This window comes from Dermacentor silvarum, chromosome 2 (assembly GCF_013339745.2).
Source record: "Dermacentor silvarum isolate Dsil-2018 chromosome 2, BIME_Dsil_1.4, whole genome shotgun sequence".
NCBI classification, from domain to species: Eukaryota; Metazoa; Arthropoda; class Arachnida; order Ixodida; family Ixodidae; genus Dermacentor; species Dermacentor silvarum.
Window position 1 is genome coordinate 134,842,955 of NC_051155.1, and position 144,179 is coordinate 134,987,133.

The 144,179-nt window shown below is 47.5% G+C and overlaps 2 protein-coding genes and 1 long non-coding RNA gene across 3 annotated transcripts; 2 read left to right on the forward strand and 1 right to left on the reverse strand.

Annotated features, from left to right (window-relative positions):
* The first annotated feature begins 433 nt into the window (after positions 1-433).
* Positions 434-67,635, forward strand: LOC119440405 (multidrug resistance-associated protein 1). Its single transcript, XM_037705316.1, has 13 exons — positions 434-437; positions 752-954; positions 4,087-4,263; positions 7,173-7,340; positions 27,435-27,616; positions 29,301-29,376; positions 29,835-30,072; positions 31,848-32,158; positions 39,346-39,672; positions 49,445-49,546; positions 53,996-54,169; positions 62,375-62,533; positions 67,600-67,635. The coding sequence occupies exons 1-13, from the start codon at positions 434-436 to the stop codon at positions 67,633-67,635; spliced, it is 2,157 nt and encodes a 718-aa protein (XP_037561244.1).
* A 3,606-nt stretch (positions 67,636-71,241) lies between these two features.
* Positions 71,242-80,117, reverse strand: LOC119441106 (uncharacterized). Its single transcript, XR_005189783.2, has 3 exons — positions 79,985-80,117; positions 76,105-76,191; positions 71,242-71,372 (listed from the first exon to the last, which is right to left on the reverse strand). It is a non-coding gene; the product is annotated as an uncharacterized LOC119441106 (long non-coding RNA).
* Positions 80,118-107,143: 27,026 nt separating this feature from the next.
* Positions 107,144-115,829, forward strand: LOC119440406 (acid-sensing ion channel 1-like). Its single transcript, XM_037705317.1, has 5 exons — positions 107,144-107,710; positions 108,736-108,890; positions 110,871-110,980; positions 112,994-113,133; positions 115,818-115,829. Exons 1-5 carry the CDS (start codon positions 107,144-107,146, stop codon positions 115,827-115,829), a joined length of 984 nt encoding a protein of 327 aa, XP_037561245.1.
* The last annotated feature ends 28,350 nt before the right edge of the window (positions 115,830-144,179 follow it).

A 144,179-nucleotide genomic window follows, 5' to 3' on the forward strand; every position in this document is an offset into this window, starting at 1 on the left:
ATTCACAGTGTCTCTTATGTTATCCCTAAGACGACTTGAAAGCGAAAACCCAAGTGCCGATGCATTAAAGACGGACACATGACGTAGACATCCCCCTTGATTCGCTTAGTCTACTTCGCTTAGTCATCAACCTGCCGTGGTTGCTTAGTGGTTATGGTGTTGGGCTGCTAAGTACGAGGTCGCAGCATCAAATCCCGGCCATGGCGGCCACATATAGATGCGGGCGAATTGCAGAAAACACCCGGGTACCTAGGTTTAGGTGCGCGTTCAAGAACCCAAGGTCGCCCAAATTAATTCGGAGTCCCTCACTACCGCGTGCCCCATAATCAGGTGATGGTTTTGGCACGTAAAATCCCATATTTAAATTAGTTAAAATTCGCTTAGTCATCACTCTTAATGACAATAGTCGAGGGTTCGACTCCCACCTATGGCCATGGGTTAGAGTGCCTCAATTACCTATATGTTAATTAACTGTGACTTAATAAACTTCGCCTTAACTATCACCAAGAGTGGTGGGTTCGACTCCCACCAATGGTTGAGGGTTCGTAGCCTTAATCAACACCAACAATCGTGGGTAATGCTACTATCGAGGGTTCGTAACCTTTTTGTACCTTTCGTGTCGCCCACGCTGTTTCTCTCAAGGTCGACTGACTAATGAGACATATAAGTCTTTAAAGGCACTGCCAGGCATCCAATCAGTACTAAAAGAAGTGCAGGAAATGGTTAAGTGGCAAGCGGCGGCTGTTTTCAGGGCACGTGAACCTGAGGAAATGCGGCTTCTCTTGGAGCAGTCCGAAGGAGGAAAACAAACAGGAGCACCTTAGGGCCGTGAACCTCGACGTGCGGCCAGGCTCCCTGGTGGGCGTCGTCGGCTTCGTGGGCAGCGGCAAGTCGTCGCTCCTGGCGGGAATCCTGGGAGAGATGCCCTGCACGGTTGGGCGGGTCGTTTGCACGGTGAGCTATGATGCCTCGTAAAGACGCGGTCAGGGCACCGTGCACTGGATAGCGCGATGAATGGAACACAAGACGAATATCCCGCTGAAGCGCGAATTTTGGGAGAACTTTAATTGTCCTTCAACTTTTAAAGTTTTCCGGATTACCGAGTGGCCGGAGCAGTGGATAGCAGATAAGATGATGATTATTTATTGACATCCCCTTTGAAACATGGCGGTGACAAATAGTCACCTAACCTGCTTGATTTAATCAGGTATGCTTTACATGTTTAGAGCAGTAGAAAAGTTGTTATACAGTAGTAGCAAACCTGGATAGACACACCTTGCGAGGCTCTGTCCAACTACGATATGTTTGGAGTATTTTTGCGGCCGCGTGAGTGTTCTTGTCAAGTGAAAATCATAAAAAGACTGCTCGTTAACAACCATGTCGCTGCCAACGCTCTAAATCAGCAGTTAAGTAGAATGGGGTAGATCAGTGCAGTTTTCATTTTTTTTATTTGGCAGTATCAGTTTTGTGTGCTCCCTGGTTAAACTCTCCGTCACAAGATGTCCCCATAAGCGCGTTACTGCCATACACCTCTCCGGTAACCCGGTTAACTGCAACCGGTAAGAAGGTGGCGAACAAGCTAAAATTGTTTATTCTGCCTTTCTGATAAAATTTTAATTTCGTCAATTTGCCGCATCATCAAAAGCGTACAGAAGGGTCACGAATCTTCGGTTGTTAGGAAATTCTTTCGAGTTTACACAATGTGTATTCCAAGCGAATAACGATTCCATGCAATGTGGATTCCATCCTACAGGAAAGTGAGATATGAGAACATGAACTAATTTAGGGTTAGTGTGCAGGAAAAATACGTACCCAGTGATTTCAAAAATATGCTGACGTAAGACATTGTGAAAAGAAACGAAAGGTGCGAGCCTGCTAATTACGACATGCTGAAACCGAGAGCAAACGCCGATCGGTCTTTGTCTCTACTTTTAAAATATGTACATATATTATTCAAAATTATAGAATATGTCCAACCAGAAGTATTTCAAGATGTGTGCGACACATCTTAGATTCCTATATTTTCTTCAATACTTTTACTTTTAATGCGCTATCTTGGCGCCTGAAAGGGACGTGCGTAGAGACGAAGCATTAGACTAAAACGGGAGGGTCGGCAAGGATGAAGTTTGACGACATAAAAGCCAGTTGATCTAAAAAAGCAGCTTATCAGAACACAAAATTATTCTAGACTAGTATTGACTCAACATAATATGCTGTGGCGCGATAGGCGTAACACCAGACCAAGGTAAGGCACAGACGAAGCGCGACATTAAAGCAGGAGTGTCAGAAACACAGAAGAGTCGAAGCCTTCTATACGGATAGAGTACGTTCGATCACTGGGAGGGTCTCAAACACCCAACATCAGGCTCGTCGCAAAATATAGCGAAATATTATGTGTGCACACTAGGTCACCAAAAGTGCCTCGGCCGCATTTATATGCACAAGTGAGTGGAGAACGGCACTATTGAATCAACGCGTTGAAGTTCAATTGACCTTTTACAAGCATTCTATCAATTTCTATATACTCTAGAATATCTATCGACCTTGCGCAGTGTATGTGATGCGAATAAACTAGAGGCTGTCGTAGGTCGTTACCAGATAGCCCATTGCACGTCTACTGATGGTCTGACGGTCTCTTGCCTTTTGACATTACACTTTATTAAAAAGAGGAAGCAGCAAACAGGAGTAAGCTCTGCTTCCGTTAATGAAAATCCTGAAAAGCGACGAAGTTCGTCGCCTGTCATGCCATGTGATACTGCACAACCGCTGAACCGATTTGTACATCATTTGATGCATTGCAGAGAAAATAGCGAATTTTAACAATTTAGGGAATCAGGGCGTTTCTTTTTTTTTTAACAGAGAATTTTTACAAAAATTGATAAAGTTTGATGTTAAGTACAATCCACGATCATGGGACAGAAAGATACAGCCAAGCTAGATTTCAGGCACGCGGGTTTGGGATAACGTGCTGCTGAAGAATTCGAATAGTGACGTGGGTGGGGAAAACACATACCGTAAAAGAAGGGGCGGATTGACAAATTGCGGTGATAAAACGGCAAAAAGAAATATTGTTACCAAGGGCGCTGCTCGACACGAAGCGTAGAACAGTACGGAAGACGACGACGCTCTCTGATGTCGCGCGGATGTTTTCCCTCTTGTATGCTTTGTATGCCAGTGGCCGCACTGTAAATATCCTGTAAATATATTTTAAACCTCTTGCCCCGTAACATTTTGGTGGAGGTAACAATATGTTATGAGGGTTCCCGCGTTAAACGGCGCAATATGCTGAGCTTGGCCAGATTTGCTAACCTAAAAATAAATACCTACTTAGAGCTCTTAAAAAAGTGTCAAAGTGACGCTTTTGCAGTTTACAAATTTGAAAAGAAAAGTTCGGCAGGCGTTAAACTCTTGCAACCCAACAAGGCGACAGCCTGCTGCAAGTTTGGTAATACATGAAGTTATACAATCGGGGTTACACTTCTTTGTAAGACATATTGGTAATGCATCAAATTAAACAATCGGGGCTATACTTCTTGCAAGACATTACGAGCCGCCACGGGAAGTACACGTGGGGCAGTAAGGCGACTTCCTGAACGCCACATATGAACCCTTAACGGAGTATCTGAAGTGCAGCATGTTAGTGCACGCACTAGGCCGCACCTTTAGTCAGCGAGATGGCGGCGACATGACGTGTGCAACCACGCACTAGGCACACACACCTTTAGTAAGCCAGAACCATGGTGATGCAGCCGGTGGCTTCTGGGAAGCGTCGTCTCACACCCTGGAGGCCCGTGTACGATTCCCAACCAGACCGAAATGTTCAAAATTTTATTTTCAAAGCCACTAATTTACTTTGTTTACAGGAACCTCCCTGAGAAGTGTGATTTTTTTGCGGCGTCGGCCACCTTTCGTCACGGCGAAGTTTCGCCAAGGTCACCGCCAACGGCACCGCCATCATAGACACCTAAGGCTTTCGCCTTAATACAGCTACCATATATTCAGTGAAGGACCAATGTAGCAAGACAGCATTACAGCCGAGGAAAGCTCGCCACCTGCCGTCAAATGTTGTGCGTTTTTGACATGCAGGGTCGCATCGCATACGTGCCGCAGCTAGCGCACGTGCACAACATGACAGTTCGCGACAACATACTGTACGGGAAACCAATGGACGACGACTTCTATGACGAAGTGATCGCCTGCTGCAGACTCATCGACGACCTCAATCGACTCCCCGCTGGAGACCTGACGGAGATCGGCGAGAAGGTGAGCCGCATGGGAGGAATCAAGGTTCCTCAAGCTTCCATAATGCACGTTATGGGAAGGTACTTATGGTATCTATAACTACATTAGATGCTGCAGTGGAGGACTCCGGCTTAACTTTCACCATCTCGAATGTGCCTCAAAGGGGAGCGTGACATCGTCGTCTATTAGTTTATTATTGCGATATTAAAGGTCCCAATAAGATTATACACACAAACGATGGATCTCTCATCACGTACTATAACCTACCGTTTGAATTTGAAATTACTTTCCATAAAGGGCACCTCTTACGCGACCTTACGCGACGTTCTGCCAGCGTAGTGGCAACCTCGCACGCTCTGAATCGCGCCACTAACCTGTTGCTAAGGGTGGTTAAAATGTGTTGTTGCGTTGTGCTAACAGGCAACTGCGACGGAATCGGAAGGGTAAGCGATGAACAATTGAAATATGCCGATGTAAACAAGCACACGCTCAGCAAGTGGGTATAGCATCTGTCAATGCCGTTTTAGTCGTGAAAGCGCTAGACCGTGTAGGCGCGCTGCGGAGATTCTAACATAAGTACATTGGTGTTTTTTCGGCCATATTCTGTATCCGACAGTGCAGCTACGTAGCCAAAAGCGTGTGCGTCGAAGAGACAAACCTTTACCGCAAGGCAATGGTATACAGCAGTGTGACGAAGCTGGCATAAGAACAGAACTGCAAGTGCGCAGCGTGGACAACAAAAAAATATATATTTTATTGAGAAAGTAATAACCTCTTGTTTACGATGTCTCTTCGAGTTGCGCAGATACAAAAATATGATTCCTTTTGTCAGTACCACCCGGAAACGTTACGCACGAGATGCATAGACGCAGTCGGATGTTAAGCTGCAGGGCGATCGAGACTTTACCTTGCTAATTGCGGCGCGATCCGATCATTCGTATCTGGCCCTGTATTACAAATTTTAGCATCAGATCAGGCCCGCAGCATCTCTGCTTCTAGTGATCGGGTCTGCATATTTAAGAAAAGCACTGTGACCAATCATGCAGACGGACAGCCGCTCTTCAATGAAGGTGCGATATTTCTTTCTCTAATCAATAACACATTTAATTGTGTAAACGTAGTGAGTGGAATTATGGGTGAAATGTATAATTTGGATTCATCGACGAGTCATTTATTAAGCTTTCAAATCGTTCGTCGCTTCCAAAGCTGCATTGAGCCTAGTTTACCTCCTTGGAGCGATGTTTTGCGACTAAGTCACGAAATCGTATCCCTGACCGCGACGGCTGTGTCCTTGCGGAAGGCGCACAAAACAAAATATGACGTTTGTTTCCTCGAAATACTGAGATTTATGAAATTAACAGTTGAAAGAAATAAATGCAAGCAGCAGTTCGAGTCAGCCAAATACTAAACTGCGCGGAGAAGACAAGACGTGAACAGAAACATAGACGCACATGTGCGTATATGTTACTGTTCACGTCTTGGCTTCTTCGTGCAGCTTATAATTTGACTGAATCTATTAACCGAATAGCACAACAACATACCTTACAGCAGTTATAGAGTACCATGTTACGCAACACGCAGTTACAGCGGCACAAAAACATTTCCTTCCTTCCTCATCTATTCAGAGTGAGAGCAAAGCCATGAAAATTCAACTATTCCAGCAGGAGCGTAGCAGACAGGTTATTCCCCAAGTTGACGTCACCTACACGTAGTTCAAAGTGCCGCTCTCCGTTGCGCATGAGACCAATAGTTGCATGCTCAGGTACTTTAGTTTATTTGATTTGAGAGCATATGATTTCACCTCTTATCATACCCATCTGGAGTAGCGTGCTAGGCGTGCCGCCTGGAGGCACACCTCTCCAGGATTTATTTAAGAGCCTCTCCGTCTCCTTCTGTCATGACTCGCAGCTGGAGCCTCCTGCTGAACAAACATTTCGTGAAGTATTACGCGTATTTATTTGGTGTATCATATATATCACAATATCACAGACATCACACACAATATCACAGACACAATATCACAGACATGAAAAGATGCAGACGTAGGCTCATACACGGGTAACACATTCGACATTTAATACCCGACCACAAACACAAAAAATGATGTTGAGGTTGAAGACCCTACCTATCTCAGTGTTGAGCTCGAGGTGAGGTCGATGGCGGCCCCTGAAAGTTGAAGTGAGGTCTGTGGACATCAACACCAGTGGATGAGGTTGAGGTCCAGCGGGGTCATCAAATCTGACCAGAGGGTGAGGTGAGGTCAAGCATTATCCGGGCGTTTGCCCATTTTTGACATTGGGAATCGCGAAACAGGCGACGCGGCAACGGAGCGGTGTGCCTGACCATCCGACACAGTTTTTATAGTGAACATGTGCATATAATTAATGCATGCGTGGCGTCATTCACTGAGGTTTTAATCTGGAGATGCTGACGGAGGCGAGTTTTCATGAAGCAAACGTTTTGTGATGCTTCCTCACCATTTTGGCGATGCTTGTTGCAAAGCAGCGCACACAGCAGCCACGGCAACCGGTGATCTTGTCGGCAGTGTTTTTGGGCATTGCGATGTGGTTATCCTTCACTTGGCACATTCTACTAGTGAGCTAATGCATTCGTTGCTTTTAACTTCCTATTTCTGTACACTCCTTTAGGGACTGTGTGAATACATCGTATGATCGTATATCGTACGTTCGTAATCTCGTAATATCTGCGATGATTATATGCTCAAGATATTCACCAAGTGGCGAATTTTTCACCGTTGGTTACATTGCTTTCGTGGAAAAGTACTGCATATGCTGTTCCTTTCAAATAAAACCTGCAGCTGTGACATAAGCGTCGTTGTTCTCTAAAATCGCCGCACCATACCGGCAAGCACAGGTATTTGTTTTGCTTCAATATATGTCTGTTGTCTCCCCCTCGGCAACCATACCTAGGGCGGCAACCTGAGTGGCGGCCAGAAGCAGCGCATCTCACTCGCCCGTGCAGTGTACAGCCGTAGCGACGTTTACCTGCTCGACGACCCGTTGAGTGCCTTGGATCCCGTGGTCGGCAACAGCGTCTTCCAGACCGTTATTGGAAACACGGGCATGCTCGGCAACAAGGTACGTGACGTGTCTAGCGTGATTATATGTGGTTTACGTGGACGTCACCGGGGCCGCCACGTTGAGGTTCTCTAGGACAGTGAGAATCAGCGTAAATAGAAACGCGAAAACGGGACGGTATAATACAGAGACTCCCCCCGACTCGATTCTTGGCCACTCTTATCATCCACCGCTCACGGCCGGCTGATCCCATGAAACCGTGAGCATGCCATTGACCGCCACGTTCGGGAACTACCATGGTGAGAAGTTGAGCCCATGAAGTCACGAGAAAACTATACACAGCTCTGGAGTTGGAACGCACAGGGCCCCACGAAGACGACGGTGGCCCCCTCGCCCCACAACATTGTTCGGGGCACGTGGCCAATAGTTACAAGGCCGCTGATAACGTGCGGTCAATGCTCCCGCGTCCTCGTCAGAACATTGCAAGGATGTACTATCGACGAAAAAAGTTTACAGATCACGGGATCTCAGAAAACGCTAAATATCCGAGCAGCCTTTAAATGTAGCCAGTAAAACCGTACATTATAATGCTGTTCGCATATACCAGTAGAGGCTGGAAATGGGAATACCAGGCTGCGTTCTGAGGCTGCGGAGATATTCAGCTTTTTGTCAGATCCCTTTGTCCGTAACCTTTTTTGGTCGATAGTACATAATCATGACTTATTTCTGCGTTTGCCGATAGAGCATGCAATGGGCATGTGTAATCTCATCTGTCGCATAGCCATTGCTCACGTCTGCATATCTGTGACATATTATATTGTCCATTTGTTTTATCCATGGCATTGACATTTAAGTCTGTGTAACAAGAATTCCACTAACGTTGTGTGATTGTTGTGCAACTACAGGGCCTCAGACTTGCATTATCTAGGTCGTGTACATCGTATACAATGCATATGCACAGTTGCTGCATTTTTATTGTCTATTCATTGGTTATCAGAAAAGATGGATGGCTACGGTTGCCAGAATGATTGCAGGCTGAAGTGTGCGTTTACGGCCACCTTACATGTCTTCATTACATTTCCTGGATATTTATCTTAATTTTATTTTAACCTATTGTTACGAAAGCACACCATTTTAACAGACGTGGTGCTATGAGAAGGTGCTTTGTGCGCAGTGCGCATGCGTTTGTGATTGTTGTAGACCTACCGTCCACCGGTCTTGCTTCTTCCAGGTCGTGTACATAGTACACAGTGCCTAGAACTGCTATTCCATATGCACAATTTCAACAGACGCGAAGCTGTAAGCAGATTCTTAGTGCGCCCCGCATGCCTGTTTTGTAGAACTAAAGAGCACCGGACTTGCGCGGTTAGTGGATTTTATATTGTCTATTCATTCGTGTGTTCAGAAAATAATTGGCATCGACAATTAAGAGGGTTAGAGGGGCTATGTGCGGACTATTCTACTTCTTTTTGAAATTAACAGTTCAACAGTGACTCAACTATCCCCACTTTTGCATGACTAGGTTCTACCACAAACAGAATTACTCGTAAATACCAGACCGTCACCGAGCTCGTTTGAAGCACATGTTTAAGGTGGCCACAGACATTCGAAGTTATACGTTGCACGGTACGAATTTGCTACCTTATTAGCCATTATTACTGCTACCTTAAGACCTCATTAGTTTTTCTGCATAATTGTTTAAATTGTTCTTAACCTATTGTTAGGAAATTAAACAATTATAACAAACGCAAAGCTATAAGAAGGGTATTTGAACATAGCGCATGTTTTTTTTATTTGAACGTTTGGAGTAAAGGCAAAATTATGAAAGAAAGCGCATTTCTGCTTCCATAACTCTGCGTTGTTATTACTAAAGAGCGGGCAACTTCACGGCGTTCTTAGATGAACAGCAGACATACAGCGTTCGGCGGCGCGCGGCGACGGGAGTTCGCCCTGACTGTCGAAGAGAGAGGTTGTGTTGCGTCTCGCTCCGACGACCTCGCCTCGCCAGTCGCGCTTAGCTCTTCTCCCGTGCGGTCGTGCCTGCACATCGCCCCGGCGTGTGCTGCACGAGCCGCGTGGCTCACCATCGTCGGCGACGTCACCTGCAGCCGCGCACGATTTGCGCGTCCCAACGCGCAACCCTGTGTGTTCCCTGCGGGCTTGCATCGTGCGACGAGTGGATTTGCTTCAGTGTTGTGCTCCGCGAGTGGCGTTCCCAACCCGACATCTGTGCCGCGTCCCCGGCTGTGCCGCCTCGTGCGCGCATCGCGTGGTCGGTGCTGTGCGCGCGACGTGCGTGTAGTGTGTTTGCCCCCTGTGACGCGCGGTTCGCGTGTTGACTGCGGAGCCGAACGGCATGGAGGGCTTCCGCAGGCCAGGAGAGCGCCCGCCGCGCGCGGGCCATCGTCGAAGTGCGAGCGCGTCTCTCGCGACCTTTGTGCCCGTGACGCTACAAGCGTCGCGTGAGCGAGGCGAACTAGAGGTGCGCGCCGCCGAGATCGTGGACGCGTGGATAAAGAAACAGGCCACCACCACCCAAGCAGCTGCCGCCGCGGCCGCGCCCGCCGTCACCGAGACACACGTGGCGCCGGCTAAACCTTCCCCGCAAGCGAGCCTTCCCCCCTCGGAGCAGGACGCCGCCATTGCTGCCATGGCGAGCACCCCGCTGCCCCCATCCGACGACGAGGAGGCCATGGACTCCTCCTCCTCGCGCAAACGCATGCGCGAAGCAGAGAGCGAGGAGGAGGAGCAAACCGGTCGCCGCAGGCTGCCGCCGCCGACCGCCCCACCTTGCCCGGAGAGCAGGGACGACGGCGACGCCATCTCCCGGCGCCCGAGGGACTCAGCCGCCTCCTCGTCATCGCCCGCGGCACGAGATGGCGCCCCCGCCGATCCGCCGGCTGCGCCGGCTCTCCTGCTCCTCTTAGGGTGCCTCGATGCCAGCGCCGCCGTTCAGGGTGGTGCCAACCTTTGACCGCCCCCGCGCCGCCGCTTTCTCGCTGCGACGCCATATTGTGTCACAGCGAGCCGTTGCGATTGCTTGGTGCCGGTGCTGAGTTCGAGGCACAGTGCGCGCGGATGCTTCGCGGACGCTTCTACTTGCTAGACAGTGTTCAGCCGCATGACTGACAAGCTATCAAGTGCATCGTGTCGACATGACGGGCTGTTGTGTTGCCAAGTGCACCGGATCGACGCGTAAAGGACTGCGTTGTTTTCGCTTCCCCCGGGACCCAGAGCGACGGAAGAGATGGGAAGCCCAAGTAAAGCGCGATCACTGGAAGGCAACGGATAACTCCTGCATTTACGAGGTAAGTGTCAAGAATGTTTAGACTACCGCACCGTGTTTTTCATTTAAATAAGAAAGTATTCTCTGATCCTCGCTCACGTACCTACGTTCGCTCACGAACTAAGCGCTGCACCGATGCTGTCTGAGTAGCCTATGGTTTGCGAGCGCGCGTCGCATAGGCTTTTTTCGTTTTGATGGGCGCAGTCTGTACCCTTATTTTAAGGACTGACGAAGATGCTTAGCCGCGAAATAGTCTTACATTAGCCACGAATCGTCACGTAAGCCACCTATTTTCCTTTTTCACGGGAAGCACACATCGTGTCTCTTTTTTCTTTTTTTTTTCGGTACTGGTTATTTGGGACTAAAGAACGCAGTGCTTCGTCTGGGGAGAGCGGCTGTTTTGTACGTGGTAAGCGAAACATTGTGATTTTCTCTGATTTCTCAGGAGATATCTTGCGGACCTCAGGGTGTTACGTTACATAGCTGATTTTTTAGACTTGTACATATTTGTAGCGTGGTGATCGTAAGCCGATGGTCATTCGTGCTCATTCCCGATCGTAGTGGGTACTGCGACGGTCTTTAAATGCCTGTGCACGGTATGCCCAGGTGTAGTAGAGTTAAGGGGCATCATGGGACCAAAATGTTTCGGCGCTTTCTGGCATGGTGTCTGTTGTAGCCTGTGCATTTCTTCGAAACGTGTGAAGCGAGGTAATACAGCATTGCTTCTGCTAAAATTTATTTTTAAGCACTGTAATGGGTTCTCTGTATTTACAAGGCAACTTTTCATATCAATAATCACTTTTGTTGTTTTACCTGTACTTAGAAACACTTTGAAGAGGACCAGTACGAGGGAAATCGACAGGATGGGCGCCGTCTGTTAAAGTCAACAGCCCTACATCATCATGGACTATATTTTCGAAGTGAAAAACATTGCTAATCTGTATTTGACTGTCTTAGTTTCATTTACGGTTTTTGTACGTGATATGTATGCAGTGTTGTTTATTTTTTCAATGTAGTTATCAGTGTTGTAATGGTTATTTATGAAATGTTCTGTACTCGCCATCGATGTGTTTGGCTGATGCGACGTATTCGATGGTAGCTGATGTATGTATTCTGGCTGGATATCTGGCTGGATATCTTGATCAATATTACCCGCGGTGGCGTTTTCTTGTTTGCATTCTTGTTTTCAATTTATATTGTGTGTAATAAGGTTGATGTACTCACTTGAACCCCCTCCCCCCCCCCCCCATGTAATGAATAAATAAATTAAAAAAAACTCTCTCTATCCCGAATTGTGTGTCGAGCCTACCTTGCGAATTAATTTTTTTTATCTCGTCTTTCAACATAAACTTCAGGCGCCACACAGTACATATAATTTTTCATGTGCATATCTCTTTCATGATTGATTGTGCTAGACATTATAAGTAAATGTATTTTGTGCATCGTTTGATTTCTTGTGTGTACTACGCAAGATTGACGCAGACAAGTTACGTTACATTTTTCTCTACAGCACTAACTAAACCTTATTTTCACATCGCAGTTATTTTTACACCAGCTTAATCCTGTCAGCGCACAGTTTTGTGGGCAAAAAAGCAAAAATTGCGCGTAGATATCGTCAAATAATTGCAACGAACGCGAAGAGCACGCGCAACGCAAGGGAAACTAACCGCCGTGCGCGAGTGGCTGGCTACGGTAAAGGAGGCGTGACGTGTAAACCAAAACAAGACAGCGAAAAAGAAAAACTTCCACACACAGGGGGTCACAAACCTTATATACCAAGCATCGAAGCGCAAAAAAAAAGAAAAAAAAAATAGTGCGTATTTTAAACATACACACGGCATATTAAATGTGATTGAATTAGGCAACTTGGGGCATATTCCCGGCGCCATACATTTACGTCTTCGACCTTCGACGAGTTAACGGCTATTGGGTATAAAGATATGCAGATGGGACACCGATAAAAAAATCCACATCAAGGCAAAGCACTTGGAAGCGCGCCGCGAGTAACACTTTATGAACGCAAGCGTAGCTGAGTCTCAGCTCGTGTGACACAATATGGCGGCGCCAGCGGGGTTGTCTCCACCCTGGACGGCGGCGCTGGGCATCGAGGCACCCTAGCTCCTCTCGACCACCAGCGCCGCCCCTCGGACGCCCGGCGAGTCGTCCGCTGCCTCCTTCGCGCTCTCACCGAGGGAGGGCGCGCGCATCAACACGGTCGCTCCTCCGGCGGCCGGTGAGGCTGGCGCGAGCTCTCCTGCGTCGTCTGCTACGGCGGATGCTCGTGACGCGCCCGAGTCTGTGCCGTTGGGGCTCGCGCACGATCCCCGAGCAGACAGAGCCCCAGCCGGTCCGACGCAGCACGGCCTCGCCCACCCAGCGGCGAGGTTCCTGAAGGATCCCCCCCACCACACTCTACCGAGGCAGGAGGGGAAAAACAAGAAGCAGAAGAAGGCGGGGAAAAGCTCTGCACCCAAACAGGCTTCCCCCCCTGCTGCCCCTCCGGCCCCGACGCCCACTCTGGAGGGCTCCGGCACACCCACAGCAAAGGCTGCTGCACAGGAGGCCCCAACCACCCATGCACCACCAGCTGAGGGCTTCCAGCTGGTGCTGTCCAAGGCCGATCGCCGCCGCGCAAGGGCACCAGTGAGTGCTGCCATCCCGGTGAACCCCGCGGTCATTGGCACGGCCCTCTTCCGCCCATCTGTGGTGGGTGGCACTTTCAGAGGAGCACCACGCCTCTCTCTTGCGGCGGTGCTCTCAGCGCGGCCAGGTGTTGCCGCTGTGAGAGTCAATCACAGGCGCAACATCGTGGCCGCCGACGCCACCACCCAGAGGTGCTTGGAGGAGCTGCTGGCCACCACGGAGCTCCGGGGAATACCGGTGACTGCCCGGCAGCCTGCCGAGCGAGGCAGGAGCACTGGTTTTGTCCACGGCGCCGACGGCATCCCCGCAGACGCGGACCTGCTGGGGGCCATCGAGTCGGGAGTCCCAGTGCTGGCTGCTACCAGGGAGGCCAACACCATCACCATCCGGTTCGCGGGGCCGGTCCCCCCTGAGCATGTGAGCCTCTACAAGCTCCGGTTCAGGGTGCGACCGTCCAGACCGCGTCCACTGCAGTGCCAGCAGTGTGGCCGCTTTGGGCACGTGGCTGCCTCCTGCGACTCGCCATCCAGCTGCCGTCATTGTGGGAGGTCTCACGAGCAGGGTGACAGCTGCCCCAACGCGGCCCACTGCCGCAACTGCGGTGGCCACCACCCCGCAAATACTCCTGCCTGCCCCAGGTGGCAGGAGGAACGCAGGGTGGCCACCATCTTGGCAACAGCGCCTGCTCCCCTCTCCCGCCGGGCAGTCCGCGCTGGTGTCCGGGAGGAGAACCTGCGGGCCAAGGCCACCTCAACGCCTGTGCAAGGCCTGTCTTATGCACAGGCACTGGCCGGCCTCCCACAGGCGCCCCAGCAGAAGGCAGCCCCCCCCCCGGACGGCCACCCACACCGGCCCCACGGAAGCAGCGACGCCAGCCGCCAGCCACCCCTGGGAGCGAGCCCACCACAGCCCCAGCATCACTGGCAATGCCTGGCCCGGACCCTCGGGACCAGATCATTGCCAGCCTGCAGCTCGCCCTGAAGGCCATCGGGGAGATGCTGCCTGCCGAGAGCCCCCTCCGAGCCATCTGCCTGCAGGCAGTGGCAGTCCCGACCACAGTCAACCAGCATGGCTGATCCCTCACCAGCCACAGCTGGGAAATGCCGTCGCCGCCCGAGTGTTCTCCAATGGAACACCAACTCACTGCGGCGGCGGCATGCAGAGCTGTGCGCGCACCTCCTGCGGTGTGATTTCGACGTCCTCGCACTGCAGGAGGTGTACACTGTGGCCGAGGACCTGCGGCTGCCGGGATACACGGGCTACTCTGGCGCCACCACCTGCTCGACGCAGAGCTGCACGGACGCTCCCTGCCTGCAGGGTGCCCACAAGAAGGGGAAGCCGAGGACTGCCATCTACGTCCGCAGCAGCCTGGCCCACTCGGTGACCCCAGTCTCGGACGTCGTAGGCGGCGCCATGGAGTGCTGTGCTGTCACGGTACGCCTTGACAGACAGGACACGACTGTGGCGAGCGTCTACGTTCGTCCTGGACAACAGTGGGACCCCTCCAGCCTGGTGCGGCTTGCAGCACGCCTCGGCGGACATGCAGTCCTGTGCGGTGACTTCAACGCCCACCACACCGACTGGGGCAGCCGCAGGTGCACCCGCCGAGGCAGGGACCTCTGCAACGCCATCAGCCGAGCAGGCCTGGTGGTACTCAACAAAGGAAGACCCACGTACGTCCGCCGTGGGGTGAGCACAGCCATCGACCTCTCCCTCACCACCGAGCAGCGCTCCTATGACTGGGCTACAACTCCCGACACTTGGGGATCTGATCACTTCCCCATCTTGATCACCCCCGGGTGTGGGAGAAGGCCGAGGTCACGAACATACCACGTCACAGACTGGTCCCTGTTCAGGAAGCGCTGCAGTGAGTTGGAAGATGGCTGTGACCTCCTGAGTGCCATCATGGAGTGCGCCCAGGCAGCCACAGTCCAGTGCTCTGCTCTGCCCGATACTCCTGCCCCGGATCTGCTCCTGCTCAACCTCCGTGCGTCCAGGCGACGCATGGAGCGCCGAGCAATCCGGACGGGCAATGCAGAGCACTGGACCGAATACAGGAGAGCGGATGCCCGCTGCAGACGACAGGCCAGGCGCAGAAGGAGCCAGAGCTGGGGGAGCCTCTGCGCCACCATCGAGAACCGCTCCAAGGGCCCCCTGGCCTGGCGCCTCCTAAAGTCCCTGACCGGCAGGAAGGTCAACCGCCACCCCGTCCTCGCGGTGGCTATCTCGCTGGGCATCAGCGAGGCGGCCCTGGCGGAGTTGCTAGCGGACCACTTCGCCCCCCCGGCTGCCCTCGCTGCGGCCATCCTGCCGGTCGGACTTCCCCCTGCCAATCCGCCTACCTGCCTGCTGGAGCTGCATCCGGAGTGGGCGACCAGCCAGATCGCGGCCATCTGCCAGGACCCACTGACTCTCCACGAGCTGCAGATGGCCCTGAGGAGGGGCAAGCGTCGCAGTGCACCGGGAGCAGACGGAGTGACACTCCAGATGCTCCGCAACCTGGCCACCAGTGAGCAACGACGCCTGCTCGACTGCTACAACAACATCTGGTGGTCAGGACAGGTGCCGGAGGCCTGGCGCACAGCCATCGTGGCCCCCATTCTGAAGAGCAATAAGCCGGCTAACGAGCTGTCCTCATACCGACCGGTCTCTCTCACCTCCGCTGCCTGCAAGGTGATGGAGGCCATTGCTCTGGCACGGCTCGAATGGGTGGCCCGCGCCTGCGGGTTCCTCGCGGACCAGCAGACAGGCTTCCGGCGCCGAAGGTGCACTGCGGACTCCATCGCAGACGTCGTCTCCACCCTGGAGGACGCCAGGGCCAGCGGAGACCTCGCCATGCTCCTCCTCATCGACGTCAAGGGGGCGTTCGATGGCCTCCCACATGCGGTCGTCCAGCAGGCTCTGGACCTCCTGGGCATTGACGGCAACCTGCGGCGGTTCCTGTCATCGTTCCTGAACGACCGCACCCTCAGGGTCCGCGTGGGCCATGCAAGGAGCACTCCCCGTCCGGTCGCAGCAGGCGTACCACAAGGGTCAGTGGTGAGCCCGTTTCTCTTCAACCTCGCCCTGGCCCGGTTGCCTGCTGCACTGCCGACCGACCCTCACTACAAGGTGGAGTGCTCCATCTACGCGGATGACATCGCCCTGTGGGTGCGGGGACCGCCACAGTCAAGCCGCCACGTGTGCCTGGCCCTCCAGAGAGCCCTGGACACCACGGCCGCCTACCTGGGAAGCATCGGACTCTCGGTTTCGACGGGGAAGACGGTGGCCCTCCTCGTCCACCCGAGAGCAGCGGCACGGCGCTCAGCTCCCCGGCTGCAGCTGGAAGGCGTGCGCATCCCATGGAGTACGACTGTGTCGTACCTTGGGCTGCGCATCGACCACCGGCTAACCTGGCGACCGGCAGTCGGGGCCATGCAGACCCAGACCATCAGGGTCCGCAAGGCCGTGTCGCAGCTCCTTGCTCATGGAGAGGGCTGCTCGGTGAAGTGGGCCCTGCGGATCTACGAGGCGGCGGCCACATCACGCCTGCGGTACGCCCTCCCGCTGGTGGCGCTGCCGCCACGCCGCCTCGAAAAGTTGGAGCTGCAGCACCGGGCGGCCATCCGACTCTGCCTGGGCGTCCCCCGGAGCTCCCAGATTGCCGCTACCCTTGCGGAGGCTGGAGCATGGCCCCTGTCGCTCCTCTTCCTGCAGCAGGGGCTGAGGCACGTCGACCGCCTCCACCATGCTCCTGATGGCAGAGGCCTGCTGCGTCGCCTCCAGTCCCGGCCTTCCTCAAGGATGGGTCAGCTGTGCCGCCTCTACGAGGAGGTGGTTGGCAACCCACCGCCGAATGCGGTACAGCTGCCCCCACCGCAGAGGCCTCCTGTCCCCATCGCCACGGAGCTGCCCGGGATTTCGAAGAGGCGCTCACTCGCTTGCGCCCTGCAGCAGACGGCCGCCTGCCTCCTGGACGAGACCCTCGGAGACCACCTCCTGGTGTACGTCGACGGTTCGGTGGTACCGGACACCGGCTCTGCCACGGCGGCCTGCACGGCACCAGCCCTGCAGAAGAGCAGGCAGTGTCGACTGCCCAGACACGCCAGCTCGACTGCAGCGGAGGTGGCAGGCCTCCACCTGGCCGTCGACCTACTCTCTGAGGAGCTTCCTGGGGTATCAGCGGCCATCCTCTGCGACTCCAGGGCAGCCCTCCTCGGCCTGCAGAGGCCAGAAAGCGCCAGCCTTGGAGTCGCACTGCTGTCTACCCGGCTGACAGCGCTGCAGGACGCAGGCCACCCGGTGTCCCTGCACTGGATCCCCGCCCACGTAGGGATCCCGGGCAACGAGGCAGCCGACACCCTGGCGAAGGACGCCCACCACACCACTGTGCCCCTCAGTCGGGCCGTGACGGAGGGCGACTTCACAGGACTGAGGCTGCGGCGACACCTGGCGACCCACCACCCAGACAAACGGGTGGCACTGGGATGCCCCCCACGACCACTCCCCCAGCGAGGCCTGGCTCGCAGGGAGACCTCGCTCCTTCTCCGGCTCCGCATCGGCTGCAGCTGGACGGCAGCACGCAGCTACCGACTGGGACGAGCGACGTCCCCGGCCTGCAGCTCCTGCGGGGAGCCGGAGACGATCGAACATCTCCTGCTGGCCTGCCCGGCGTACCTCCAGCAGCGGGGCCCACTCCTGCAGGAGTTCCGCCGCCTGGGCCTCCCCTGTGGCAAGGAGGAAGATCTCCTCTTCCCCGGCCGACACCACCTTTCTGCACTTCGAGGCGTCGTGGAGTTCCTTGACTCGTCAGGGCTCTCCGCACGCCTCTAAGGACATTTCTACAAGCGGGAAGGCCTCACGGCCTCCCACTCCACCCCGGGCCTGACCGGCCTGGCACAACACCCCTGCAGACTCTGCAGCACGCCAAGGCCTTCCATCTCGGCCTGATACGTGCCGCCTATGCCTGCCGGTTTTGCTTCGCCCAGCCATGGCGTCTCCACTCTATCCCTTCTTTCGCTCCCACTTACCCCTCCCCGTTGGCGCTGAGCCGTGCTCCCTCAAGGGCTGCAGAAGATAGCGCCAACCTTTCCCTTTCCCTCAAGAACCACTTACCTAGATGAACAGCATTATGGCCTCCAAGACTCGAGCGCTGTCTTTCGCAGGCCGGTTCACTCGACGAGCTGCCAAGTAGTTCGAGCGTAGTAGGCGCTAGTTCGACCGCGAGCCGCTAGGCGCGCTTCACACCGAGGCATCGCCTCATTAAATGAAGCAGGTCAGGTGACTGTTTGTCACCGCCCAGTTTTTAAAGGGGATGTCATTAAATCATCATCATCATCACCCTCCTTCTTCAGGCTGGTCAAAACTTGCATCCACGTGGCAAATATTTCCCAAATATCACTGATACCGCATTTATGGGATATTTGAGATTGTTGCGGTCAACAACAATAAACTTTTGTACAAAAAGGTACCATCGATTTTTAAAGCGAAGCTTTCTTTCCGAGTTACAGGCACTTTTTCGTACGCATCTCGCATCTAACGCCGAATGCGTTTAACGGTATGGCGCCATCTTGGAACGGTGCAGCGAAAAAGTCGTTTACCGTTTCAAGCACAGAGTTTCATACAATAATTACTAGACGGAGCTGTGTAGCTAGTATGTGCATGGGGCTGCAGGCAGGGTGATTCAGCCAGCATGGGACAGGGTGTTAGTACTTGGATATGCCTAAACGTCGTCCTTTTGGCTTCAAACGGCTGTGCGACTTTTCAATCCCGTCATACTGTAACAAAGAAGGGCGTTAAAATCATTAGCTGAACGTTAATAAAACTGTCCGATGGCAGTATTCGAACACGGCATCTCTGGCACGCAAGCCTGATATCAAAACTATTACGCCTCGGACGCATGCGTCTACAAGCGGCATAGAACACCCTTTCTCGTGGGCAAGCCAGCGCGTTGAGACGCTTGGCGCGTTTCAATCCGCAGTTGTGCTAGAAGATACCGACGCATCAGAAACTCCACGACTGCAACACGACAATGTGGGCACCACTGAAACTATAAACAAATAATATATGTGACGTACTGCATTAAATATGTGTATATAATATATACACTCTGTATGCCATCATTCATATCAGTGTCCGTATTTCGGGGGCTTTACCTGCCTTAAGATGTCGCCGTACCAACTAGCTCGGATACAGACCCTGGTGGTGTATGTAATATCCAGCCTGTGTTTAATTCACTGCACACAAAATTATTTCTTCGTGTAACATAACGCTCTTTAATACTAATATTTATACCTCGAGAACTACACTTCACACACACACACACGTTTCATGAGCCAATCGCGCCAAGAGTGCTTCGCTTTATGTAGATGTCAGCTAGGGTTCAGTCTGCGTGTTTTTCAAAGCGAAGCTTTTCTTTGGAAACCTGACTGGCTTTTTGTGACAATGGCCAATGTGGTGTGGCTGTTCTCTAGCCGAATAGGCCAACCAATCACAGCGGAAAACGAGCGCCGCGCGCGCCGCTGGTTCCTTGCACTAGAGCACTGCACGGGCCCGGCCCGGCCCGCGGGCCGGGCCGTCCGAAGCGTTTGTCGACGGGCTCGGGCCCGAGCTTAAAGCCGCGGGCCTGGGCCGGACTCGGGCTTGAAGCCACGGGCCCAGGCCAGACTCGGGCCCGCTCATTGATGGGCCTAAGTAGGCCTTCGAGCACACGTGACCGTTATGCATTGCATGGTTTAATGCATTCTGTGACAAGCTGAAGTGACACGTGCAAGTTGACCGTCATCATCATCATCATCAGCCTATATTTATGTCCACTGCAGGACGAAGGCCTCTCCCTGCGATCTCCAATTAACCCTGTCTTGCGCTAGCTGATTCCAATTTGCGCCTGCGAATTTTCTAACTTCATCACCCCACCTAGTTTTCTGCCGTCCTCGACTGCGCTTCCCTTCTCTTGGTATCCATTCTGTAACTCTAATTGTCCACCGGTTATCCATCTTACGCATTACATGGCCTGCCCAGCTTTATTTTTCCCGCTTAATGTCAACTAGAATATCGATTATCCCAGTTTGTTCTCTGATCCACACCGCTCTGTTGACTGTATATCTTATCAGATGACTGTATATCTTATAAAAAATAGTAAAACAGCTGAAGTTCTCATTTTTAACAGCAGAGCTGTTTCAGCCGGGCATAATGTGTTTGCTGAATCCAAAAATGTGGTTGGATCGTGGCAGCAGTGCAGAAAGGGTCCAAGCGCAATGGCACATGCACCTGTGAACTAGCGAAGCTGAACCTGGATAAGTCTAGCTAAGAATGGTAGGGACTACTTAAACTTAGTAAGTCATCGATAGGCAATTGATAGCCAATGAATAGCTACTCGATAATCGATCAATAATCAATAAATTATGCAAAATGCTGGGGATGACTTGGTAGTGCTTGGCCTAGCCCAAATACGTGGCCAATACCTTACGATAGCCAATCAACAGCCAATCAATAGCTAATCGATAATTGATCAATAACCAATAAATTCGGATAGTTTCGTAGTGCTTAGCCTATCCCAAATACATAGCCAATATCTTGCGATAAACAATCGATAGCCAATCAATAGCTAATCGACAGTCAATCAAAGAAATTCCGGGAAATGCTGGGGATGACTTCGTAGTGCTTAGCCTAGCCCAAAAGCCAGGACTAGCATTGCGCCGCCAGTGCAAGCTACGCTAATTTCTTTCTTTTCCGCAAAAACGAACATTGTTTCTGCGTAAGGAAAAATAAATTATACAAAGAACCACTCCTCAAACCATTTCCATGTTACCGCTTTTGCGATTGCACTATTACCAGTGTCGATACTATTGCATTATTTTAGCGCTAAGGCCAGTTACTTGTGTGCTTCCATGCATAAAACAACGTTTTCCTTAAAGAGTTAACTAGAACGCCCATGCATTTCGTCGGACACTTTGTATATTATTATCTCGAAACTGGTTCAGTCCTGAGAATTCGTTCCAAGTGGACACGTCTTGCAAATTAGTGACGATAATTCGTAGATTGAAAGATGTGCGTAAAATAATTATTTAAAGAATAATTCGCGTAATTATGTTAAACATTCAATTAGGCGTTTTAACCATCCATTAGGTCATCCATGTCAGAATTAGCTTATAACTGCATAAAACAACTAGCCTCCTTAGAGCGTCGTAGCATTAATGCGAACACAAGAAATCCTGAGACATGGTCAATTCCATACTTCAGAACACTCTATAAGCATCAGTCCTTAATACATTACCTACCATGCACTTTAAACAAATACAAAATTGTCGATAATTTCAGTAAGAAAGAACTCAGCTCATACTTTGGTCGCTTGTAATGTATTTGATGTGATTATTATTCTGCCTTTGTGTATGGTTCTGAGTATCCTGTTTCCTGTTTCGTTTTCTTAGCAAATGTTAATCTTGTAAAATTCAGTCTCATACTATGTTGTATAGCTGGTGTTGCGTTGTTTTGTATAGCTAGTATTGCTATTCTAGTGTTGTTTAAAATGCATTCTGTTAAAACGTTTTCCAATTCTTTTAACTCGCTGTGACGGAAATATTCTTTGTCTTTCCGTTCATAGCTATTTCGTCTATGAGGAATTCCAGCGACAGCTGGAAATATATGTGAATTATTGTGCATGTGCACACAGTGTTTGCTGTAGTATTGCCTTGCCTGGTCTTTTGGGTCACGTCAAGCTAAATATGTAGCTTTTAGTCCACAATGACCGTCCAGCAACTGAGAATAAGCAACTGAGTAAACTGGAGAATAAATTAATTTCATTTGATTGATTTCGTCGGACACTTTGAAAATTTTTATCTCGAAACTGGTTTAGTCCTGAGAATTCGTACCCGCCATGGTTGCTTAGTAGCTATGGTGTTGGGCTGCTGAGCACTAGGTCGCGGGATCGAATCCCGGCCACGGCGGCCGCATTTTGATGGGGGCGAAATGCGAAAACACCCGTGTACTTAGATTTAGGTGCACGTTAAAGAACCCCAGGTGGTCCAAATTTCCGGAGTCCCCCACTACGGCGTGCCTCATAATCAGATCGTGGTTTTGGCACGTAAAACCCCATAACATAACATGAGAATTCATTCCAAGTGGATAAGCCTTGCGAACTCGGCGGCTATAATTCGTAGATTGAAAGATGTGCCGTAACAAAATTCATTAAAAAAGTTAATTAGCGTAATTATGTCAATTCTTCAATTAGGCGTTTTATTTCTCGTGGTAGTAATGGCCGCCTCATCGAGTAGTTTAGATCATAATTGGATTATAATTTAGATTATAATTGTGCTATCTGCCACAGGCAATCTTTAAAAATTTGGTTCAGATAAAATGAAACACACTGTATATTTGCATGATAAACGACATCATAGAACCATATCGTACAAATGAAGGTATAAGTGCATGCGCACCAGCGGAAAAATAGCAGCACAGGCAATGGGCCGGATTACCAAGGTTCCCGTGGGAGAAACAATGATTTCGGCCTTTTATTGCTTATATGCTGCAGCTGATTAAACCTCGAGAAGGTGAGGCTGACAGATACCGTACAGTCTGTAAGTAAAAAAAATAATTTGTTTCTTACAGACCGGGCCTTCTCATGCACATGCGGGCCCTAGCTAAGCTTAGTAATAAACGCCAGGGGCCGGGTCGGGCCGGGCTGGTCTCGGTCATGTACGCCCGGGCCCGGGCCGGGCTCTGGCTTGGTATTACGGGCTCGGGCTGGGCTCGGGCCTCGTAAAGCGGGCCCGGGCCGGGCTCGGGCCGAAAAATCAGGCCCGTGCAGTGCTCTACCTTGCACCACCACTAAAGTGTGCTCGCCTCCACACATCCGCCGCAGCGGCGGTGTTATCGCATTAGCCTCTCTACAATGCCTGAGTAAAGCCTGCCGTATCACTTGGTGCGGACATTCACTAAACACAAATTTGTGATTCGACTCTCTGTATATAGATTCCAACTCGTTGGCTTGCAGCATTTCTTGTTTCCTTTAACGCTATAGTGGTAAGGGCCCCGTGTTGCAGAAAATCCGCTGTCAGCATTGGGGTCGGCGGCGTTGTCTATTGAAAAAGCTCATCCTGAACCACGCATCCTGAACCACGTAGGCCCTCCGCGTGGCGCATAGGCGTTACTGAATGCAATTTCTAAAAGTAAAATGCGTCAGAAAATTCATAAAGTACGACTTGTACACAACCTATAAACATGATGGCGTCGAATTGTAATTTGAATATAGCCCTTTAGTCAGGAATTATGATCAACTGTTGATAAGTGTATCAAATTTGCATAATTTTATGCCAAGGTGTTTCAGACTCCATTAAGAGTAAGTCAAGGTGGTAGAATGACTGTTTCTGCATTTTATGATAAGTTACCATAATAGAGTGATTAAGTATGTAATTATTGTGCACTCATGATGATACTTTTCTTCATAAAAAAATTGTCTAACTAGCACGAATTGCTTGCACAAGTTAATTGTTGGTTCCAAGTATTACTAGAAAGGCAAACAAATTCTTTCGCAATTGCTACAGGAACTTCACACGTCACACTTCCCGTCAAACGCTGCAGTGCCTTCTCCAAAGCGATCTTCGCTAGCGATAGATTTCCCTCAGAAGTAAACTGAAGGTACTTGAAGTAAGCAGGTTTTTTTTTTCTATAAGCTTAATTCTTGTGAACTATTTCTAATACAACTGCACATCAACGACAAAAATAAGTCGCGTCCACAAAAATAAAGAACCAGAAAGCTCGCCTACGTGCATAGGGTTCGCCGCCAGCGCTTCCAGGTAAACATTGCGGTTGCATAAGCTGCAGTTGCCGGGAAGCGTGAAAAACAGTCAGGGAACTTTGAATGCTATCGTGTTCCACTGTTAAAGGCGAAACTTAAGCGTAATTCAACTTTTTCACGCGTAAGCATTCTTTGGCGAGTACCCCAGCTCCGTCACGCGAAAAGTATAATGCCTTGTATCTGTACCAAAATGTCTTATTTCCGAAGTTAAGGCATGTAATCGTTATAGCAGAGTAAATGTAGATGATCGCTAACTTTGTAAGCGATATCGAACAATATAAACAAAAAAATCACCGCCAATACACTACTGTGAAGGTGATTGGTAAGCGAAGCTGTAGGTGCTTTGCGCCTAATGTAGGGCAACTTGTCAAACACAGATCCCATGATGTGCGGCCATTAGGCAGATTGCTCTTCACAGGGATATATGACACAAACACACGTTTCAGTGCAGTTTAGAAAACCTTTATCTTATTTATTACATTGAAATGACTGCTATAACTGCTTTGTGGTTGCTATGGTACACACTGATGTCTTCCGTTCTTTTTGAGAAATCTTTTTGGCGAAAGTTAAATCGATGCATGACCCGTGCACAGTAGTTGGTTGACTTGGATCGCTGAAGTAACCGAGGCCAATCTCTTCCTCGAAGTGATTTAACCACTGCTTTGTTTCTGGTTTTGAGATGTCTACGTTAAAACCTCTGACAACGACAACCGGAGGGAGATTGGCGGCAACGTACGTTGATCAACGCGGAAGCGCGCGCGCATCGTCATGGATCGTGTGGTTTGACGGCTTTCTTTTATTTGTATCCTATCCAGCACTGCGATACTGTGGCAACATGGGTGACGAACAGCGTCAGGACGCATTCTGCGCTAAAGTCCTGGATCTGTTCAATCGTGCATTGGGCACAAAGAAGCAACAGAAACGGGCCCAAATTAAATTGTTGATGCACAATGAGGTGTTGTACAGGAGAGATCAAGGTCCGGTCAGCAGTCGATATCTCCTCTGCCTTCCTTCTCAGCGACAGGCTGAGGCACTTCGAGAAATGCATGAAAGAAGGTACAGTGGTCACATGGGCATCAGAAAAACATTCGAAGCGCTGAGGTCCAAGCACTATGGACCAAAGCTCTATAGGCACCGGGCGGCCGTTGTAAGGCGCCAGCGGCGCGCCGGCGATATGCTGGCGAACAGCGCCGCGAACGGCACCTGTCAGAGCACTGGCATGTGAAGCAGACGACGGGACGACGGCGCTCGGTGCTTCCAGTGATTTGGCACTGCGGGTTTTAAGGGCTGACGCACCGGAAAACGCATTTTCGTGTGTCTGCTTTTGAGAAAGGTCGTCACTTGTACGAGGCAGATCACATTCGTGGCTCACCGCGGCAAGATAACACGTGAAACTCCAGCAGTTATATTCCAGATGTTATTTTGCTGTGCGCGTTAACATTCTCGCGTATTTAATCATGTGAATAGGCGAAGAACACAAAAATTATGGAGAGAAAAAAAAAGGAGACATACGTCTTCCTTATTCTGTTTCTTGAGCTGCTTCGCCGATCGGACATGTGTCAGTCCTTCTCTGTCCGTTGTAGTTCTTTTATCTTTGCAAAGCTTCCCCATTCTTAATTGCTTATAAACTAGCCCAATCTTCAGTCACGGACCATTTTATATAGATTAGCGCGACGGGAACCGTCGGTGGCGGCGAGTGTGAACACGCCACTGCGTTGGTGTTCGATCGCCGTCGATGCACAGCCCAGTCGTGTACCGGACGCAACCAGAGTTGGGAATTGCTAGGAAGGAAAATGTACGTTAAAAGGAAGACTGATACACTGATTAGACGGCAAAATGACTACAAATCTGAGTGTTCGCCTTCGGTGCCCAAGCTCCGAAGCCATTACACTGCGGAGGCGAAGACAGGCATGTGGGACACGAAGCTCTTTCGTATGAACGGCTCTTTCATTAACGTTAGAACAACTAGACCATAGCAGATCAGCCTCGGAAATGTACAGTGCCCAGCGATTGAAGCGCTGGCAGCGCGCGGCTGCCGCCGTTTTTTTTTTTTTTTTTCGCGCCACAGGTGAGCGCCGTGGGACCAAATGCAGTCATAATGCGTTACTAAGGTTCTGGCTTTCACTATACACCACGATGCATCAGTTTGGCGTCCCCAGCGCTTACAGTCAGTGCAAAAAGCGCTGGCGACCATGCGATTCGAGTATCGCGTTATTGCTGAGCACTGTATGCGCTGTTGCCTACAAACCGCACATATACAGACTTTCCGCCTGAAAAACGCGATGCCGCGATGAACAACGATTGAATTTAATGGCCTAACCAGTTTCAGTCATGTTTCAGTAACTGTTGGTGCACCCAAAAACGTAACATGTTTGATCAGACTTGGTTTCAAGGCAGCGCCTGCTGCGCGCGGCCCGGCCGCCACATGCCATACATTCGCGGCGCAGCCGCATGAAGGCGCCACCGGTCCAAATTCATCCCGCGCCCGGTGCCTATACGGACGTCAAACGGTATATGATTCACTGCGACCTTTGTCAGAGGATCAAGATGTCGACATCGCGCCTGCAAACGCCGCGTGCGCAGGCGCAGATGGCGAGATGCAATTCAGACGAGGTGCGCAATCAACTCGATCCCGAGGCTCCGCCGGTATGGTGGCATCATCTAGTTAAGGCGTCTGCAAACGCAGCGTGCGCAGGCGCCGACGGCGAGGTGCCATTCAGACGAGGCGCGCAATAAAAAAAAAACGCGATACCCAGCTTCCGCCAGTATGGTGGCGCCATCTAGTTAAGGTGCCTGCAAACGCAGCGTGCGCAGGCGCACGCGACTAGATGCGATTCAGACGAGGCGCCCAATCAACGCGATTCCGATGTGAGATATGCGCCATGTATTCTGGGTACCTCTTCGGTACGCGTTATGCCGTCTCCCCGCAAGGTACGAACCGCTGCTGAAGAAGCGAATCGTAGAGATACGTGCGCGGCTACAACCACCAGGCCTCATCGGGCTCAGCAGACTGCTGTGCAGATAGCATTACAAGCCTTAGCTCACCGTCGACGCCTGGCGGACAGTTCAGATCGTTCTCGTCAAAACGAGGCGAAGAGACTGTCGTGAAGACCCTGGTGTGCGTGGTGCCGAAATTGGACCTACTCTTGAGCCGCTCCACCAGCTTACGCTGTGACTGTGCTGCGTCTGCAACGCAGGCCTGTGACTTTTTTTTCTCCCTCCTGACACAGTGATGGACACACTTCCTCGGTAAAGCTCGTCCTTCTTCTATGAAAAATTGTTTTTTTAAGTTCCGGCATTAGCTATCCAGTGCGCAGCGTCAGTGCGCGGCATCTCAGTCGACTCTGTTATGGATGCAGTTTTCTGCGGTCAGTTTTCTGCTGCCTCACGGAAGCCATAATAATAAAACGAATAGCACTGCATGTATAGACTCATGAGTGGCGCATCGCAGACCCGCATAATGGTGTGCAACCAAGGCAGCTACCTGCGCTACATGGACAAGGTGGTGCTGGTGCATGGAGGGAGCATCCGCGTCTACACCAACGTGGACGACCTGCTCGCGGACCCCGACTCGCCGGAGACGCTCAGGGACACGGCCCACGCCGAAGCCACGCACTCGTTCGACGACGAAGGGTAAAATTACACTCGTCTTGCTTGTTGGCTTGGCTTGTTATACATTACATGCTTGTTATGTGGCTTCAGTGTAGAATTTTGTGATGTACATGTCGCCGCAGCAAATGACTATGGACTTTTGTGCAGAGCGGCCAGTCGGGGTATTCGTTGACCAACGCCTGTGTACTTTGTTTCAGCTGCACGTCAAAGACGTTCCGATGGTCAAAATTAATTGAGACCCTTCCTAAGGCATTTTGACAGCCATTGTTTCACTTTGGGGTGTTGAAATCAGTCACTCAATAAGTCAACTAGTCAATCAATCGAACAAACAATCGATTGGTTTTTAAATGTGAAGCTTTTCTTGCGAACATTTGCTACTTCGACACTATCTATCTATCTATCTAGCCGCCTACGTCTTTGTTCTGTTATGGTCGTTTTGTTAACTTGGTACGCACCAAGCTTGCCATACTATGAGAAGAGTATATGACGAACATAAATGGTATGTCATGACATGAATGTCATGAATACTACATGACATGCGTGTCATGTTGGCCATGAAACAGCCGCCTACATCCTGGTGTTCTCATGGTCGTTTCTTTAACTTGGTAGGTACCAAATTGGCATAGTATGACAGGAGTGTATGACGAGCATAAGTGATAGGTCATGACATGTGTGTCATGTAGGTGTTGATAATGAGCCAGCGAAAAATATTAACACTCAAAAACCACAGGAATGGGTTCGGACGTGGGCACTAAGTGAAGGAAACAATAAAAGATGGTGGTAGAAGTCATAGTCCTGAGCATTATTCAGCCAAAATGTCAATGACTCAGCGAAAAACGATCAACACTCAAAAGCCACTGAAATTGTTTTTGACGTGGGTACTAAGTGAAGGAAACACTAAAGGATGATAGTAGACGTCATAATCATGAGCATGACTCAGTAAAAATGACAATGACTCAGCAAAAAAATGTTGCCACTCAAAAACCACTGAAATTGGTTCGGACGTGGGCACTAAGTGAAGGAACCAGTAAATAATTGTGGTAGAAGTCATGGTCATGACCATGACTAAGCAAAAATGAGAATCACTCAGCGAAAAATGATTAACACTCAAAAACCAATGGAATGGGTTCGGATCTGCTACTAAGTGAAGGAAAAGGCTAAAGGTTCATGGTCGAAGTCATAGTCATGAGCATGACTATGGCTTCCGCCTTAAGGTCTCTTAAGCGTAGCTAAAGGGACTCTTCAGGACTCATGACATGAATGTCATGACATGCGTGCCATGTAGTTCATGAAAGAGCCGCCTACGTCTTGGTGCTCTCATGGTCGTTTCGTTAACTTGGTAGGCTCCCCGCACACTGCTTCGCATAACCTCGATTCCCACAGGGCGTGGGATCTGCCGGCTTCTTTAGTTGTCGATTGTAATTGTAATGCATTCAATGATTGCGTTAAGCATCACGCAGCAGCGCAGATGCTACAGGACCACGGGAATTTTTTCATACCAAATAAATTTTATGAAGTATTTAAGCCAAAACTGAACTCATTTTATTTTCCCAGCCACTGCAAATGAACGGCCTCCTAGGGTACGTGCTGCAGCTAGCAGTATTATCGGCCGTAGCAGCCGTTTGCACAAGGCCGCCGTAGAAAACTAAGCACTTCAACATTTCATCATCATCAGTTTGCAGCACCATATTTTTTTTCCTTACAGCACAGAGACTAAGGGAGGTCAAGAGAACGAATCGGCGGGCCGTGTCACTGAAAAAGAACAGCAAGGTTCGAACAAGGTGTGTATCCGCCTTGACGCACTGCAGTGCCAACGAAAGCTTCGCAGGTTCAACTGACTCATGCTGATAAATTATAAACTTTGGAGCTGAACGTGACTGCTCCAACGCCACAAAGTGTCATTGTTTTGATATGTATCCATGGATAAGTTTATGTTATTCGAAACAAGAATACTTAGCTGTGCAGCTTTTCTTTATTCGTCTGGGTTGCCACGCGGTATAATGTAAGAATGAAATTACATGTAAGTACGGAGGTCCGTTTCATGTAGATACTGCAGCGGCAGCTTGTGAAACGTATTTCCCGTGAGCCATATTTCAAGTTCATAGGTTGATTAATTTTTCATTACGCATCTCTTCGTACAATTTCGCGAACGTTCTCCCTATTCTACCTGAACAATATTCATATACGCGGCGCCGCTAATAACGTTCCTGTGTTGTCCTTGTGCGGCCGTGACTTGCAGTCGGCGTTCAACATTCTGTGCGCCCTGGTGCGGCTGTCCGGCTGGCAGGCAATGGTGGCTCTCGCAGTGTTCGCGCTGAGCGCGACGCTCCTCACTCTCCAGCAGCTGTGGATCAAGGTGTGGACGGACGTGTCATCGGCCCACGACGAAGAGACGTCCGAGCACGACGACGACGACGCCCTCGAAGCGCATCGGACCTCATGGGTAGGGGTGCTGGTCGGACTGTGCGTCTTCGATGGTGAGTCCCTTCTTTTCCCCTTACTTATTTTCTCTCGCTCTCTCTCTCTGCTTGATAGTCCATAGACAACGCGCCAAGACGCTCGCACTAAGTCGTGCTCCTCAAAGGGCCTCCATCACTATAGTGCTCCCTGAAGAGCGTGGCTTCTGAGTTTTAGCCAAAGTGGTGTTATTCATGTTGAAGTCTACTTTCTACAAGATGCACTACATCTCCTTTCTGTAATGTATACCACTCCTTGCCGTAATACCTTCAGGCCAAGAAATTATTGTAATAAATGAATAAAAAAGTGAACATACAGAACGCTTCTCCTTTATTTTTCCGGGGGATTTGCCCGAAGGTATATGTGATAATAATAAAAACGGGGGGGGGGGGGGGGGGGCATAAAGTAAACGCATACAGGCGTACTGTCTGAAGAACGCACTACAGCAATGACCCCATTTGTTGTTCGTTATTCAAAAGGTGTAGTTTCCTAAAGCATTTGGCTTCAGTTTGGCCTCGCTGAGCATCTTGTGCCTAATATCTTGAGTACCTGGGCGGGGTGACGGAAGGTGATCAGTCTACTTCATAGAAGCACGAGCTGGGCTCTTTGGCACGTTCCAGTACTTCCGCTTGCTGATCCCCAGGCTCATGAGACTACAGCTGTCACGGCCCAGCCGGAAGTCTCCCAAAACAGACTTCCTCAATTCCGGAAAGGTTGCGGTAAAGGAAGCGGACACGCGGCAGTATACGCGCACGTGTGTCCCTTCGGGGGGAGTAGGCTTCTGGGCTTGCAGGAGAGCTCGGTGGTCGGAAAGTGGCGAGCGATGTAAAATCTCCGTAACTTTTGGTATTTATCTGACACACTCGGTGGCATCGTGTCTGGCTTCTAGTTCTAGAAACGAGAAACGCGGCGTTTCAGTGCTAGAGGCCGCTTGCATACCTAATTCCGAGATGACCAGTGCTTATTAACTATGCTTGTCATGTTATTTTTCTTTCTTTTTTGACAACGTTATATTTTTTATTTCTGAACCTAATAATGCACCCACACGACCAACCACCCGCTGGTAAATAAAGCAATTATTCAAATAATTTTGGAGGAATCAGGAACATCGAAAAGCTACATCAGATAATGGTACATTTCATCTCTTTCTTCTCATTATTGTTCTCCCATCCTTTGCATTAGAACATATTCTTCTTTACGTGTCACGCTGCATTTTTCCGTTTCTGTGGTTCATGTGTCGGTGTGTACAAGAGCGTTGTGGTTGGAATGTGGCACTCGCGAGGAGCCTCATTTGCTAGTGGTCAAGAACGTTTATATTTCGTGAACATGTATGTTCTGTGCACGTCAGCATTACAAGTAATGTCCTTGTATTTTTTAAAATTATTGTTTCTGTTACAACCACTATGAGTACAACTATGTTAGAGTGTAGTAGCTGCAGCGCCTCGTATAGGCACTAACATTTCGTTATATAAAGTTAACAAAAATGAATGTTTGAATAAATGAAACAATTGGCAAATCAGTTCTGCGGAATCCCGCAAGGTGCAGAGAGTATCTCGAGAGGGAAAAATTGTCGTCCACCCAAATATAGCACGAAGCTAGAAAAGGACGCTTCGTAGTTGAGGAAAAATTTGTCCTGGCCCAGGATTCAAACCCGGGACCAACGTCTTTCCTGGACGGTCGCTTTACCATCTGAGCTTGGTGCTACATTTGAGTGGATGACAGTTTTTTCCCCTTTAAATGAAGTAATTAATTAATGATTTATCTAAATCCGGGCCCGGTGCTTGGTGGCTTTCAGTGGTGTGCCGAATAGTCGGGGGCCTCCTGTTGGCGGCCAGCAGCCGCTGCCTCTCGGGGCGTCTGCACAGCGCCATGCTGCAGCACGTCCTAGGCAGTCCGGTATCACTGTTCGACTCGTCGCCCCGGGGCCGAATCCTGAACCGGTTCTCGGCCGATATGGACTTCGTGGACTCGCGCACCTTCCTGAGCGGCAAGCAGACCGTGCAGAGCGTGCTCTTCACCGCGTCCAAGGTGGTCGTCATCGCCACCCAGTCGCCCAACGTGCTCGCCGTCGGCGCAGTCGCTGTGCTCGTCGTCTTCTTCGGACTGGTCCGTGCTTGATCGCGCATGCGCGCTCTCGTTGCAGTTGAATACTCGCGAAGCGCGGTGTTCACAAATGTGTTCTGTGGAAGCTCTTCCCCGGCTCGAGTTTGCTACTTTCCTCAAATTGAAAACACAGCCGTTCATTACCGTTTCACGGTGACTTATAATCACGAGCTACTTCCTATTTCCGCAAACACAGCTTAACTCCAATGCAGTTGGTTGGACGGACGCTGAGAGCACATCATCGCTTAGTACTTATTCATTCATCGTCGCTTAGTAACCTCAACCGAGTGTTGGTGAAACGCGCTAGCCACTTCTTTGCAAAGGTGGCGCTCGAATCTGTTGTCTTGAGTGCAGGTAGAGTGTTGAGTGATGGAACGTTCTTGAATGCAAGAGTAAAAAGAAAGGTCGTACTTGGCGCTCTGAAATGCACCAAGTGAGATCCAAGCGGATGTCAGTGCTCCTGCACTTCAATGCGTTAGTCAGCACTCCTAAATCAAGTTCTCTCGGCAATTTCGGAACTTGGTACTCGGAGACTTTCAGCAACTACATAACTGCATTGGATTTAAGGTGTGTTTGTCAAGTAACCGTCCATCGCCGGAACTAGCGACCTTTGTTTAAGCACAAATTTAAGAACATCAATGGAGGCTCGGCGCTGCCATTTACTAGGGGGAGTCGAGATAGTCTAGTGTAGGTCGGCTATAATGAAAATGAGCGTAAAATATTCTTTATAAGGTTTAATCGCATTTCTGGAGCTCAGTGCGCTTGGTCATTATCAGGGTTGATTAAGGGCAAAGCTTACTTTTTTCGAGCACCAACTGCGGATAGACACAATAACCGACGTCTTAGATTTCAAGATATGTTGTCGCGTACTACCGCCATGTCTGGAAACACTTCCATAAAACGGCCAAGTTGAGTACGTTTTATAATATGACAAAGCGTTGTGAAAACGTATACCTGAATTTAGTTTCTGCAGGAACTTCAAGGACAAATTCACTACCTTTTTTTTTTTTTTTTACTTTCTCCTATGCCTTTACGAAGCCTCTGCTCCTCGGTCATATTCACAAGTGTGGCGGTTCAAATCTCTAAATTAAAAGCGGACTTTAATTATCGTTAAAATATTATTCGTGCCTAATAAACATTTCTATTAAATACATAACAATAGCGTCAAAATTGTCTTCGTATGAATAGTCGGGTGGAGGGGGGTTTGATTAGGCCTTCAGAATTGTTGTGGGATGGTGCAGTTACGGCTAATCTCAATGAAACCGCAGGCCACAGTTGCGCCCCAAGCGATGTGGTGTCGGGCATGCTATTTTCACGCAATCACATACAGCGCACGAATGCTACAATCAACTTGCAGTCAAGCGTTATTTCTTTTCACTCAGAGCAAGCATTCACAGAAGGCGTTATGCAGTAGTTCTCTTGATGCCGATGTGGAGCCCTGCAATCAGCACCAACATCAGGAAGAAATACGCTTTCGGCAGCAAGCATTGTTACTACAAAATATAACCACCATTCTAGAAATCTGTTCTATGCCCTATAGTGTGTTTCCAAACTTTCCATCCATACACGTAATTTCTCAGCCTTATTACAGCTAATTTAGAGGCAACAGTTACAGCGCAAATCCGTCTTGATCCCTGAGGTGAACATCCTCTACGACCTTGGCAAACATCGTGCAGTATTTTGTGCACCTGTATGTCAAAAAACTGTGAAAGATATTAAATAATAATAATAACCCTCAGTATTAGTATAAGGGTGATGCTGTTGAAATGCTGCTTTACCGTTAAATATCAGCTATTCTGCCAAGCTCCGTGGATAGTAGGAAGAACCATTCCGGCCCTGTCGTTACACTTGCCTATTATCACGAGTCTGCTTAACTCATATAGCTACTATTTTTATTTTTGATTCGACAACGTTTCCATGGTGCTTGTAAAAGTGTTGCTTTATTTATATTAAATTTTGTCCCAGATCAACAATCCCGTGTTAGAAATAGATAAAGAGGCGTGTTTGGAAAATAATTTGCGTTAAAAGCGAGAACGGTGTCTTGTGCCAAAATAGGCTCAGTATGGAAAAGAAATAGGATGTAACAGTGTAAGCTCCTATATTATGTGCCGTCGTGCGGCAATATTGCACATATTTCGTAAATATGCATTATAATTGCTCAGCATCGAAAAAAAATTAGGGGGCACAGGCATGCTATCTCTGCTTCTCCTTCCGCTCGTAAAACTAAACTTCACTTCCTACCATCGACACACTTTCGCTTTCTTTTTCTATTTCATGATGCCAAAGATCAGGAAACATAATAAAAAACCGTATTAAATCACTATCACCCGAAGTCAGTGTGCTGAATGTCAGCGACAGCTTTTTTGTTTTTCTTCATTTTCAAAATCGCAACAGATTTCCAGAGCACAGTAAATCGAATATTTACATCAAAACACTATAAGTCAAACTGCAATGGCGTTGTCATTACAATATTGCTCGAGCGCCCTCAAGTGCGCTGCTCAAGACAGCCACTGTCTTGAGCATCACGGAAGGTTGTGCCTTCCGTGATGGCATAAAAAAACCGCCCTACAGAAGCTTCGTAAGCAGTGGAGGCCAGGTGATATAACATTGTGAATTGGCAACTAAGCAGATTGCGGGGGTGAACTAATTGTTCGGTCCTGAGGTTGAGCGCAATGGGAGCTATCGAAAAAGCCTGTTTGTTGATAATTTCTCCTCTGTCGGGCTATACCACACAGCAGTGAAATGGCAGACCGTTATAGCCTGCAGCCAGTAGTTCTAATTCCTTGTGAACCTAACGTAATCTAAAAGCTAGCAACTGCCCCAGCGTACAGCGAAGATTTACACTAGGACACTCGCTATCCATTAGCGCAGCATGAACTTCCTAGCTTTCAGTGCTTGCGCTTCGTGCCTTCCTTTGCATTGCGTCTTTGCTGCGCTATACCTTGTTACAAGTGTGTCTAACACATTAGGCCATGAAAGAAGCTTTACTATTGAAGCTAGTAAAGCGATCGAGGGGAAGCAGTTTAGGCAAATCCATGTACGTCCCATCATCTTGTTAAACCACCATACTTACAGCTTCCGTAGACAGTGAAGCCGGAATTCCGTCTAGTATTTTACAGTGAAGCTGTCTATGGCTAGGGTTCCGTGCATTTTCGTTCTGGGTGAACAAAAACTCAGATCCCGAATTTGATGCAAAATCATTTCATTCTGTGCAGAAGCTTGTACGTCTCATCACTTGGATATGCATTTCGAGCAAATTAGTTATCAATAGGTACCATTTCAAGATCAGTAGACTCTCAGGTAGATAATAAAGGTGTCACAAAGATTTGCCGCTACGCGACAGGCGTAGGCCATGTTTAGGTTCGCACCACCCTCTCTTTATCGGCGTTCCGAGCACATGCGTATCTAGTTTCCTTCCCTTCCGCTCTCGGGAAGCTCCACGGGACGCTCCTCGGGGCGGCGGTCCCGACGTCCACGTGAATGTATATATATATATATATATATATATATAGAGAGAGAGAGAGAGATTGAGAGGGAGAGAAACTTTATTAGACAGGCAAACATTATAAGGGGCGGTAGTCGGAGCCCCTCAGTCCAGGGCCCCACTGTTATTTGCTACTGGCAGATCGCGTTCACGACTGCCAGGGCGTACCTCCTTTGTTAGCGCTTCCCTTTTGCCTCTGCATACGCAGCTGCGTCCGTATAGTACGTATTGTACCTAGCGTTATTGGAGTACATCGATTGAATATGCTGTCCGCGTGCTTTGCGCCTTTTCTTGTTGTACTCAGGATGCATCTTCTTTCTGAATTGGAGCTACTGCAACTTTGGATCTCACCGAAGGAGGGAGAGGTACAGCCTGTTCGGTCAGATAAATGGGGTATGCGGGGATATTAGGTCGAGCCAATATTTACTACCAGTTTTTGTGAAGCTGAGGCGCTCCCTTTGTCGCATCAGAGTGGCCTGCCTCATTTCGTCGCAAGTATTGTGTAATCCCAAAGCTAGCATGCGCTCCGTGGAGGTACATTTAGGCAGGCCCAGAGCCGCCTTGAAAGCTGTTCGAATTATCCTGTTGGCCTGCCTTTCCTCTTCTCTGTTCAGGATTTGGCATGGTAAGCCATACGTGATTCGACTACTCACTAAGGCCTGCACGAGCCTTAGGGTATCGTTTTCTCGCATTCCCGCCTTTCTATACGTCACTCGACGTATCATTTGGGCTATGTTGCGGGTTGTGGATTTGAGGGTTTTGAGCATCTGTGCTGCTCTCCCGTCGCTCTGAAGCCAAAAAACCAGGACTCGCATCGTGGGTACCTCTCGGACCGTTTGGCCCTCAACCTTTCGCATGTATCCGGATGACCTCGGATTTTTCGGGCGCGCACTTCAGCCCACTCGTTCGGGAAAATTTCTCCACCGCTAATACCGTCGTTTGGAGCGTACATTCAATATCCCCTAGGGCACCTCTGCTCGCCCACAGCGTGATATCGTCCGCTCAGAGCGTGTAACCTAGGTCGGGAATGTGATCTCGATCGCCGCACGCGAGGCGACACATCGCCAAGTTGAAGAGCAGAGGAGATATTATCGCTCCTTGAGGGGTTCCTTTGCTACGGATTTTAAATATCTGCGTTGTGATTTGGCCAATACTGATGCTCGTCTCGTGGTTGAAAAGAAACGCCCTTATGTAATTGTAGGCGCGCTCACCACAACCCGCGAGTTCGAGTACCTCGAGTATTGCGGCGTGAGAGACGTTGTCGGAGGCTCCTTTAAGGTCTAGTGCTAGGGCTAGTCTCTCGTCACCGTATGGTATATTAGTTAGAATTTCGTCCTTAAGTTAAAATATCGCGTCTTGACGCAGTAAACGCGTGCGAAATCCTAACATGGAGTCTGGGAACCAGCTCCGCTCTTCCAGGTATCGCTGTAGTCTGCTGTGGATCACCCTCTCATAGAGCTTACCCAGGCAGGACATGAGCGATACTGGCCGGAGTGTATCGATCGAGGGATTCTTTTTTGCTATGGCGATCATGATTATTTTAGCCAATTTCCATTCTTGGTGCGAGTCTCCCTTGTCCCAGTACTCGCTATTGAAAATATTTGTTATTTTCGCTGGGCCCACCCAATGCATGTTTCGAATCATTGAATTTGTGATCGTGTCTGGGTCCGGTGCCAAGTTTTTAACTGCTGCTTGCACCGCTTCGTACACTTCCCCGTACGTTTTTTCTTCGTCTAATTTAGGGTTGGCCTCTCTCACGTATGGTCTCGTCGTATAGGGCGATCCCGCCACGGGTGAGGGTCCTATGTATTTGTTCTGAAGGACATGGACTAGTTCTTGGTCTGTACCCTCGAAGTTGTCTGCTATGATTTGGAGCTTCTTGTTACTCTCAGTACGTGTACTCATTGGGTCTAGCATGCTCCGGAGTGTTCACCACGTACTGGTCGTTTCCAGAGTCCCTCATAGGGTTCCGCCGAACGTCGCCCACTCGTTTTTAGCTAGTTCGTTGGCGTGGCCTTAGGATTTCTTTCCCAAAGAGCGATGCGTTGTCTCAGGTATTTGTTTAGGCGTTGTCTTTTCCACCTCTTGACGATTTTCCGCCTCTCTTCCCATAGGATGACAAGGTGAGAATGTATCACCGGCGCCTCTTCGGTGCGCTCAATGGCTTTGGTGGTGTCCCCGTGCACTTGTTGAAGGAATTGAGTCCATTCCCGCATGTTGGTCGGGGCGGTATCCGACTCCTCCAGCCCCCTCTGGAGTTCTCTATAACGAGGCGAGTCGGTTAACTTCGTGGTTCCTATTGTTCTCCATATGTTGTGTGTGGAGAGTGCTATTCTGATTATGTCGTGATCGCTTCCCACGTTTTCGTCGATGAAAACCCATTGTACGTCTCTGACGTTAATTGTAAATGCGCGGTCGGGCACCGTGTCTCTGCTCATACTGTTACCCACGCGTGTCTGTTTTCCAATTGATTGATTGCCCGTAAACACAAAGCCGTGGTGGGGTGCTCAAGTCGGAACCCACTGGGCGATGTTTTCGCGTATCCTCATAGTATATGTGGTGCGTTAATGTCGCCAACTATCACCGCCTTATCCCTGGTGCCCGTTAAATCCTTTGTTGCCAAGAGAATTTGGGGTAGATCATCCCTTTGCTTTTTGGGGAACTGTGCAGATTTGTGATTATTGTGTGTACCTTACGTTTCTTTGGCATCACACTGATAACTATGGAATCAGTATCTCCCTCAATTTGTGGAAGCGTTAATCAGTGAGCGTTTATCGGCTTGCTGACCAGCGTGGCGACCTTCGAATTTTGGGGATATCTCAGGGTGTAGTATCTCTGCATTTTGGCCGGCTTGGCTCCGTCCTCCTGCAGACTTATCACGTTGGGAGCGATTTCGAAGTTTTTGATAAATTGACGAAGTGCTGCCGCTTTCCTGGAAAAGGAGCGGCAGTTCCATTGCCAGATCTCCAATTGTTCTGAATTTAGTATTCGTTGTGGTTTCATAGTGTGATTAGCCATGTTGCTCACGCTTGTTGTATGCCCGTGACGTTTCCGCGTCCGAGGCGGCGGATTCTGTTATGCAGTGGCTTATTTTAGCTTTTGCCGAACCCGCTCCAATCACAATCATATACATTCGCAAAAAACACGAATGTATATAAAAAACCACAAAGGCAAGTTGCCGTTCTTCATTTTGAATTTCACTTCTGTCATCGTAATGGGGAGTCCGCGTATAATCAGGACTCCTGAGAATCAGCGTGCACACGAAGAGAGACGACAGGAACAGAGACGAGAACGCAATAGTCGGCGGCGGGCGGCAAACAACACCGCTGAAAATGTGTTCGTACCTTTGTTTAAAATTCTGCGTCACCTCTGTGTCGTGTGATAAACAGCTTCGCTGGTCATCCACCTTCACAAAGTGTAATGGCCCATGATTTTTTGTAACAAAGTTTATGGTCGATATTTAAGCATGCATGGTAAGGATTATTGTCCTAAACACAACGCACTTGTGGACACAAGCATAACCACAAAAGCAGACATAACACAAGCGGTGACAAGCAGGAGTGCACTCAGCGCTCGCGCTTCTGCGTTTTTGTCTTCCACGGCGTGTCCACAAGAGCGCCGCTTTTATAACAATAACGGTCACGCAACTAGCCCACCAATATCACTTAAGCAAGTTGTAATAACTCGGCGCTCGTCCTGTTCGCAGAAACTATCCGTGAGCGCCTCCTACAGGGCGCGCTTCTTCGAGAGCGTGGTGCTGTCGCGGCTCCTGGCGCACGTCACCGAGACGCTGGAGTGCCTGAGCAGCCTGCGAGCCTATGGCGTGGTGCGGCGGGCCTGCGACCGCTTCTGCCACCTGGCGGACGCCAACACGCGTGGCTACTCTGCCTTCTGCGACACTTACAAGTTCACGCGCGTCATCACCTCCACGTGCGGGTTCGTCGTCGTGCTCGCCACGCTGCTACTCAACGTCGTCTTCGTCGACAAGTGGGACTCGAGCCGCATCGGCCTCGCCATGAGCTCGGCATCGTCGGTGAGATATTTTCTGTGAGAACATGGCCTCCAAGAGTGTGGTGGCGTGCATCGCCCGATCTCGGAGGCTATGATTTGAACATGGGGTTTAATAGAAAAGTTACTCGAGGAAAATCTAGCACTAGTCTCTACGGGAAGCGGCCAACATTGCGTTTCAGCCAGCATGGAAATGATGGACGGCGCATGTATTTGCGGAAACATTGTCCTTCTTGCTTCATACGGCTTGATAGCTTTGCAAATTATTCTTTTTCAACAAAATATTGCGTTAAGAATGGCATGCGCGTAGAGGATAATTCCCCCTTGTTTTGCTTAACAACTATGAGGGCTCGGAAGTTCAGAAAAATAAAGCGTAATAAATAACCTCACAATAACGTTTCAAGCCACGAGCACGCGAATAAGCAAATCCATGTAATACCCATCATTATCATGGTAACTGAACAATGGCAGCACCAGAGTTATCTATGGTAGCTTTTGTAGGACAGCCTATGCATTGAAACACAGCACGTAAAACACGCGATCCATCGGCCGGAGGATGGCTAGCTTGTCAAGCACGTTGGTAGCTTGTTTTGTGTCCCGAATTTTTGACATTCCAAGGTTACCCGCGAAATATAATGCACACCGTAGATGAGGGTCCGGGTTTACTTTAAGCACTTGGAGCTTCCTTATTGCGAACCTAGTGCTAGGCTACAGGAGCGTATTCGCGTTCTGACAACTGTAAAACGCAGGCTCGTGCGGCCGGAAACGGAGTACGCACGTTGTTCTAAGCCGTTTAGGTCATAACCGCTAAACCACCGCTATAAGTGGAGTTGAAACCAGTTATCTGTAACGATAATTCGGCGGTCTTTATGGGCCGATCTCAAAGATACTGCAGTCAAAAAAGAGGGCCGTTCTTGGTACTAGCCACTGAGTGTGTGCCATTAAGTATGTATCACTTTTCATTGAAGCTCTTCGACTCCAAATTGGGTCACTGGGTATCACCACTAACAACACCATGCGTTGCACTCAGCATTAGCTCTCAACAAGTCGCACAATCATTAAACGTTCGCAGCATAACAGCTATATGATTCATAGCAAACATTGTCTACCAAACCAAGCATGTTTGGCATTACGTCGATGTCAATAGAAGTTGATTCCGCTATCATTTCTTTATTGCACGTGCCCAGAACCTTTTCTCTGAGGCAATGTCATTGTGTAATTGAATATAAAGACGATTTGTAATTGGTAATTTGCGTATATTCATCAATGTCGAATTTCGCAAGTAATTGACACATATGCAGGTAATGTTCCGTTTATTCTGCCATCACTAACAACAATAGAGAATGATACTTTCCTCTTCTTCTCATCCCTGTCCTTCTTCTTTCTTCTCGCTCACGAAGTCAGTCATCATTCTTTTATGGTCATTACACAGCCCCCCCCCCCCCCCCCCCCCCTTGATCGTCAACTCTCCTGGGTTGACAAGGCACCACATTGCCGACCGATGGCATCACAGTCGCGTTTTCTGGTCCAATGTACAAAATAGATAAGACTCCTTGTTGGCTGGCTGTCTACAGCACGATATAAGGACCCGTGAAATAAGCTTTTGAGCCTTGCAAACTTCTTCGAACCAGAATAAAATCTCCTACTTTGATGTCAGGTGCCATTGTGGAGGGAGCACGGTCGTAATTACACTTCATGGCGACCTTATATTTCTCGTCCTCTTCTACCGATTTCTTGCGTTGTTGGAGGGTCAACACGTTTGTAAGGTCAAGAAGGTGATCAGCTGCAAGCCAGTTTGATTTCCCATGGTAAGCGAAATATGGACGCAGTTGTATTAGAGTGGTTATGGTGATTAGCAGCCGCTTCAGCACACTTCCAACCACCTCGGAATTCCGGGTAGAGTGTGACAGCTTGATATCTGTTATCGCTCTCTCGACCAACCCGTTGGTTTCCGGATGATAGGGTGCACCAAAACAAAGTTGTATTTATTTTATTTATTTATTTACACAAACTGCAGACCAGAAGGGCTATTGCAGGAGTGGTGAATACAATATGTGGCAAATACAAATCGCAATACAAAAGAGCATACGTGAGAACATGTTTAACTCAGTAGCATCCCCAAATTCTTTATGTGGTAAGCAACGGATGGAACTGGGCAGATCATTCTAGAGTTCAATAGTCCTAGGAAAAAAAACTGTATTTCAAAGGGTTGGTGCGAGCGAAAAAGACCGATAAGTTTCAGTGATTGCTGTTTCTCGGGATTAGAGTCTTTGTACGGGTCAGACAAGTGTTAGGAGAGGCATAATGTGGAGAGTAAAATAGAGAGTGTAGAAGTTTCAAAGAGTCAATGTAACGGCGGTGAGAAAGAGGGGTAAACCAAGCATGTGCAGATGAGTAAGCCTTGCAATTCTTGCTTCAGCCATTTCTTCATTTCGCGGGACATGCCGTATCGTTTCTTCCGGACAGCAGCAGTGTCACTCAGCTTGAAAGGCACCATTGAACCTTGGCCGCTGGTGGACACTGACCGACGCATATTAGTTTTGGATACTTGTTCGGCCCCACTTAACTTGCATTTACCAGCTTCGTTTTGTAGATGTAGATGTAGAGCCTTGGAGTTACTGGCACATACCCACTCTGAGCGATTGGCCAAGAACCGGGTAGTTTGAAATAACAATCAGAAGGGAGATGTATTCACCCCATTGTTTCAACCGAGTGCTCCACTTCTACGTCTTCGCGCCATGATATATTCATTATCATCCTATTCATGTCAGGCCGATCCAAGAGAAAACTATGCGGAATCCTATACAATGAGTGCCTCGACATCCATCTTGGTACCTTGGTAACCCACGTATACCTTAGCCCATATATCAAGTGCTCGAGAACTGCCATCATAACTACGCAGTTTAGTAACCTTGCCGATGAATGTCTCTTCTGGAGAAATCAGTCGGGGGTTGACAATGCTCACCGACGCCCCGTTGTCAAATAGGACTTCAGTTGGCCTTCCGTTCACGGTCATTCTGGCATAAAGCAAAACCTTCGATTGACTTTGCCAAATGAACTATTTCTTTCGGCGCAGCCGGGTAGAATAGAGCGCCCTGATTGTCCCTGTCGTTCTGCTCGTGATTTCCTTTGAAGGCTGATTCTTGCAATGTGGTGTGGCCACAAGAAGCGTTACAGCAAGAGCACCTCTGGTCACACGTTAAGCTTGTGGCGGAGGAGAATCGGCCATTGGTGTTACTTGTCTCATTGTAAGGTGAGAACACATTGGTGGAGATATTCCTGAGGGAATGCAATAGTTGTGCTAACGTCGCGTGTGGTCTAGGGAGAACTTCGCACTGAGAAATCTTCGTTATCTCATGACTTATTAGCGCGACTACAGAGGATTCAGATAGGTTCGGGTCGGCAAGTTGCAAGAGTCGTTCTTCAAAGTAGTAGTCGGCAGCTGTTCCTTCTCGATGCTAGAAAAAATAGCCTTGTCCCAATATTCAACAAAATTCTGGTCAAACGAAACAGATTTTCCATTCGACCCATGGTTCCGATGCATGGCTTGGTATCCTCAAATCGAACCACCTCCTAGCGTTTCCCGTAATAAAACGATGCCTATATTGTTAATGCGATCACAGTCATTCCACTTATATTGCAAGCATGCGTATCCAAAAAAATGCTGGCTCTCCCGTAATCGAGAGTATATGTAAGCATGAAATGACTACCTTATGACGTCTTTGTTGCCTGTGGTGCCGCCGCCTTCAACCGCTTTTCTTCTTCCAACAGTGCAGCGCACCCAGCGTCTGTCGCTACTTTTTCTTCTGTCGCAGACCGCTCACGACTCACGGACCGCTGGCGTTCAAAAAAGCACAGGCAACCTCTCTATTTGCCTTTTGAGCCTCGCTATTGGAAATGACAAATACAACTTCAGCGTACTAGAAGTTACAGCTTGAGTGATGTAGATGGTAACAAATGATGTAAACATTAGGGAGAAATCGGAAGCAATAGTTTTTTGTAACTTGTTTGGGAAGTATCTAGCGTATGTAATGCGGTCCTGTACAGAGGGTTGAGGGCCAGAGACCGCGTTTTGTTAACTTTTGACTGGCTGCCCCCGATGATCTCATTTGTGCCCGGATAACGGCTCTGGCTTTTGGCTCAAGGTCATTTGAAGGTCGCCAACAACGGGAGCTAAAAGCATTTCATGCTTAAAAACTGAAGCCAGACCGAGGGTCTTGACTGCGTATCATCAAAAAAAATCATGAACAACTACTTCTCGCGTAGCATGCCTTGGGAAGTTCAACGCTGACGTTAAAACCCTCAACAGTCGTTCACTCCTGTTGCATTAGCTGCTCCTGCGACCGCAAAAGTGTTTCACAACTCAGCTACTCCTTGCTCATTGGTTGTCACTGCGTCAGTGGCTACTTGATCTGTGGACCCACTGTTCGAGCTCGGTCGCCTGAATATCAACTCTTACTGAACCCTTGGAGCCTATTTCATCAAGGGTGATGTTAGCCTTATGAACTAGGAACGTGAAGAAGTCCGGTGTGCTGACTTGTTCTGGAAGGTCGATGGCAACGTCTCCATTTTCCTGGCATGTCTTGGTGAGTAGGTGGCTGTCCTCGCGCTGGGCGATCGTGAACGACACCCACATAGCCCAACACTGTGTGACTGCGCCAAAATGCAATGTTCCGTTTATTCTGCCATCACTAACAGTCATAGAGAATCGTCTTCTTCTCTGCCCTGTCCCCCTCCTTTCTTTTCGTTCACGAAGTCGGTCTTCCTCCTTTTATGATCATTACAATGCATACAAATCTGTTGATGTGGCAACAGATGACAATGTATTAGCATGCTTACCAATTCATTAGAGCAGCGATGCTTTGGCGTCTATTTCACGAATTTGTTTTTATACGTAATTGCTGAAATTGATTGGAAAGAATTCTTAAAGGTAAATAAAGTGACAGTCTTTTTTATTTATGGTTCATTATGTTTTGAAAGATTCCATCTGTTCAGAAAGGAGGTCTCCATTAAGGACGCGGTTACACTTGCCTACAAGTTAATCACAAGTGGTTATTGGGTGAACACGCATAACGTAACAAAGCCTGTTTTGTTGCTATCAAAACCAGACACCTATTCCGGCTTGGTCAACCAACTATGCCGTTTATTTTATAATGCTGAGTTGCTTTAAAAACGATAAACAGCACCCATATACACAGTACATACGAAATATTGAAGAATCATCCCTTCAAGCAGCTTTTCATCTTTGACTTCTTTTATGATGCAGCAAATTTTGAACCGCCTCTGACAATTTTTTTACTTAGCGACGCGATATGCTAGATGTCTTTACCTACAGCAATAAATTCGACACATAGGGATTTATCCGTGATCAATTCAAACAATCAAATTCCCCTCTTTGGTGCACACTTTTAGTTTTTGTAGTATGTGCATTTACGTTTTGTTCATATTCCCCTAGTTTAACACATTCACTTTCTCTGGAAATTGTTGGAATCGTTTACATCGTATATACACGTTTCTGCACTGTTGTACCCATGAATTCACTTTGTTTCTTGTTACTGGAAAATAGAAAAATGTAGTTGTAAATAGCGTAGGAACAGAGATAAAACCGATTGACCACGTATTTACCACAGACTATGACTAGTTTTGTACATGACAAGTGATTTGAACATGACGCTTGGGTGTTCTTTAACTTTCCCAGAATAATGCATCTACAATCATCATCATCATCATCATCAGCCTATATTTTATGTCCACTGCAGGACGAAGGCCTCTCCCTGCGATCTCCAATTACCCCTGTCTTGCGCTAGCCTATTCCAACTTGCGCCTGCAAATTTCCTAACTTCATCATCCCATCTGGTTTTCTGCCGACCTCGACTGCGCTTCCCTTCTCTTGGTATCCATTCTGTAACCCTAATGGTGCACCGGTTATCCATCCTACGCTTTACATGGCCAGCCCAGCTCTATTTCTTCCGCTTAATGTCAACTAGAATATCGACTATCCCCGTTTGTTCTCTGATCCACATCGCTCTCTTCCTGTCTCTTAACGTTACGCCTAACATTTTTCGTTCCATCGCTCCTTGTGCGGCCCTTAACTTGTTCTCGAGCTTCTTTGTTAACCTCCAAGTTTCTGCCCCATATGTTAGCACCGGTAGAATGCCATGATTGTACACTTTTCTTTTCAGCGACAGTGGTAAGCTCCCAGTCAGGATTTGGCAATGCCTGCCGTATACACTCCAACCCAATTTTATTCTTCTGTAAATTTCTTTCTCGTGATCAGGGTCTCCTGTGAGTAATTGACCTAGGTAAACGCACTCCTTTACAGACTCTAGAGGCTGACTGGCGATCCTGAATTCTTGTTCTCTTGCCAGGCTATTGAACATTATCTTTGTCTTCTGCATATTCATCTTCAACCCAATTCTTACACTTTCTCGATTAAGGTCCTCAATCATTTGCTGTAATTCCGTCTCCATTGTTGCTGAATAGGACAATGTCATCTGCAAACCGAAGGTTGCTGAGATATTCGCCGTTGATCCTCACTCCTAAGCCTTCCCAGTCTAAGAGCTTGAATACTTCTTCTAAGCATGCAGTGAATAGCATTGGAGAGATTGTGTCTCCTTGCCTGACCCCTTTCTTGATAGGTAACTTTCTACTTTTCTTGCGGAGAATCAAGGTAGCTGTGGAATCCTTGTATATGTTTGCTGAGATATTCACGTATGCCTCCTGTACTCCTTGATTACGCAATGCCTCTATGACTGCTCGTATCTCTACTGAATCAAATGCATTTTCCTAATCTATGAAAGCCATAGAGAGAGGTTGATTGTACTCCGCAGATTTCTCGATTACCTGATTGATGACATGGATATGATCCATCGTAGAATATCCCTTCCTGAAGCCAGCCTGTTCTCTTGGTTGGCTGAAGTCAAGTGTTGCCCTGATTCTATTGGAAATTATCTTGGTGAATATTTTATACAATACTGAAAGCAAGCTAATGGGTCTATAATTCTTCAGTTCTTTAATGTCTCCCTTCTTATGGATTAGTATAATTTTGGCGTTGTTCCAGCTCTCTGGTACACTTGAAGTTGTGAGGCATTGTGTATAAAGGGCCGCAAGCTTTTCAAGCATGATATCTCCTCCATCTTTGATTAAATCTACTGTTATTCCATCTTCTCCAGCAGCGTTTCCCCTGGTCATGTCTTTCAAGGCCCTTCTAACTTCAGCGCTAGTTATAGAAGGAGCCTCTGTATCCGGTTTATCACTATTTACGAATGAAAGTAGCTTGGCTGTTCTGGGCACTTGTACAGGTCAGTATAGAATTCTTCCGCTGCTTTTACTATGTCATCGAAATTGCTGTTGATATTACCATGCTTATTTTCAGTGCATTACATCTTGCCTTGTCCTATGCCAAGCTTTCTTCTTACTGATTTAATGATGCGTCCATATTTTACGGCTTCCTCAATCTTTCCCACGTTATAATTTCGAATATCCCTTACTTTCTTCTTGTTGACCAGTTTTGACAGTTCAGCGAATTCTATCTGATCTCTTGAGTTGGACATTTTCATGTTTTGCCGTTTCTTTATTAGGTCCTTTGTTTCTTGGGAGAGCTTACCTACTGGTTGCCTTGGTGCCCTACCTCCCACTTCAATTGCTGCTTCTGAGATCAACCTAGTTACGGTTTCATTCATTACCTCTATGTTGTCTTATCTTCCTTTTCTAAAGCTGCATATTTGTTTGCAAGCACCAGGCTGAATTGGTCGGCTTTTACCCTTACTGCCTCTAGATTGGCCTGTTTCCTCTTGACTGATTTCACTCTCTCTCTCTTCAAATTGAGAGAAATCCTAGACCTCACTAACCTATGGTCACTGTACTTAACCTTACCTAACACTTCTACATCCTGCACTATGCTTGGATCGGCAGAGAGTATGAAATCTATTTCATTCCTTGTTTCTCCATTAGGGCATTTTCAGGTCCAATTCCTGTTACTGCGCTTCCTGAAGAATGTATTCATTATTCGGAGCCTATTCCTTTCAGCGAATTCCACTAACATCTCTCCTCTTGCATTCCTAGAATCGATGCCGTAGTTGCCAATTGCTTGCTCACCATCCTGCTCTTTTTCCACTTTTGCATTGAAGTCGCCCATGACTAAAGTATACTGAGTTTGCACCTTTCTCATTGCTAATTCAACATCTTCATAAAACTGTTCTATTTCTTCATCATCGTGACTAGAGGCCAATCTACAGCATCTACTTGCAAACGTCAAAACATAACACACTAGGATAAGAATGAAAAGCAAGAGTGATAAGGGGAACCGAAGGGCTCATTTTTCAGCAGAAAGGAGCCCATATACACATCTTCCAATACGAATATTAAATATTGAATTTGAATAGTCAGACGCAGACGCATAGCAGGGATGTTTATTTCGGTATAATTAGCTGGGACGCCAGCATCACTAGTGCAAGAAAAAAACAGCTATCAGACACAAATGAGCAGTTTTAAATACAGGGTGAATAATTGCCATTAAAAACGCACGAATAGCCTCTCAGTATTTGCAGAGCCTATTTGAAAAATCACTTTCCTAGAATCAATGCCTGCAGTATGAATAGCTTTCCAGAAATGCTAAATAAATGGTTGCCGAAAAAAATCAAAAGTTGTGACTAAGAAAAGCTGCTAGAGGACTTGTGTGCCGTACAGACATATAAGCGGGCCCGTTGCAAGGAAAATATCCCTGGTTGTTGAGTAAAAGATATAAATGATACATGACAACATTGCCAAAACCACTAAAAGACAGTCTACAGGCAAAAACTCATATTTGTCATGTATACGGTCGCCGCGAAACCGTAAACAAAGCTACGTCTTATTGATTTCGTTTGCGCATTGCTTAGAAAGCTCTTGTTGTCTCATTTCTGATAATTTGCAATACTTTGCTTAGCAGAAAGAGAACAATAACCGGTAGGTTGTTGCGATATAGTTGGTCAGTTTCGATATTTCGAATACCGAGTAGTTTATTTTCGAATTCAATTCGTATTCGAAACTTGAACTATTGCCCCACTCAAAACATTTAGAAACAACTATACGAAGCCAGCAGGGAAGTAGCCAAGCGTAAGAAAAATTAGCAGTTTTATTAAGATGTGCCAATAGTTAGAAGTTAGGGTTAATTTTACGATAATATGGGCATTCTTTAAAGGTGAAAGGAAATAAAAGCAGAACAAAAGGCACCGACTCCACCGGCCCGAAGCGAACCCAGAGCTCGCCGAGCGCTCACGAGTGGGGTCGAATTCCACACCAAGAGCAGAGTCTGGCAACTCGAAAATATATCAGGGATGGTACGGAGTCAATGCAACCAGCATCAAGCAGCAATCGTATATTGGCACTTAGTTTTTTTTGTTTTTTGTTTTATTTGTCTGAGCACGCGTCTCCATAGTGTGGATCAGTACGCACGCATTCCGTTAATTTTAGCTCGCTTGTTTGAGGAAGCTTACATCAAAAACAAAGATAGCAACGCCAGGACACTAGTACTACAGTACAACAATCTGTTCAGGTTGCTGCAGTCGGTACCAGTCGGTACCTGCAGGTACCGACTGCAGGTACCGGTAAATGCAGATAGCAGTCCGTCTGTGAAACAAGGGATGCAGCTGCTTCGTGAATGGTGTGCTAAAATGTCCTTGGACTTCATGTGGCAATATTTTCATCAGCGAATAGCCTTTCAGCGTGCCCCTCTCAGGCCTGCTGAGAGACGCAGTGGCATTGGCTGAAAAATTGCCTTGCGTTGAGTCGTTGGGGGTTGTCGTATTGCTTCGCAGGTGCCGCTTGCCATGATGTACTTGTGCGTGCTCCTCTTCAACATGCTCCAGATGGTGGTCAGCTTCGAGCGGTGCCTCGAGTACTCGCAGCTTCCGCAAGAGGTGAGAGTCAGAAGCGCTGAAATGCAGAAGAATTAGTAACGGGGCGAGCTGGTACACTTGTGCCATGAAACCAGCAGCGCTAAAGACACAACACGAACGAAAGAACAATAACGACATATGCGTAGTTTTATATGTTAGAGATGGTGACACGCCCACATATCCCCTTCAGGCGCGAATTCATTCTGTCCAGTTAAAATTTCTTTTCACCACGTTTCTTGCATCTTCATATTTAATAAAAGCGTACAGCTGCAGAATAGACCCAGAATTTTTAATTACTCATTGAGTTTTGTCAAGCTCACAGAATTTAGACTCCACGCACAAACACTTTACAGGAACGTCCGATGTGAGAACATTGACTATTTTATGTGCAGCATGCATGGAAAGAACCCATCCAGCAACGTGAAAAATCATTTTGCCTGATCTAAACAGTGAAAAAAGGAACACTCTACGTGACGACATAGTGATAACCCTACAACGCTTTGCATATAGTATTCAAACTTGCAGCTCTTGTCCAATCAAGAGCGCTTACGATATATGCTATACATTTGAAATGTCATTGGGCTTTTCATCATGCGACTTAACTGTGGCAGAACAAGGAATGTCGTTGCTGCCAACGTTTCGACAAGGGTACTTGTCAGTCCTCTTGTTGACTACGCAGGCTTCAGCGACATTCCCTCCTCTACCACAGTTAATCACTTCAAGACTCCGTCTTCCTGTAAACGTCTTACTTTGAAATATTTTTATCGCAGTTGTTGCTCTTCATGCACTACCTGGGCGCGCACAATTGTACACATAGCTCCTGAAGGGGATATTAATATTCGCCAACACCGCCCGATGGCAAAATGAAGATTACAGCTTTCGTTGAGTTGCCCCACCCTGATTTAGACGCTTATAACCTCACGTTGTGGGTCAGAGATAGAGATGGTGGGTTAATTTTTTTAATCGATTAACGATGAATCATTCAGAATTTTGGCCTTTAATCGATCAATCGCTTTCGATGCAGGGTTTTTCATCGATTAATTGATTAATCTAAATTTTTGCCGTACACCTTTAAAAAGGTTGGAACACAGTTATTTACTTTTGTAGGGCCCTATTTTAATGTTTCAGAAGTGGAACCAAGTTTGAAAGACAAGTGTATAAACGTAAAAGTATAATGTTTAACTTCTTAAAGGCTAAATATAGTTGGCGCTTGTGGCTTTTGAAAATATAAACAATATATGTTATAAAATGGCTCTTAGTGCAGACAGAGACAGAAGAAAGGGGGAAGGCAGAGAGGTTAACCAGAGGGGAAGATCCGGTTTGTTACCCTAGGTTGGGGAGAGAGGGCAGGTGTAGGTAAAGTGACAGGGAAGTAGAGAGACAGAAAGAAAGGGAGCACAAATACGCAATCATAGTCGGTCACTATCGCTGTATACTATGACCGCGCAAAACAGTAGGACTTCTAGGACTAGGCTACAGCCGTTTATCCAAGCCTGTTCTTAAACACTGCAACAGTGCCCTCGTCGCCCTTCACTGCGATGGCTTCTTATGTCAGAATTCTAAAATTATTTCCTGAATTAAATGTCTTTGGTCAAACCACGCTATCGTGATTGCTAGTGACCGTCTGTAAATTCTAGCGAGGACAGTCAGAGAGAAGGTGTTGAAGGGTCTGCTCGTTACCACAGTCATCACACCAGACGTCGTCGGCGCATACGTTTCGTAATGCAAAAGACTTCGTAAACTACAGACTCACACTTTTCTATCCCCTGCCTACCGTCACAAAATTTACCCAGGAATATAGCATGCCTCAGCCTGCAAGTTTTCTTCTGCTAGCAGAGCGAACCTAAACTACATTATGTGGCAACGCAAGAACCACTCCTCTACTCCTAACCATTGTAGAGTTTTAAATAGTCGGGAGCTGTGGGAGGCTGCCATGTGCAGCTATAGCCCCGAACTTCAGGAAGCTATCCTGAGGTGGGCTGAGGTGGTAGAGGAGGCCTACCGCGAGTAAGATAGCCTCCCTCTCCTTCTTCTCCAAGCCTCTTTCCTTTTAAGATAGGATAAACAAAGTTGTCTCTCTCTCTCTCGTAAAGGCCACTCCTAGACATGTTCGACAAAGCAGGGTACGTTCGCGTAGGCGGAGTCCAGCTGGCATGCGGAGGCGGACAGAAGAGAGTATGTAGTGCAACCGGCTGTTTTGAAAACTTCGAGTGTTCCGCATGGAGAACGTGATATCCCGGTTGAGCATTCGAAGTTTTCTAGCGGCATCTGTCCATGATAACGGTATCTACTCCTCTTCGTCGCCTTGAAGAGCCAACCGAGCAGCGTTATTGGCGTGCTCGTTACTTATTACGCCGCAGTGACATGGAAGCCACTGAAATGTGACGTGGTGTCCTTTCTCAGTCAAGGTATGGATTAGTTCTGTAATCTCGAATACCAATTGTTTGTGCGGTCCGCGCCGCAGGGCTGATAGCAAAGACTTCACAGCAGCCTTCAAGTCATTGAATATTGACCATCTTCGAGGTTGTTCATCACTGACGAGACGAAATGCAGCGGGAAAAGCTGGAAGTTCCGCAGCCGTCGATGTCGTTGGGTGACACTTCTTGAAACTAATGGTGCTGGCTCTCGCTGGTTCCAGCGGACTACGGCTCCAGAGGAACATTAGAGAGTTGCTCATCCATCAATATAAATGTGTACGTTGTCGGCGTACCTCTCGTGCAAAAGGAGCAGAGTTAGTAGTTTAAACAGCAAGTGATGATTGCACAGACGTTTTTCTGATTCCTGGTACGGTGAGCTGCACTGCAGGCCGAGTGACACACCATGGAGAAATTCATGGATTAGTTGGGTTGAAGCCTGATGGAAGACGGGTGCGATAATCTGAAATAGCAATACAAAATTATGCCTGTAGCCTTTCTGCCGGTAGTGTGGCAAGATGATGGGAAAGGGCTCGGGGAAAGTGCCTAATGTGCACCCTCAGCACTTCCACCGTAATGTGTGTTTATATTTACAGTTTTCCCATACCGATCAACACTTGCACGACAAATCTTCGTGCTCTACTGGTATTCAAGCTCGGTCTCTCAGAGTTTGTGTGTACTTGCCAAAATGCACATCAACATTGGCGACTATTGCAATCGCCCAGGGCCAACGAATACAAGAACTTAGAGCAGAATTAAACAAGATCCATGGTACTAGTCAAACCCTGTACAGTACAGTTTAAAAAGAAATAAGAAAGATGCCAAAAGTGAAAGAGGAGTTTCAACTGATGCAAGAAGTTGTAATATGCACAGGGGAAAAGAAAATTACTGGTTAAGAATTTTAAACCACGTGCTATTTTCCACGGAATGCAGTGATGTCAATTGGCTGGGATGTTTGGGTGAAACCGATATGTATTTGAATGGCCACACAACCAGCATGCGAGAATAGATATTCGGGCTATAGATTTGGTTAAATCGACATGGAACTCCATCGCTATGTCAAATACATGCTTTAAGCCGGCACGCATGCTGTGCCACGTCTTTAGTGGACTGGGAGTGGCACCACGATCAACTACTGGGTTGCTATAGTATCCCTTGAACTGCAAGGACCTTTCAAGCTTTCGGCTTCGGGCGGTGCGTGTGGTGTGGGGGAAGAGAGGGGAAGCGCTCGGCTCGGCATCTCTCGGGACTCGGAGAAACAGCTGACAGTCGCTCTACTACAGCCGCACAGTCAGGGCTCGCGTGCGCCGCGATTCCAGTACGTTTTCAAAATTTTCGCGCCACTCCTGTCAAGCCCTCGAAAACGATTAAACGAACATGTCTAATCGATTAGGTCGAATTAATGAAAGGTGGACATCGATGAAGATCAATCGTTTTGTGGAATACATTTAAGCGATTATTCGTTCATCGATCACCGAACCTAGACAGAGAGCAAAGGGTGATAGCCGATATTATAATCAACATTAAGAGAAAAAAATGGAGCTGGGCAGGCCATGTAATGCGTAGGATGGATAACCAGTGGATCATTAGAGTTACAGAATGGATACCAAGAGAAGGGAAGCGCAGTCGCGGACGGCAGAAAACTCGGTGGGGTGATGAAGTTGGGAAATCTGCAGGCGCATGTTGGAATCAGCTAGCGCAAGACAGGGGTAATTGGAGATTGCAGGGAGAGGCCTTCGTCCTGCCGTGGACATAAATACAGGCTGATGATGATTATGATGAACCTCACAGTATACGTCGCGAATTTGCGACAACCAGCTCTGGTAAACGGCTGCATTTATGTCGCCTGGACCTCGACCTGCTTTGCCAAATATGGCAAAAAATTCTATGCAGGCAGCTTTATGCATGTAGTCGGCCGTCTCTATACAAATGCTGTTGTTCATCAATTGTCTTTAGTTCGCGGTAATGCTGTAATGACGAGACGCCGTTTTGACGTCGTTATAGCAGCCACTGTATGCAGTTGGAGTGTTCCCCTGTGCTTTGCATTCTTTTTCAGCCCGACGTAGCGGAAGACATGACGGAAGAGAAGAAGGATGCTCTAATGAGTTCCCTCTCAGACTGGCCCTCCGATGGCGCTGTCGAGTTCAAGGACTACTCGGCCTCGTATCGACCAGGAATCCTGCCTAACGTGCTGAGCAACGTTACCTTAACCGTGCTGCCCATGGAGAAGGTACGCCGTTCGTTCAGTAAAGTTTTATTCCGTTTTGTTATGAAGCCTTTCTAGTGGTTCGTCGAACACCTCCACCACGTGACCTGCTGGACCTGCAATGTGCTTTCATGGACAGGTAAAATGCTGACATACGTGAATAACACGCACGCGGACAAGCGAACAGATAGATATTTGTTAGCAGATAATAAATTACGGCTGACGTGAGTTTTTCACCTACCACGATGGGTCGTGCACTGCTTGAATTGGAAATAAACCACATTACTCTGCAATGCCACTATATCACAGATTAGTGAACTTCGCGTACGAATTGTTCCATTCTCTCTGCCCCAAACAACAATTAAAAATGTATTTCCAATGATTAAAGCTTTCATTTAGCTGCTTACTCTCTGAGTGATCACAAAATTGCGGTTTCGAGCTCGCATCAACTAAAAAGAGCATTCGACATTCCCCATTCTAACTGAACTTTGGTAGGATATTGAAAAGACAATGACATTTACAAAAGTTCACCAATTGTCTGACCGATTCTCAAAGAAAAGGTTGACTTAAGGTTAATGTAAACGCAAACGGCAGTCAGCCAAAGGTCGAAAAAAATGCTTTTGGAGGCAATGTTGCTTAACGTTTCAGAACAGCTTGAATCACTCCCCCTCGTAAGCTGCACAAATGTGAGTGAATTTAGCAGCAAACCTAAAGTAAACACGTCTGTATCGTAATACAGCGAAGCGCGTTATGTAAATCGACGCTCCTAGTAATTTTGCCTGCAGAAGCAATCAAAACCTAGCTTCCAAGGCACTGGACCTCATCGAACATATACCTTGAAATGATCAAAGGGAAAGAATAGGGGGATAACGCAAAGAAATAACTAACCTGGCAAGAACAGTTGGAAAGTCCACTTCAAACTACCGGCTTTCTTTTAGCAATATTTTTTCCTCGATATCAACACGTACTCGCCTAGTTTTTGAGAAAGGTCGGACAACCAAGTTTGCAGGAGCTTCCTAGTTCAACATGACCTCGCCCAATATTGCGGCTACGAGATCGGGCTTCGCAGTCACTGGACAGTTTTAGAGATTACATAACCCTTGCGTACACTGTAAAAGAAAGTGCGTATGCGCTGAAAGCCGTGAAGCTGGTCGGGTTACGTACGCATGCTGTCTTTTGAACTTTGCGTTGCAACAATTGTGTGGCTAGCGTGTCTTCGCAACAGCATGGCGGCGCTGAGGTGTCTCGATTCGATCCAAATTTCAGCCTCGTTACTTCCTCTTCATGGCGACAGCAAATCACTAGCGGTAAAAATCGGCTTTCGCTTAGACTCATCTATCTATGAGTGCAGATTATTGAGAACTGATTTGTCTGTGCTTACGCTGCTAGGCTGTATCTGAGTAGAGTACAGTACAAGACGCTTTCCACAAACAAAGGTATGTCCACGTTTTTTTTTTTGTTTCTTCACAGACTTGTGGTGCAGCAAAAAAAAAAACTAAGCACGATAGAACCGACACGAACAGGCGCGCACTCCCAACTATTTTTTTAACGTCGGAGCTGTTTAAGCTCTTGGTCAGCCCACGCATTGCGAACAAAAACTGTGGGCTGATCCTGGAGGTAGTGCAGAAAGGGGCCAAACGCAATGTCACATACCCCTGTGAACTAGCGAAGCTGTTTAAGCTCGAGGATGGTCCGTCGAGTGCACACCGCAGAACCTCCGCCTGGCGATGACGTCACCATGCGTTGCCTAGCAGCGCATCGCCCTAGCTGTGCCGACCGCGCCGAGCCTCGCCACAGCTGCGTAAGCCGTGACGTAATCGCGCGCGCCGCATCGCTTCGCCTTACTTTGCCGAGCCATGACGTCACTGCGCCGTGCGGAGTGGTTGCCGCAGCTGCGCAGACATGGAGCTAAGCCACGACGTCAGCTGCGCCGACCCACGGGACAAATAGCTCCGCGTCGCCGCCGCGGCGACACCAAACCCTCGCCGTCTCCGCGCCAAGCACATCGCCGCGAAGATGGAGCGGCCGAAGAAGAGCGTCACTCCCGAAGCAGAGGAAAGGCGGCGCGAAAGCCGCCGCGTCGCTACTCGAGAGCGAGTGAGACGACTTCGGTCCGATCCCGAGTATCGCGCCGGCGAAGCGGCGGCGAAGCGGCGGTGATTCGCAGAAGATCCGAAGTTACAAGCCAGCGAAACCGAGCAAAAGCGTTTGAGCGTCCAGAACCCTCCAAATACTTTAATGACCGAGTGGTCGTTGCTCATTGGGTTGTCGCTGATTCCAGGGTGATCTTGCGCAAAACGTAGCCGAGTCTCGAAGTATAACCTCGCAAAAAGTTGACCGGACCAAGATAAAGCTAGGTGGGGTCGCCAGCTTCGCTGTTTGCCCAGTCTTCCCACCACGAGTGTGAAGCTGCCCCTAATGTTTTTAAGAAAACAGACTGTTTCAGCTAAGTCGCGACAACCTTTTAAAAAATCCACGTGTGAGTTATGAGAATGCAACCAGCAAGTATTGTTCGCTGTCCTCCTGAGCAACTCAAAATACCTTTACTGTAAGCTTAGGTAACTGATTAATAATAAATAATTGTGCATCTTTTAAAGAATTGATTTAAACGCAAGATATTGCATGGAGATGTTGTACAGCCCCACGTTTGAAAAATACCCGAATAAGGTATTTCCTTGATGATAGCTGTCGTGGTTTTAATTTTTTCGGGGCTGCAGAGCAAGCGCGCGAGATTTCAAAAAGTATCACGTGACTACGCGCAGCTTCATTATTACCCTCAAACATACCACGAACGAATGATCAATGCTGCTCGTGACAGGCCTTGAATAACAGGGATGGATCGAATACAATGGTCGTGGCTTCCACTTTCGCCTGAGTTATCTAGTCAGCTGAAGCGATTCGATATGCAATAAATCATCATCCTTATCATCAGCGTAATTTCATGACCATTGCAGGACAAATGCCTCTTCCAGCGATCTGCAAAAAACCCTGTCTTGCGCTAGCCGATTCCAACTTACGCCTGCAAATTTCCTAATTTCATTACCCTACCTAATTTTCTGCAGTCCTCGAATGTGCCTCCCTTCGCTTGCACCCATTCTGTAACTCCAATGGTCCACCGGTTATCTGCCCTACGTATTACATGGCCTGCCCAGTTTCCTTTTCTTTAGGGTCAACTAGAATATCGGCTATGCCCATTTGCTCTCTGTTCCACACCGCTCTCTTCTGGACTCTTCACGTTACGCCTAATATTTTTCGTTCCATCGCTTTTCGCGTGGTCTTTAACTTGTTCTCGAGCTTATTTCGTAAACTCCTAGTTTTTGCCCCATATGTTAGCACCAGTACAATGCAGCGATTTTACACATTTCTTTTAACGACAGTGGTAAGCTCGCAGTCCCCTCCGTCCTTGACTAATATCTCTTTTATTATTATCCCATCCGCCCTTGATTTAATCTACTGTTATTCCGTCTTCTCCTGCTGCTTTTCCCCGGGATGTGTCTTGCAACGACCTTCTAACTTCATCGATAGATATAGAAGGAGCCTCTATATCCATTGGAAGTATCACTACTTCCAATGAAGGTTGCGTGGCTGCGCTGGGTTCAGTATAGAATTCTTATGCTGCTCTTATTGCTTGATTGCTTGACATTGCTTGACATTACCCTGCAGCATGCTTATCTTTCACTACATACATCTTGCCCTGTTTTATGCCAACATTTCTCCTCATTGATATTATGCTGCGGCTATTTTTCACTACTTCTTCAATCTTTCCTACGTTATAATTCCTAATATCGCTTACGTTCTTTCTGTTTATGAGCTTTGACAGTTCAACCAATTCTGTCTGATATCCTTTCATGCTTTGTCGTTTCTTTATTAGGTCATTTGTTACTTTGGAGCAATAGATAACACCTGTCAATTCTTGAACTGTCAATTTTTTGCTGTTGGCAATCCGTGTGAAAGGGGAGGAGGTTCTGGCGGCGGATAGTGATGTGTCGGAGACGACGGATGAGGCCATCGTGCACCATTTTTTCTTGTGGCCTATATTCATACCTTCAGCAGGTGTCCACCGTCGATGCTTCGTTAGTAGCATGCGTAAGGGCACTAACATCGCTGCGGGTAAGCGCGTAGTTACGCGATACGTTTTATGGCGATAGCAATTATATGGACACTTCAACCGGATTTCTGCCGTCGTCGTCGCCGTCGCCGTGAGGTTCCCTATAGATAAAATCTTCGCCGCGCGCCGTATGCCCGAGCCGAAGCGTGCGGGGACGCGCGCTATCACGGAGAGCGAACGCACTCAATCTCCCACGCGCCAGCAAGGAAGCGGGAAGCCAGCGCCGGAGGGAGCGGAGGGGGGGGGGGGGGGGGGGGGGCGCACTTCCGCTCTGCCAACAACCGCGCTCGTCGCTCGCTCGCACCGTCGCTTATCTCCACACGGCTCTGACCTTTATGCGCCGTGCGTTCGCCGCTCAATTTCCGTTGAAGCGATAGACCGCACGTACCTTCGCCCGTTGGTGCGGCGTATGCGCTTGCTGCCAGCGTTTTGACAGTCGTTGTCTGCAGTCATTCAGTGTGATCTATTCATGTTTGTTTGTGCGCGCTCACACCACGCTTGTTCAATCAGTTAGTAATAGTCGGGCCACATTTTCCAACGCACGCTACACATGCAATGCTGCCCGGGTCGACAGTGAAGCGCTACAGGTGTCCCTTCGCACGCGCTGATCACGGGAAGCGCTTCTCATCAACACCACCGTTTCACACGCGCCTTCTCGTGGTCATCGAGTCTCTCTTCATGTCTGTCTACTTACGCCGCATCACACCTGCTTACTTAATCAGCTCACTACAATTCATATTGCTACCAAAGCCGCTCACCTTACTTCGTATGACATTGCTGTGTTGCTATCGCATTCATTGCTTCGCCCTTAGGGCGAAAGTGTGACATTTTTTTTTCAAATCTCGCGCGCTTTCTTTGCAGCTCGGAAAGATTAGAACCACATCAGCTGTCATAACGGAAACACATTATTTTGATAATTATCAATGTGGGTCTACAATTCAACACTGAATATCTTGCGCTTAAATCAATACTTTAAAAGAAAACAATTATATTGTGTTAATCAATTATGTTAGCTCTTGGTTAAAATTCTAAATCCCTCCCCTCCCCTACCGTGAACAGGGGGCACGCGGAGCTTGTCCTGTGAAGCCGTAAACCAATCTTTTTTGAAATGTTGGGCATTTGGTTTGTTGTCGTTCCGCTTCTGCTCCGGCATGTCGAACTCGTTCGTCGGTCCGGCGTTGTCGTTTCGCTCCCGTTTCAGCTTGCAACAACTTAGGATTACTTCGGCGAGCTCGCGCACGTTCACGGTCCCGCTCCCGTTGTCGTTCTTTGAAGTCTGCCTCCTGTTCGGCGGAGCGGACCAAGCGCGGCCTACCCATAGTGCAGCTGGCCTTGCATTGGCGAGAAACGGCGCTCGCGGAGCCGCCAGCTGTGGATGAGGAAGGTTTCCGGAGGAGAACCTGTCAAGCGCGGCACACAGGTGTGGAGTTTTCGCCTACGACAGCCGCCACACCGATGGCGACAGGAGTCAGGCAGTACAAGCTTCCCTTGAAAACGGCGCGTGCGTAGAGGGTGAGGAGGACAAGCTGTCAAGGAGCTGTGGGTGAGGAGGGTTTCCGGCCGCGAACTGCGGGTGAGGAGGACTTGGTTTTTCGCGTACGACGACAGCCACACCGACGGCGCGAGTCAGGTAGTGCAAGTTTCACTCGAAAAATATTTTGAGTTGCTCAACAGGACAACAAACAATTCTTAGTTGGTTGCATTATCAAAACTCGCACATGGACGTTTAGTACGATTTAGCTGAATCGCCCTGTATATACCGGTATACACGACATGCGCATAAACATAGTCAAAAGCGATCTCTCCGTCTCTTTCTTCTGTCTATGGCCTGTTTTCTTCTGCAAAAATACATATAATTCGAAGTCTGAGCCTTTCCGTGTTGGCTTTATCGTCCTTCGTCTCTTGCTGCGCCACAATTTCGTGAAAAAAAAATCATGCACCAACTAGTCTAGCAACGTGTTTATGTCTATCAAGCATTGCAGCGCTTTATTTCGTCAGACAATGCAAAGGGCCCCATTACCAAAAACATTTCCTCACTCTCGGAACTAGCTGCATGAAAAATTTGCGTTAGACAGCCTACCCTATTAGACGATGTCACCGCCTACAGTGAAAGCTTCTCTACGGCACAGCCCCCATTCCGATTGAGAAAACATAGCGCCGTAAGAGAGGAGTACTTAAAAAATACCAATGTCACATATTATGCCCACGGTATAGTACTCAAATTAGGAGTATAGTTGTTTGCAGCTGAACTTCCAGTGTGTCCACTTGTGAGCTGTGGAAGGAAAGTCTCCGTCCTGTGTCTTACTTCGTTGCTCCTCTTCAATTAGTGCGGAGGAAGTCGGCTGCAGAGCAAAGCTCACCACGTCGCAAAAATGCCAACACGGTCGCCCGCAGCCATCATATAAGACAGTGTGCTGGCTTCTTGTTCGCTCATTTGTAACATCATTCACAAGATCGGCGCACGATGACATCAGAGTGGTGCTTTTTAATATGACAGTACACGCTACGATTCAAGAACCAAGGTGACGCATTCCTGCATCTCTAATCAGTTGAATCCGGATGAATTATCTTGAGTATGCCCAATAAAGGGTATAAAACAACATCAAAGTGTACTTAGGTTACGTTACTAAATACTTCTTTGCAAAAGTATTTCTGAGGTATTTCAAGTAGAGCATCTTGAGTACAGTGTGTCAGGTAGGTAAAAGTATTACTAAGCGTAAAAAGACTATCGTTGCCGCGGAAGTGCTTTGATTTATATGTGGGAGATGGCGCTACAGCAATTGGAGTTAGCCATTTGTTGACCATGCGGAACGTTCAACTAAAAGCCTCATCGAAAACATGCGTACAGAATGGACGTAGCCGTTTTGCGTGCGTTTAGTTGAAGAGCCGAAACGCTTTCTGCCAATTTCTCACTTAGAAACCGGCCACAAGTCCTACTTGAATACGCTTAAAACAGCATGTGGCGTGGTAGCAAATGCTTCGTCACCTTTGCTAATGGACGATGTATGTGCACCGATGAAGCTCTGCGCGACTGCACACCAAAAATTCAGACGCGGTATTTTTTAATCCACTTTTTGCCATAAAATAAATGCGCTTTGGTCCTCCACGGAGTCATAGCCCATATTTGTTTTATTGCCACAGCAATTACATGTACACTCCAGGCGCATTTTCGCCGTCGTCGTCGGTGTGATGTTCCGTTCAATGTCCAATGGCGCTAACATCGTGGCCGCGCGCCGTATGTTGTATGTGCGAGTGAAATCGTAAGAGGGTGAGCCGGACAATGGCGGAGCGATGTCGCGCGAAAAAGGGAGGAAGGCGGGGAGAGGGTGTGCATTCCACTTCGGCGGCGACGGCGTTTGGCGCTGCCGAGCGCGGCCGCCTGGGCCCTATCTTGAAAGCGATCTACGATGCGGACACAGTGCGCCGAGTGCTGTTAGCTTAGTGTGCGCTTTGTTCTCGCCGCTCAGTTCGCGTTAAAGCGAGAGGCAGCACGAAGGCCTTTTCGCTCGCGGCTGCTGCCGCGCTTCCTCACGCAAGCGTTATTGACAGCGAGTTTCCGCGGTTATCGAGTGAGATGTGTTCATGTTTGCTTGCGCGCGCGTGACAGCTTACTTGTTAATTTAGTTAGTAAGCGAATGTTCAGCAATTTATACGGCAGATAGAACTGTTATCCTTACTTCGTATAGCTGTGTAATAATTTGATCTTTCTCTCCCCTTTTCTCTTCCCCCAGGGTAGGGTAGCCAACCAGGCTCAGTCCTGGTTAACCTCCCTGCCTTTCATTCGTCATTTTCTCTCTCTCTCTCTCTCTCTCTCTCTGTTATCGTAATCAATGGTTCGGCCTTTGGACAAAACCGATACTTTTATATGCTTCGAGTGCACTCTATTAACAAAGGGTGTCGCCAAATTGTAAAAGTGACACTATGGTGGAGCAGCTGCTTGTCATGACTCTATTTCTGCACTCTATCAGCAGCATCTTAAACCAACTCTGCCGCTTCCCGGTAGTAATAGCCATAGAGAAATTTAACTCTACTGCACAGAAAAAGAGCAAGTGCTGTAGAGCTGTTGCAGCTCCATGCGATGGGTGCGGCTCCGTATGATCATCGTTGCCTTTTCGTGGCAGGTGGGGGTGGTTGGCAGGACAGGTGCCGGAAAATCTTCGCTCGTGCTGGCGCTGCTGCGGGTGCTGAAGCCATCGGAGGGACGGATACTCATTGACGGTGTCGACATCGCGGACGTCCCTCTGAAGAAGCTCCGCAGTAGCATTACTGTCATACCGCAGGTGAGACCGCCGCCGCCGCTTCTCTGTTCAATTTTCTTAGCATTGAAAACAGGTAAAGAAAAGCTACCAATAATGGTTTTCCCTTGCAGCATCTTTTCTCTCCCATTTACCAAAACGCGAAAGATCATTGTTTTTTTTTCTTTCATTCGTTTCTTTTTGGATTTTCCTCGCGCGATTCTAAAATTCGCAATGAAAACGCATTGGTTTTTTAAATATTATGAGTAGAAATCGCGTTTTCTACCGTTGATGCATCGATTGTTCACGACAGATGCCTGGCAGATTGTCGTTAAAACTGGAGCTTACAAATCATAAATCTAAACATAAGCTCTATGAGCGGATTCACATCGGCGATTAACAGAGGTCGCACGACCGGCTGCATGTCGCTACAAATGGAGGCCAAGTTGCAACTCACGCTGACGCATATTCCTAGCATAAAATTTCTCATAAATATTACCAGATAGAACTAAGGCGCTACTGTCTATTAGCTAATGTTATTAGCTAATTGCTATCAGCTATTGACTAATGACAAAGGCACTGCTTTAGCTAGAGGTATAGAAAGTGCTTGCGGCCCTTTATACGAAATGCCTCACAACTTCAAGTGTACCAAAGAGTGAAGAACGCCAACATTATACTTATCCATAGAAGGGAGACGTTAAAGAATTGAAGAATTACAGACCCATTAGCTTGCTTTCAGTATTGTATAAAATATTCACCAAGATAATTTCCAATAGAATAAGGACAACACTTGACTTCAGTCAACCAAGAGAACAGGCTGGCTTCAGGAAAGGATATTCTACGATGGACCATATCCATGTCATAAATCAGGTAATCGAGAAATCTGTGGAGTACAATCAACCTCTCTACATGGCTTTCATAGATTATGAAAAGGCATTTGATTCAATAGAGATACCAGCAGTCATAGAGGCATTGCGTAATCAAGGAGTACAGGAGGCATACGTGAATATCTTAGCAAACATCTACAAGGATTCCAGAGCTACCTTGGTTCTCCACAAGAAAAGTAGAAATTTACCTATCAAGAAAGGGGTCAGGCAAGGAGACACAATCTCCCCAATGCTATTCACTGCATGCTTAGAAGAAGTATTCAAGCTGTTAGACTGGGAAGGCTTAGGAGTGAGGATCAACGGCGAACATCTCAGCAACCTTCGGTTTGCAGATGACATTGTCCTATTCAGCAACAATGGAGACGAATTACAGCAAATGATTGAGGACCTTAATCGAGAAAGTGTAAGAATTGGGTTGAAGATGAATATGCAGAAGACAAATATAATGTTCAATAGCCTGGCAAGGGAACAAGAATTCAGGATCTCCAGTCAGCCTATAGAGTCTGTAAAGGAGTACGTTTATCCAGGTCAATTACTCACAGGGGACCCTGATCACGAGAAAGAAATTTACAGAAGAATAAAATTGGGTTGGAGTGCATACGGCAGGCATTACCAAATCCTGACTGGGAGCTTACCACTGTTGTTGAAAAGAAAAGTGTACAATCATTGCATTCTACCGGTGCTAACATATGGGGCAGAAACGTGGAGGTTAACAAAGAAGCTCGAGAACAAGTTAAGGACCACACAAAGAGCGATGGAACGAAAAATCTTAGGACTAACGTTAATAGACAGGAAGAGAGCGGTGTGGATCATAGAACAAACGGGGATAGCCGATATTCTAGTTGACATTAAGCAGAAGAAATGGAGCTGGGCAGGCCATGTAATGCGTAGGATGGATAACCGGTGGACCATTAGGGTTACAGAATGGATACCAAGAGAAGGGAAGCGCAGTCGAGGTCGGCAGAAAACCAGATGGGATGACGAAGTTAGGAAATTTGCAGGCGCAAGTTGGAATACGCTAGCCCAAGACAGGGGTAATTGGAGATCGCAGGGAGAGCCTTCGTCCTGCAGTGGACATAAAATATAGGATGATGATGATGATGATGATGATGATGATGATGATGATGATGATGATGATGATGATGATGATGATGAAAGAACCCCAGGTGGTCCAAATTTCCGGAGTCGCCCACTACGGCGTGCCTCATAATCAGAACTGGCTTTGGCACGCAAAACCCCTTAATTTATTACGCTTGCCAGTATGAAGGTGCATCGCAAAGTAAAAGAAAATAAAGCGTCGTTTTCTGACCCTTGTATGAGTGCTTTCCGGCATTCCTGAGTGCTTACACGGTAAGCGAGCGGCAAACCACTTAGGCGCTAGCCGACGCTCACTTCGCCTCGCAGCTGGGGCAGCTGGGGTGCCACCGAGGCACCCTACTCGCAGCCTTTCTTTAGCGCGAGCAACGAGCGATCTGTTAAAAGCCCAGTGTAAAAACCAGGCGCACACCAATCTGTGCTCGGAAATGGGAGCACAAGCGCGTAGCGAGCCGCACCAATCCAATCCAGAGGAAAGAGAAAGAGCAACGAGCGATCTGTTGAAACCCCAGAGAGAAAATCAAGCGCACACCAATCAGTGCTCGGAAATGCTAGCGCAAGTACGTAGCTAACCGCGCCAATCGAATCCAGAGAAAAAAAGAGGAGGACGAGCATCCCCTAGTGGTATAACGCGAAACATATTAAACAACAAATTCGTGTAATAGACAGTCAGTGTACATCTTCTAAACCTTAAAATGCTTATAACCCACATTAATGTGGCTAATATTATTGTGCTAAATGCATTTATTTTATAACTTGCTTGTGCCTGTAATGCACTCGGTGGAACGACAGACAAGTGAAAGAAGTCACGACCATGCACCGACCATATGATCGCGTGAGTCCCAGTTTGTCGACCGCCCATATGGCAACGCCCAAGGGTTGATAGCCACCCAGAGTGAATCAAGATAAACCAATGAAACTGGAGGCGTGCTGAAGGACAAACTTTGTCTTTTAACCATTTGTTATTTCTTCTTGGGGCGTCGCCAGAGCTCGTGAAGATCCCGAGTTTCGCCAAACTCGGCGCATCCTGCATAGCAACCCAGCATTCGTGTACGCTTCAGAGATTTTTGCCATATCCGCTTCACTACCCCGATGGCGAATTTCGTGATCGCGACAACAGTCTCAGTAATGGGATTATTGCGCATATTGAAAAAAATTATATATATATATATATATATATATATATATATATTGTAAGCACATTTCACGTACTTCATCGTTCTCATTTGTATATAGCCATCATCATCCCTGTTTCTCTTCTTCGTGTTTGAGCCTCGGCCGTGCCGGTGGAATAAACGGGTCTGCCAGTGCTGCCTGTCCTGGTTCGTCTTCCGTCTTTCAAAGTGGTGGAGGCGCGTCAAGATCCCGACGTCCTCCTGCGTTCCTGCCCTACCTGGAGCTACGTTCCGGTCGCCGCCTGCGCCCGGCCACCCCCACAGCTATGGACCACTCCTGCGTCGGCCGCCGGCACTATCGCTACCCCTGACGCTCCTGCTACCCTACGACATCGGCTGCACTGACATCGTGCACCATTACCACCCCTCATCGTGAACCACCAGTCCTTACGGGTCTCCCCGAGGATGACGTCGATGACTGGCTCGACAATTACAACCGCGTGAATTCGGCCAATGGGTGGACCGAAACACAGAAGTTGACTAACGTCGTGTTCTATCTGACCGGCGTTGCTAATACGTGGTATTTTAACCAGGAAACTGACATTGCCGACTGGTCAACTTTTACCACCAGCTTGCGGCAAATCTTCGCGTCTTCGTCAGGCCGTTCAGAAGTCGCCAAACAGAAGCTCGCTGCGCGTGTTCAACTCCCACATGAGTCATATACTTCGTACATCGAAGATGTTCTGGCCATATGTCGCCGCGCCAACAATGAATGACGGAAGCCGAACACATTCGCCATATTCTTAAAGACATATAGGTTCCATCGCATTCAGCGCCTTGGCTGTTCACAATCCTACCACAGTGCAAGAAATTACATCGACGTGCCAGCGCTTGGACGAGCTTCAGGCCCTCCGTCTTCACCATGACAGCGACCTTCCCCTGCCACCTCATTATGATTCACGTGCTCTTATCCCCACTATTATTCGCGAAGAACTTCAGAAGCAGCAACATAGGCGATCCACTGTTGCTTCCGCCCCATACCCAACGTTCGAATTGCGCAACCTTGTGAAGCAGGAATTGGCAGCCTTGACGACACCGACAACGTCTGTTGCTCCAGCAGCGTTCCTGATGCCCACATACGCGGATGTCGCTGCGATACCACCTGCCGCTGTCCCATCTGGGCCTCCTCACCTTACCTACGACAATTTGGCCTCTATGGGCGCCAGAGCACCTGCTGCACCTTTGTATCCTCAGTGGCGTCCACCTCGTCCAGCCTGCTTTACTGCGGTATACGGGACCACATATCGCGTTACTGCAGTCGCCGCCAGCTGGATGCAAGCCGAGGCTATGCCGATTTCGAGCGATACGGGATCCGAACACACGATGCCTACTACCCAGGTCCATCCGCTTTCATGCAGCGTCGTTCTCCATCCGCTCCAGCGTCTCCACATCTGCCTCAGGGCTCCCGTTCGGCCAGACGACGTTCTCCTTCGCCCTACCGCCACTCTGCATCACTGCTTCGCCCCATCTCCCGCCTTGCTGACCAACACTCGGAAGACTAAGGATTGCAGTTTTTGGATGGAAAACTGCGTCCTGTCGAACATCGTAAATACCCCTTTGTCGCCCGGCCAATATGCTGTAACTTTCGAAGGTGTTCCTGTGCAAGCTCTCGTCGATACCGGTGCCGCTGTTTCCGTTCTACGTAGTGATTTGTGCTCACGACTCCGTAAAGTCAGAACACCTTATCTTGGACCCGTATTGCGCGGTGCTAATAACGTACTCATTCACCCCGACGGACAATGTACGGCTCGTGTTCTGATCGACGGCATTCGTCACCACATTGAGATGATTGTGCTACCCGCGTGCATCCATGAACTTATTCTCGGTTGGGACTTCCTGCATTCTGCCTCCGCTGTTATATCATGTAGGGAGAATGTCGTCCACATCACAGATACCGCGGATGCACCTATTTTGGAGTCGTCACCCTCCATCTTGACCTTGGCTGTCGCTGCAGACTACGTCCTGCACCCTGGTCATGAACACGTTGTAGCTGTCACATCCAGCCAGGTAACCGATGGAGACGCACTAGTTACCCCTCCTTCACGCTGCACTTCACGAGGAATTCTAGTGGTCCCTTGTCTCGTCCGGTTTTCATGTGGCCAAGCTCTTCTATTCCCCTGCTACACAACCCCAGATCCTGTGCTCTTGCCCAAAGGGATGACCGTGACAACCTTCACCGACCACCCCCCCCCCCCTCATCTCTGTCGCAGCGCTTTCCCCTTCTTCGTCGCCAGTACCGGCCTCAGGTTTGGATTCTTCTTCTCTCCGAGCCATAATTGATTCTTACCTAACCGCTGCCCAGTCAGAAGCGTTACTCGCCCTTTTGGCTAAGCACAAGTCAGCACACCGCATCGAAACCGAAGGTTCTGCAATCATACGCCATCGCCCATATCGTGTTTAGCAGTCGTAACGGAAGGTGATTGAAGAACAAGTTGATGACGTGCTAGCACGACAGATTATACAACCTTCATCCAGTTCCTGGGCTTCTCCTGTCGTTCTGGTGAAGAAAAAAGATGGTTTTGCGTTGATTATCGAGCGCTCAATAGGATTACACGCAAGGATGTGTATCCTATGCCTCGAATTGACGACGCCTTAGACACACTACAAGGAGCGGAATATTTTTCCAGCCTTGATCTACAATCAGGATATTGGCAGATTCCCATGAACGAGGCTGACAAAGAGAAAACCGCTTTCGCCACGCTAGTCGGACTTTATGAATTCAATGTAATGCCATTTCGCTTCTGCAACGCTCCAGCCACGTTTGAGCGTATGATCGACACTTTTCTTCGTGGCCTAAAATGGAAACCCTGCCTCTATTATCTGGATGACATCGTTGTTTTTTTCTTCCAGCTTCAGCCAAGACCTGCAGAGATTAGACGAAGTCCTCCAATGCCTTTCAAATGCTGGCCTCCAGATTAATATTAAAAAGTGCACATTCGCTAGCAGAAGCATCAAAGTCCTGGGTCACGTCGTTTCAAAAGATGGCATCCAACCAGACCCTGAGAAGATTGCTGCTGTGCTTCAATTCCCTCGCCCATCGTATCAAAAAACATTGCGCAGCTTTCTCAGCCTCACATCTTACTTTCGCCGTTTTATAGGCAATTTTGCTACAATAGCAGCTCCTCTATATAAGCTACTGGTCACCGGCGCCTCTTTCACGTGGTCCGAAGACTGTGAGTCGGCATTTCAAGCCCTTAAGAGACACCTCACATCACGATCGATGCTTCCCCACTTTAATGAGAGAGCGCCCACTATACTCCACACTGACGCAAGTGCACAAGGCATCGGAGCAGTGCTCCTGCAACGGGGTCCCGCATCTGAAGAGCAGGTTGTGGCATACGCCAGCCGGAGCCTGTCGCCATCTGAACGGAACTACACCATCACAGAGCAAAAATGCCTGGCTATTGTTTGATCCATTCAGAAGTTTTGCCGTACCTCTACGGTCGCCACTTCACCATCGTCACCGACCATCATGCTCTGTGCTGGCTGTCATCTATGAAGAACATGTCAGGACGACTGGGACGCTCGATACTGCGCTTACAAGAATATGATTTCACAATAACGTACAGGTCTGGCAAATGTCATCATGATGCACACACACTACATGTCTCGATGCCCGCTTTCGCCTTCTATTGATCATGCGCACTCCGCGTCTCTACCGCGTCGCTCTGACGCAATGCCTGCCTCCTACCAGCTCTCGCTAACGCCACGGGATCAAGCTCAGCTTTCTTCACGCTCCGATTTTACTTCCCTTCAGCGCGCACACTCCTACTGTCGAAGTCTTACTTATCGCCTTCGCGGCTTAACTGAACCACCCAACCGCCGTTTGCGATGCCAGCTTCGCCAATTTCACCTTCAAGATGGGGTGCTTCATCGTTATATTTATAATCAGACGGCTAACAAGTCGGTCCCAGTCCTACTTCGCTGCCTTCCTCTTCGAGCTTTAGAAGCATTCCACGATGCCGGCCACTTAGCCTTCCACAAGACCTACGACCGCATTAAGACCCGCTGCTTCTGGCCTGGATTGTCCACAACGGTAGTCAAATACGTTGCCTCGTGCGCGTCGTGTCAGCACCGTAAACGCTCCACATCCCCTCCTGCCGGTTTTCTCCAGCCACTGCCATGTCCGACCGAGCATTTCGAATTCGTTGGAATTGACTTATACGGTCCCTTGCCGTTGACGCCCTCCAGTCACCGTTGGATGGTCAATGCGGAAGACCATCTAACAAGGTACGCCGAGACTGCGCCTCTTCGATCTGGTGCTGCTTCTGAGGTTGCTGACTTTTTCTTGCAGTCCATAGTCTTGCGCCATGGTGCTCCTCGCGTTCTTTTGTCTGACCATGGCAAAGCTTCATGTCCCATGTCCTCGAGAAAGTCTTGCGGCCGACTAATACGAAGCATAAAACCACCTCTACATATCACCCGCAAACGAACGGCCTTACTGAGCGCTTCCACCAAATGCTCTCTGACATGATTTCTATGTATTTAAGTCCTGACCGCTCAAACTGGGACATTCTTCCGTTTGTTACATTTGCTTATAATACTGCGACCCAACGGACTACCGGCTACAGCCCTTTCTTCCTCGTGTATGGACGATCTGCGTCCTCCGTCTTCGACACAGAAGTTCTTCTTCTCTACTGCTTCCCCTAACGCCTCCCTATAATAATAAAGTATAGGCAATTTATCCCTAGGGAAATTTTGTTGCAGTTGGCCTTTAAATGCAGGAAAACGGCCACGCAACAGACAGTATCTACAAGGAACTGAAACTAATGTTCTGAAACGTGCTACTAATACCTAATGCTATTGTATTGGTTGTAAAGTTAGAACTAAAACACATGCTGCCTACATTGGTTCTTCGATCAAATCGGTTCGAACTGCAGTAACACAGCGAAGGTCTCCATCAAATTCTGCATCGTATGTGGCTATGACGTACGGAAAAACTCGTAAAACCTGCTATAAGAAAAGCATTACTGAGGCTTGCATATTTTTAAAAGAGGGCTTTTGTAGATCTTCGATACATCCCTCATATCTCCTGGCATCGACTACGCCTGTCGCCAGTTTTTTCGTACTGAAGAAATAGCAAAAATACTGACAACAACGAAGAGAACTCCTTGATCAGTGGGCCCACTTGAATTCAAATGCTCAGCAGAAATGTCGTGCTCCACAATATTTTAACCTTCTTTGTTATGTTGTTATACAGTCTATAGTGTTTTAGCCAATTGGTCCCATATTTCAAACCAATAGTACTTTGACCAGTCACTGTCCTGCCCCCACACAACGCAAGTTGTTTTTGCTCCTTGGCCTTTGAAGCGTAAAAGGTACTTTAGGGTTACAATAATGAGCTTTATAGCATGTATTGCGGAAGATCTAAACAGTGCTAAGAAGCATGTAATTATTTCTCTAGATATTGCTGGCTCCCCAATACTTATTTTTCTTTTTGCTAGCGGCCCCTTTGTCGATGTGAAATGTAAACGCTTCAAGAACACAGATTATAAAGAAGGGAAAAACGATCCAGTTTAGTTATCTGCGAAGGATCAATTTATTATTAGGTAGTGATGACTAAGTGCTCGTGACACGCGTGATTAGTGCGCTAGATGTTGTTAAACACACCCTCGCACGTTTCGTCGTCGAACACCGAGACCGTCATGTCACAGCTGTCCTCGAACTGGTCTGTGCATTCGTGCGGGAAACTGTGCACCGCATCTGGGGAGACCCACAGACCACAGCCTGCAAAGAAACAAATAATAATAATAATAATAAACGCTGTTCCGCTGTGAGTGCGGCTTGAGCGAAATAGAAAAAAAAAAGAAACGCTTGCAATCTGTAAAGAAATGAGACCACACGCAAACGTGAGCTATGCGTCATCACACGTTACTCCGGAGGTTCTTATTGCGTTAGGAAGTATATGGACACTCCAGGCGCATTTCTACCATCTCCGTCGTCGTCGCCGTGGGGTTCAGTATAAAGTACGAGGGTGATAACACCGTTGCCGCGCGCCCTACGCTGTATGTGCGAGTGAAAGCGTGCGACGGGAGCCGACGATAGCGTCTCAAGTTCGCCTGCGCGATAGGGAGGACAGCGAGCAGGGCACCAACGTTGCGAGGCATCGGAGAGGGGGAAGGGGGGAAGGGGGCAGCATTCTACTCCCGCTGCAACTGCGTTATGTGGCGGCAGCGTGCGGTCGCGCGGCCGTATCTTGAGAACGCTCTGCGTTGGAGGCAGAGTCTGGATGCGTCGGCGGCTCGAAGCTTAGTGCGTGCTGTGGGTTCTCGGCGCTCAGTTTGCGTTGAAGCGATAGACAACACGAAGGTCACTTCGCTCGCTGCTGCCGCCGCGTTTTCTCACGCCAGCGTTTTGACAGCGAGTGTCCGCGGTCATCGAGTGTGATGTGTTCATGTTTGCTGTGCGCGCTAACGCCATGCTTGTTAATTTAATTAGCAAGCGAATGTTTGCAAGTTGATACGGCCGATAAAAGTACTACCCTTACTTCGTATGGCTCTCTGCTAATTTGCTATCACAATCGATGCTTTGCCTTTCGAGTGAAACTGCGACATTTTTTTTCTTACATCCCCAGTGCATTCATTCTGCCTATGTGTGCTGGTTTTGCTTATTTGGTTACACAATAAAATATGACTATGAGTATTTTGCGTTCTTTTTTTTCCGCTCTTGCTTTTGTAGTGCATAATGTGATTAAGCAACTTTTTTGCTATGATATTACATTATTCGGATATGTTGGCGATTGCTGCTTATGTAATATGGGCCGATGGGCTCGTCAAGCGGCTTCAGCAGATTTTCCCCGCCCCTCCCCATGTAAATAACGGCCGAACTTCAAACATCTGCAGGGATAAGCTAGGTCACGTCTTAACTGGGAATGTTGAAGGGTGGTCCGTTACGAAATCCATATTTTTAATAAATGCACATGTTTAATAAATGCATATTTCTAAAATATTTTAACCTTTATAGAAAATTTACGCTATTCTTTTCTTCGCTTCATTTTTTGCTGGCTTTACATGATTGTTAATCTGCATTGAGCCATTCAGTTCCCCATATTTTTCCTGATTGCACAGCGAACAGCTCAGCTCTCCAGCATTAGTGCCTTTAAGCAGCATAAAACAGTTTATTGAGAGTTGCCCCGTACAAAGACCACGTACTACGTGACGTTATGGTTTCACCAATGATCCACATTCCACAGCGATGGTCATGATTGGCGCGGCCTAACATTCCAAAGACTAGGTTATATCATTATCAGCATCATAGTCATCAGCCTGTATATATGTCCACTGCACGACGAATGCGATCTCTAGACTGCAGACGATCTCTAATTACCCGTCTTGCGCTAGCTGATTCCAACTTGCACATGCAAATTTCCTAACTTTATCACCCCACCTAGTTTTCTACCGTCCTCGACTGCGCTTCCCTTCCCTTGGTATACATTCTGTAATTCGTATACATTCTTTAACTTCTATGGTCCACCGGTTATTAATCCTACGCGTTGCATGGCCTGCCCAGCTTCATTTTTTTTCTCTTTATGTCAATTAGAATATCGGCTATCCCCGTTTGCTCTCTGATCCACATCACTCTCTTTCTGTCTCTTAAAGTTAGTCCTAACAATTTTCGTTCCATCGCTCTTTGTGCGGTCCTTAACCTGTTATCGAGCTTCTTTGTTAACCTCCAAGTTTCTGCCCCATAAGTTAGCACCAGTAGAATGCAATAATTGTACACTTTTCTGTTGCAACGACAGTGGTAAGCTCCCAGTCAGGATTTGGCGATGGCTTTCGTATGCACACCAACCCAATTTTATCCTTCTGTAACTTTCCTTCTGATGATCAGGGCCCCCTATGAGTAATTGACCTAGATAAACGTACTCCTTTACAGATTCGAGAGGCTGACTGTCGATCCTGAATTCTTGTTCCGTTGCCAGGCTATTGAACATCACCTTTGTCTTCAGCATATTAATCTTCAAATCCACTGTTACGCTTTCTCGGTTAAGGTCCTCAGTCATTTGTTGTAATTCGTTCCCACTGTTGCTGAATAGGACAATGTCATCTGCAAACCGAAGGTTGCCGAGATAATCACCGTTCATCCTCACTCCTAAGCCTTGCCAGTCTAAAAGCTTGAATACCTCTAAGCATGCAGTGAATAGCATTGGGGAGATTGTGTCTCCATTCCTGACCCATTTCTTGATAGGTATTTTTCCACTTTTATTGTGGAGAACCAAGGTTTCTGTGAAATCCTTGTAGATATTTGCCAAGATATTCACGCATGCCTCCTGTACTCCTTGATTACGCAATGCCTCTATGACTGCTCGTATCTCTACTGAATCAAATGCCTTTTCATATTCTATGAAAGCCATATGGAGAGGTTTATGGTAATCCGCAGATTTCTCGATTACCTGATTGATGATATCGATGTGATCCATTGTAGAATATCCTTTCTTCAAGCCGGCCTGTTCTCTTGGTTGATTGAAGTCAAGTGTTGCCCTGATTATATTAGAAATTATCTTGGTCAATATTTTAAACAGTACTGAAATTAAGGTAATGGGCCTATAATTTTTAAGTTCTCTAACGTCTCCCTTCGTATGGATTAGTATAATGTTGGCATTCTTCCAGTTCTCTGGTACACTTGAAGTTGTGAGGTACTGCGTATAAAGGGCCCCAAGCTTTTCAAGCATGATATCTCCTCCATCTTTGATTAAATCTACTGTTATTCCATCTTCTCCAGCAGCTTTTCCCCTGGTCATGTCTTTCAAGGCCCTTCTAATTTCATCGTTAGTTATAAAAGGAGTCTCTGTATCAGGTTCATCACTATATCGAATGAAAGTAGCTTGGCTGTTTTGGGCACTCTACAGGTCAGTATAAAATTTTTCCGCTGCTTTTACTATGTCATCGAAATTGCTGATGATATTACTATGCTTATCTTTCAGTGCATACATCTTGCCTTGTCCTATGCCAAGCTGTCTTCTTACTGATTTAATGCTGCGTCCATATTTTACGGCTTCCTCAATCTTTTCCACGTTATAATTTCGAATATGCCTTACTTTCTTCTCGTTGATCAGTTTTGACAGTTAAGCGAATTCTATCTGATCTCTTGAGTTGGACATTTTCATGTTTTGTCGTTTCTTTATTAGGTCCTTTGTTTCTTGGGAAAACTTACCTACTGGTTGCCTTGGTGCCTTACCTCCCACTTCAATTGCTGCTTCTGAGATCAACCTAGTTACGGTTTCATTCATTATCTCTATTTTGTCTTTATCTTCCTGTTCTAAAGCTGCATATTTGTTTACGAGCACCACCCTGAATTGATCTGCTTTTACCCTTACTGCGTTTAGGTTGGCCTGTTTCTTCTTGACTAATTTTACTCTTTCTCTCTTCTAATTGAGACAAACCCTAGACCTCACTTTAGCCTATATCTAACACTTCTACATTATTCACTATGTTGGGATCGGCACAGAGTATGAAATCTATTTCATTCCTTGTTTCTCCATTAGTGCTTTTCCAGGTTCACTTCCTGTTGCTGCGCTTCCTGAAGAAGGTAGTAATTATTGGGAGTCTATTCTTCTCCGCGAATTCTACCAACATATCTTCTCTAGCATTCCTAGAATCGGTGCCATAGTTGCCAATTGCTTGCTCACCAGCCTTCTTTTTCCCCGCTTTTGCATTGAAGTCGCCCATGTCTACAGTATACTGAGTTTGCAGCCTTTCTCATCGCTAATTCAACATCTTCATAAAACTGTTCTATTTATTCATCATCGTAACTGGAGGTTGGGGCGTAGGCTTGTGCTACCTTTATTCTATACATCCTATTCAGCTTTATTGCGACGACTGCTAATCTCTCATAAAATGTTGCAGAATTAATCAGTGTTGCCCGCTATGTCCTTATGGATTAGAAATCCTACCCCGTATTCTCTCCTATCTGGAAGACGCCCGTCGTAGAGCGCGTGGCCATTAGTCAGCACTGTATAAGCTTCACCCGGTCTTCTAACCTGACTAAGGCCAATAATATTCCAGGCAATGCCTGATAATTCCTCCAACATCCCTGCCAAGCTAGCCTCACTCGAGAGCGTTCGCGTGTTCAACATTGCCAGGTTCAGTTTCCATATTCCGTTTTTCATATTTCGTGGTGTTTCCTTACCAGTCTGGGTTCTGGGATCTTCTTCCACCGACAGCAAACTGTTTTTTTCTGCCACTTTAATTTGTTTTATTTAATTGTTAGGAACGTGAAGTTCACGGCAATATTTATTCATCACCCGTCACTAACTCCACATTTTAATATAACAGTTAATTCCTCAAACAATTTCGTTGAGAACAGTGTTTGTTGGCTTTATATAATTGTTTCGAAATGCGGTGTCATGGTAAGTATTTTCACTAAAGTTGTTTCCATCCAACCATGTAGGCTTCCACGTGCTCCCCGCTACGTAATGAGCACTATGTATGGATAAGTCTAATGAATTACAGAGTCTTACTTCGTCTTTTCTTGAACGGGATGTCCACTACGACACAATTCTTGTAGTTGGTATATAGGAAATTCGCCGTTTGCTCACCATCGGCACCTGAAAACGAAAAGAAAGATAATTTGCAGTAAACAGCGCATCTGAGCCCGCATGCACAATAAGCTCTTGCGCTAGAATTGTTCGTAAGAGCAAAGTGCAGCCAATCATGATGCGGGACCAGCCCATAACACAGAACACTCACAACCGAAAAGCTTTGTGAATTTGATCACTGAAGTATATCCTCCTAAGACCTCTTGTATACAATACATTACTCATTGCCTTCAACGTTTTTTCGAAGTTCACTGGCAAGCGATTACACAAATTATTCATTCTGGGTATGAAGTACGGTGCATGTGCAACTGCAAAGAAGTAGTTTACTCATATTCTTCTCCATACGCTTTCCAGAAATTTGAGACTACATTGATCCAGATCTCTCTGTTGTCCAAGACGGCCGAAAGCAACTTTGAGGTGTGTTTCGAAATCACTGATATAGCATAAAAATACTGGACGTGGCAGCAACATGGCAATGTACTAGACGTATTTCCATCATCTCTGCGTTTAAGCAACGAAATGCAGTTTTAGTTTTTAGCATAGCAAACATGAGGAGATGATGCAGATAGTTATTTTTTTCACGTACATGGAGACGCAGCTTTTGGCATCTAACCATAGTATAAAATTTTGAAAATTGTTTTTCAAGGTCATAACATAACAGTAGACAATAAAAACCACTTCGAAGAGCGATTATATCCCTAGTTGTGCTCGGGTCTCAAGATGATATGTTAACGTAAGGAACTAGGCTAGGATTCGGTATTCTGATTAGGACCGCTGCGAAAGCAAAAACAGAACGGGGAAGCAAATGCTGAATGAGCGCTGAGCTTGTCTGAAACTTGTACTGCATCGAACGGACATTGCATATCCCACAGATGGGCAAAACTCATCAAAAGAAAAAAATTGGGAGGACGCTTAAGCTTCGCTTTTAAGAGTGGAACGCAATAGCATTCAAAGATCCCTGACTGCTACTCATGGTTCCCGACGACTGCAGCTTATGCAACCGTAATGGTTACTGGGAAACACTGGCGGCGAATGTTATGCACGTAGGCGAGCTTTCTGGTGGAAACGCGGCCTCTTGCGTGGGCCGATCCCGGAGATAGTGCACAACCGCGCCAATGAAATTACATCATTTTTTCAGGTTTCCGTATTTGTTTCGCACTTTTAATATTTCAGTCTGAGAAGATTTAACATAAAAGGCATGCGCTGTGGGTTTTTTGTTTCATGACATTTGTTTGTGGATTGTCATTCTCAAAATTCCGAGAAATAGCTTTGCCAAGAATTCGAGACAAGGTATGAGCAACATTAATGATAGAATGGTGTGGCATACCTAAACGTGCTTGGGGATGATTTTCTCGGCCGCGGGCGCCAATGCCGACGCCGACGCCGGATTTTCTGCGACACGGGGCCCTAAACGATGTGGCGTTAATACCTTACAGGCCCAAATGGCATTGAGTAATGGGGGTTTACTTATTACAATCAAAGCACAAGCAAACTAGTAAGAGACAGGGTTACAAATTACAGTCATTCGTACCAATATTCATGCAAGCCCATTTTCATCATCACGCTATGCGCTAACATGCAGCTGTAGATGCACGAGCTCGACAGGTCACATTCCATGACTTTACAAACGGTTTACAAAATCTATTAAGGAGTTTATAAACGGTTTACTATATCCACTGAAATTCCTTAAGTATATATATATATATATATATATATATATATATATATATATATATACAAGCGCCTTTTTATCTTCTTGACTATTTCAGAGCTTTCTGCCGAGACCTTTTTTTTTTTAATTATACTAGAAATGGTAGGCCGTGAGCGTACCCATAAGAACAGGTACTGGAAATGTTTATTTCCTGAAAAACAAAAGTCAACTAAGCAGACTCACACCACTCTGAAAGCAACGCTGCTGCGTAATTTATACACTAGAAGCCCTGCTCTACGCTCGTACAACCAAAAACAGCCATACAATTTCACAAGCATACCAAACGGTACCACAAAGTTCACGTAGTCAAGGTGCAACAGACTCCGACATCAGTGTGGGTGCTGTGAGATTCCTTTGCATAATCAAATTAGAAGACTTCGACGTCAAAAAATACCAAAGAGAATCTAACCACAGATTCTGTGTTTGGAAAGAGTTTATGTCACAGACAATTAGATTTAGTAACTTTTCAAGCTTGAGCTACAGATATATACATATCCAAATAAGACAGTAGTTCAAAGGAAGATGGAAACTTGAAATGATGAGGACTGGTCGAACAAGGAATGCTCTTACAGCCAAAATTTTGACAAGGGGGCTTGTCTTCGTCAGGGCGGCAGCTCTATAATAAGGAAAGGCGGCAACTCAAAATAATCAGTGCAACTGAAAAGTCAGGGGAGCAACTCAGAAGTAAGGCAGATATATACATAAACTTACCTACACCGATAATGACACGGTAGCAACATCTACAAATGATGTTTCAGACAAACATGCACACGTATACAATACACGCAAACAAGGCGTGCAGGAGGAACTAACTGGAGCAATAAGGCGACCGTTGTGTCAGCAATGTAATTGTTGAGCACATCTGCTGCTGGACGGGTCTACAGCATATGGGGAAAAATGTGACGGCTGTTGTATAAAATATCGGGAGTGTCAATCACTGCGGGCCGCGCTTGAGAATCCCATTGGACATCAGGTGCCGATGATGAGTGTCCAGAAAATAACACGCCCGAACACGAACGGGGCATCCATCACCTCACACTACACGTAGCAGGAAGCGCGGTGCCGGCAGTGGACAGAGACAGAAGGAAAGAGAACCATTCTGGGAATGCGGCCTGTCCTAGTGCAGCCCAGTAGAACAACTCCGTGCCACCCGACCAGAAAAACGAAGATAAAAGCGGCTGTAGTAGTCCTCACGACGCGTGGGGGTGGCTTCAACGCGGGACAAAAATACCAAGTACGGTCACAAAAGATGGTTTGCGCGAGGTACCTCCTCTCATGAAGCGGCAAGTCGAAATCACGCGCAACTTCAATTTTTCGCCTCATTTCTTCGAGAGCTCTGCATCAATACTAAGTCAGAAAGTCCATAAGGATTATACATAAAACCTAAAATACGAAGAGATCTATCTGGTCAGATAAGAAAAGGCAGGTTAAATCCGGTGAGATACTAAAACTGATCATAGCTAAACAAGGCACGATAACCAATAAACATGTCGATTTGGGCCCCTCCTAACTAACCTCCAACGTGGAGTTGGCGAAGCGTGACGCGAGAGAAAAAGAAATAATGGATTACTGGTCCAGATAAACTGCGCAAAAGAAGTGGTTGCCTGTTCGAGTGACGAGCTTTTGATAGTTACCTTCTGAACGAAATTGGGGGACGCGACGCAGGCTGCGTTGATGGGTGTTCTTTGACTGACATGATATCGATCACGCCACCGCGCGCCGCCGTCGGCCTGACCGCAGCCGCACGAAAGCTTTTGCGGAACTGTACTTAAGAGCTTCGCTGTAAAATCAATCCTTCCCTTGAGCTGTGCACTAACATCTGGCACGTCAAACGTTGTAGTTAATCGCCTAAACAAATATGTGTAGGGGGGAGGGGGTATTGGGTAGATGTCAACCTAAGGGATAGGTTCAGTTCGTGTGCTGCTGAAGTGCTGATTGGCTGCGCTGGGGTACAAGCGAGAAAGAAGCAGGCGCCTACAGCCAGTTTCCTTCTCGCTGGTTCAGCTCCAGCCAATCAGCGGCGGCCAAAGTGAACAGTCCACTCAGTGGGCACATACAGAATACCCCTCCCCCTACTCATTTCACACTTACCGTCATCCGCTATGAAGACAGGTTTGTCAGGTGTTGGACCTTCCTTTAAATAGTTGGTGTGGTTTTCCCTGAAAGATACGTGACAATTCAGGCTCTCATGCGCCTTTCAGGCAAAATATAACCAAATACCTTTGAGGCACAGTGTATTTTTTTTTTCAAAGGACGCAATCACTTGCGCCTCTCAATTAATATGAGGCGCTCGTCTTACTTTAATTCTTCGAAATTTCTCTCCTTCAACTATTACCAAGGAATGTTTCATGCGGGCAATGCCATTTCTAAAATGTTTGGCGCCCGGCCCATGATGTTACTTTCCATGTGCACAGGGTTGTAGGTACCAACTTGCCCCCGCCGTTTTTCCTATAGATGCCAAACCAGGTAGTGTTACAGAGCACATTGAAGCCACAGCCCACTCTCTTAACGATCCAAAACTACGGGAGTGAGAAAGAAAAAGCTTCAAGGACCATTTTTACTAACACATGAACACAATGAAAATTCGTGTTTTATTTAAGGACAAGTAAAATGACGGATGAAGATGCCGTCGGTCTTCACAGATGCTTCGAATGCCAGCACTTACATTTGAAACAAAAACACGTTAATCAAAGCTGACAAACACTGCTATGTGTTCCGACAAAATTCGGCACAGCCAATCTCCCGGCGATTGTCGATGGTAAAGCGTTTAGCATGGAATCAATACAGCGACACAACGTATTTTCACCGTCGGAACGAGTAAGGGATGATGCCGGTACTATCGCGGGACCCCTCTTTCACGCTTCCCGATGAACGCTCGGCGCCATCTACCAGCGTCGCAGCGAAGCCAGCGCGTCGCCTCCAAATTGCATGGCCCACTGGTGCGCGCGAGCGTTAAGAAGGGCTCCTCTCTCGCTCTTTAGAGCACGCTACGCCATCTAATGGCACTGCCAAGAAGTGAGTGAGTGAGTGAGTGAGTGAGTGAGTGAGTGAGTGAGTGAGTGAGTGAGTGAGTGAGTGAGTGAGTGAGTGAGTGAGTGAGTGAGTGAGTGAGTGAGTGAGTGAGTGAGTGAGTGAGTGAGTGAGTGAGTGAGTGAGTGAGTGAGTGAGTGAGTGAGTGAGTGAGTGAGTGAGTGAGTGAGTGAGTGAGTGAGTGAGTGAGTGAGATAAATTTATTTCGGTCCAGAGAAGACACAGCGCAGACCCCGCGCCACCCGGCTAGTGAGGGATCAAATATGTAGCGTATCGGGCTGCAGGGCTGAGGTGACAGGGTTCGAAACCAACTATCGGACGCACTTGGGTCACTGAGAATGTGGCAATGTGAACATGCGTGCCGCTCTTCAACGAACCTCTTTCACGCCAACATGGGTTGGTCAACAAGGGTACCATTGGGAGCTACGGACCATCAACGGCCAAGACTCGGCAACACAAGCGTAACTGAAGCCATGTGCAGGCCTCACGGAGGCAGCTATAGATGACACCGAGTGCTCTTATAGGGAAGCACGAAAGAGGAATCCCGCTGCTGTACACGCCTCATACATTACCTTTAAGGTTACATACGATTACATACCATTAGGGTTACAGCATGGATACCAAGAGAAGGGAAGCGCAGTAGAGGACGGCAGAAAACTAGGTCGGGTGAAGAAGTTAGGAAATTTGCAGGTGCAAGTTGGAATCAGCTAGCGCAAGACAGGGGTAATTGGAGACCCCAGAGAGAGGCCTTCGTCCTGCAGTGGACATAAATATAGGCTGATGATAAAGATGATTATACGAAGCGTGTAGTTGATTTTCCCGGTCTTCGTCGGTGAACTATATATAATTAAGTATAAATAAGTATATTTCGTGGTAAAACGTTTGGCGCTTGTGGTTTAATTCAAGGCATCACAAATAATTACTAAGCCCTCATTTTCTTTCCGTATTTGCATGCGTTATACGATGTTTGTACTTGGTTCGCTGGTGTCCTCGGGAAACTAAACGTAGCATGTTGTTTATATTTAGCGATAAGAAGGGGCCCGTTAAGTGTAATGTGTACGCAAAGTCGAAAGTGTGCGTTATATGCAGCTTCAGGTTATGTGCATTGTGTAGGCGAAGTTCGAAATTGGTGCACTAATTGCGGCATTAGCAGTAAATTACACATTCAAGCAATCCGGAGCATCATAAGTATGTTTTACAAACAGCGCAGAATTATTAACGCTGCCCTGTGAGAACTATAAACGCAACCAAGATCAAATTTCGCTAAAAAGAAGTGGGAGAGGAGGGGGTGCATTTATCGCCAATGTTGTGGCGAAGTAAAACGTGCGCGGATAAATTACGGCCTTCCGAAAAATGTCTTAACAAGTACTCAAAAGTGGTATATACGGGCAATATTTGAAACTTACGATTTTTTAAAGTGCATGCTTTAATTACAGTCAACTGAAATCTTTATTGCAACTGCTCAAAAGAAACTGCTTCACTGAAAGTTTTTTTTTTTTGTCGTTCTGCAAGTTCGCACAAGTCTGCTGTCTTTTTAATTTTTATTATCAGATTGAATAAAAAAGTACATGCACTTTTCAAGCCAATGTACTTCTTGTCGTCAACGTTTTCATGTAACGCTGATATCAGGTCATCTGTCTATCACATCCGACCGTCGTGAAAATACGCACGCATACGCATCCACGTCAAGCCAACTGGCAATGAAGCCAAGAAAACATAGGAAAATTAACGTCTATATTTATTGAAGTGCAAAGATAAAAGGAAAATGGAAATGAAAGTGCACGAAAAGGCCGCTTTCCAACGTCTGCGGCAAGTCATTTTTTTTTTGTTTTTTTTTTTTCGCTTTTATTTCTCGTTTTGTTATTATTGTTAAAGCAAATACACGGACGCTCGAGGTTCATGCACCATCGTGACTTCCTGCTATCGACAGCTTAATGCACTTTATATTCACCTTCATTCACTTTACTTCACCGTGGGATTTCGCAGAGCGAGCCGCAGCATCTCCAGCTCCGGGAATGTGGCACCATCACTTGGTCCCGTAGGTTTTGATACCATAGGATGTTAGCTATTGACGGAGGCCAGATTTTATTGCGATATCAACTATATGGGAAGACCAGGCGCATTTCTGCCGTCATCGTCACCGTCGACGTGATGCTCCGTATAAACTACAAGCGCGATAACATATTCACAGCTCGCATTATATGCTGTATGTGCGAGTGATAGCCGGCGATGGCACGGCTCAATCTCGCGCGCGCCAGGAGGGAAAGCCGAGAGGAAGCGCGCCATCTTCCGTCGCGCGCAAGGCACTGTGGGGAGGGGACGGTGAGGGGCCGGATTGTTCTACTCTAGCGGCTGCTGCGTATGGCGCGGCCGCGCGCGGCCACGCGGGGCATATATCTTGAAAGCGATCTGCGAAGGGGACACACTGCGAATTGTATTGGCAGTGCGCAGTAGTTTCGCCGCTTACTTCTCGTTGAAGCGAGAGGCAGCACGAAGGTCAATTCGCTCACCGCTGCTGCCGCGCTCCTCACACCAGCGTTTTCACAGCGAGTTTCCGAGGTCATCGAGTGACATGTGTTCATATTTGCTTGTGCGCGCGTGACGCCATGCTCGTTAATTTAGTTAGTAGAATGGAATTATGGGGTTTTACGTGCCAAAACCAGTTCTGATTATGAGGCACGCCGTAGTGGAGGACTCCGGAAATTTGGACCACCTGGGGTTCTTTAACGTGCACCTAAATCTAAGTACACGGGTGTTTTCGCATTTCGCCCCCATCGAAATGCGGCCGCCGTGGCCGGGATTCGATCCCGCGACCTCGTGCTCAGCAGCCCAACACCATAGCCACTGAGCAACCACGGCGGGTGAATAATTTAGTTAGTAAGCGAATGTTTACAAGTTTATACGGCGATAGAACTACTGTCCTTATTTTGTATAGCTGTCTACGAATTTGCTATCGCAATCGTTGCTTCGCCTTCCGCTGAAACTGCGAGTTTTCTTAGTTTTTTTTAATTCATGGGGCATGTAAGGCTTTCGCCTTAAAACGCATCCGCTGATGGTACGAGCGTTATGCACAAACACATTAGCGTTCCTCCTGAGCTGCTGTGTACGTACCACGCCATGATGCATACACTGTTCTGAGTGCAACGGGGAGTTAACGTCACGTTAAATGTATGTAATCCTTTCTTTAAGCTCTGACAAACGCCTACGGTTTTCGTTAGGTCTGATCTCGTGCACAATCCTTGTGCGACGCCTGCAACGGCGCTGGCGACGCTCCTCATCACGCTAGCGTTCGTAGGGGGTGGTCGAGGAGAGTAAGCGTTGCGCACAAGTACGCTAGTCTTACCGACGAGCACAAGCTTCGCACACTTACAATAATTCGGTCAGGAAGTTCCGGCATTACTTTGTTTCCCGTTTACAAGCTTTTTAGCTCAGCCGAAATGCCGATAATAAGGGTCAAATAACATCAATAAGCCTTTTGTTGCGAACAGAGTCCACGAAATCTGTATATTTCATTATGATTAAAAATTGGAAATATGCGCTATTCAGAGTTCATTCTTCTTGAGTATTCGTATTGATTCGATTCGATTTTTTTTATTCGTGCGCACATATTGAGAGCTCGTTTCTCTTGAATATTCGCATTCGGTTCAATTTTTCCCTCGAACACCTCTAAATATTGTAGTTTAGCCGAAGGAAAATTGCTGTCCTATGACATCCCTATGCTTATCGCTCACGTATATAATAAACCGCTCACAATTTACGCACTCATGTAATCACATAACAATTTCAAGTCCTCGCCATTTGCCCTCCATGTGAACTCACGCTTGACGTCCGTTCAGAGACGGCAGCAGCCATAGGTAGCTAGCTGTCTTGCTGTTCTCATCAAGATGTTGCCGCACAACTACCACACAGTCTAAATCTCCGTCATCATCTGCATCAAACACAGCAACGGCTTGAGGGAAGACCTCAAATACCTGAAAAATCAAGGGAATAAAAATACGCCAATGAAATGAGACCGGCAGTTGTAGTAGTTGTGATCGGCATTTTGTGGCACAGCTGCTATACAAAGGTCTTCTTACCGAACGAGCTGTGCATATGTGCTCAATTCAGAAATATATATCAGAACGTTTATTTAAAAATAACAGGTGTAGGGATCGGGTGGGTGGAGCCCCTAGTCCAGGGCTCCACTGACTAAAAACTGCTCCAAACATTTTTTTTTTTTTCATCGATCGCGCGAGAATGGAACCGTCTTCCTGCTCACGTTGTAAACGCTGGGACTCGCGGTTTATTTTTAACCCTTGTTCCACACTGGTTGTAAGGATAGCATTTGGATCGTTTTAGTGCATTGAACTGCAAATGCGTTACATTTATTTACTGATGTGTTACTGTGTTCTTGTTATATTTCACTGTACTGCTATTTTGTATTCAGTATAGTGTTATTGTATTGAAGCGATAATGCATTATTTTTGCTGTACTAATGTCCCACTGTGATATTGCATAAATGTAGAGATGCACTGGTCTCTTCGTTGTATTCACCACTGCTATCTTGGACCAATGTTGGACTGATAGCATTTTCAAGAAATATGAACATCTAAGTCCCACTAAGTGGCTCGGACTAGTACAAACAGAGAGCGGGATCTTTCCTTGCAAGTACAAGCCCATGTTTGAACGGTGAATATCCAATTCTGTTTCGCTTCCTTTAATTGTCAAGACCAGGCATAAAACATGTAGCTTCTTCATTACCTGTTTATTGCAATCATTTTGTCACTTATAAGGAATGCGGACCGCGTGCTAATGTTCTGTTTCATAGCAAATAATACTCTTTACTGAGACCCCAAACACAGCCAAGGAGCTCATTTCGTTAAACAATTGCCTATTTAACGTATAATATACACTGCAGTGAGCTCTAACTCCGGCCGAGCTGTCTGCCTTTCTGTAAATACACTTTTCTATCTCTCTCGCAGCTAGCTCAACATCTATGGCCTTTCAGTGATTAAAAACAGCATCTATTTCGGTTGATTTAGTCGCAGAATCCGCATTAATGTAAGGTTTCGGTGCAGGTCAAAGGCCACGGGCTCACGTGAGTCGCTGTGCATTTAAAAAAGAGATTGGCTGTAGTGCTCAATATTTTCAGCTTGCTTTTTTCACTTTCTGATATTACTGTTTTTTTAGACACTACTTCTGTATATAAAGAACTCGAAGTGAACTTTTTTCAAGCGAGAGACGTCGGCCTGTGATACGGCATTGTAATGCGATCGGGTGTCTAACCTCTCTGAACTTGACGTAGTCCCTCTATATTTCTCCTAATTTTCAGCTTATTTGCTCATTTTAATTATTGCTGCTTCTGTGACACAACTCCCGTAAATAAATTACGGGAAGCGCGTGCTATTTGAGCGACATCATCTGCAATGTGAAGTTTGTTTTACCCCATGCGGCAGCTTTCACGTGATCCGTTACCTTGGAGCATGTATTCTTAAGAACGCATTTTTTTAGCATAAAATTCGGTTACTAACGTTAACTTTCAAGATGAAATTAACTATTTATCAACCTCGTACCATGCATCGATTGCGCCCAAGTCTATGTAACTTTTCCACTGCCCATTACAGTCGCGTCAGTCGAGCCCTGCTGGCACGTAGCGTTACGCGCTGTGTTTTCATAGGCATTTTAAAGCGAAAGCATCATACGCCCCATTACGCGAAAATCGGGCGTTGTCGTCGTCGGCGTGACCGAAACATGGTACCAAAAATGGCCGACGGCGCAAAGAGCAAAAGCACGCCGAAGAAATGCTCGGATTACCATCCACTTTTTCCGGGAAGTTCCTGTAAACAAAGTAAATTAATGGCCTTCAAAAGAAAATTTGGTAGATATCGGTCTGGGTGTGAATCGAACCTGGGCCTGCGCGGTGCGAGAAGAGCACGCTTCCGGGACGCCACGGCGGCTCCAGATTTGCCTAGTGAGTGCGTCATTGCACACGTCACGTCGCAGCCATCTGTAGCTGACTAGAGGTGTGGCCTGCGTGCGTCATTGGGGACGTGACAGCGCAGTCAATAGGAAGAATGTGGCGCCCCGTCACGAGTGTATAGAATGAGCGTATAAAATGAGCACATTTCGCCAAATGCGCTACAGTGCTTTGGCATTCCCACACATATGCCCTCTTAGGTCTCTCTGCGGAATTTTTTTTTTTTGCAGTAAATAAAAAATAAAAATTTTTGTTATAAAGACAGTTATTGTTAACTGAACGCCTGTCGTTTTTTTACGCCTGCCGATATAGATAGTTCTGGCAAACGGGAAAGTTCCAACGAAAACAAAAACTATGCACCACAATCTTTCTTCACACCCTAACTTAGGCACACATGGCCAAAGTTTCCCACATACGTGTTACAATCTTACCGTAGCGGAGGTTCTTGCGTACGTACATTAAATTATTATTATTATTTGATTTGTACACATATACACAAAAGGACACAAAGGGATTAAGGAGGGAGCAAGCTGACAACTGCCACCGAGAGGGGCACAACGCCTGCCTACTCCTACAGGAGGAGGGAATAGAGGAAATGAAAATATGAGAAAAGAAAAGAGGAAATAAAGAAATGACGGAGACACAGACAGAACAAAACAAAAACAAAACAAAAATATAAATAACGTCTATAAATGGGAGGCCAAGTCAGTGTCCTTCAGAAAACTTAGCAGGGCTCGATGGGCCTGGTCACGTACATTAAATGCATCGACGAAATCATGCTTTAGTTGTTTTACCTTGCTGAAGCGAGAGGCGCGTCTAGCAACAACGCTAAAAATATCACCGAGAGCCAAAAAAAAAAAACAGCCACCGCAAGCTTTCAATGAAAAATCTGGAGGACGCTTAAGCTTCGCTTTTAAGAGTGGAACGCGATAGCATTCAAAGATCCCTGACTGCTTCTCACGGTTCCCGACGACTGCAGCTTACAAAACTATAATGGTTGCAGGCAAACACTGGCGGCGAACGCTATGCACGTAGGTGAGCTTTCTGGAAGAAACGCAACCTCTTGCGTGGGCCGATCCCGCAGATAGTGCACAACCGCGCCAAAGAAATTACATCATTTTTTCAGGTTCCCGTCTTTGTTTCGCACTTTTAATATTTCAGTCTGAGAACATTTAACATAAAATGTATGCGCTGTGGGTGTTTTGTTTCATGACATTTGTTTGTGGATTGTCATTCTCAAAATTCCGAGGAATAGCTTTGCCACGAATGGGAGACAAGGCATGAGCAACATTAGTGATAGAATGGTGTGGCAATATAACCCGCATATACCGCACGTCATATATGAAGGCGTGGAATATGCATTTACCTAAATATATTCGGAGGGCCTGCATGGTTGGGGATGAGTTTCTCCTGCCACCCGCCGACATCGCACGCCGACGCCGGTTGCCGACGCCGGATTTTCTGCGAAACGGGGCCCTTAGCGCTATCGCGTTAAAACGCGCATTGCTTTTGCTCTCTCGCGTGGCTGCTTTCTAAGCGATCACCAAGCGCGACTTGTCGCTGCCATGGAAGACGCGACTCGCGGGCTGCGATCTGCAGGAGCGAACAGCTCTTCTAGTTCAGGCCCAGCGAGCAGACCGCGTCAGTGGAGCTTTAGACCAAGGGCCGTACCCTTGGCAGCCTTTTCTTTTCCGCTATTTTTCTCTTCATCCATAAAGTTTCCACCACACACACACACGCACACACACACACACACACACACACACACACACACACACACACACACACACACACACGCACACACACACACACACACACGCACCACACACGCACAGCCCGCTTGAAAGAGTTCAACTGCCTATACTGTGAAGCGTTTACCTTCTTTCTGCAGTGACAGTTTCATTTAAAGAGAACGTCTACATTTTTCACATGCCACCTAGACGTCGAAGCGATCATTTGTTAATTTTTTTCTGCCTGTCCTATGTTTTCACTCTTTTTGTGTATTGTACGTGAAATTCAGCATTTCATTTAATTCAACGTCGACTCAACTGGAGGCAGAGCAATTAATTATGCAGCCTTCACATAACTTCACAGGAACAGATATGATAGAAGGTGTTCATAAACACGCATGACCTCATTTTGCGATATATGCGATGGGCTCTGATCTCTGAAAATTTGACTTCGGTGGCGAAGCTCACGTGCAAAAGGGATCAAATATATCACACCAAAATAAAAGCAACGACGCATTGTACAACTAGACAGTGATAGAAAATGGACCCTTCCGAGTTGTCAGCTGTGGCTCAAATTTTCACTGTCTCATTGTTTCCTTATTATCTGTGCCGAAGTGAGTGTTGGCGCCTGTAAGTAGAACCGGCTACTGCCCTTCTCTAATTTTACTGATCCATTCACATGTTCACAGCTCATCCACATGTGCACAAAAATGTTCCATGGGAGTTCCCCAAATACAAGTGTTCCTGTGGAGATACAACTGAAGGTCCTCGAGAATGCCGCCATATTTCAAACTCGGTACTCGTGAACGCTCACACTAAACCCACGAAAATACACAAGCGAATAAACACAGGCACCTGAACAAGGAAAGCAAGAAGTTGCATTTTAACCAAGCAGTGACGTCATAGCTAGCGCAATGTTATGTGCGGTAAGTTTTGCACTGTTTCATGCGGTTTCGGTACCACATGAAACATCTGCAAATGGCAATGGTTACTTGCTACGTCTATACAGAATACTGGCGGATAATGACTTGGAGAGAGGCAGTGGCTGGGGTTCTTATTCGGACATGTAGCTTGCTCAGTACTTTACGATGTAGTGGCAAATATGCAGGTCCGGACAAGAAGCTGGACAAGTTTGTGAAAGAATGGGCTGCAAAATTATAACGAGAAACGCAAGCGCCGCAGTTCTGCGCTTCGTATTCAGCACTGGTTTCCTCGTAAATCTCATACTACAATCATTTCCTTAAATTGACATGAAATAAGTGAGCTAATACCCGGTCCATTTACTTTCTGACACATCTCCGATAATAATCCTAGCAGGCAAGAAATTTGACCGGCTCATGGCCAAATCAAGGACATCAACAATTATTTGCTTCATTATAATAATAGTAATAGTAGCAGTAATAAAATAATAAGAAAATCCGACAGATCCCACGTCCTGTGGGTATCGATGATATGCGAAGCAGTGTGCTTGGCCTACAAAGTTAACGAAAAGACCATGAGAGCACCAAGACGTAGGCGGTTGTTTCATGAACTACATGACACGCATGTCATGACATTCATGTCATGAGTCTTTAATTGCGCCTAAGAGACCTCAAGGCAAAAGCCTTAGTCATCCTCATGACTATGACTTCGACCATCAACCTTTAGCTATTTCCTTGGCTTAGTACCACATCCGAAGCCCCTGCCATTGGTTCTTGAGTGTAATCTTTTTTCGCTTAGGCATGGTCATGACTATGACTTCTACCATCATTCTTTAGTGTTTCCTTCATTCAGTACCCAAGTCCATCGGTTTTTGAGTGTTAATCTTTTTTCGCTGAGTCATTGTCATTTTTGCTGAGTCATGCTCATGACTATGACATTTAAAGCAATTCTTTAGTGTGTCCTTCACTTGGTACTCACGTCTGAACACATTTCAGTGGTTTTTTAGTGTTAATTTTTTTCTGAGTCATTGTAATGTTTGCTGAGTCATGCTCATGAATATGACTTCTACCACCATCCTTTAGTGTTTCCTTCCCTTATTACCCACGTCAGAACCAATTTAAGTGGTTTGTGAGTGTTCATCTTTTCTCGCTGAGTTATCGTCATTTTTGCAGAGTCATGCTCATGACTATGACTTCTACAATCATCCTCTAGTGTTTCCTTCCCTTAGTACCCACGTCTTAGAGTTACTGTATAGGCTCCCTTTAGGGAAGGGAGCCTATACAGTGATTCTACCACGTCCGAACCCCTTTCAGTGGTTTTTGAGTGTTAATGTTTTTTCGCTGGGTCATTGTGATTTTAGGCGGCTGTTTCATGACCTACATGACACGCATGTCATGAAATTCATGTTACGACCTATCATTTATGTTCGTCATACACACTTGTCATACTATGCCAATTTTGGTAAATACCAAGTTAACGAAACGACCATGAGAGCACCAAGACGTAGGCGGCTAGATAGATAGATAGATAGATAGATAGATAGATAGATAGATAGATAGAATAGATAGATAGATAGATAGATAGATAGATAGATAGATAGATAGATAGATAGATAGATAGATAGATAGATAGATAGATAGATAGATAGATAGATAGATAGATAGATAGATAGATAGATTCAAAATGACTGAAGTAGGGAAAGAATGCTGATTCCATTAATAGACTAATGATGATGACGATGACGACGACGAATAAACATAGCTATAACCTATTTATTGGAAGGCAGAGATTTTGGCCACCGTGCATACCACTTCTTACTGACTACTCAGCATACGGAAGGAAAAGAGGATTGAAATATGCCAGAGTAGAGTGGAAAATGGAAAACAAAAATAAAATGAGCGAGTGAACCTGATAGTAATATTTACAGTAGAGACCGCGAAAAATTCAAGCCTTTCTATAAGTGGCAAATGTTCGGCAAGAAATGCTTCGCATTTAATAATAATAATAATAATAATAATAATAATAATAATAATAATAATAATAATAATAATAATAATAATAATAACTACAAACATTAGTGTACAAAATCGGGCCGGTCGAAGCCGAACGAGTGCATGAATGGAAACGATAGCCCAAAATACGGCCCAAGGAATGGTTACACGCTTTTGAGATAGTTTTCACGTAGACAATAGTACAAAGAACGTACGTTGACGGTGTAATTAGACAATATCAGCGTATGGAGTATGCATTTTTGACCCATGTCTTCTAGTGCCGTTTCTTTTACTTCACCTTAAGAACTTACCGCACCTCAGCATACGTACCTTGAAGGCATCTGTAACAGCGTGTTGCAGACTGTGCTTGGCTTGGCCCACAGCAAGTGGGGCGTCTAGCAACAGCATGGCGCCAACAACCAAGAGGCAAGGAACAGCCGCCCGCATGTTTCCGCTGAAAGCCTGTGCACGAGAGGCTGCCTTCGCTGGCTGTTTGATGCCGCAGCAAATATCAACTGTCTATAAAACAGTGGTAGTGCTTTATTAGGAGGCGGCGCGTATATATAGCTCTTGGTTGAAAGCGTACGATAAGAAAAACAGAGGGGTTCCACGTATTATTTGCCCTTAGCATGAAATGCCCGACATAGGTATGTGTCATTTATTCAATCATTTCTTGAGGGAAAAAAACGAACAAGGTATGCCTTGGTTGGACAACTCTAATAGTTCTAATGAATATGTCGGAGTGTCTCACATAAGAATGATATCCCGTCTGACAACTCATTCACAACATACATGGTTTTTCTGTGGAGCTCATTAAGTTTCCAGATTCAATTATTTCCCAGGTTGGCGTAAGGGCGGAATAACATTATAGGGCGGATCGAAAAAAAATTTAGTCACTTAATTATCCTTACGCGATTTGTATGCGTCCATGATACGTGACGTCGTACATTGTCACATATCCTTCCTTCACAACTCTATATTAACCCACCATAAGCCACCTTATCCGCCTTGCTCTAATTTGTACCAACTTAATCCACCTAATCCACTTTAAGCAACCTTAATCCACTTTACTTCACCTTCACTTTACTACACCTTAACCACCGTATTCTTAAACACGCCTTCACTCAACGCTTCCCCTCGGCTCAGCCAAATCGGGGCGACCGGCCTTCCTTCACTCAAGGCACCATTGCGTTTCATGAGCACTACTCCACGTTTCCTCCGCCGAGGAACGCGTTGAAAACGCGCGTAATGGCGTAATGTTTTTGCGATAGCAATGATATGGACCAGCGCCTCCTCTATTTTTTTTCAATGCCAGCCAGATGAGGTCGATCCAACCGTTCACCACCCTTTCCGATCGCCCTTTCCTACTCTCCCCCGTCGGCTAGCGTTCGTGCCTGCTTTACGGTCGTGGGGGAGAGTACAATCTGGGTGGCGCCTCACGACAGAAGTCGGAGGAAGTAATCCTGACAGCGGCCCGGCCGGCATCGCACGCCCGCCTGACCGCTGTATCTTAAGGCAAGTCTGCGACGGGGACACAGTCCAGCCTGCGCTGTGTTCTCGCGGCTTAGTTCGCGCTGATGCGAGACGCAGCACGAAGGTCAATTCGTTCGCTGCTGCCACGCTTCCTCACTCCAGTGTTTTGACAGCGAGTTTCCGCGGTCATCGAATGAGATGTGTTCATGTTTGCTTGTGCGCACGTGACATCATGCTTGTTAATTTAGTTAGTATCCCTATGTTTACAAGTTTATACGGCCGATAAAACTAATACGGCCAATAATTTGCTATCGCAAACGATTCTTCGCCTTTCAGCCGAAACCGCGACCTTTTTTTTTTTAAGTGTTTGCCTTAATGTCGATTACAGTCGCAGCACACGCTGTGCGTCAGGTGCAACGGGCAGAGCGCCCACACATCAAGGACGGATACATTGTGGGCACACGTTCGTTACGCACCAAGCAGATGTGCGGGAGTGCAGCATATATACATCCTCATTCTAGTAGGCCCTTCGCCTGGCGCAAGTGGGTTATTGAACTAATGCAATTTCTCGAAGTAATATGCGTCGCATGGTTTGTAAAGTAGGACTTATACGCAACCTGCAGACATGATTGCGTCGGATCTGTATTTGAATATACGAGGAAACGTAATTCTGTTACGGCGGAAACTCAAGAACGCCCTTTTCCAGGGGCCGTTTCTTTTTCGGTGAGCACAGCCCAACTAAAGGCTAACAGCTTCACTTTAGAATCGTTAAGTTGGGCCCTAACACGTAAAACTGTTCCAATCTGTTTTTATTCCCATCTCCTGGTGTCAAATTTACGTAACCGCCGACGCGAGCATCGGGCGGTGACTCGCAGCGTTGTTTAAACAGGTCGATGAAACGCTCTACTCGTTTATAGGAGGTCACTTTTATTAGCTTTCAAAGCGAATGGCATTGCCTTACTTGACAGGTATTTCTTATCTAATTGGCTGACCAGAGGCGAGGAGCATGCAGAAGTGGAGAGGGCTTCGGTGGCGCCAGGCTAGCGCAGCGAAATTAGATAACCGGATGAGGAGGGTGCAGCCAGCATCTGCGATTGGCCCGCTTCTTCTTGCTTAGCTTTCGGTGTCTGGCAGAAAATCGCGACGGCGCGGAACGGAAGGGTAAAAATGCTGCTAAAACGGACCCTCACCTAAGAAAATTTTGCAGAGTGATGTCGTGTACACGCTGAAAGGGCTCGACAACGTTATACTGCCACGCAAAAGTTGTTATTATACACAAATAAATATGTTCTCTCCGGCAGCTCGAAGTAGCCAATGCCAGAGGGATCGGCGGGCACTTCGGAACGGGGCACTCTCCGGCTATTGCGATAAAAATCAGCGGCCAGATTCACAAAGCATTTCTTTCGTAAGTGCCCTTTGCCATGGGCCGGCCGCCTTATAGATAACAATATGCCTTGCATCCCAATTGGCTGAAATTCTTTCTTATGAACAATTCTAGCGTAAGAAGCTTTCCTGAATTCGGGCCCAGTTTTGTTCGGCTTTAATGCGTACACGTCACTTTGACGTGGTGAGTTTTCGCGATTTTGTGACGTCGCATGACAGACAGGCGAAGTGGGCGCAGCCCGATAACGTTTTATCAATTGCGGATGGCTGATGGCAAGAAAGGCATAGAATTGGAAATAATTTTTTCGGTCTAATCATGCATGATCAGTGTGTACACGTCATATCCGCTGAGGAGCTTTCGCGGTATTCCTGACGTCGCGTGACAGACAAGTGAAGTGGCGGCGGCCCGAAAAAGTTTGACCAATCGGGGACGGCTGATTGCAGAAATGGAATAGAAAAGATTGGAATAGCTTTACGTTATAACGTTCTTGGATTGTTTAGTACCGCCTAAAATAGCAACTCACTATTGTATTGTAACTCACGCAATGCCTCAAGATTCCGAGGGCACCTTAATGTTGCAAGAATGCCAACATCGTACTAATCCATAACAAGAGAGACGTTAAACAATTCAAGAATTAAAGGCCCATCAGGGCTGGCTTGCAGTATTACACAAAATATTTGACATTGGTGTGATTTAATACTATATATCACACCAGTGTCACCGATCAGGTAATTGAAAAATCTGCGGAGTGTAAGCAACCTCTGTACGTCTGAATTTCCTTTTCATAGATTACGAAAAGACAATTGATTCAGCAGAGATACCTGCACTCATGGAGGCGTTGCGTACTCAAAGAGCACATGAAGCATACGTGAATATGTTAGCAAATATATATGTAGAGTTCACAGCTACGTTAATTCTCCACAAGAAAAGTAGAAGAATATCAATCAAGAAAATAGTCAGAAAGAGACACATGACCGTGACAGCATTACACCATGATCACATGCCTAGTCGCCCTAGTTGGAAGGCAAGTTGAGCTGAGCTGCTGTGTTGGCGTAAGAGGATAGATAGATAGATAGATAGATAGATAGATAGATAGATAGATAGATAGATAGATAGATAGATAGATAGATAGATAGATAGATAGATAGATAGATAGATAGATAGATAGATAGATAGATAGATAGATAGATAGATAGATAGATAGATAGATAGATAGATAGATAGATAGAATAGATAGATAGATAGATAGATAGATAGATAGATAGATAGATAGATAGATAGATAGATAGATAGATAGATAGATTCTAAATGCCTGAATAGGGAAAGAATGCTAATTGTATTAATAGATTACTGATGATGACGATGACGACGGCGAATAAACATAGCAATAACCTATTTATCGGAAGGCAGATATTTTGGCCACCATGCATACGACTTCTTACTGGCTACTCTGCATAGGGAAGAAGAAGAGGATTAAAATATGCCAGAGTAGAGTGGAAATTAGAAAACAAAAATAAAATGAGCGAGTGAACCTGATAGTAATATTTACAGGTGAGACTACGAAAAATTCGAGCCTCCCTACAATAAGAAGTGAACCTTCTTTGAAGCTTTCCGAGAAGGGCAATTTCAGAGAGGGCGCGAAACAATAAATTTAAAGCCGGTCATTGTTTCAAAGAGCAGGTACATGGGACATTTGGCGCTCAAGGCAACATCTCTTGCCGCGGTACTCAGGGCATTCAAGCAATGTGTGTTTCACTCTATCTAAACGGCCCCCAGTTATCGCTGTAGAGATCAGTGATACGCCATAAGCGACGCAATTAAATTGTCAGAGGTCCAAGCTGGTTCCCTGACAGAAATATTGCCACGGCTTTCACGCCAAGGCGTATGCACAGTCACCTACTAGGTGTAAGGTGATCGCGCCCTTCTATCTGTCTGGACGTCATTTCTCGGAGCGACGATAGACAGGAATCTCTACCGGTCGCATAAAGTGAAGAAGAAGAATCGGTATAATTAAACTGCTTCGCTGCCTAAGCTCAGAAGAAGAAGCAGTATAACGTCGGATCAGAGCTCAAACGATTTCGCACCAGGCGGCCACTTAAGCGCTTTCACTCGGGTATGGTCGTGTACGCACGTGTTCGGAAAAAAGTTAACTATACGCAGCTGTTTCAAAACCCAAATGGCCCAATTTTGATCTCACATTCGGATGGCCTGTGTGTAAAGCATGTGTAATAGCTCGTGACTCATATATATTTCCTTTTGTGTGTGTCCCAATTTGCGGCAATAACATGTCCTCCAATCATATATAAGTCGGTAAAAGTTGGACGAACGCTTGACGCGGCTGCGAGCGCATTCTGCAATACTTTCCCGGGGAGCAATCAAAAGTGTCACTGAGGTTTACATTCTAGTACACTATGAATAAAGCAACAATAAATCTGACCCACACAAGTGGCACAATGATATACTCAGAATTTGTCACAGCGGTTCGTGTTAGAACCTGTTCAGCAGATCGCCTTAAAAAAAAGTTATATTTCTTTGCAAGTAGCTTCGTGTCCAAGGTCAAAAAAGTATGTTGGTCGGCCTAAAAAATATATGTATGGCTCGACATGTCTGCTATGCATCTGAGAATTACACAAATATATTATTTTATTGCGATAGCAATTATATGGACACTCCAAAGCAGATTTCTGCCGTCGGCGTCGCCGTCGCCGTCGCCGTGAGGTTCCGTATGACGTCAATGGAGATGAAATCGTCGCCGCGCGCCGCCGAACGCTGTATGTGCGAATGAAAGGCCGCGAGGGACGCGCGCTTTCACGGGGAGTGAACGCACGGCGGAGAACGAACGCGCGTTCTTCTGTGCCGTGCTCCCTTAAGGGCTGCAGAAGTAGGCGTCTCTTTCCTCCTTTACAATGACCATATATGTAGAGCAAACGCGCCTTCTTCTGACGCACGAAAGGCCGTGGGGGGGAGGGGGAGGGAAGGGAGGCGACGTTTAGCTGCGGCACCAAGTGCCTATTTATATCAGAGGCTCCGGCAACAGTCACCAACGCCGCACGCATTTTGTGCGAACGCGGGCAAAACGCCGACGGCGTCGACAACAGTTCTGCGTGTTGCCGGTGCTGCTGCATGTCCAAGTTTATACAGCTGATAAAGCTACTATCATTACTCCGTATAGCTCTCTACAAATTTGCTATCGCAATTGATGCTTCGCCTTTCAGGTGAAACTGCGGCAACTTTTTTAAACGGGCATTTTTTTTTTTCATTTTATGTCGCACTGCAAAGCATTGCGACAATCAGCATGCACTGCGACATGGAATGCAGGGCAACATACAGGAAGCAGGACACTTTGTGCCTTGCTCCCTGGAGCCAAGGGCTGTCATAAGACGACGCAAGAAGAAAACACCTTCATAATTACGCCTGAAAGCCTACACGAGCGTGAACAAAGTATTCTGGTGCTGCGTAGGTGCTACCGCTGTTCGACAGTCTGAACATGCTCGGTTATAAAATTCATATGTGCCCTGTTCCGGCTGATGTGCTCAGACGTGGTTGACGTCAAATTTTCGTATTCATTAAAAAAAAGTGTGGGTCGCGGCTGCGGCACTTGACGTCGCTTGTCTTCGTATTGATAAAAAAATGCCAGTCACCGATTGTTACATAGTTTCTCCAGCTCATCTTATTAACAATCTCTCCTTGCTAGACGGCAAGGCTTCAGATATTATTTATGCTGTCTGCGCGATTTCAAAAAAATTCCAAGCCCCTCCCCTGTCGAGGAAATGAGGGTAAGCGAAGCTTGTGGAAAGACGACGCTGTCGCTGGCGTTCCGCTTCGTTTGCCCTAAACACAGGGTAGGCGGCTCTTCGCTGACGTTTGGCCTCCACATCACGCTCCCGCAACTTGGGGTCCGCCACTCGAGGTTTCGCCTGGGCTTCGGAAGCCCTCACGCTAGAATCGGCACGTCGGCGATGAGCCCTTTCCCGAGCGAGTTCACGGCGCCGTTGCTCAAACTCAGCCTGTTCCTCGGCGGAACGCACCACGTGCGGCCTTCCCATCTGAGGTGAGGGATCTGAGGTGAGGGAAGCCCAGCGGAACGCCCTTTCCTTCCCTTTCCTCCCCCGCGACACACCAAACGACCCTGATTGGACGCGCACGTCACGTGATCCGAGCCAGCGCAGCTTTCCCCGCACCTTCTCTTTCTTCCTTTGTTTTTCTGTCTAGCTAGCCGGCGCAGGCTAGCGTATACAAGCTTCGCTTGAAAAGAATCTTTTTGCCTGTTTAAAACATTACACCTTTTTGAAACTTCTCACGTGCATAGCAGACACGTACGGCTATGTAACGATTTCTCACAGATATTTTTACGCAGACCACCAAAGCAACTTTTTTGACCTTGAACACGAAGCTTTTCACACAAAAAAATTCACTTTACAGTTCTATTTTCTCTTTCTTACTTTTTTCTTTTTGTTTTGTTTTTTTTTACTTTTTAAGGCGATGTGCTGAACCTTCCAAGCTTCAAATATTTTTCGGCTATCTTGTCTTTCCATTTACCACGACCATCCCTCTGTTTACCAACGAAGATGTAGAAGTGAAAATGACAGCTTGAACAGTTACATTAAATGTCTTGTAGACTTATCTTGTCATTAACGAAGGCCGCTGTAGAAAAAGAAATACACAGGTACGAAATCAAGGTACGAAAGTACCAAGGTAGGCAGAAAAAAGAAGCAAGGGTACTAAGGAGGAGGGAAGTAAAACAGGAAGGAGGCAGGAAGGGACAGGAAGCAAGAAAGAAAAAGACTGGAAGGAAGAAATTAAGGAAGGGGAAGGAAAGAAGGATAAACGAAGAAATGAGGAATGAAAGAAGAGCGAAAGAACAATGGGAAGGAAGGAAAATACAACTGAAGGAGAGAGGGAGAGAGAAAGAGAACAGAAAGAAAGAAAGGGGTAGGGAGAGTTTGAGCATCGAAGAAAACTTATCTCAACAATCCCGACCAATTTCAATAAGCTATTTAGTATTTGAGAAGGAAGCTGAAGTTAAACAAACCATAAGCCTCCGTAAGCATGCAGACTTTGCATCGTGTCATATTTTTCTGTCGTTCATAGGTGAAATTAAATAACCGAAAGCGAGTTTCTAGCCGCCTCTCAGCCATTTGCCCTCATAATGAAAGACGTGTGTGAAAGACAAGAAAGCAATTAGCCAGTGCTTCTTGACTGCCGTGCAGAGAGAAAGGAAGCCAAGTTGCGCAGTGACGATCAACGGTACGGGGCCACAATTCCTTGTATTGAAGGCGCCCCACGTGCAAGAGTTTGGCTGCGTGAATTTCCTGGAGTTTGTGCATCTGGGTGCATGCGCGTATCTGGGTACTTTACCGTGGTCGGTCAGGGTGGATGTCTGTAGTCATGTAAAAATTGGCAGTTTCGCCCAACCGGTATAGCATTGATCACGACAGCAAGATTTACCCTTTGCGCTTGAACTCCTCGGATGGACGGAGTTTCAAAAAAAACGCGGCTCCGACATATTGGCGCGACGCAGCAGGGAGAACACTGCCCTGGCATCGACCAGGCGTCCAACGACGCTGGATTTATAAGGAGCGCCGCCGGCGTTGCAGGCGTCTCCTCCCTAGGGAGCCTACATGCAACGCCGTTTCAAAACGGCGTTGCATGTAGGCTCCCTACTTCTCCCTAAGGAGCCGTTCATACGCACGCCTTCGCGCTGAAAAGAGAGCTTGAGTGAGTGCACGCATGAAGGCACCCTACACCAAGGAGGTTTTGAAACCTCCTTGCCTTACACGCACCTCGAAGGTACACGAGATGAGGTCAACGGGAAATCGTCACCGTTGCTAACCAGCACCAAGTGAAAATCACCGCCCCTTCCACTCCGTGAAGATGGTCGAACAACGAAGCTGTGAACGGCGCTACTTACAGGGGATGGGACGCGTAGGCGTCAACGGGCGACGGCGTTCCTAGCGCGTTCCTCGCGCTTTTAAATGCGAAGCATTTCTTGGCGAACATTTGCTACTTTGACAGTATCTATCTATCTATCTAGCCGACTACGTCTTTGTGCTCTCATGGTCGCTTCGTTAGCTTGGTATGTACCAAAATTGGCATAGTATGACATGAGTGTATAAAGAACATCAGTGATAGGTCATGAGATAAATGTCATGACATGCGTGTCGTGCAGGTCATGACAATAACCCAACGAAAAAGATTAACATAGAAAAACCACTGAAATGGGCTCGGACGTGGGTACTAAGTCCAAGAAACACTAAAGGATGGTGGTAGAAGCCATAGTCATGAGCATGACTCAGCAAAAATGACAATGACTCAGCAAAAAAAGATCAACTCTCAAAAACCACTAAAATGGGTTCGGACGTGAACTAAGTAACGGAAACACCAAAGGATGCGGGTAGAAATCATAGTCATGAGCATGACTCAGTAAAAATGACAATGAGTCCGCGAAAAAAAATTAACACTCAAAAGCCCCTGCAATGGGTTCTGACGTGAGTACTAAGTGAAGGAAACACTAAAGGATGATGGTAGACGTCATAGTCATAACCATGACTGATCAAAACGGACAATTACTCAGCGAATAAACATTAACACTAAAAAACCACTGAAATGCATTCGGACGTGAGCACAAGGTGAAGTAAACATTAAAGGATTGTGGTAGAAGTCATCGTCATGAGCATGACTCAGCAAAAACGTCAGTGACTCGGCGAAAAAAGATTCGCACTTAAAAGCCACTGAAATGGGTTCTGTTGTGGGCACTAAGTGAAGGAAACACTAAAGGATTGTGGTAGAAGTCATAGTCATCAGCATGACTAAGGCTTTCGCCTTAAGGTCTCTTAGGTGTAGCTAAAGGGACTCCTGAGGACTCATGACATGAATGTCATGACATGCGTGTCATGTAGGTCATTAAAGAGCCGCCTACGTCTTGCAGCTCTCATGGTCGGTTTGTTAACTTGGTAGGTTCCCTACATACTGCTTCGCATAACATCTATTCCTACAGGGCGTGGGATCTGCCGGCTTTTCTATATAAATACGCATTTGGTGCCGCAGCTAAACGTCGCCTCCCCTCTCTCGCTCCCGTCCCCCCACGGCCTTTCGCGCGACGGAAGAAGTCGCGTTTGCTCTCCGCCGTGCATTCGCTCCCGTGAAAGCGCGCGTCCGTCGCGCGCTTTCACTCGCACACACAGCATACAGCGCGCGGCGACGATTTCATCGCCGTTGGGCTCTATACGGAACCTCACGGCGGCGGCGACAACGACGGCGACGGCAGAAATCCGCTTGGAGTGTCCATAGAATTGCTATCGCATTAATATTAGACATCGTTAGCTTGACGTTTACGCTTTCATTCCGTTCATACCAGCGCATAAACACAGCAGCTCAGCTGGGACATTAGCGTGCATATACAAGTACAGTGTACGTACGAACAACGCTCATGCCAGCAGCGGATGGCAGGGGCGGTATTCTCGGGTGATCACTTTCGAGGTGCTATTCTGGACTACGGTGATTTCGCCCGATTGTCGGATTCACCATCTTGTCGGTTCTGACTGGCCCAGAGGGCTGCTACGGCCCGGCCTCTCTGACTGGCTCAAAATACCGCCAGTACAGAATATGACAATACAGCGGAATTCGCCGATGTCCAGAATAGTAACCCCGGAGATAGTTTCACTTTTGCGATATTTCACGAGACTCGGCCTGACTCCTCTCGAATTATACGGCGGGTATTTGCTCTTGGCACTTTGTGAAGACAGCGAGATTGGCACAGCGCCGACTGTCAACCATATATACGCAGGCACGTTCGGTGCTGAGTCCCGTGTAATCTCGAGAAAGTGAAACCATCTCCGAAAGTGATCACAAAAGAATGCCACCAGCGACTCGACTGAGCGGAGCAGTGATGGTGCCTCCACTTCGCCTCATTGTTTTTACAGCCAAACGCACTCCACCATCTCTGGAGACCTTCTAAATTGCCGCGCGCAGTCGGCGCATGCGCCGTCGAAGCGGTAAAGCACGATCGCGTGAACGCGTCGAATGCTAACTTGCTAACCTGCTAATGAATGCTTTCAATGCTAACTAGCGATAGTTATAATTACTATCATTACAAAATTATCTCTTTAGGTGCAGGTCATGGTAGCAAAACATGGAAACTGAAAGGGTTTTTTTTTTTTTTTTTTTTTTTTTTTTTACAGCGAAGCAAGCTGTTAAAGGCTCACTCTTCGATGGTCGCGTCCGGCAATAGAAAATAACTCTCATTATCCATGTGCTGTATGTGCGAGTGAAAGCGCGCGAGGGCGAGGGACGCGCGCTTTCACGGGGAGCGAACGCACGGCGGAGGGCAAACGCGACTTCCCTGTGGAAAAGGAACGGTGGGCGAGGAGGGCATCGAGACACCCTAGACTGTGCGTGTGCGTACCCGCTGTCCTACTGTGGCACATGCGCGCAGCCCTGCCGGCCTCTGCCACCTGTGCCGCCGACTCTCTCTGGGTTCTCGCCCGCCTCTCCCCTAACAGTGTCGACAACGGCGTTTAGCCGTTCCGTCACGTATCCAGCGTTTTGACAGTGGTTGTGCGCGGTCACACAAACCCTGCGCCCGCGTTCTAGCCGCCTACGTCTTTGTGCTCTCAAGGTCGTTTCCTTAACTTGGTATGTACCAAAATTGGTATACTGAGACAATTAAGAGTATATCAGGAACATAAATGATATGTCATGACATGAATGTTCTGACATGCGTCTCATGTAGGTGATGAAACAGCCACCTACGTCTTGGTGCTCTCATGATCGTTTCGTTAACTTGCCAAAATTGGCATAATAAGACAGGACTGTATGACGAACATAAGTGATAGGTCATGACATAAATGTCATGACATGCGTGTCATGTAGGTCATGACAATGACCCAGCGAAAAAGATTACCATTCAAAACCCAATGAAATGGGTTCGGACGCGCACACTAAGTGAAGGAAACACTAAAGGATGATGGTAGAAATCATAGTCGTGAACATAACTCAGCAAAAGTGACAATGACTCAGCGAAAAAAGATTAACACTCAAAAGCCACTGAAATGGGTTCTGACGTGGGTACTGTTGCGAAAGTCGACGTCCGTGCGTCCACGAAGGTTCCATGTATGGTGCCGTGCCAGGTGCCGAGAGGAGGAGATATCCAGGGAGATTAGAAAACTGTTTTATATACACTGTACATGGTGGTATATTACAAGATGGGCTCCATGATATTGGAGCCGTCTACGTGCTAACATCTTTGCATGTGGTAGCGTTTACATCTCCGAGCGTTCTCCATGGTCGAGCGTCTCTACATGGTCAAGCGTCTCTCACAACACTCAAGTCCCCTGTTTTATCCCTTTCGTTTCCCTCTTTCACTCGACGAGGGAACACACCGTAGTTCTTTTAGCCAATCAGCATCTTGGATCAGGTGACCATATCCCGCACGTAATGTGTCGTCGTTTCCCGCCGGGCTCCGCCTCCAATCTTGTTAGGTCGCCCCCGAACACAGGCAGCGGTTGACACCTTGCGAACCGAACGTTGATGTCGTTCCCCCGGGATTGCCAGACACGGGCCCCTTTCAAGATTCGCCTCTCCATAGCGGTCAGTTCGCGGAACCAAGTAGGGCGGTGGCTGTCTCGAAAGGCAGCAGTCGGCGTAGCGTCGTCGTGGTTCGGGCGGCGCTGGTAATTCACGGGACCGCACCAAGGGGCGACGCTGCCGTTTAGTCACGCATGAGGTAGCCCGGAGACCAACTGCTAATCCCTCAGTCCCAGGTGACAATTCTCGGCCGCTAGAAAGGGGCGCCAGGTTGGCACGTCTGAGTCGGCGCCGGCCTCCTGTGTCCCGAAGGACCGCCAGACACAACAGTACTAAGTGAAGGAAACACTGAAGGATGATGGTAGAAGTCATGGCCATGACTAAGCAAAATGACGATGATTCAGCGAAAAAAAATTACACTCAAAACCCACTGAAGTGGGTTCGGACGTGGGCACTAAGTGAAGGAAAAGGCTTAAGGTCGATATTAGAAGTTACAGTCATGGCCATGACTGAGCAAAAATGACAATGACTCGGCGAAAAAAGATTAATACTCAAAAACCACTCAAATTGGTTCGGACGTAGGCACTAAGTGAAGGAAAAGTCTAAAGGTTGACGGTCGAAATCATAGTCGTGGGCATGACTAAGGCTTTCGCCTTAAGGTCTCTTGCTAGCTAAAGTGTAGCTAAAGGGACTAAGGACTAAGGGACTCATGACATGAATGTCATGACATGCGTGTCATGTAGGTCATGAAAGACCCGCCTATGTCTTGGTGCTCTCATTGTCGTTTCGTTAACTTGGTAGGCCCCCCGCGCACTGCTTCGCATAACATCGACTCCCACAGGGCGTGGGATCTGCCGGCTTTTTTAACTTGGGATTAATTTAAAATCGCAGTTTCGCCCGAAAAGCGAAGCATTTAATGCGAAACAAATTGTTACACAGCTGTACGAAGTAAGGTTAGTCGTTTTATCAGCTATATAAACTGCCGCAAACATTTGCTTACTAATTAAATTAACAAGCACGTCGTTACGCACGCTCAGGCAAACACGAGCACATCTCACTCGATGGTCGCGGACACTCGCTGTGAGAACACTGGCCTGATGAAGAGCGGCAGCTGCGGCGAACGAATTCCCCTTCGTTCTCCTCTCGTTTCAATGCTAACTAGGCGCGCGAGAACACAGCGCACACGAAGCCATCAGCTATCTCGGGTCGCCTAGCCGTCGAACCCACCTCAGATTACCTCCAAGGTAGGGTGCGCGCGGCCGCTGCAGCCGGAGTGGAACAGGATATGCGCGCTAACCGGCACCCTCCCCGTCCTAGCGCGCGCACATCTCCCCGCGCCCCGCTGGCGCAAGTGAGAAGACAGTGCGCTCTCTCCGCGCTTTCCCCCCGTTGCAGGGCGAGAAGACGCCGCCGCATCAAGTCACCATCCTTCTCGGCTCGCCCTTGCAAGCTTGCCCTCACACCTATACAGCATACGGCGCGCGGCCGCGATCTTATCGCCATTAGACTTTATACGAAACATCACGGCAACGCCGACGGTGACGGCGGCAATTCGCCTGGAGTGTTTATATGATTGTCATCGCCATAAAACGAGCAATGGAAAGTGCTCTCGCCATGAAGTTCGCCGTCCGCGCGGCCTCGGCCGCGCGGACGGCGAACTTCAGCGACACTGGATGAGGTTAAATAGTGATACCAGAGCACTGAATAACTCTGGTGATACTAATTATTTCATTTCGTTAACAATTTGACAATACAGAAGTGCGCAAGGTATATTTTTTATTGTATACAATTACTTTCATCGCGGTACAAACGTGTTTATTCGTTGAGAAACGGTGGTCAGCGCAAACGACAAATACACAGACAGGATAGACGGGCGAAACAAGTTGCATGTATTTTCGCTTTGGGCCAACCAACGTTTCCTTAATATGAACCGACAGGACCAGCAAAGAGTGCTATTGAATGTGTTTAAGAAGTTTTCCGGGACATAATATGAAGTCGGTTTTATCATCCTCCCGTAAGAGAGTATAAAATGCGTACTGTGCGCCATTGCTCGGTTCAAAGAATACAACAAACGCGTAATTTCGCCGTTCGTAGATGACATCCTTATCATATTTAGGCGCAGTGTAAGGAGTGCGCTATAAAAACTTCATGGATTCGTAGTTTGGCACATTACCCCGAGAGATGCGTTCCAGAGCACTGGCTTTGAATTATCATGCGCGACAGAAAATGAAAAAATAAAGATAGAAAAATAACACCAATACAAGAATACCTAAGGGTACCTAGTTCTGTGCTCCTTGACATATACATGTCGAATAAAATTAAAGATAAGCGAAATCCTGAAACTTCCAGAAACATGGCGAAACTCCTTCCACGGCTAATGGCACGGCTCACGAAACAATGGCCCCGCAAACAGGCTTTCAAGTGCCTTCCGGTCTCTGTGACTTCGGAGCGACCCGTTAGCCAGCATCGCTAACGCTGCGCTTCCTGAGAATCCATTTCCCGTCGAACATGCCTCTTTAGTGCGTCGCTAGCATTGCCTGAATGACCTACTGATGTTCGGGAATCAATGCGGTCCAGCCTATCGCGCGACCTTCGCATTATGCGGTGATATTGGTAGCAAGCCTACACGTGTACTCGGTGCATGAGAGGCACTCGTCACCGTTTTCAGGGCAGCTCTGGCCTGCAGTGCTGGCAAGAGCACAGACTTTCAGCAACGTCCTCTGAAGTTTGGAATTGTTCATTCTCTCACCCGAAGTTAATCCGACAGCTTTAAAGCGTTGTGCCTTCGAGAAATCGACTGTAACTAGCTGTTCGTTTCTAGTGCTTTTCTGTATACGGATGAGGTTCACGAAGTCAACTGAACCGTCTTACCGGACCGCTGGTGTGCCACAGTGCGCTAAGGTGAATGCCGTTCCTTCGGTCCAGCGATCACCTCTGCTAAACATCAAGATAAATGGCAGGTACCCGTCGTAGCTCACAAAGCACACATTTCCGAGGCTGTGGCGAGAGAGCGCCCGCGTGCGTCGGCACTGCAACAGTATCCCACGAAGAAATCATGCACGGCAATCACTATATAATCAGCGGCTGCCGCACGAGCTTTAGGGACGGGACTATTCCTGCGGTGGCTGCTTTACTTTAATTTGGCCTCTCGACGACGACAGCGACAGCGGTACTTCGCTCCTTGAGAGTCGGCAGCACGTAACCGTTCTGTCGCAGGGACGCGTACTGTGCATCGTCCCGATGGAGTCGTACCTCCGGCGAGTGGGCGAGTGGCGACGCGGCGCCACGAACTTCTTCGGCAACAGTGGGATGCAGTTAAAACCGACACCTCCTTCGGTGATCGACCTGAGCCGCCTGCGACCGGCGCAGCAGCAACGAAGCCAGCAGCAGTTGGGCCGAAGGCGCGGATCCTTCTTCAGGGACAAAGCCACGTCCGCTCGCTCGGGTGTGCAGGAAGCTACGGCCAACTGCTGCCTGACGGCTCGGGGTTTGTACTCGCAGTCCACGGTTCCCGGGTTCATCCAGATGGCGCAAGCTCGGAACCCGTTTCGCATCATCATCTGGTTCGTGGCGTTCGTTGGCCTCGGGTCGGTGGCGCTGAGCAACCTGTACGAACTGATGCACGAATACTTCCAGTACCCGCTCACTGTGAACATCCGACTAGAGGACGTCAACAACGTGGAGTTTCCGGCCGTCACGCTGTGCAACCTGAATCCTGTGCGAAAAAGTCAGTTGTGCGGCCAGGAGACTGACCTCGACTACACCCTCCAGGAGTTCCTCTGCAACAAGACAGCTGAGACGACTGTGGTGAGCGTGGCAGGAATGAGTAGCATTGCAGCTCGCACGCAGGCACATCTAATGGCAGATTTCAGACCCAAGCTTAAGACGTCAAGTTTCGGCAGGTATTAAAGCGGTAAAGGGTGCCGCTTTTTTTAAACTTTCGCAAGGAGGAAACGTCGCCTATGGTGTCTTTCTGGTGAAATTTTGCTGGAGGCCACAGACACGAAGCAGTTCGAACTTCAGAGAAAATCCTTGTAACGCTAAAGCCCCGCAATGACGGTCACGATAGTCGCCTTGACGACAGATATACGGCGGCCTACAGTGGACTATTCTTACAGGAAAACGTCCTCGTGGGAAAACCAGTTCTGCGGAAATCCGCGAGGTGTAGGAAGATTCGTGAAAGGGCTAATTTGTAATCCACCCGACAGTATCACGAAGCTACTGCCATACTGCAGTAGCTACTGTAGCACCACGCTATGTAATAACAGCCGCGTGAATCTTGACCCGAATAGGCTAAGAAAACTACTTGTACTGTACAGAGAGCAGAGGCCGAATTCACAAAGCTTTTCTTTCGTAAGCACTTCTTGTGAAATTCTTTGGAAAGATCACCGTGCGTAAGATTCCGTCCCATTCTTCATATTTATTTCTTGTAGAAGAGTGACACGCATTAAGGTTAGTTCACTTACTTCGCTTCCGCACTGTCCTGTATCCTTATAAAGAAGGAGGGATGCGTATCTTCTAACGCAACTGAAAAGACGTTTCTCCTGCGCAGTGTAAAAGCGTCAGAACCTGTTCTATTCTTATGTGAGGCTATGCCGAATTTAGCACCAAGAAAATTTCGCTTTGTGCTCATATCTATCGCAATGGGCAAATAAGATCAGAATTTCACTCGGCAACAGTTTCTGAACATATCCTCGTTTCTTGTACTGCGTACTGATTTGGCGCTTACTCTGCGAAATAGTAATGCGTATTGAGGGAAGGCTACTGGATATTGCCCGACGGCGCTTGTGCTGACACCTGGCACTACAAAGTCGACTTTGCTTTACTGACAGACGCGAGGCGAGGACGAAGGCCAGCTCGAACAGTTCGTCATGTGGCTGGCTACTAAGCAGCGCACCGAGCCGGAACTTGCCAGGACGCTGGGCCACCAACTGGCCCACCTGCTGCGAACCTGCAGCATTCAAGGGATCAAATGCGATTTGGACAGGTGGGTAGCGCGTTTTTGGCAATACTCTCCCCGACACCCCCGCGGTCAGATAGTCAGTATGTCTATGACGTCGTCAGGAAAAGCAAAGTGATGAGACATGTCACACCATTTATTTGTGATCACAAAAATTGTTTGGTTCATTCTGTTAGGGCAATATATAGTGTTATGTCTAAAATCAAATAGTCTACTGTTCTCCGACGCCCTATGGGCGTTGAAGAATGGCAGATCTTTGTTGGCTGGACCTTGGTCGGTTCCACATTAAAGCATGAATTCATTCTAGAGCGAAATATATATATTTTTTCCTCTGATCCTTATGTCATTATAGTACGCTGGAGCTGAAGGGAAAACCAATGAAGAACAGACGAAAGGTATCACTTAGCATCTGATCAAATGCCTGCTTTCCCCAAATTCAAATGAAGTTGTTCGAAGCACTCGTTCATGCGGAACCGCTTACCAAATTCGCTTTCATTTTAAAAACCAAGCGGCCTCATCCTGACTTTGCAAGAATGCGCGAACCAAATATCTCTTGCGCGGACACTTAATCTGGTTAACCTCTCTGCCTTTCACCTCTTGTTTTCCCTACCTCCCTTGCGTGGCGGTGTAGGTATCATATAACCGCGGCGTCTTGGTTTATACCATGTGCGTAAAATTTCGCCCATCTATACTTGCAAGAACTCGGTGATACGTACGCGCGAATACTCAGCTAAACTTGAGGAGCGGCTGGAGCTTGCAGCATACCTTGCACGACGACGATGATGTTGAAAACTATTTAACATATAGTTGAATAGCATGGCATGGGAGCTGCACGGCATTGAGCTGCAAATATACATGGGAGCTGTGGGAACACATAATAAAAAAATCACCGCCCAAGCACTCCGTACAGATGCTTAACCAGCGAAGCTGAAACGCGCGGCCCCGGTGTTTATCAATGGGTTAATCCCGACAGTTCATTAAAGTCTTTCTAAATTATTGGTTACGTCTTTGTGTTTCTTAATGAGGTTACACACACGCTCGGCTGCGACGGAGAGAACGACGTCACTGATGGTATGCCCGCAGTCCGCCGTTGTCACCATTGCCGCTTGCGATTCTTCATAATTAAATTGCTTCAAAATTAAGTATGTCCGTCACGTAAGACAATGAATGACTCATAGCCCCTTAAGCAATGGCTCATAACCCCGTAAACACGGCCTCCGCGCCCGGGCGGCGGCTACCGCCACTGGGGTCCCCAACTAGGGACCTCCACCTAGGAATTGTTAAGGACCAGACCCTTACGGGCTGGTCCAAGCATACCTTGTGTACCTCCTATAGCCTAATTAATGTTTTCACCGCCACCCCCATTACGACGACAGAAGTGAAATTCTACGCTTAAATGAAGAGTGGCAACGGAGCCAGCTATGGAAAAAGACGATGACGACGAACGCGGGGGCAGTGGCACGGCCAACTAGCCAGCTGTGGACGAAGACGACGACGCTCGAGCTATTGCTGATGATGATAGTTTCTGCGCACATCGGACAGGCGGATTTTGATTTCGCCTAGCCATATATAGCTTCGCTGTAAGAGAAGAAGAAAACTACTAGAAAAGCGTTGTATACGTTTACTGTCATGGCTGTGATCCTGTGTTTAACACTCTAGATTACAAAGTAAATTACCGAATTAGCTCAAAATTGTGCCAAGAAAATGCAAGACAAGAAAAGCGTTCCCGCGGCTCGTAATACAATCGAAAGCTTAGCATATCAATGAATCAGACGTTGACTGTTCAGTCGATGGATTCCATAAGTTCTAACCCCCGTATACATAAATGCGCCTTAACTTGAAGCCTATGCTTGACGTGATCTATAGATGACGCCTGCCGTGAATGTGCCCAAGACGCGAATTGCGCTTCCTTCGGCCCGTTCACGTCAGGCGTTACTTTGACCAAGTCAAGCATGGGCTTCAAGTTATGTAAACTCCTAACCACTTTTCTTCTTTTCTTTTTTGCAGGATGTTCACCCTCGTCTTCAGTTCCAGATACGGCAATTGTTTCTGCTTTCACTGCAACAGCAACAACGAACCAGTATTTCGATATCGAAGACTTGGAAGGCCGGAACAAGGTCAGAGACAGAGCGCGAGAGAAGGGTTTTAATGAGAGTTGAAGACGTTAGCCTAGCGAAATGCCTGACATGCCAGTCCACGCGTTAGGTTGAAAGATACGTGACTGTATCGTTGTGTGTCTGCGGTTCGTCTCGTGTGCGCACGATCGTGGTTTAAAATAGCTGACTAGCATGAATTACCGACCTGCTTGAGCTTCAGAAGGATGGTATGCTTGGTGAGTTGGCATTCCATTCTCGAGGCCAACAGAGCAAAAAATAAGACTCGATACAAAGGTAAGGAACATGACAGCGCTGTGTTCGTCTTTCTTACATTTGTATCAACTCTTATTGCTTGCGCTGCTCGCCTCAAGAATGGTTTGAGCTTAACCAGCTTTTTAATTGGAGTAGGGTTTCCCCTTGGGCTTGTTGGTTTTCCATTAAGACCGTGTATCATTGCGCGCAAACAACATGGACAAAAGAGGGAACACGTATAACACACACGAAGCACAAACTATCAACAGTTTATTGCGAGAAGACCGTGACCTTATTTATACCTTGCCACAGGTATAAACACTCATTCTGCTTTTCAGAATGAGTCCGGTATTTCAAATAAACCATTTCTGGAACTTCTTCAGTTTTATCTCAAATCCACCTTCATCAAATGGGAGGACAGATACTTCATACAGAAAAAAGGCATCTGCATAGGTTCTTGCGTAGCACCAGTCCTAAGCAATATATTTTTATCGCAGCTTGACAAGTCGCTAGATGCTAAACTTCGACCCACTAAAGTGGTTAAAGGGTTCCGATTCGTAGACGATTTTTTATTTCCTTTAGAGTGTGGCCCGACAAATTTTAGCCGAGAATCCGCAAAAGTTCTTGCTCTCGCAGAGAAATGCCTGTATCCATTGCAAATCACCCATGAACTTCCCAGTGAAGACAACATACGTTTTCTTGATGTCAGGTTCACTTTTAAAGAAAACCACGTGTGCTGGAGCTATGAACCACGAGTAAACAAACCACTCCTCCCGTTCAAATCCAGCCCATTCAAAACTAATAAAAAGGGCAATCGCCAATCTCTGCCTTAAGAACGCCCTGGAAAAATCTTGCCCACACATGAAGAGCCGATGTTTGGGCCAGCAAACTTCTCTTTTAGAAGCAGGTTACCCTAGGCACCTGTTAGTGTCCGTAGCGGAGAAGCAACTTAAGAATATCAGGGCATCTGGCTCCACCGTGGTCCCCACCTCCCACGAGATGGAGAAAGAAAAACGAAAGTTCACCGTAATCCCATACATTCATAAAGTGTCGCACAACATTAAGAAGATAGGCCAAAAAGCTAACGTTCGAGTCGTGTTTTCCGCGCCGAATAAGGTTGGAAAAATTTGCAAAATTACTAACCCGAACAAGAAAGAAAAGAAAGCATGTGGCAAGAATCACCAAAACAAATTGGTGAAATGCAGTGTCGCCGTAGTATATAAGATACCTTTATCATGTCGGACAAACGGGCTGTTGCATCGACGACCGGCTCCGAGAGCATGCAAACAACGTAAATAACAGGACGGGAGGGTGGCTGGCACTTCATTGTGATGAATGCGGCTGTAGACCAAGGTTCGAAGAGTGCATGATCATTGAAAAATCAAACAATGAGTTGACACGCCTCGTTATTCAGGCCCATTGCATCACAACTTTAAAAGATAAGTGTATTAGCATGGCCTTATCTGCTAAGGAAATCGCGTATTTGAATAGCACATCACGCGCGTGTTGATTTTTTGTGTGTCTATGTGGTTCCGCTCTTAGTGTCATGCCTGTGGCAAGGTATAAATAAGGTCACGGTCTTCTCGCAATAAACTATTGATAGCTTGCGCTTCGTGTGTGTTATACGTGTTGCCTCTCTTTTGTCCATGTTGTTTCCGCGCAATGACACACGGCTTTAATTGGCTCACATCATCCATATTGTATTCCCTACAGCACTTTCTTTCTAGAAACAGAGTGCAGGGTGTGGCGTCTATGTTGCAGGTCTTGAGTTACTGATTGCAGTGGAGCAGCACGAATACCTCCCCATCACGCCCGAAGCCGGCTACATGGTGATGATACACAAACAGGGACACGATCCCGAAGAAGCCACCGATGGCATCTTCGTAGCCCCCGGACAAACCACCTACGTTGGTGTCACCGTGGTAAGTTGTGCAGTGTCCGAATCAAGAGATTTCTGGCACCCTGTACCGTGGCATCGCATTCACACATAGAATGAAAGGGCGCAGGCATCAAGATATACCTTGCTTGAAAAATCGTAACTTTCGCAACAAATACTGCTGCTTGTTATTTGTTTACATGACTAAACAAATAGACGGCGGCACTAAGAGACCGTTCCGGGTACTTGTGTTAACTTTCGAAACATAGAAATATATGCCAAGCAACTGAGCATGACAAAGGTTTATATGAAATTATATAAACACAGCAAATGCCCAGAGCACGAAGTGGCACAACAGAGAAAGAACGACAGCTTAAACTATCACGAACACTGTACATAATTAAAACACACGATGTCAGTAGAGAAAAAAAAATGGACACACATTCCTGCATCAAAGCAAGAATTAGACGCAACTCAGAATGACATTGTTTAATAGATGATGCGAGCCTGGAATAACAGACCACTGAAACGCCCATACATCACAAACATACATAAAAATAAATCAGCTTCTGTCACCCGACTTCAGATGATGATGATTAATAGTGATGCAACTCCAGTTCAGACCACCAGCGCTTTAACCACACAGACATTAATGATGTTATCTAAGACCATATTGAGTGGAAAGTATTATCCTTAACGTCAGCGTGACTATGCTGATTGTGAGCAGTCCAAGATTTTCTTTCGCTCCTCGTCTTGTAAAACAGTCATAAGCTCGGCCGCTTTTTTTTTAAAGCGAAGCTTTTCTTTGCGAACCTCCTGACTGTGGGTACTGCGGCGTGGCAGTTCTCTAGCCGAATAGGCCAACCAATCACAACGGAGGACACACGCCACGCGCGACGCTGGGTTCCTTGTACTACAACCAGATGGCGCTCGCCTCCGCGCATCAGGATGCTATTGAACGCGCAGTTATAAAGCGATCGAAGTACACCAAGGACGGAGCCGCATGTGCTTGCTGTGGTAAAGCTAGAGAAACGGTGGAACATGTTTTATTGGAATGTGAAGAAATCTACCCAGCTGCAAGTCTAGGCTCCTCTGACCTCCTTGAAGTCCTTGGGTTCAGGGATAGCACAGGTAAAGTAAACATGTCAGCTGTAGAGATTAGTAAGAGCCGGTTGGAGGTTTGGTAGCAGAAAAGTAGGGAGACCACAAGCAACGGAGACGTACAGGAACAGAGTTCCCAGTAATGGTGTAAAAAAGTTGACGCCTGGAATTCCTTGTATTTGTGTGTTTCTCAAAAATAAAGGTAGGACATTAGGCAAAATTTCATCGGAGTCATAGAAACGATATTCTAGTTGACATTAAGCGAAAGAAATGGAGCTGGGCAGGCCATGTAATGCGTAGGATGGATAACCGGTGGACCATTAGGGTTACAGAATGGATACCAAGAGAAGGGAAGCGCAGTCCAGGACGGCAGAAAGTCAGGTGGGACGATGAGGTTAGGAAATTCGCAGGCGCAAGTTGGAATACGCTAGCGCAAGACAGAGGTAATTGGAGATCGCAGGGAGAGGCCTTCGTCCTGCAGTGGACATAAATATAGGCTGATGATGATGATGATGATGATGATGATGATGATGATGCAAAATAGTAACAAGAGCTTGGTGGCGCAACCCACCACCCCGTTTCAAAGGGGACGCTTATAGTGACACGTATGCATGTTTATCTTTCACCGGTGGCCGCTTTCCACCGGCTAACAAATGTTAAACGTTATCGCTCGGCGCAGGACGCGCCTGTATCGGAAGTTTCTAGAACGTTATCGATGCTTCTTTCCGTTGCCTGTTTTCACCGACGCTTATGTTATCTGATTGTATGACCGACGCGAATTGTCTAGAACTTTCTGGAAGACCCGCGGGCATCAGGGATTAATCTGGAACCTTCGAGGACTCAGGTATAAAAGCCGACACGTTTCGCCGCTGATAAGATTTTCGACGACCGCCGACTGTGTTCGCCGCTTTCGTTGTGCTTTGAGTGTAGCTTGCTTTTGTGGGCACAGGTTCGCCCAATAAAGAATCAGTTTCGTCATACACAGTTTTACGACTGTTTACTTCAGCGTCACTACTACGTGACAATAGCATCCATCCATCTTCCATCCATCCGCGGCAGCGGCGGCGCCGGCCGTGCGGGGGAATAAAGAACCAGAAAGCTCGCCTTCGCGCATCCGCGGCAGCGGCAGTGCATTGCATCAGCCTCTCTACAATGCCTGATTAAATCATCCCGTGTCACTTTGTACGGACATTCAATAAACACAAAATCGTGTTTAGACTCTTTATGCACTCACACAAAGATTCACTGTATACAGATTTCAACTCGTTGAATCTGCTGCATTTTTTTTTCGGTTTGCATGCACGCAGAAAATTGCTCAAGCTGCAGTGATTCGGACGTTTCCTGAAGGGCGTATAACGACTGCTGCTATTGCAAAGCTGTCGCTTTCTTTTTTTTTCTGATGCTGAAACTAAAGGAAGGGCATTTCAAGTATCTGTACAGGGCAGGGAAGAAAGAAGATTAGGAGCTGATGAAAGGAAGAACAACGATTTGATATGAATGTGCACGAGATTGGTCGAGCGTTTCACATTTGCTCTTCCTTGTTCCAACATAAACGCGAAACGCCCTGCATGTTCGGGACAAAACTATATGCTCAGTGCAACTATGTGCTACACGGCATGTGCATGACAGGATGCGCGGTAAGACCAAGCAGAACGGAATTTCTGGTTACGATAATGATAGCAAGAAGATACATAAAATAAAGTGGATTAAGAAATCGAAAAAATGAAGAGCGCCACCTGGCGCTTGCAGCCTTTTGTACAAGTGCCGAAGTGCGACAAAAAAGAGCACGTTTTTTTTTTTTAATAACTGATTTGGTTTTGCGTTCCAAAGCTACAAATAAATAAATTATGACAGGCACTGTAACTGTAGTATCTAGAGTTCTTCTTTTTCTGTTTATTTTTTTCTTTAGCGCCTGCGTTTTTAAATTTAACGAAAAGCTCGGTACACGAGCGTTTCTGCAGTCTAGAGTGGCCACGCTCTTAAAAATTAAACCCGGGACTTCGTTCTCAACAGCGGCATGCCATATATGCACCGCGCCGCTACCACAGAGAACATTTTTCACTCTGCCTGATAGCAGTCTAGTCGCCATCGAAAATGGCTGATTAGCACAACGTCTACAAAAGCCTTATATGTTCCCACAAAAAGCAAACAAACCTACTGTTTAGCATTCATACCCGCAGCCGTCACTTTACTTCTGCGACTATGCACGAAAGTGCGTGTGTATGCAAGAACAGTTCTCCCCATCCTTGGCTATACTTACACTGTTCGCTGGTTTCAGCGCGTCAGACTATAGCGCTGAACTCAGCTTCGTGTAAACAAAATAAAGACGAGCTGAGCTCGCCTCCCAACTTTACGTTATTTTACGAGAAAGCTAACTCTGTTAAAACTGTGTCCGTTCAGCATTGAATTATTCTTTGTCATTTTCACTTCCAGAATAGCATTTATCGCCTTAAAGCTCCTTACCCATCCAACTGCGTGCCGACTTGGCCTCCGAACAGCCTGCAACCTAATGCATCACTGGGAAAAGTCTACAGTCGGGCGGTACGTTCTGACTGACGCATCTAATACTGCATGTTTGACTCTCGAAGCACGGCATGTCGCCGCATGAAAGCGCCCTGTAGACACCGCGTGCTTCTACCGTACCGCCTGAATTGGTTCACCTCAAGTTGTGCACCTGAAAAAAGTGCTCACTTGGACAAAGCCGCCTGTTCGCAGTTAAAAACGTTGCGCGAATTGCTTTCTCATGGTGTTTCCGCGAATGTTCCAATTGTTGTCGCGATCGTTACAAATCTGTAATAAGGAGACGTTAAAGAATTGAAGAATTATAGGTCCATTACCTTGCTTTCAGTATTATATAAAATATTCACCAAGGCAATTTCTAGTAGAATCAAGGCAACACTTCAATCAACCAAGAGAACAGGCGGTTTTCAGGAAAGGGTATTCTACAATGAATCACATGAGTGCCATCAATCTGATAATTAAGAAATAATTAAGATAATTGAGATATTTAAGAAAACGCACATGTCTATATGCCTTTCATAGATTACGCAAAAAACATTTCTTTCAGTAGAGATACCAGCAGTCATGGAGGTATTGCGTAGCTTTGAAGTACAGGAGGCATATAAATAAAAACTCCCCAACTATCTTAATTATGCACAATAAAGCGGAAAAATACCGATAAAGAAAGAGGTCAGCCAAAAAGACACAATCTCTCCAAAGCTGTTTACTGCGTGCTTAGAAGCGAGGATCAGCGGCGATTATTTCAGCAACCTATAATACAGGGTGTTTCAGCGAACACTTTCAAAATTTATTTAAGGTTGCCTGAGGCAGATAACTCAATTCTAGTTAATGAGCTGGTCTACCCGAAGAGGCGGACATTATTTTAAAAAAAATTGAAATGCATAATCGACTAATTCACTAATTAAGTTTTTAACTAATTACCTGATGGCCCATATTGCAATTTACACATTGTAGCCATGGAGTTCGCAAGGCGGATCCACTTGAAATTAATTCTCAGGATGGCACCAGTTTCGAGGTATTAATTCCCGAACTTTGCGGAGGAATGCATTGGCGTTCCAGTTAATATTTTGCTTCAATGCATAAAGCGGCGTTTTGTTAAGAAACTAACTACCGCCACTACCGCCACTACAGCACTACCGCCAGGATCGCTGAAACACCCTGTATATGTATACGGTTTTCACATGACAATGTCCTGTTCAGCAACAACGGGGATGAACTGCAACAAATTACTGAAGATCTTAGCTGAGAAAGTGTAAGAATATGGCTGAAGATTATTGCACAAAAGACAAAAGTAATGTTCAATAGCCTGCCAAGAGATCAAGTATCCATGATCGGTTGTCCGCATCTAGAACCTGCGCATCATCACGTTTATCTATAGGTCACTTACTCACAACCCTTATCACGAGAAGGAAATTTACAGAAAGAATAAAAATGTGTTGGATCGCATACAGAAGATATTACCAGATCATGACCGACAGCTTACCGCTATCCTTGAAAACATTATTGAGTACAATCACTGCATTCTACGTGCGCTCATATGTGGGGCAAAAACTTGGAGGTTAACGAAGAAACTCGAGAAGGAGCTATAAGGACCGCGCAATGAGCGATGAAACGGAAAATGCTAGGCGTGACGTTAAGAGACAGAAAGAGAGCAGTGTGGATCAAAGAGCAAACAGGGATAGCTGGTATTCTAGTCGACATTAAGAGGAAAAGTGAAGCTGGGCAGGCCATGTATAGCGTGTAGCAGATAACCGGTGGTCTATTAGAGTTACAGCATAGATGCCAAGGGAAGTGAAGCGCAGTCGAGAATTGTAGAGAATTAGATGCTGTGATGAAATTAGGAAGTTTGCCGGAATAACTTACCTGGAATCAGCTAGCGCAAGACAGGGGCAATAGGAGATCGCTGGGCGAGGCATTCGCCCTGCAGTGGACATAAATATTTGATGATGAGGATATATGATGATGATGATGATTTATTGGCATCCCCTTTGAAACGGGGTGACGACAAATAGTCACCTAGCCTGCTTGATTTAATCAGGTATACTACACATGTTCTTTATCTAGCATTTTTGTATACCTCTCATTATCTTTCTTTTTCAAAAATTTGAAATGATGATGATGATGGTGCGCAACTGGTGGCGCGAAACTTATTATATCTTCGCTACAGTGTACTAGTATCTTCGCCCTGCAGAGGACATAAAAATCTGATGATGACGATGATCATGATGATGATCATGATGGCCTTATGTGTCATCCTCTCTTTCTTGAGATGGAAAAGCAAAGAAAGGCACGGGCGTTAATTAGGCACACGTCTGGCTTGATACCCTTCATTGGAGGAATTCGACAAAAATGCGAATAGACAGAAATAAGGTAAGTGAGAAAGCACCGCTTGCGCGCACACTGTAAAGTGCGCACCAAGCCTATAAGTGGTCGCCCAGACCTATCGACTTGAGGTACTGTAGCTACGCTTACGGCCACGGTCGAAGTATCATCACTTCTGACATTGGCCTTTAGTCCGGCCCATTTCATCCTTTCCGGAGAGCGAAGCGATGAACCTCGTAACGGGAACGAAAACACAGGACGCGTTAAGCAGGTTCTTCGGCTCCGCAGGTGTGTCACCCTTAGGTGTGTCACCCATTCCAACGCAAAGCGAGCAAGCTCTTGCGGATGCCACCTCGATCCAGAGGCGGCATGACAAAATTGCATCGGAGCGGGAGATTCATGAAGGAAGTTGCAGCTTTAAAGAAAGGATCTAGTTGATGTAGGGTACATCTCGAGAAACTAGGAGACGACCCATAAGTGTGACTGATAGATGATAGACAGAGCCAGGAAATAAAGTTTCCTTGCAGCGTCTGTTCCCGATAAGGGGGACCGGAACCACTCGGGTTCTTTCATGAACGAACCGGGAAGCCTCGTCGGTGACGTCATTACCAGTAATACAGGTGTGTTCTGGCAGGCACTGAAATATTATGTCATATTTTCTTTCTTCTCGACAGCTTGATAGCGACAATGACAGTAATAAACTGCAAACTCTGAAGGGCTGCCTTTGAGTCGCAAAATATGACCCGCTTACGAGATGGCTCTTTCAGGACGTATTGTATAGCAGCACACAGAGCGGCAAGCTCTGACTCCGTAGATGTTATATACGACAATTTAAATTTCATTGTGATTAGCGCTGCCGGAATGACAACGACGCCTGCTATGCTGGTGGACAAGACCGACCCAACAGTATAGATGAGCATCCGGTCCCCATGTCTCATTCAATATCAGAAGCGTCGTTTGTTTTAATGCCATTCTATGGTTATCAGCCATCGTAGTTATTCTTAGAATAGTAAGGCGCATCCTGGCTGTAGGAGACACCACAAGAAAGATGAAGGTCGCGCTGCTTGGGAGGTATTCTGCAAGCGTCCACCTAGCGGACATGTCCACTTCATCTGCTGCTGAAGTTCTGGTTGGTCGGGCTGGGCTGCGCGTCAGGAGGAGCCAGGCACCTCAGCCAATCAGCAATTCAGAAGCAGACGAAATGGACAGGACCACCAGGTGAACACTTATAGAATCCCCCCCCCCCCCTTGTCTACATCCTGATGGAATACAGTCTTGAGTCAAGCTGCATTTTCTGAAGTTATCATTCTTTCTTGAATTCAGCGCAGTAGCGATAGAGATAGAAAAATTACGCGGCTTATGAGGATTAGCAGAATTAAATCTACTCCACATAGGTGTTTAAGTATACGCCAATCATGCTTTGACCTAATAACGTGGCCCTCCCGAGCAAGGACGCTCCTTTATGCGCTCCGAAGTTCAGCTTCAAAATATTTACTAGATGGCCGTTTATAAATGAGTCACGTGATTTTCTTTGTAAAACATACATTATATCGCATTTTTCTCGGACAAGTTCGACGTTCAGTTACACGGAGCTGCACGGCTTGACCCCCCCCCCCCCTTCCCGAAGCAAGAGTTTGATGGAGTCGATGAGTGATGTTTTCTTCCACTCATATTGAGAGCTAGAGAGTAAAAAAAAACAAAGAGGGGGTAGGCAAGGTGGTTAGCCAAGCTGAACCTGGTTTTATACCCTACACAAGGTGAGGGGGGAGGAGAGCGGCCAGAAAATGAATCGTGAATTCCATGCCCTATTATTAAGCGCCGGCCACTCGGTGCGTGAGTTTTACGTGCCCGAGTTTTCAGTGGTGAGAAAACCTTCCTTGTGCCGCAAGTAAAAAGTCGGTTGGAAAAATATCGTTTTTTTTTTCTTTTAGCTTGTTCCACGTGCTTTGCGAAAAATCTGCGATTCAGACCCGAAGCGTTCGCAAAAGCTAGTCCACGGCAGCAGGCGTCGACAGTGACAAAAATCTGGACTTTCTTAAAAGTTTTCGCATTGGCGCAGCGCCTGACGAATGGTAGCGCAACAACATGGTATGACGTATGCGTTGACGTATCGACAAGAGCGCACGCTCACCACTGGGAGAGAGAGAGAGAATTAACTTTATTAAATGTCCTGAAGGGGCCTGGGCACCCCTTACGGGGGCCGGCCCGGTGGCTCCGCCCATGTGGGGACTGGGCGTTGTGGCTGCCGACGCGCGGCGTCAGAAGCTGCAAGTCAAAACATGAGAGACAAACCTCTCTCGACAACGACGAAAAAAAAAAAGTCGATCGTCGGAAGGATTCGCATCGCGGAATCGCAGCATGTGAAACAGGCATTCGCGCATACGCCGCGCTATCGATGCGACTCAATCGATGATCCGCACGAAACGCGTGTTCGCAGCTCTGCCTCAAGCTATGTCAGCAAGGAGCCGTGCTGAAAAACTGCAGCTGCGAGTCCAGCTTCATGCCCGCTCCGTCCTACACCCATTACAACGTCTGCGACGTACTCAACAACAACGGTGGGTATACTTCCAACTCGACTTCGCAATGATAAAAAAAATGCGTAGCTTGCACTGAAGGCGCAATGCTAATGAGACAGCGGAGCTGCTGGGCACCTAGCTAGTCCTGGCTTTTGGGCTAGGCTAAGCACTACCAAGTCATCACCAGCATTTCCCGTAATTTATTGATTATTCATAGATTAATGATTAGCCATTGATTGGCTATCGATTGCCTGTCGCAACGTATTGGCCACGTATTTGGGCTAGGCTATGCACTACCAAGTAACCCCAGAATTTTCCGGTATCTATTTATTATTGTTCTATTATCGATTAGCTATTGATTGGCTATTGATTGGCTATTGATTACTGACTAAGCTTAAGTAGTCCCAACCATGCTTAGCTAGACTTAGCCAGGCTCAGCTTGGCTAGTTCACATGGGTATGTGCCAGTGCGCTTGGACCTTTTCGGCACTACCGCCAGGATCAGCCCACTTTTTCTGTTAACGCGTCACGGACTCACGGCCGGCTTTTAAACAGCTCCGCTGTTTAAATTACGCAGAATGCCAGTAAAGGCTCCCCCCCCCCCCCCCCCCCCCAAAAAAAAAAATCCTGCTGTAATCTGGTTTCAGTGCCCCCGCGATCCTTACATGTCAAACAACTCGAAACAGCTGCACCTGGTGGTTCAGTAACAACGCACCGCCATCATGTACCACGTGCACGAAAGGACACAGGACCAACAAGTGCGGGGACGAGTAGGCAGCTGGCGGCATAAGAACCCACACATTATTAAAACAACACTGATAACGGATTACAGCATGAAGCTACCTGACCGCCTCCGTCGTTCGGAGTACCTCCTCGCGCACAGTTTAGATGGAACACCACAAAATTGTGGGACTTTGTATCTCACGAACGCCGTCACGACCCCAAGGTTTGTCACACGGCAGCGCCATAGCAAAAGCGAACGTGGGGACGAGAATGGCAAAGGAAATGAAAGAGCAGAAAATTCAGACAAGCTTGGTTCGTTAGCGCATGTATACATATTGCCTTCATTCCAGGGGCATTTAATTACCACTGCATTCTTGAAGTGAAGTGTGGCTGGTTATAGTCGTGGTGCACGCCGTGAGGACACATATCCAGATGTGATTAAGGAAATGTCGCATACAATTTCTTATTTTCGACTCGTTTCGCTGTTGTAGTTAGAACTATTGTTCATGTCGAATATTTAGAAATGGTCCTTTCTGTATGGGTACCCCTCGCTATCTATTCGCTTGTCGACCTATCGCGCGAGCCTGTACTATATATACGGCCGCTACGTAAGCGCCCAGCTTTGAAAGAAGTTGAAGACCAGTGTCTCGTGCAATGTCCTATAAATATGCGAATTAAGGGCGACACGTCACAAATGTACCTGCCTCAACAAATCGGCAGGCAAATGGTGCCTATATTCTGCGGTGCCACATGAGGAGTAAACGCGTTTGCACGGCAGCTATCAATAGTTCTAACACCCATTTTCCCAGAAAACACGTTCAGCATTCTTAACAATTGTGCTACATTTATTTTACAGAGACCCTGTACTGCGTCGACCGTGTGAGACGCCATTATGAACTGGGCCAACTAGAATGCAACTGCCCGCAGGCTTGCGTGTGAGTTTTTGATTAACTCTTGATAAAACACGCTCACGTACATCGTCTTTTCTTCTTTTTTGCTTCCTTTATGTGTGTCTCCTCGTCTGTATTGGTTCTTTACCTGAGGTTATCAAACTTCCTAATTCCCCATTTCTCACTATTGCTCAACAAATATCGCTCAAGAGTGATTAGCGTTACCCTTGGTTTACGCTTTTTTTAACGTAATATAGCAATAATCTATCTACGTTCAGATGAAAAATTGCTTCTGTTCATATCATCGAGATCCCGATCACCAATTAACAAACACCAGGCATTGCACTTTCGTTTTTCACTTTCTTTTCACAGCTGTTGCCGGTTTTCTTCCATTTTTATGCTTGTACTTCCTGAGAATCGTGACGGAGAGAAGTGCTGACCGTTGTCGGTTATTAGCGAAATGCGCTATCTGGACGAAAGTGCAGGCAATTAGCAAGTGAACTGGCGTGTCGTATGTTCCGCTGGGACGCTAATTTGTAGATGCCAATGCGAGTCGTACAAATTAAAAGTCGCAACTGAACATAGACCAATTCACTTCCAGACTTGAACGTAACGAATTACACGTAGCTAAGTACTTCTAATCAATTACTTGTTTTGATAATATTGTAATTCATCGGGTACTTTTTTTACGCTGTCCAATCTGCTCACTTCTACAAGTCGCGAGATAAGGCAGCAGATGGAGGTAATAAGACAATTTTGAGGTAAGTAAACGAGAACTGAGAAGCAGCGGGCAAATAAATCTGATGTCACAGGCATGAGGGTGGAGAGATAATTGCTTAGAATTTCATAGCAACTCGTACTGCTGAATGTAAACCACTTCTTTAATTTTTTATTGCGATAGCAATTATATGGACACTCAAAAGCACATTTCTGCCATCGGCGTCGTCGTCGCCGTCGCCGTCGCCGTGAGGTTCCGTATGACGTCAATGGAGATGAAATCGTCGCCGCGCGCCGAACGCTGTATGTGCGAGTGAAAGGGCGCGAGGGGCGCGCGCTTTCACGGGGAGTGAACGCACGGCGGAGAACAAACGCGCGCTCTGCGCTGTGCTCCCTTAAGGGCTGATAAGATAAGTGGTTCTTGAGGGAAAGGGAAAGGTTGGCGCTATCTTCTGCAGCCCTTGAGGGAGCACGGCTCAGCGCCTTCTCCCTTAAGGGCTGCAGAAGTAGGCGTCTCTTTCCTCCTTTACAATCACCATATATGTAGAGCAAACTCGCCTTCTTCCGACGCGCGAAAGGCCGTGGTGGGTAGGGGGGAGGGGGAGGGAAGGGAGGCGACGTTTAGCTGCGGCATCAAGTGCCTATTTATATCAGAGGCTCCGGCAACAGTCACCAACGCCGTACGCATTTTGTGCGAACGCGGGCAAAACGCCGACGGCGTCGACAACAGTTCTTCGTGTTGCCGGTGCTGCTGCATGTCCAAGGTTATACACCTGATAAAGCTAATATCATTCCTCCGTATAGCTCTCTACAAATTTGATATCGCAATTGATGCTTCGCCTTTCAGGTGAAACTGCGAAAACTTTTTTTTTTTTTCAGAGAAACGTTATTCTTGAAATCAGCCTCCATTGCGGCTTGGGCGAAAGACGTGGTAAGTTCACATTTCGAATGAAAAGATCGTAAACAGCATTCGCGAAATAAACGCATTGGCAATTGCGTTAGATCTATTAACAAGCTTACATGTTAATTAATTAGCTATTAATTAGCTTACATGTTAGTCGTAACCTATAGTTACGCTGTTTAACCAATTACCTGTTGTTAATTCCTGTTCTACAGGAAAGAGAAGCTGGACCACGGATGCCATTAAAACAATAATAGTTATAATGCAATCGGTATAAAAGTACCAGAGATAACTAAGACCATAATCTTAAAATCATGGGCACAACGTGTAAATTTCCAAGGTTATTAGAGACCCCCAAAAAATAAGAGACAAAAAGCATTAGTACTGTACTGAAGGGACTGGGCCATGGTGCTGGTGAAGGAAGAAGAAGACAAGCAACGCTTGCTCGCCCGCTTCGCCATAGCTCCCTTTTGACTTGTTTCAGTCTGCCGTTCTAACGCCAGATCGAGTGTTGCTAGGAAAACATCCCCATTGCATCTGGTGGAGGTGCTGGGTATCGATCCCAGTAACGCCGGATCATCGACCAGCAGGTTGACGACATGCTGCAGCGTGGCATCATCCAGCCCTCTAACAGTCCCTGGGCATCTCCGGTTGTCCTCGTTAAAAAGAAAGACGGCTTCATAAGGTTATGCGTCGACTATCGCCGCCTTAACCGCATAACGCGCAAAGATGTCTACCCTCTGCCACGCATCGACGATGCCTTGGACAGCCTACAGGGTGCGGAATTCTTTTCTTCACTGGATCTGCGCTCCGGGTACTGGCAAGTGCCGATGGCAGAGGCCGATCGCCAAAAGACAGCCTTTGTAACACCTGATGGCCTATATGAATTCACCGTCATGCCCTTTGGCCTCTGCAACGCGCCTGCCACTTTCGAACGATTGATGGACACCATTCTCCGAGGCCTGAAGTGGAACACGTGCCTTTGCTACTTAGATGACATTGTAGTTTTTTCTACCGACTTTGCATCACACCTCAGCCGCCTCGAGCAAGTCCTTGCGTGCCTCACCGCTGCAGGACTGCAGCTAAATTTGAAGAAATGCCACTTCGGCGCTCGCAAGCTTACTATCCTCGGTCATGTGGTCTCAAAAGACGGTATCCTCCCGGACCCTACGAAACTTAGTGCTGTATCCGCGTTCCCCAAACCAACTACCCTGAAAGAGCTTCGCAGCTTCATAGGCTTATGCTCCTATTTCCGCCGCTTCGTCCGCAATTTTGCCTCCATAATCGCCCCCTTGACCGCGCTTCTTACCGGCCGTTCCGAGCTACCGGACTGGTCCCCGGCATGTGACGACGCATTTCAAGAACTGCGCCGCCTTCTCACTTCACCGCCAGTACTGCGCCACTTCGATCCCTCTGCTCCAACTGAGATTCACACGGACGCTAGTGGTGTCGGGCTAGGTGCTGTTCTTGCACAGCGCAAGAATGGCTTCGATGAGTACGTCGTAGCGTATGCCAGCCGCACCCTTACCAAAGCTGAGGCGAACTACTCCGTTACTGAAAAGGAATGTTTGGCCATTATTTGGGCTATCGCAAAATTTCGACCTTACGTGTATGGGCGCCCTTTTGACATCGTGACCGACCATCATGCCCTATGCTGGTTGTCTTCACTCAAAGATCCAACTGGTCGGCTCGCTCGTTGGGCATTACGCCTACAAGAATACGACATCCGTGTTGTTTATCGCTCCGGCCGCAAGCATTCAGACGCAGACGCTCTTTCCCAGTCACCCCTGTCACCTGATCCTATCTGCTCGTCGATTTCCGCCTGCGGTGCCTTCGCCCTCAACATTTCCGACATGCCATCAGAGCAGCGCAAGGACCCATGGATCTGTTCGCTTCTCGACTTCCTGTCTAGCCGGTCGCCAGCGCCGATCTCTCGGACGCTCCGTCGCCAAGCCACGCACTTTATTATTCGGGATCACCTCCTCTACCGGCGCAACTACAACTCCAGCGGTCGCAAGTGGTTGCTTGTTATTCCCCGACATCTCCGCTCCGACATCTGCGCCACTTTCCACGATGACCCACAATGCGGCCACGCTGGGGTATTGAAGACATACTCTCGCCTCCAGGTTCGGTACTATTGGCGCGGTATGTATCGTTTCGTTCGCCAGTATGTCCGGTCATGCCCCCTGTGCCAACGCCGCAAGACGCCTCCTAAACTTGCTGCCGGCCCCTTGCAGCCTTTACCATGCCCCGCTCGAGCGTTCGACCACGTCGGCGTTGACCTATACGGTCCGCTTCCCAGCACTCCCAGCGGCAACCGCTGGGTTATTGTTGCTATCGACCACCTTACGCGGTACGCTGAAACTTCAGCCCTGTCATCTGCCACGGCAAAAGACGTTGCTCGTTTTATCCTTCAGAACCTGGTATTACGGCATGGAGCACCTCGAGAATTACTGAGCGACCGCGGTCGCGTTTTCCTCTCTGACGCCATTACAGCGTTGCTAAAGGAGTGTCGCATCATTCACCGCACTACCACGGCATACCATCCCCAAACTAATGGCATGACAGAGCGTTTTAATCGCACCCTTGGCGACATGTTGGCCATGTATGTTTCCTCTGACCACTCGAATTGGGATCGGATTCTGCCTTTCGTAACGTACGCATATAATACTGCAACGCAAAGCACCACTGGATTTTCACCTTTCTTTCTTCTTTACGGACACGAACCTTCCTGCACAATGGACACAATTCTACCCTACCGGCCGGATGCTTCGGAGTCGACGACTGTTTCACGAGCGGCTGCATACGCGGAAGAATGTCGCCAGCTCGCTCGCTCGTTCACATCCCAGGACCAGTGGCGCCAAAAGCATCGCCACGACACGTCCACTACAGCTACGTCCTTTACTCCCGGCTCGCTGGTCTGGTTGTGGGTGCCGTCTACTCCAACGGGCCTTTCCTCCAAACTGCATTCCAAGTACCATGGTCCCTATCGGGTACTGCGACAAACATCCGCAGTCAACTACCTCATCGAGCCGAAGGACGCGTCTTCCGACCAGCGTCGTCGCGGCCAGGAAATTGTCCACGTCTCCCGCCTAAAGCAGTGCCACGACCCCCCTGTCTTCTCCTGCCCCTAGGTCGCCAGGATGGCTCCTCTTTTGGTGGGGAGTGATTGTACTGAAGGGACTGGGCCATGGTGCTGGTGAAGGAAGAAGAAGACAAGCAACGCTTGCTCGCCCGCTTCGCCATAGCTCCCTTTTGACTTGTTTCAGTCTGCCGTTCTAACGCCAGATCGAGTGTTGCTAGGAAAACATCCCCATTGCAGTACTATTAAAATAATATCACTTTTGTCGGTTTGTTTGTTTGTCATTGCTTACTTTGTAAATGCAATGACGTTTCAGCGTTTGTTCTTCTTTAACTATAACTATTTTTTGCAGGGTGGGAGCTCCAATGCCTACAGACAACGGTCAAGAACACGAAGTTCGTAAGTGTTCTTCAGCAGCACGCCTTCTTTGATCTACTTGCGTGTCTGCCTAACGGCGTTTACTCTGTTTTAGTCCAGCACAAGTCGATCATTGTTTTATGCACGCGATCATTGTAGTCCAGCACGCGATCATTGTTTTATTGCGATAGCAATTATATGGACACTCAAAAGCAGATTTCTGCCGTCGCCGTCGCCGTCGCCGTGAGGTTCCGTATGACGTCAATGGAGATGAAATCGTCGCCGGTGGTGGTAAGTGGTTCTTGAGGGAAAGGGAAAGGTTGGCGCTATCTTCTGCAGCCCTTGAGGGAGCACGGCTCAGCGCCAACGGGGAGGGGTAAGTGGGAGCGAAAGAAGGGATAGAGTGGAGACGCCATGGCTGGGCGAAGCAAAACCGGCAGGCATAGGCGGCACGTATCAGGCCGAGATGGAAGGCCTTGGCGTGCTGCAGAGTCTGCAGGGGTGCTGTGCCAGGCCGGTCAGGCCCGGGGTGGAGTGGGAGGCCGTGAGGCCTTCCCGCTTGTAGAAATGTCCTTAGAGGCGTGCGGAGAGCCCTGACGAGTCAAGGAACTCCACGACGCCTCGAAGTGCAGAAAGGTGGTGTCGGCCGGGGAAGAGGAGATCTTCCTCCTTGCCACAGGGGAGGCCCAGGCGGCGGAACTCCTGCAGGAGTGGGCCCCGCTGCTGGAGGTACGCCGGGCAGGCCAGCAGGAGATGTTCGATCGTCTCCGGCTCCCCGCAGGAGCTGCAGGCCGGGGACGTCGCTCGTCCCAGTCGGTAGCTGCGTGCTGCCGTCCAGCTGCAGCCGATGCGCCGAACGCTGTATGTGCGAGTGAAAGGGTGCGAGGGGCGCGCGCTTTCACGGGGAGTGAACGCACGGCGGAGAACAAACGCGCGTTCTGCGCCGTGCTTGCTTAAGGGCTGCAGAAGTAGGCGTCTCTTTCCTCCTTTACAATCACCATATATGTAGAGCAAATGCGCCTTCTTCCGACGCGCGAGAGGCCGTGGGGGAGGGAAGGGAGGCGACCAAGTGCCTATTATTTATATCAGAGGCTCCGGCAACCGTCACCAACGCCGCACGCATTTTGAGCGAACGCGGGCAAACGCCGACGGCGTCGACAACAGTTCTGCGTGTTGCCGGTGCTGCTGCATGTCCAAGTTTATACAGCTGATAAAGCTAATATCATTACTCCGTATAGCTCTCTACAAATTTGCTATCGCAATTGATGCTTCGCCTTTGAGGTGAAACTGCGACAACTTTTTATGCTTTACAATGAAGACGGCTCACTGATGAGGACTCGCTTCATAAGAGCGCCTTTACGAAAATATATATATCATCATCATCATCATCATCAGCCTATATGTCCAGTGCAGGACGAAGGCCTCTCCCTGCGATCTCCAATTACCCCTGTCTTGCGCTAGCTGATTCCAACTTGCGCCTGCGAATTTCCTAACTTCATCACTCCACCTATAGTTTTCTGCCATCCCCGACTGCGCTTCCCTTCTCTCGGTATCCATTCTGTAACCCTAATGGTCCACCGGTTATCCATCCGACGCATTACAAGGCCTGCCCAGCTACACTTTTTCCGCTTAATGTCAACTAGAATATCGGCTATCCCCGAATGTTCCTCCAGTCCACTACATTTTCAGGCATGTAGTGGCGCCTGACACCGGCAAAAAAAAATCGCCGAGAGCTAGTGGGGCTATACTAGTCAAGGTGCAACCAAATTAGGAAGGCCCACTAAGCTGCAACAAAGTCACTCCCTCACCAGAACAGGAATTGGCCTCCCTGGTGCAGTATTCGGCCGCTACCTCCCTAATGACTCCGAAATATATATATATATATATATATATATATATATATATATATATATATATATATATTCCACGCAGTGACGTTTAGCAAGTGACGTCATTCCACGCAGTGACGTCACAAGGACGAAGACGATGTGTGATGCTTGTTGAGGGAAGAATGGGGATGACAGGTGTAGGCACAGACAAGTACGCAGTGGCGCACCGACGGGGGGGGGGGGATTCAAGGGTTGGAACCCCCCCCCCCCCTGAGGCCGACTTAACCCCCCCCCCCTTTTGTTTAACCCCTTTTCTTTCCTTACGCATTTGAGTACTGCAACTAAGATGTAAGACGCGCAATCGTCTGCACACTCGCAAAAAGCGCATTTATTTACAATTTCCCATGAAGAAATCGAAATTAGTGCTGTCTAGATGGTATTGGCAAACTGTCAACCCCCCCCCCCCCCCCCCTGGCAGAGATCCTGGGTGCGCGACTGCAAGTACGACACCTATATCAAGCAACATTTACGGATTCTGTGCCTCTTGTGTCCCAGTGGACATACCTTCTTCTGGAGGATTGGCCAAGGACGGGCGCACCGAATGGCTAAATCAAGGAAACTAAAACAAATCAAAGAATCTGTCAAATATAAACCGCCCTTCTATTAACAGATTGGTGTGCTTCAGATATGTCTGTGGGCCGACATTTTATGTTCAGGTTTTACGTAAGAAGTTATTAAATGCGCAAGCCTACCCAACGAGAATCATGTCCATCCGTCACTTAAGACGAATGCAATGGCTCATACCCCCGTAAGCAAGCAAAACATTCTATGGCTCACACCCACGTAAGGCTGAGGCTACAAGCGCTCAGCAAAGTGAAGCGAACAGTGCATACAGTCACTGAAATTACCCATACAACACAGAACAGCATATGTTTCAATAAAGAACAAGCTCAACACAAGCATCCGAAACATCATTGCTTAACCTCCTCAACAGTTGTAGTGGTGGTTTTGCAACACCTTCGCTATAGACATCCACTTTCGCAGGTTGATAACGACCAATAAGGTTTGATAAGGGTCGGATAGTCCGATAAGAGTGCTAACAACCGATAAGGGTTGATAAGGGTCGGACGTAGTCCAATAAGTTTTGACAACGACCGATAAAGCTTGATAAGTGTTTATGCTGGTCTGATCAAGTTTGATAAAATTGATAATGACACCGCGCTGCGCGGAGATGAGCAAGTGGCACAATGCTTACGCGTACTTAGACAACTCCAGTGGAGTTTCGGCGTGAAATTTTTTTTTTATTTTCTCCCGCAGATCAGAGGTGGCGCATACTTGGTCAGTCCCATGCAAGGGACAGCACGTTATCAGCCCGTAGTACTTCCACTTTGTATATAACCTTTGTATATTGTCACGTAGTAGTGACGTTGAAGAATAAGACGGTGGCACAGTTGGAAGTCACGAAAATAACTCTTTATTGGGCGAACGCTTGCCCACAAGACTACTGAAACTCAAGCACAACGACAGCGGCGAGCACAGGCGGCGATCGCCGAAATGTGACCTGCGGGTCAAGTGTGTCGGCGTTTATAAATGACTCGTCGGAGGTTCCAGCGCAATCGCTGATGCCCGCACGCCTTTCAGAAAGTACTGCACCATTTGCCTCGCGCATAAAATTTGATTACAAAAGGTTTGGCGACAACATAGGCAACAGATAGAATCAACGATAACATTCCAGAAAGTTCCGATGCATGTAGGCCATGCCCTGCGCTGAGCGATAACTTTAAGTTAGCGCGTGAAAAGTCGGTCCCCGGAAAAGGATGAACAAATGATAAATCGTGTACGCGTGCCAATATATATCCACAAATATATCCACCGAGATAGCGACCGAACCAACATCAGCCAGGCAGCCGCGCCAAATGCGGGAATGTAGGCAAAGAAAACTTGATGTGGCTACAACTGTCAACGACAACCCATACTTCTTATTATACATGCATTTTGACACACTCAGCTGTCCGCGCCGATTCTTTCCATTAAAGCGGCCATCTGTGAAGAGCTAGCACGCAGGCATGATTAAAATTGATCGATAGTATTTATTCAAAAGTCTTTGAGAAAAGGGTGAAGGGACATAGTTGACTTACTTCCCCCGGTGGACTTGCCGATGTGTTCCTGTTACGAGGGCGCAGGACCAGAAAGATAAAGGAAGGTGGGAGAGATAAGGAAAGTATGTTAACCAGAAAAGCCTCTGGCTCCGGTTGGCTGGCGGTCCTTTTCTGGCGGAAGGGAGAAAGGGAAGAGAAAGGTTAGAGTTCAGTGTGACTAAAGACGTCTAGTGCATGGGGAATGGGGTGTCAGAGGCGTGTGTGGCCACTTACGATGGTCCAATAACATCTAGCACAAACCCTCGCAGTTCCCCAGCGCGTTACAAGGCGACGTATTCAATCACCTAAAGAAATCTGAAGTGACTGTAAAATGCCAAAAGAGACAGATCGCATTTGAAGCTGCCGCTTGTGGTTACTCGCTAAAATAGGAAAGCATATGATGATCAACCTCAGAACATTACGCTATGTCAGCATGCTACACGGCGCGTCTGTGTGTGAACAAGGTGTCCTAGTACTACTGGGCGGTGTAAATTGTATCGCGTCACTATAGCTACCATGAACCAAATATAGATCAGATGAAACCGTTGTTCACGCGTCTAGCATGCCAGGTGAGCGTGCTCGGCTTCTCCCGAGCACGTTCACTGGGCATACCGAGGCGGTGAATAGAGTTAGCCGGTCACAAATCAACGTAATAACTCTTCTTTAATGCACGGGTTTGTATCCTAAAAGGTTTCGGTATGCTTGGCAATGTAATTTGAAGGGTGAAGTTTACTGAGTACTTGCAACTGGCTCATTTACAATGATATGTACAACTTTTATTTTTAACAGCGTCCCTGCCAAAGTGGTCATCTACTTCCAAAGCCTCACGGCGCAGAATGTTCGACAAGTGGCTCAATACAGCGTAAGTGAATTGGGCATTTCTATTGCACGACCAGGCGTGTACAGTGACGATGAATGTACACCGTCTAAACGCCGGTAAAAGAAAACTAGTCTAGTCCGCCTCTTTTTTCAATAGGCAAGTTGCATATTAGTCCTGCACATGCTGAAGTTATATGCTAAAGAAATATGGAACGAAGAAACTAAAGATCGTAGGATACTTGCTAATAGAAGATCATGTCGAAACACACAGCTGACCTGTATATTCCAGGCTACCTTCGGATATTTTCACAGCCTTCTGTGTATTTCACTTTTTTCTTCGCATTGTGGGGAAATTCGTGATGTCAACGATTCCTCCCGAATAACAAAAAAAGGAATATCTAGCACATTTGTCTACTTTGCTATATGTGAGCACTATGACATGCCGGAAGGAGGTGTTTGTAGAATGACGAACCAGGATATTATCATAGCCTTTCTGGTCTTTTTTTTTTTTTTTTTTTGCATGGGTTGCACGCGGCACAATGTGGAGCTGAAGTTATAAACATTATCGCGATCACCATTCACAGGAGGGGCATGTACGCTCCTACATTCACTGATGAACGTACATTCATTGAATTTGCGTTTGTTGAATTAACAAAAATACCAGAGACACAACAGTGCCGATACAACGCTGAAACCGGTCAGCTTTATGGCAGCGCCTCGGCGTTACACAGCTTTGGAGTCACCATAATTGTCAGGAATGTGAGGGATAGAAAGATGCTTTCAACGCAGGCACTAAGTTGTGCTCTCTCCATATAATTCAATCTTACGTGTTCAGCTAGAAAATAATTTGGCGCAGGCGGGGCTCGTTCGCCAAGCATTAGCCTGAGCTGCAGCTTGGGTCCTTGGTCCGCAGCGCCCCGCCTTAATCCTGCGCAGGTCTATGAGTGATGGGTGCGCCTAGTGAGAAATGGGTGCACCACCACGATAAGGTCGGCCAAGCCGGAGCCATGGCACCACGCTAATTGGCTTGCAGCTCTTATATTCTAAGGGCGGGCGAGGGTACTGGAATGCACTGCACTCGTGCTTTCTCTGTTAAGTGTTCCATAGTTAAAACACAGGCCCAATAGGCGCGGCGTCAGGTGCGGTTCCTGCCTTCCGGCTCTTACATACATTGTCTAAAAAGTGTTTGTTATTATTGGCGGAATTGTAACCGACTTTTGAACTGTGCTCACTAATGGAGTTCTAATGCATGCGTCCACGAAGTTTCCCCCTCCAGATATCTGAAGAAAAAAAATTGGAGGACGCTTAAGCTTCGCCTGTAAGAGTGGAACGCGATAGCGTTATCGGGACCCGTTCGCATCGCATTTTTCTTTGAGTAGGTTTCACTGCAACACAGAACGTGGGAAAGCCAGCTTACAAAGACCAAGCTTAGACCGATCCCCTTAAAGTCGACTTAAATTTTAATACATTGCTGGGAAGACGTTTTTCCAGGGGAATTATAAGTCGTCTTATATTGAAATGTGAAGGCCCTGGGACCTTTTTTTATTGTTTTATTAATTGTTTGCTATTGCCCCGACGCGCGCGCCTGTGCAAAACGCAATGGCAGGCCTAAAGCCAGGGGCTTTAGGCAGGCCAAGTCCGAGGATGCGAGCGCCATCTGGATAATATTTTCGCAAGTAGCCTACCCGAGCGCGCCGCCGTTGGTACGGCAGAAATGCTGGCAAAAGGGGTTTCTGTTTGTTTCCTCGTAACAGAATTATGTTTTCTCGTACATTCAAATAACAGTCCGACGCCACCATGTCTGTAGGTTGTGTTCAAGTCGTACTTTACCATTTTTCTGACGTATTTCACTGTGATAAATTCAATTTTCGTTCACTAACACCTTGCACCACGCGGAGGGCCTGTGCAGTCGGGGTGGTTCAGATTGATTTTTTCCTGCACTAACACCTTAGCGCCACGCGGAGGGCCTGTGCGGTCAGTGTGGTTCTGGATTATTTTCTCCCCCACGGACGCCGGACTTTCTGCGATATGGGGCCCTTACCGCTGTCGCGTTAAAATGTGTTTTTATTCGGAATATGGGGGCTTACGCCATCCACTCTTGATGCAGCCTCGGCATTCTAATGCAAAACAGTAGAAAGGACGTGGCGCGCCACGAACCGAGTATATTTCATGTGATAATATGGCATATCGTTTAACCAGCGGCTGTTGGCTGTTGTTCACTCGCACATGTTCAGGCGAGTAATATGCCCATGGCTTCAGCTCATGACCTCTGCGCCTTGAATTACCTGAGCCAAAGTATTTCGCAGCTTGCCTGGGACGATAATGACACCACTTGAATCCTTCAATTCGCTTTGTTCAGATTTGTAGTATATGACCCCTTTTCATGACATCCGGAAGGGATAAGCTAATGACATTGGCTTATTGCATGAGGTGGTCACGCTCCTCGGGCCCCTCGGGAGCTCCCGGGAGCTCCCCGAAGAGAGGCGGCCTTCCACATGCGTCCAAGCAATACTCCCATTTCTGGTAGGACCCATCACAGTCCGCAAAAAGTAGTATTTTTTTTTATGTGCAACTGGTTTATTGAACCTTCGGTGGCAGCGTAAGGGTCGCTCAGGCAGCAGCAGTTGCCGCTCTGTACATTTCAAGTTAAACGAGCACGCAGCAACCACCTTTGCCTACCTCTACCACTCACCCGCCGTAGTGGCTTTGGGGTTGCGTACTAAGCCCAAGGGCACGGGATCGAATCCCGGCAGCGGAAGCAGCATATCGATGGGGGCGTAATGCCAAAAACAAAACGCCCGTGTACAATGCACAGGGTGCACGTTAAAGAACACCCGAGTGGTCAAAATTAATCCGGAGTCCTACTACGGCGTGCCTCATAATCGCATCGTGGGTTTAGCCCATAAATCCCCACAACTTAATTCAATTAACCTCTACCACTCGCCACGATCAGCTTATTAGTCAAACAGTGTCTGCGATCACGCGACCCCAACTCTTGATATTCGCGTTCACTCAGCGGGATCACGAGTCGCTCCTGAAGTCTGCTTGCTCGTTTCGTTGCAGCCTTCGAACCTGGTGAGCAACATGGGCGGCATACTGGGGATGTACGTGAGCTTCTCGTTCCTGGTGATCTTCGAGATCTTCGAGGTGATCGCCCGCTCGGTGCTGTCGGCGCTGCGGGTCTGGCGGTCGCGCAACCGGCAGCAGGCGCCCGCCACTAGCGCATGGTGGAAGGTGGAGAGGCCCGTGGCCGCCGCAGTGCCAGAGACGTTCTACACGAGCCGCGCTATGCCTCTTTTCCGGAGGCCCTCGCTATCACTGTACCAGGGCAGTCGCAATCGGTGGCGATGACAGAGAGCGCTCGCAGCGTCGAGCCCGTCCGGAACACAGCGCACCGAGTCAGCGAAAGAGGACAAGCAAGAAGAGAGAAAGAGCAGAGAAAACCAGCAATGGATTCTTAGCACCAATTTGGTACATTGGCAATTGTCTCCATTGCAGCAATTGGTGTATGGCTTCAAGGCTCTTTTCTTGTTACTTTTCTTTTGTTGTGTTTAGTACAATGTGCTATTCTTCATTCCTCTAATTCTTCCCCAAATGTTGCTGTTGTCTTGTCAGAGCTAAATGCCTTCTTCTAATGCCATTCGAATCTTGGCCAACCCACTATAGTGAGTATGCGCCACAAATAAAAGGAAAAGCAAACAAAGATATTTTTTGGCCACAGAGAAGGCAGGAGACGATTGTACTACGACCCGGAGACGATTGTACTATGAAAACCGTGCAATAATACGTCGTTCGCCAGCAGATGCAGTTTAGTTTCTAAACTGTTTCTACTCAAGTTGTGCAAAGCGCGCAATTCATGGCCGACCTCGACGGTAGTTAGGCGCCACTATATAGCATGCACAGGAAACAACAGCAATTCCCAAAACATGGGGCCCTTTTCTAGTTTCTGAGCTCGCTGTGTTTGACGTACACGCTATCGTCTTCGTCTTTGGCTCAGTTTACTCTGCGACAGGTGAATTACCTACTCATCCAAGCTGAAACACTTATATTCCTTGAGCTGTTTACCAGGCATTTTTGTTATACCGACGACCAAATAGACGGTGAGTGGCAGAAGGTAGAGTAGTTACTTTGGGGAAAAGAGCGAGTCCTCATACTTATCAGAACGTGCTCCTATGCAACAGAAAGAAAACAAGAATGTAATTGAAAAAGAGAAATTGCGATATGTCGACCTTGTAGTGCCGTTAATTTATACAGGAATTAGAAATAAACTTAAACTGCAAGCATCACGTGTGTCTTTGCATGAATTTGATGGAAACGTTTCAATCGACGTCTCCTCTCAAGTTTCGACTAACGTTGATTCTATCCAACAGTTCGTTGGATCTGCCGTAATTTTTTTAGAATCTGAGTGGGTACCAGAGGCGGAAAAAAATATGCGGATCCCACACACTGTCGGAATCGATGTAAGCGAAGTTTTCTGTGCTGTTTGCGATGATTGACGATAATTGGCGGTGATGTTATACGGCAAATGTTTAAGTTCATCAGCGTTTAGTGCGAATACAAGAGTGGTGAGTTGATGTTAAACGTTACTTTGCGTGCTCCACTTTCGTTTGTTTATGTAGTATACAGAACACAGAGCAAGACGTGTTTGCTTGAGGCGTTGTTGTGCGCCACTGCTCATAGCCTGCGAGAAGGTTATCATTAAGTCATTGCCTCACACGGCACAATGCGTCCTTGCAGAAGAGTTACACTTTAATTAGATTATAGGGTTTTACGTGCCAACCCACGAAACACACAAGTGGCTATTTGAAGTCTAAAAGATGTCTTGAACGGATAATTCAAAAGTGTAGTAGCTGTCCTGGTCAAGACATTTTCTAGCTGTGGACGTCTACAGGTACTTCAGTAAGCCGTGCTAACGTTACGCTAAAAGTTGGCTAATAAACATCTCGACAAGAACTTCAAGAATTGTATTAGACGTTCCCAGAATTCTGTAATAACGGCTTCGGAAACAGTATGCAGGCTTTTATAAAACATCTTGACAAGAACAAGTTAAGAACTTTATTAGACGTTCCCAGAATTCTGTTATAATTAAATTATAACAGAATTCTGAGGATGTCTAACAAAGTTCTTAATTAAGCTATAAAAGCCTGCACATTGTTTCCGAAGCCATACCGTATAATGGCTTCAAAAACAATATGCAGGCTTTTATAGCTGTCTTTAAAGCGGCATTTATACATTGTCATCCTACAGTGATGTGGTAAGCAAAATTAATGGCCACCTCTTCAGCATACCAAGCATTCGTATGCTAGCTTCATAGTACATACGTTACTATATGGAACGGAAAAATAAATTGAAGCATTACATTATATTATTTATAATAACTTGCATAAAATTATTTAACATATATCAAGTTTGCAATACGCATCCAAAGCAAATGTGCATATCAACATGCAGAAAAAAATTTCCTAACTTTGTGAGAAAGCGGCTTTATTAACTAATAAATTAAAGGACATGCAGAATGATTTTACAAAATTTTTAATACAGTAGAAAAAGTGACCACATAAAATAAGACGTAGCTGCGGTAACCACAGCAATTCAGGTCCCTTCCCTCTTGGATACCACTGGCTGCCCACAGAAGTTTGCTCTGTAATACAACAGTGAAGAAAAAAAGTGAGTAAGCCACACTTGATTTATAATAAAGATGTGCAATTCGGTATTACAAATAACAACATATGTGCCGTTGTTTTACCTCGGTCACATTTACTTTATAAATTTAAGCAATAGTTTCTCTCAAAATCTTATGCTGTACGATGACGTTCAGAAATATGTTGCAGATATGATATGAAAAAGCTACTGTAGAGTGAAATTAAACTGGCAGATGGTTTGATCCACACACGACTTGCAGTGGTTCATTAGCAGTTTGATGGTTTGCAAACAAATCTCTTACAAGAGTATGCTGCTTTTATTTAAGTAGTGGTGTTGGTGGGTTGCAGCAACAGGTGGGCTTAGCCTGACAATCAAGGCCGGGAACTGCTCCTTCCGAGCGTCTCTTACAGTATCACTGCGGTATTGTACCACATGTCAATAAAACCATTCTCTTCCTAAAGGGGCCCTAAACACTTTTATAACTAATCATAGAATGGCCTCACTATTAAAGGACGTCATCTCACGAATCTCATGCCGCAAAATGTTTTACAATCCTCTAACTATAAGTGAAGTTACGACACCAATGCAAGACTATTTTCTTGCCTGCTAGCGTACTGGAAGCCACACAGAGGAGAAGCCAAGAGAGCAATGCCAAGGTATACAACGCAATGCAGCACGCCGCTGCCATCTTAAAGGCCACACGCAGGTAGAATTTCTGTAATCATTCAACCAATTATGTGAAATTCCAGCTTTACCTCCCAGATCACAAAAGAACGTTCTGCTACATACCGCGCATGCAAATATATTCCAGCCTAAACTTCGCGCCAGCACGGGCCCGCCAAAACAAAAGTGGCGTGCAAGTTGTAGCAGGTAAACGTATACGTACCGTAAGGAACTGCACCGTATCTGCAGGCGCTGGTCAAGGCTTGAACGTGAGCAAAAGACTTGGGAAGAGAACCATGAGGGCACTGGCGAGCGAACGCTTGCGAGCATCAGCACGCCCCCCCCCCCCCCCCCTTTTTTTTTTTTTTTTTGAATCGCTCGCGGAAACTTCAGCGTGCCCCTCTGGTGCGGTACAAGAGCAGATAGCAGTTCGCTCAAACGGAGCGCACGTTTGCGACCGCGCGCGGCCAGATCTGTCGGTGACGATAGCTGGCATCAAAATTCCGGCTTCTTCACCGCTTGTTCACGCAAAGGGAAAGGAAGGCGCGGCTCTGATAAGGACGCTGAACGGGCGCGCACGTGTGCGCCCAGCCGCTTTCTTTTTATTGCGATAGCAATTATATGACACTTCAACGGGATTTCTGCCGTCGGCGTCGTCGTCGCCGTCGCCGTCAGGTTCCGTATAAATTCCAAGGGCGATAAAATCGTCGCCGCGCGCTGTATGTGCGAGTAAAAGCGCGCGGGGGACGCGCGCTATCACGGAGAGCCAACGCACGGCGGAAAGCAAACGCGATTGTCGCCCAAAAGGCCGTGGGGGTATGGGGAGAGGGAGGCGGGGCGACGCTGTGCTACGGCACCAAATGCTTATCTTGCAACCCAGCGCAAGGATAACTGGCAAGCACGCAATCTCCCACGCGAAAGCAAAAAAAAAAAAAAAAAAGCGGGGAGGCAGCGCGGGAGGGACAGGGGGAGCAGCTTCTACTCTGCCAACAAATACGCTTACACTGGCTGTGGTGGCCGTCGCCCGCACCGTCTCTTTATCTCCAATACGGCCGGGCTCGACTGGCGCGCGCACTCTCGCTTCTTAAGAAGCGAGCGAGCGCGCGCGCCAGTCGAGCACGGCTGTGTCTCCACACGGCTCTGACCTTTATGCGCTTTATGACCTTTATGTCCATTCGCCGCTCAGTTTCCGTTGAAGCGATAGACCGCACGATTCTTCGCCCGCTGCAGCGGCCGCGCCAGCATTTTTGACAGTCGTTGTCTGCGGTCATTCAGTGTGATCTATTCATGTTTGCTTGTGCGCGATGACACCACGCTTGTCAATTCAGTTAGAAAGCGAATGTGTCCAAGTTTCTGCGGCCGATGAAACTACTCTACTATCCCTACTCCGAATAGCTCTCTACAATTTGCTATCGCAATTGATGCTTCGCCTTTCGGGCGAAACTGCGACATTTTTTCTTAACCTTAACTGTCGTGGCAGACTCATCGAGTGAAAAAATCGGAAAGGAATCAAATAACCCCGCAGGGCTTTTTCTACTTGTTCACACAAAGGGGAAAGCAGCGAAAGGCTATATGATGCGACGTTAACGGAGTGCATATGGCTTGTTAAAGTTCGGACGGAATGTATTGCTGCGCGTCGGGCACGTGCATTTTAAGTCTTTTTCACTTTCGCGCGCACGCCCAAGCATGTCGCACATTTTCCGACAAAAACATCTAAAAAAGTTCTTGAGCTATACGCTCTCAAGACGTTCACCAAAGTATACTCCGGTGACGCCAAAGGTGGGCTGTTACCACAACTGAAACACAATAGCATATTTGATTAACCGTACTTCCTGCTACATAATGTTTCCAAGAACATCTCTTTAACCGTCTTCGCGTAGACCAAGACGTCTATAGCCGTTTGTAGCCGTTCCGAGTAGTTTTCAAGAAGTTTTGTGTTCCGTGGGAAGCCCACCATCTTATATGAGGCACGCAGCAGTGGGGGACTCCGTTTTAATTTGTATTTCGACCACGTCAAAATGCGGCTGCAGCGGTTACGATCAAACCCGCAACCTGAGCAACGCCATAACCACAAAACTACCGCGGCAGATACAGAAATGCTGATTAGATGGGTGGCCGCTTCCGCTTCCGTATAGTGCCGTCCAGATGCTGCGGTGCTTTAATGCGACTTTGCATCTGTACGCCCTACGTCAGTTGTCCGCTTGACAAATTTGCACGGCGTTTATTTGACAGAAATAGCAGAAACGTCGAGCACCTACCTACTGGCCCGAGCTACTAGACGACTTGGGCCACTGGGTCGGAGTGGAAGGCGTGACAACGACAGCAGGACGACAGTCAGATGACGAAAGTTAAATGACGATATACCATGGCCTACGTATTTTGAATTTAAATATATCCAGTTTGCATGCCCACAACTGTCATATCCAGTAGTAGCATTCCCCTTGCCTTCTTACCTCGCCCTTTCCCTCTCCCGCCCTCCCCCATGTATGCGAGCTGCGATCAAAGGGTGGCAAGGCTGCTATTCACTCGATTCGTGACTGCGCCGGTTCTACCCATTCTCTGCCTCCTCGCCCTAGCTCCCCTCCGCCCTTCTAACTCCCATCTGGACTGCTGCGCGTTGGTACGCAGTTAGAGCCTGCAGTTTCTGCAATGCTTTTGCGGGGATCACAGATAACTACAGAGGCCTAGAGGCTATTGTGGCGACGCCCAGGGAGCTCCATAGGGTATTGTAGCGACGCGGTGGAAAGGTTCAAACGAATTTCTCACGTCGCCTTCACCCTCTCTGGCGCACTACTGCCATGTACTTACACGCTCTGAACCACCTCCCATCGCGGCGTGCAAGACAGGGACAGTAGTAGTAGTAGTAGTAGTAGTAGACTAGTAGTATAGTAGCAGCAGCAGCAGTGGAAAAGTCGAAGGTAGAGGCAAAGAAAGCTTCGCCTTAAAATCCTTTAGGCAAACTTTGCAAGTGTAGGTATTTGCTGATGCCGCATGCAAGGGGAAACATTTGAGCATGTTGATTCTGTTGTGGTTGTGGTGTGTTTTCTGCAGTTCGCTCGAAGTTGGCGTGTTTTTTTTTTATTTTTAATTTTTTTATTATATTATTATTAGTGGATATGGTGTTGGGCTGCTAAGCACGAAGTCGCGGTATCAAATCCCGGCCTCGGCAGCCGCATTTTGGTAATGGCGAAATGCGTGAAAGCCCGTGTACTTTCATTTAGGTGCATGTTAAAAAACCCCAGGTGGTCCAAATTACTATGGAGCCCTCCCCCCCCCCCCTCACAATGGCGTGCGTTGCAATCAGATCGTGGTCTTGGCACGTAAAACCCCATTATTTAATTTCAGTTCGTTCCAATCAGAATGTGGCCTCCGCGGCAGGGAATCGATATATATATATATATATATATATATATTGTAATGAATGAGACACAGACACAGCACCCGTTCACTGGGCCGGCTGTTCTATTCACTCCTCGTCGTCCTTCTCTTCCAGCACCCGCCTTCCGAGCGCTCGCGGCCAAGTTCACTTTTTCTTTACACTCGGCCACGCTGCAACTGAGTTTCCGGCGCGCTTGCAACAAAGAAACTTGTCAAGGGTGTGAGGTCATCGATGGTGAGCCGTCTAGCGCGCAACCAGCTTCTCTGGCGGGCGGCACTGACTGTTAAGCGCTGGTCGCAGGTCTCGCTGACGATTGCCTCGCCGCTCAACGTTGTCAATTTTGCGTTGTCGCTCAGCGTTGTCAGCGTTGTGGAGGCTGTCCACGGATGGTGATGCTCTGAATGACTGGAGGGCATGATGGGAGCCTTTCTGGGGCGGTGCTTCGTTGCGGTGGCTACTGTGCATTGGGCGCCGGACTGACCCTGAAGGGAGCACCTTGACACCTGCATGGATTCTACGCTTAACAGCGACAGCGCCGACAGGTGCAGCAGGGGCGTTCTCGGAAATAGGCCACCATGGTAATGGATGGCTCTGGTCAATGGACGCCGACGCTTGCCTGAACGCCAAATCAGGATCTCTGATAGCAGGAATCGCGCCTGAAGGATTCCCACCACCACTGCTGCTGGAACCACAAGATGTTGGGGCTGGTTGCAGCTGAACACTGGAAGACACCGAAATGCTGCCACTGCTCCCCTGGTGCGGTGGTGGCCCCCGGCAACAGGCATCCCGCAGTGAAGGCTGCCCCGTGATGCCTCCCCTGCGACCCGGTACAAGTGAAACTTCCGAAGACGAGCACGAGGACGGCACCGGGTGGAGGGGGCCTGCAAGCGGCTGTTGCTGCAGCACAGGGATGAGTGGGACAGGGCTCTGCGCCATTCGGTCCAGGGCCTGCTCGGGTTCTCGCTGCTTGAGACGTAAGTCGAACGCCGCCTCGTAGAGGGGCTGGCGGGCCACCTCGTTGGTGGATGGCGCCCCCTTTGCGGCAGGGGTGACGTGTGCCGGAGTGGGGCTTTTGCGATTATCCTCGGCCCTCAGCAGTCGTGTCCATGTCCCAAGGGTCGCCGTACTGCTGATTGCCCGCAACGTCGCCGCATGCGTCTGCTTCCGCCGCCGCTGCGGATGCAGTTTCATCTGCTGTCTTGAAGGCCATGCTGCCGAGTACGGTATGGAAAGCGGAGGACGCTGACGTAGAGATGCTCGAACCGGAGGTCTGTGATTGATGCGGGGGCGGCTGAGGGATCGACTCGCCGCCGCTGTTGCTGAACCGTTGGTTCTCGGCCGCGATCTTCGACAAAGACGAGCCGCAGCTGATGCTCGGGGAAGTAGGGGCAGCACAGGCATAAGGGAGCGGGCGGAAAGCAGCTATAAGAGCTGCACTCCATTCAAGCCAGGACCCCTGCTTGATGCCGTCGTACTTGCCCCAAGCCTTGGCG

Coding starts and splice junctions, on each gene's coding strand:
- LOC119440406 (XM_037705317.1), top strand. CDS start 107,144: ATGGAGTCGTACCTCCGGCGAGTGGGCGAGTGGCGACGCGGCGCCACG. Junction 108,891..110,870: donor ATCAAATGCGATTTGGACAG/GTGGGTAGCGCG, acceptor TCTTTTTTGCAG/GATGTTCACCCTCGTCTTCA. Junction 110,981..112,993: donor ACTTGGAAGGCCGGAACAAG/GTCAGAGACAGA, acceptor TACTGATTGCAG/TGGAGCAGCACGAATACCTC.
- LOC119440405 (XM_037705316.1), top strand. Junction 7,341..27,434: donor CGGGCATGCTCGGCAACAAG/GTACGTGACGTG, acceptor GGCGCATCGCAG/ACCCGCATAATGGTGTGCAA. Junction 30,073..31,847: donor CGGACTGTGCGTCTTCGATG/GTGAGTCCCTTC, acceptor GGTGGCTTTCAG/TGGTGTGCCGAATAGTCGGG.